General features: G+C 43.5%; 1 protein-coding gene across 1 annotated transcript; it reads right to left on the bottom strand.

Annotated features, from left to right (window-relative positions):
* Window positions 1-7,055: 7,055 nt before the first annotated feature.
* Window positions 7,056-116,754, bottom strand: grid2ipb (glutamate receptor, ionotropic, delta 2 (Grid2) interacting protein, b). Its single transcript, XM_078239868.1, has 22 exons — window positions 116,176-116,754; window positions 107,419-107,573; window positions 72,634-72,891; window positions 64,395-64,480; window positions 63,643-63,712; window positions 62,926-63,020; window positions 53,641-53,824; window positions 46,427-46,581; window positions 44,004-44,114; window positions 29,525-29,625; window positions 27,332-27,446; window positions 26,026-26,348; window positions 22,778-23,218; window positions 20,152-20,239; window positions 19,705-19,782; window positions 17,076-17,272; window positions 15,724-15,879; window positions 14,897-14,983; window positions 14,294-14,423; window positions 13,383-13,501; window positions 11,880-12,044; window positions 7,056-7,163 (listed from the first exon to the last, which is right to left on the bottom strand). Exons 1-22 carry the CDS (start codon window positions 116,752-116,754, stop codon window positions 7,092-7,094), a joined length of 3,765 nt encoding a protein of 1,254 aa, XP_078095994.1. The 3' UTR covers window positions 7,056-7,091.
* Window positions 116,755-128,471: the final 11,717 nt, after the last annotated feature.

The raw sequence follows: 128,471 nt of genomic DNA, 5'->3' as shown, positions 1-128,471 counted from the left end.
CCAAAATGCATTTATGGAAGTTCTGGGGATTTTGAACTGTTAATTATCTTATTAACTGTCAAATGAGTGGTTTAGAATTGTTGTTACTGCAAGTCGATTTGTTGGACTCTTTAGATTCGCAATGGAATCCAATCTTACAGAAACTTTACTGTTCAACATTGTATAATTGGGACATGACTCAAAACAATTTAACTCAAAAAGAGGATTTCATCTAATTTGGTGTCAACAAACTAAATATCTGCTTAACGCACCATGGTGTAGAGAGAACCACCTCAACAGTTACACACATAGTGAATACTCTTAAAGTGGTACATATGTAATGTAAAGCAGCACAACATGGGGACATATAGGATTGCCAACTCTAAATAATTAGATACTTTCCTGAAGGTTTAATCACAGGATCTTCTCACCTTCAGTGACCCTGCCCATTTCATATCTGTCTCCAACACTTGCATAACTAATTAACAAAAGTATTCAGAGAAAATGAAAGAATGTTTCATGTCAATAAAATATTTCTCCTGGGTTGCTCGCAGTGATATCCAGGAGATTAATATTTAATTCCTGGAAGGTTGACAGTCTTAACTGAATATAACATTTCATTGAATATAACAATACACATTTTTCTCTTTTCCAATTATGCTGTCTCATTATTTGTCTATGATTCTGCAGGTGCAGCAGCCATTGTGCTTTGAAAGGTTACTGATTTGGTCTTCTCAGCATTGGTCCTACCAGACAATTTGTTAGCCCTCTGTCTTTATTTGCTTTTCCCCCTAGTTTCTAAAGTTTCAACACTGTCAGCAGTCAGGGTCTTGGCCGACAGTTAACACATTTCATTCGAAGGGTTATGTGATTACATGTATTCCATTTGAGAGTTGTATGGTGAGGGAATTGCATTCTCTGAACAAGCTTTAAGACTTGGGTGTTCCTCTGTGCACTTTCAAAAAAGACTTATTATTTCTGTAGCTGCTCTTCATTCAGTTTATTGGATTGCATTTCATTTGAACTTTTGGCATCTGAGTTTGTAGTTGAAATTATTTTTTTTAAAATCCAAATATAAAGTGATCATTAACTTTATCTTAACTGCATAATTGCAGAACATGGTAACCCTTCTTATGCAGACAGGTAGTAGACTGGCCCTGCTGTTTGAAACTGATTACCTTCCCTCTGCCCCTGGAGCATTATTGAGAATCTTGCTATAAGGAAAAGGAACTTGTAGTTCCATAGCCAATGAAGGAGGTTTGAGGTGTATTCACTTTTGCAGTGTAAAAAACAAGGCAGTCAATTTATGCACAGCAAGATTCCACAACAGCAGTGTAAAAAGTAACTAGATAATTTGTTCATTTTTAGTAAAGTTTTGTTTTCATAGTGCTGGTTGCCTTATCTTCCTTGTTCTGACTAACCCTGCAGTAACCCTTCTTGTAAATCAAAAACTGTGATATACATCAGTGTTGATAATCAGGAAGGTTTTCTTGTTTCTTTGTGTAATTTTCTCCAGTGTTTCTGTGCGTCTTCCACTATTTTACTTCATGTAGTCCTGATTAAGTTCTGCTTGAGGATGGTTAAACTTTTCTTTTGTTTATTGGATGATTGACAGCCTGCTGATCTAAGATAAGAAGTGGAAGCTTGACACTTCCAGTTGCTGCTCCTATTCAGCCAGGGCTGTGAATTTCCACTTCGGGAAATGGTGGTCAGACTCCTCCTTTCAGCCATTGCAAAATAGCTCTATAAAAAAGGAAACCATCTCAAAAGCACCTCACAACTAAAAAGACAAAAAAATGGATACAATAGGACGAATGGAGGGTTAAAATGGGAGATAAAGGGATATTTGAAGGAAAGGATTTAAAAGAAGCAGCTGGAAGGAGTTGGGTGGGGGGGGGGGGGGGGGTGGAGGTGGAGGCGGTGGGGGGGGGAGATGTGTGGGGAGTTGTAGAGGCAGAGCTATTATTGGAGCAATCAATATTCCACCGAAGCAGAAATTACTATAGTTGGTGAATGAATGAAATAACTTAGCAAGCAAGGCACAACCACTATGATCTATTTACTTATGATTCAGAGATCCCAGGCTGGCAGCTGCAATAGCTACTTAAGGCAGTGAAGGATAGAGAAATACATGATTAAACTCTGCTAACTGAATCCCATAAACATCATTGTCAGATGGATGCTGGGAATCAATAATGACACTACTGCTTTCCACAATGCTATTCAATAACCTTAAATGCATGGGAAGTAAAATTTCAACATTTTTCAAAAGATGTGGATAAAACAAGATTTGTGAGGATATCTATAATTTAAAATTTGTGAAGGGAAGCAATCTGGTCCAAAATTTTAAAATCAAGAAAGGAAATAATGGGTAGGTGCATGAATGGAGAGGCACATTTTTGTCTTTGCCTCCATGATCATTTGGCACAGTGTCTCTGTGACTCTTCCGTTCACTATTTTGTTGAATTTAAAATTACAACTCTCAGTTACAAATACTTTCAATATTATTCTATCACACCTGCTCCAGGCTTGCATCCCATCTCTAATCATGCCTTTGGGGAGTAGGAGGGGCTGCCGGAAGTAACCTCCTCTAATTTCCATCTGTTCACAACCTCTTCAGTATCCAACCCCGCCTTTCCTTATGTAGTATTGCGATGCAATTTGCTGCATTGGAAGTCTTGGAAGTGTGACTGAATTTCCATATTAATTCCAAAGACAGACAAAAGATTCCAAATTATGATTAACTAACATTTTTTATTGCCAGCTTTAAATACTGATATGTGTACAATACAAAATGAAAAATATCATTCTGCACAGCATAGTAAGCGTTAACCCAATCTCCAGCTGCAGCAGTTTTATAAATAAGGGGAATAAATAATATTCACTATGCAAATGCACCATCTGACACCTGGTTGGGTGCCAGAGAATCACCCGCTGGGTATCTCAGTTCCAAATGTCACTTATCATTAGTCTGTGGAGTCCAAAGTTAATTCATCACGTTCACATTATTGCCATACCCCTTGGTTTCTACATTTTAAAAAATTCATTCATGGGAAGTGGACATTGCCCATCTCTAGTTGCCCTTGAGAAGATGGTGGTGAGTTGCCTTCTTGAACCGCTGCAGTCCATGTGGTGTAGGTGCATCCACAGTGCTGCTGTCCAATTTCATTCCTTTTACTTTGTAGCAGCTGCATTCAACTGAGTGGCTTGCCATTTAAGAATCAACCACATTGATGTGGGACTGGACTCACAGGTAAGCCAGACCAGGGAATATTGGCAGGTTTCCTCCCCTAAAGAACATTAGTGAACCAGATGGTTTTTACGACAATGGTTTCATGGTCATCATTAGACTTTTAATTCCTCATGTTTTATTAAACTTAAATTCCATCATATGTCATGGTAAAATTGGAACCCGGGTTCGCAGAGCATTATCCGGGGTCTCTAGATTACTAGTCCGGCAAGAATACCACTGTGCCACCACATCCCTAATCATTTGCCTGGTTGGACTGTATTTATTTTTAGGCTGTGCAGTATATGGGCACAAGTAATGTGACACAACTCAAGATACTAATACTTATTTGTCACTGTACAGAGAATGAAGAAAGAGAAAGAGGTCAGATTTAATGGAGGCCTACTTCCCATCTCAGCAGACGAAATATCTGTCCACATGTATCTCAAAGCAATTGGGATGGCGGGGGTGGGAAGAGACAGAAGGGGTCCGAAAACAGCCTCATACGGTCCTACAAGCAATTTGATTGTGTAGTTGGTTCAGAGGTTGCCTCCGACTGGGTGAACCTGGGAAGGTTGTTTCTATTTATTATATTTTATGAATATATAAAATAATATGAGTTTTTGAAAGCACTACATCTCTAGCTAGAGAAGTGTCTCAAGTAAAAGCAACAATTGCTATTCCATACATAATGTCTCAGGTTCTGTCTCCAGCTCATGGTGAGTTAGTTGATCTTTGCTGGATAGAGATGCGGGGCAGACCAGTACATAGCTCAGGGTTGCTGGTCCAATCAGATGGGAGAATCAGGCAGAGTGCCTGCACATTCTCACCATCCAGCAGTTCATGCTGTGAAATGCAAGTGTGTGGATATGCAAATTTGGACAGGAGAGGATGCCCCACAACCGAGGTGCCTGCCGATGTTCATTGTACAGATTAATATGTGAATTGTGAATAATGGCCACTGGGACAAAGTACTGGATAGCAGCTGATGCCTTTGGAACAATATCCCTAGAATAGTTAACATATTCAGATGAAAAAGAGAATGGATAGAGATTAAGAGGTTTGTTAAAGGTCATTTCAATGAATATGTAAGGATAAAAGTCCCTGGGAGTCCTGTCCTAGAACCTTCCATTAGATTCACTTAAAACCTTTGCAACATTCTGAGACTGCAGTGTCAGGCTACAAAGTGGTTAATTATTCAGTCTTCATCCAGGTGGGTGTCCCTTTAAGAGTGGTGAAACTGAGCTATACTATGGTAGGGGAGACAGTTCTTCCTTGAAGTATCAGGCATTAACCTGATTGGAACACTTCCTTTTTGCTGGCTTGACACCATTAGGTACAGTCTAGATCAGAGCTCACACTGAGTTTAAATCAACTGGTATTTTACCTCTTCAGAAAACATACTGATGCAAAAAAAACAGAAATGAGTTCTTAAACACAGTTACTGGGCTCAAATGAAACATATTCTGCGCATGGACTGCTCAACCTCTGAAGGTTTGCTACCACAATTAGAGGCAGCACAGCCAAAAAAGCCTCACAAGATCCAACTGTAAATAGGACTGGATTTAGATTCACTCAGCACAATAATCCAACAAGATGGGACAGCAATTTTACATTTTTTAAAAATCGACATTATTTGAATAAGTAGTAATTTCAGACACATTATTCTTAAGTTACCTATCAAGGTACAAATAATGCTTAAAAATAGTTCCATATTTCTCTCTAAGTCACAAAGCAGATATCACACAGAGTACCTGGCACTGCAAAAGCTCTTGCAGTGTTTTAGGAAGAAAACACAGGCTGTAAAGTCCAGCGAGGATTGACTAAATGAGCTGTGACCACAATAAAAATGGTCTGGGCCAAACACATAGGCAAAATAGAGCAAATCTTCAAGCGAACTCTCAGAAAAGGACACTTTCTATTTCAAACAATGAATAGATGGGAAAGGGTTAGAACCATGGCTTCAGAAATGTGCTTTGTACATAATGAAGTATAGCAAAAAAAATTATAATCTGAATAATCTCTCCAAAATCAGAAACAAAGGGAAAAGGAGGGATTTTTTTACTTTTAAAAATACAAACAGAAATTTTCAGAGTGCTTGGTGGTGGGAATAAACTCTTCTGTTTCTGAGGATGCCAGTAACATCAGGTGTCTGGATGTCTGTTGCTGAAAGGTTCCTGAATCTCTCAGGGATTTCAGTTTTTCTTTCTTCCTCTCCTGAAGCCACTATCTCTGGGAAATGATTTTGCTGGTTTCAGCCACCTCCTTCAATTGGCCAATATTCTTGCATGTTAATGTGAACAGTGAAGGTTGGCAGGAAAGTTCAGCCATAGGGAACATCACATCCTGTCCTTAAGCAAGATCTGCATGCCCATAGTTTCCAGCAAAAGTCACTGAGTTGTGACTAGTAGTAGAAACCCTGTTTAGTTCCCCTCCCCAATCCAGTCATGTTGGTGTCAACTGTGATCTCCTAACTATTGCTAACAGCACATCAGCTAACTCAGCTCAGCGTATAGGACACACAAGGGATAATCTGATCTCACATTGAGAAATGCCCTCTCCCATCAGTCAAATCCATGGTGATTTTGGTCTTAAATTGAGTAATTCAAGGACCAATCAATCATAGAATTATAAAATCCCTACAGTGCTCAAGAGGCCATTCAGCCCATCAAGTTGTCACTGACTCTCTGACACAGTATCTTTCCACCACCCTATCCCTTTAATCCCATACATTTACCATGGCTAATCCCATCTCACCTGCACACCTTGGGGCATTAAGGATCAATTTAGCATGGCCAATCCACCTAACCTGCATATCTTTGGACTGTGGGAGGAAACTGGAGCACCCAGAGGAAACCTACGCAGACACGGGGAAAACATACAAACTCCACACAGTCACCCAAGGCCAGAATTGACCCTGGGTCCCTGCAGCTGTGAGGCAGCAGTGCAAACCACTGTGCCACTACTGGGATAGTAGAAAGTGAACTAGATGGACCTTGTTTCTTTTCTGTCTATCAATTCCTATGTTTCTATATTTGGAAGTCCAGGTTTGAGTACTGATCCCTATCTAATTGCCCAGTTGGGTGTACTGACTCATATCTACTCACTTCAAACTGCGATGCCCCTCCTACACCTCTCCACCTTGCTTCCCTCCTTTAAAACACTCCTTAAAACCTATCTCTTTGACTGTTTATGGCTATCTTACTTGTATCTCCTAATGTGGTTTAGTGTTAATGTTTTCTTTTATAAACCTCCTATGAAGTGCCTTGGAATGTTTTATTATGTTAAAGATGCTATATAAATATAAGTTGTTGCTGGGAGGTGAGAATTGCTGCCAACCAAAAAGAGTAAACAAAAATCAAAAATAAGGCATTGTAGGGCAGGGAAACATCAAAAGGGCTGTGGGAGCTCTCCAGTGCAGGGTGGGGAGCGGTATGAAAGGTTTTGGAGGAGTGAATAGGGGCATAAAATGTGAAGGAGAGGATAGAGGAAGAAAGGATATTGCTTCCACCTGACTCTCAACAATGGAACTAAAGTTATTAAAAGTGAAGAAACTGATATTGAGAGGTTCATGTTGAAGAATTGGTTTTGAGTTCAAGCCTCCAATAATTGCTGATAGAATCTGTCTTCATTTGCGTCCATTGTAATTGAAACAAAATGGGAGTGGAGGGCAGCCATGCGACAGGCAATAGACAGGTGTCAATTCGGTCAATGGTTCAAGTTGATCTCTGAGATGCCCTTTTCAATTAGCCACTCCTCTTTCCCTCGCTGTCATCACACAGAAATCCTGAAGCTGGGACTGGTTATCATCTTACTCATGTGTCAGTCAAACAAAACTGCACTTTTTGGCAAAACTGCTGTAAATGGAGAAGCATCATTCATGTCACCAGGCGAGCGGGGAAACCACCTTTAGGTTCTGCAGGTTCACAGAGGCCTGCGTATCGTTGTATGCCTTCTGTAATTCACAAAATATTAATGCATGTGTTAGCAAAAAAATATGATTCACTCTGCATCACATAGTCCAAAATGTTACATTTGATTGGTAACAGGAATACCAAGAAAAGGCTCCACATTGCTCGACACTTTCTCAGTTCTAGATGAAGGTATTATAACACTTGCTGTAACCATCACATGTCCCACAGCTATCTGGTCCAGAGGTTTGTGATTTGTGGAGTTGATTTTGTCACATAAGGAGGGTTCTAATATCATAGAATCCGTACATGGTAGAAGGAAGCCATTCGGCCCATCAAGTCTGCACCAACTCTCTGACAGAGCATCTTACCCAGCCCTCTCCTGTAACCCCACACATTTACCATGACTAATCCATCTAACCTGCACATCTTGGGACACTAAAGAGCAATTTACCATGGCCAATCCACCTAACCTGCACACCTTTGGACACTGGGAAGGAACTGAACCACCCAGAGGAAACCCATGCAGACACAGGGAGAATGTGCAAACTCCACACAGACAATCACCCAAAGCCAGAATTGACCCCGGGTCCCTGGTGTATCCTACCCTCAGCAATGGAAACTGTGCTAGTCTGTGTCATTTTAGGCTTATCTCAGACTCTGGGGATAGGATCAACATGTGGAGATGCCGACGTTGTACTGGGGTAAACACAGTAAGAAGTCTTGCAACACCAGGTTAAAGTCCAACAGGCTTTGTCTTTAACTGTTGGACTTTAACCTGGTGTTGTGAGACTTCTTACGATAGGATCAACAGACAGAAATGTGGATAAGGTCCTACAATAGATCTTTATCCTCCAGCATTAATCCAAAAAATCCCATTCTCTTATCCGTTTAATTAACAGAAACTAATTTGTCAGGTTTAATGTTTAATGTGATTCCCAGTACCTTCTAGGGGTTCCAGAATTGACTGAGTGATAGAGCCATTGATGTACATTTTTCGTCACTAGCCATTGACAGTTCTTTTATGCTCTAGTACCAAGGCAGATTTCATAGCACTGAAAGCTGAGGCTATGACAGACAAGAAATGTCATCTGAAGCTAATAGTGAGGATGTAAATGGGAAGGAATGTTGATTTGCTTTGAAACATCATGGGGGCAATCGTACCAAAAACATATCCAAGTGCCAAACGAGCATGAAAACGAGAAAGAATCGCACCGTTTCTTTGGGCGAGTTAAAAATCAAATCTTACCTCACTTAGAGGAAAAAATGAAGCAAGATCTATTTCCCGCTAATGGGTGGGGGGGTCTAAGCTTGCCTGAAAGCTGGCAGATTGCAGCAGAGGGTGCCATTGTGCATGTGCGGATCTCTCTGGAACCTCCCCCCAACTACTGCTGTCGTATCACTTACCACTTCCTCCTCCACCCCCCCCGCCCCCTCCCCCCACTATTACTCCTCCGCAGCCGATCCTCAACCCCCCCACCCCCACACGGACCGGCTGATCGCCCATCCTCTCCTGCTCAGACCAATCATCCCCTCGCCCACCCCCATACGAACTGATCACTTCCCTTCGCCTCCCCCCCCCCCCCCCCCCCCCACCGTCTCCACATGGACTGGCCAATCACCCACCCCCCTCCCCCCTCCGTCTGGCCGATTGTTGGTTGCAGAATGCACAGCGTCACCCCCAAACCCCCATCCCCCCCCCCCCCCCCCCCCCCCCGCCAATCCCAATTGCAGAGTGCGCATTCTCCTCCCTGCTCCCCTCTGCCTTAGGCCCTGCCCCCTTCAGGACCTTCACCAGCGAGGCTGCTAAGGCAAGTGAGCCCAGATAATTGTGTCCTGGGCTCACTTGTAATATTTAAATTCTATTTTAAATAGAATTTAAACATTGAGATCAGCACCTGACTGATCTTGCCGGATATCTGGTGCCTACTCTCTCACGATCTTACCGGCTTGCCCCACCCAACGGCCGATGGTGTGAGCTAGTAAGATCTCCTCCCATGTGTTTGGAAACTTACCATCCTTGGAACCGCTAACAGTAACCCTGCTGGGAACCTCAAATGATGATTGTGCTGGGAGAAGTCTCCTTTATCTCTCCTCATAGTGCAACCACCATCCCAGGAGTCAGTCTGGTGGATGTTTTTTACACTCTCCCTATGGCCAGTATATTCTTCCTTAGGTAAGGTAATCAAACCATACACAATATTCCGGGTGCGGTCTCACCTAGGCTCTATACAACTGCAGCAAGAATGCTTTACTCCTGTACTTAAATCCTCTTGCAGCAAAGGCCAACATGCCATTGGCTGTTCTAATTGCTAGTGGCACCTGCATTAAGCTTTCAGTTAACGATGAACAAGAACACACAGGTCCTTTTGAACATCAACACTTCTCAATCTCTCATCATTTAAGACTCTATATTTCTGTTTTTCCTACCAAAATGGATAACTTACACACTATATACCGATTGCCATGTTCTTGCCCACTCACTTAGCCTGTCTAAGTCCTCTTTAAGCCTCTTTGCATCCTCTTCCCAATTCATATTGCCACTAAGTTTTGTGTCATTGATGCCAGTGTATTGCCTTCAATCCTAATTTAGCTGAGAAACATCTTGTGTGCAAACTTATCGCAAGCCTTCTAAAAATCCAAATACACCATATCCATTGGTTCTCCCTTATAGTTACATCCTCAAAACTCTAACGGATTTGTCAAATGTGATTTCCCTTTCAGAAATCAATGTTGGCTCTATTCATTCCTATCTTTATTTTCTATGTGTTCAGTTATCACATCCTTTATAATAGATTCTAGCATTTTCCCCACTACTGATATTAAGACCAACTATGCCATCAGGAAGCAGAAACTGAAATTTGGATATCAGTCATCTCCATAAACAAGTTGTACTTCAACCTCCCTCTTGATTCATCCTATGATTATCAAATCACATTCCTTTTCAACTTCTGCTCACTATCTAATGGATTCACCTTGAGCAGGTGATCAATTTTATTACCTTTCTCATTGCTATAGTCCAGCCATAATCACACCCTTTCGATTCTGTTGTATTATTCAGTATGAATGTCATTCTTGTTTGAACTCAACAGCTGTCTTAGACAAACATTCTACACATTTCCCACCACCATCTTCCACATTCAGACACGATATTATGATCTCAATAATGCTGCATGGTAGAATTCATTCCAAATGTTTGCTCCCTGGATTATTAAGCATTATGTGCAAAAGGCAGGGAAGGAATGTAACTATCATATTTCCTTGGATGTATGACATGTGTTCAGTTATATATTAACCTCGATCCATAGCTCATTATTATACACATAATAAAATGACTATCTTTAAATATATCACATGCACCATTTTCTTTGTATGTATATCATACATCCTTGAACATTTTCCCAGGTATGTATCACATTTTCCCTTGGTGTACGCCAGATAGCCATATAGCGTATTCCCCAATGTATATTATATTTCCTTGTCACATTCTCCCCATGTACAGTATATTAGAAATCTGATAACCTGTGGCCTCAAATGTTTCTTTCTGAACAGATCTTATACAACATCACATATTCCCCATGCTCCATGCAAAAGTATCTGTAATAAATAATATTAATATGCAATACCTCACATATCACGTATACGTGTTACATATTTACTCCATATTGCGCATTCTTTTTCGTCTGTGAAGCCACTCATGATTGTTGATTCATGCTGATCTCTCCCACAACTCCCCTTCTAACAACATCAAAATGGCAATAACCAAAGTCATCAATGATATTCTCTGTGAATGCCATCATACTGCACCATTTTCTACTCATCCCCTTTGCAGCCTTTGATGCAGTCAATCATACCTCTCCTCCTGCCCTTGCCAGATTCTATTCATTTATCCAATTATAGCTGCGGCATTTCTTACAATGGCTTCTCTTACTATCCCAATATCTTCACCTCAGAGACCCTAAAAGATCCATCCTTGGCCCCTTCTTCATAATCTAGATGTGGCAGCCTCGCATCATTAATAGACATGAGTTTAACTACCACATGAATAGCAATGACACTCCACTCTACTTCTCCACCACCTTTTTTGAGCCCTTGAGGCCTCTGTTCTATTAGCATTTATCTGACATACACTCTTGCAAGAGCCTTCCCTTTCTCAAGCTAAACACTGGGAAGACTAAATTCTTTGACTTCAACCCCCACCACAAATTTTGCATGCTCACCATGTTAACCATCAACTCAAGATGCCTCTTGTGTTGAATTAGACGGTTCAGAAAAGTGACATTCTGTTTGACCCTAAGCTGCGCTTCCAATTCCATACAAACTCCATTAAAACCTCCACCTACATTCACCTCCCTAATATCACTTTCCTACATTCTCCCCTCCATACCTACCTTAACCCATCTGCTACTGAAACTCTTGTCCATGTCTTCATCACCTCCAGTTCTAATTGTTCCAATACTGCCCTGGCTGACTTCCTATCCTCCACTCTCAGTAAACTTCAGTTCACCCTAAATTATGTTTTATGTGTACCATATATCCCTTTATTTGTCCATATATGTCTCCACATGTATCACCTATTTCCCTTGTTTTTATTAAGCATGCATCAAAACTAAAAAGATGAGAGATTGTTATCATTGTAGTAGAGATATTTCATAAAATAACTGAGAGAAATAGGATTTTACTGAGCCACAACATTTTGGCAATGTTCAATGTGATTGGTGGCTAATAGCTACACAGATTTACTCCAAACTAAGCTTTACCTCAAACTTTGTTATAAATTCTGCAAATATCCCGAAGAAAGCTTCAGTCGTGGTCATCTTTGAATCTTCTCCAAAAAAAATTGAGACTTTATTGAACTCCTCAATGGCTCGATTCTGCAGGGAGTCGAGGGAAGCAATGACAGGCTGTGCATCCCCCAGGAATGCCTGACACTCCAGTTAAGACAATAACAACACTTGAGAACATAGAGAACCTTTCAAAACTTGAGCTACAAGTGATACAAACCATAATTCGCTGCATTAAAAAAATACATTATCAATCTGCTTCATCCACTTTTGTCAAAAATCTGGTCTACTTGATACCCAGTATAGAAAACGTTTACTCTCTTATGTAACAAACTCCTGTTCCCCAGACATTTTGTATTACTCTGTGCATGGACTTTATACAACTCCAGATTGTACAACTTGTACAAAATAGCACACATTACTTACAGAGTCAAGGGAACTTTTCTAGGCACCTTACCTATGCCAAACCTGACCTGGGAGCATTTGATCTGGCAGTAGAGATCTAGCTTTAGCCTTTATCTGAACTTTCTGCTCCTTTTTTTAATTTGATTTATTATTGTCACATGTATTCGTATACACTGAAAAGTATTGTTTCTTGAGCGCTTGACAGGCAAAACACACTGTTCATAGAGTACATAGAGGGTGCAGAATGTAGTGTTACAGTCATAGGTAGGGTGTAGAGAAAGATCAACTTCATATAAGGTAGATCCATTCAAAAATCTGATAGCAGCAGGGAAGAAGCTGCTCTTGAGTCAGTTGGTACGTGACCTAAGACTTTTGTATCTTTTTCCCGATGGAAGAAGGTGGAAGGGAGTATGTCCGGGGTGCGTGGGGTCCTTGATTATGCTGGCTGCTTTTCTGAGGCAGCAGAAAGTGCAGACAGAGTCAATAGATGGGAAACTGGGCTACATTCACAACCCTTTGTAGTCTCTTGCAGTCTTGGTCAGAGCAGGAGCCATACCAAGCTGTGATACATCCAGAAAGGATGCTTTCTATGGCGCATCTGTAAACATTGGTGAGAGTTGTAATGGACATGCCAAATTTCCTTAGCCTCCTGAGAAAGTAGAGGCATTGGTGGGCTTTCTTAACTATAGCGTTGGCATGGAGGGAGCTAAAAGTGACCTGACCTGAAAGTGTTGGATTGAAAGTGCTGGATGCTAATAGTGTAGAGGTAACTATATCTCTCAACAAACAAAACTGGACAAGAAACAGCCAGTCCATCAAACCCTCAACACACCATAAAAGCCAGACAATCATGACTTCACATTTACTCACCATCCCTCTGCAGTCTCCTGGGAGAGGCAAAAAAAAACAAAATCAAGGAGCAAAAGGAAAAAAAGATACTCTAGGCAATACCTCTCTGATTTCCTCAAGTAATAAAAACCAATCCAAGAGATCACATAACAATGACATACGCAGTATAAACAAAGATAATATGCATCGAGTGACAATCTCCATCTTTTCTGTCTGGAAGGATACGGTCATGACTGCAGAGAATCTGTCTTCATCGGTGACTGCCATGTTCTCACAAGCTGATTGTATGTCTTTCCTGGTTGTGTGGATGTCAATAATTTCTGTAGTTATCGTTCTCTGATTAACTGAAAAAAGGGAGAGTTCTATATTTTTCTGTATTCTTTTGCTGCCCTGAATGGTTCCAATTCTTGTATCATAGAATTTGGGTGAGTCATACTTCTCCATAATTTTGACAGTGTCTATCCTTGCCTTGAGATCTAGATACACTTTTAGTAATGTAGCTGGGAAGTGAACAGCAAACTCTTGAGCTACTGGACAATTCTTATTCTTGTCTTTGAAAACAGTGGAACATCGGCAATAACCCTACTGTTAAATTGGAAATGTCAAGCAAATTTATTTTACCATAAAGAACAACACAGACATAAATAATAGTCACACACTGCAGGTATAAATTTACAATAAAAATCCTTCCACCTAACTCTAATATTCAGGTCACAGGTACTGACCATCTCCAAATAAAATTTTCAAGGCCTTCAACAGCACGCACTGCCAACCCCACTATTTTATATCTGGGGTTTGCCACTAACCAGAAGTTTAACTGGGCCAACTATATCAACATTTTGGCTATGGACAGGATTGAGGCTGGATATGGGGAGTGTCTCACCTCCTGAACCCTCAAAACTATCTGCAAATCTCAAGTCAGGCAGTGTGATGGAATATTCATCTCTCACCCAGATGAGAGCAACCACAACACTCAAACACCTTGACACCATCTGGGTAGAGGGCCTCAAAGTTCTAGCTCATGGATTCTTGACAAAGTGCAAAGTTTTCGGAGATCAATGACTTGTCACCTCATAATCTGAGTACAAGCACTTGGTTCCCTTTCAGGCAGTCACTGCTTAATGTGTTTAACTGACCTTTTGCAGCAAGTGCCACAGTTGGAATCTCCTTGGCAAAATCCAGCAGCTCAGGAAAGTGCTGGCTCAGTGATTTGGCAAGAATGTGCAAGAAAGTAGATTTCCCATCCACAGTTTTAGTGGTGTCAAGCTGGGAGAAAAATACATGTGTCAAATGAGAGTGCTTTTGAAACTCAAATTAGAGAAGTTTCCAACATGGTTAACCTCTTCCTTAGAATGCAAGTACAATGAACCATCTTCTCCCTTTCCCCAAAGAACACTAGCATAATTAACACTAATCTCCCCTCCCCCAGGGAGTATCAATATTGATAACCATTCATTCCATTTTCATTTCCAATGGCTGCTAATATTATTAATTACCCTTCTCCAACAGAATTGAGCACTCCCTTTTTCTCTTGCAGGAACTGCTGCTACCATTTAGTACTACCCTCTCCCACACCACCCCAGGGTTGTCAACTTATTAATTAATCATGCATCTTCCCTCCAACACAGCAGCCAAAAACAAAAGCAATTCTCTTCTCCTTGGGAGTCTCCACTAACATTGACACCAACTCATTACTTAATTACATTTGAACCCAGCTGTTGTCAGTTTCAGTTGCTCACCTCTGTCAGGAAATTAATTTTAAATCCCGTGGTTTTGGGGCTCTTAGGTTGACCATTGTTGAGATAATTTCCCATTGCAAGGACAAACTGTCAGAGAAAAAACAATTACTGAGGAGAAATAAGAGTGCTGGAAAATCACAACACTTTAATAAATGAAGCCAACAGGTCCTGCCCTGGATTGTCTGTCTATGCACGGACTCTTCCACTGGATTACTCCCCACTGCATATCCCATTAGATACATGGGGCTCCAGAATGACATCTCACTGAGATCCACATATACATAAGGAAAGACCCAAATGAAAGAGACAGAGACCCAAGGAGAGACACACAGATAGACAGTACAAAGCCACATAGAGGAAGAGACCTGCAGAGACATACACAGGCGCAAATGCACAGAGAACCACACAGAAACACAAAGACCCCGCAAACAAAGTAAGGTCCCATAAACAAATTATAGTATTAGTTAAGGAATATATTAACCATGACATCAGTAATATTCACCGCTATTCTGTAGTGGTGTCGTGTGATCTTTCCCATCGGCTGAGAGGGCAAATGGGGCTCGGTTTAATGTAACCTCAGTACTGCATTGTAGTGTCTGTCAGGATTGTCGGCTCAAATTTTGGAGTGAGACATGAACCCACAAGTTTCTGAGCACCAGAAGGCTGGTGCTGTACCTTACAGGTACATAGTACCCAAAGTAAACCACAGCACCATGCTGCAGCAATATGATAGTAATTTCAATCACAGTTGTTGTTGTCTTACCTCATGGAAAGAGATTGAAATGTGAGCTGCAGTTTATTGAATTTACCAGGAGTTAGTCTGTTACCTCCAGAATCTTCGCCAGTTTCTTGCCGCTTTTCAACTCAACCGAAGCCTTGTAGATACATTGCAGTCCGGCCTTTATCTCCTCTGTTTTCTCCTGCAATGTTATCTTGAAATGCAAACTCTTCAGCCTGATTTTGTATTCTTTCACTGACAGCATCTACACAAATGTGTAAGTAAAGGATGCATTAAAAAAGGCGTTTCATGACTCTATGCTGAGAAAAGCATTTTGGGCAAAATATATGATGCAGGTATGTGTTTTCCCTTTGCTTTTCTGATGCTCTGATTTCTGATATCTGTTTTCCAATGTGAGCTGAGTCACTAGATTAGTTGCCACCTTCTCCAATTCCCTCAATAAAGATCTCTGCCTCTCCACCTCCCACATCTCTTTTAAGAGCCTCCTAAAAACTTATCTTTAATTCTTTTAGTTCAACCTTTATGAGCACCTTGCAATTTTTTCACTCCAATTTAAAGTGCCATATAAATGCAAACACTTCTTACACAGGGTGAAGTGATAATGCATGGTGGAGTAAACAATCAAATATGACACTACAACATATTACAACAATAGTTTATTAGGGTCTTCATGGAAGGGTCCTTGAGGTGAAGTGCTATTTTGTGACAAAAGAGTTGGAAGTGAGCAAGATCGCAGAAAACATACAGACACATATGAACAGGAGGAGGCCTCTCAGCCTTGTGAGCCTGTTACACTGTTCAGTTAGAGCATGGCTAATCTCATAGAATCAGAAATGTATGCTGGAGAAGGAGGCCATTCAGCTCATCATGTCTATGCAAGGCAAAGAAGATCTATACAGCCCAATCCCACTTTTTATCTCTTGATCTGAGAACCTATAGGTTGCAGCAATTCAAGTGCTGACTAGTCTGCCATGTGAGACCTTGTCCAAAGCTTTGCTGTGTATCAAATATGCTGCAATCATTCACCATCCTTGCTACCTCCTCAAAAAATTCAATTGATTTGGTCAGTCATAACCTTTTCCTAAAGCCACATTGATCTGTATCTTAATTTTATCTACCTGCCTTGGTCCCATAACCCTCAATATTCTTACCCAACAAAAGTTATCAATGTCAATTTGAAAATTTCAGTTGAATTCCACCTCAACAACTTTTTTGGGAATCAGTTTCCAAATTCCATAACCTGTTGTGTGAATACATCATTCCTAAAGAGCGTAGTTCTAAATTTAAAGTTAAACCCCCTTATTCTGAAAACCTCACACCTGAGGAAATAGTTCCTCTCTTCCTGTACTATGAATTCCAAAGTATAAGGGAGGTTGGTGAGGAGTAATTTAAGGGCCTTTGACATAGAATGAGTGCAGTGCCAGTTTGCCTGGGACCCACCTGCAGGGCAAATTGGTCTGGGTCACTCAGCTTACTGGGATCAGCCATGTGCCGCCTGAAGTTCTTCAACTCTTCCTCGTCAGGAGCATAGAGCAGCAACTGCTTAATGTGAGAGGGCTCCAGACGATCGTTCTCCATTGTCATGAGGATCCGGCGGAGTTCCAGGGCCGAGAGCTTCAGGTGGGCAATGAGAATAGCTGACAAAAATATATCCAGATGGAGAATCAGTCATCACATGAAAAGGAGGGATGGAGAAGACTTACTGAGTTGGATGTTACGCAGTTCATCATGGAAAGAACCATGGCAGCCAGGTCTATTTAATTGGGAGAGGGGCCACACATCAATCTCCCAGCGACAGGACAACCTCTCCCATCTTTCCCTCTACCACCCTCCCTATTCCATTAATCCTGAGAGACAAAGGGTGTTATGGAATTCCTGGCCACTGTGAGCAGGAAGTTAATAGGACTCATTAATGGACCAATTGTCAGGCCGAAAAGATCCTGGCCTTTGGATTACTGAAAAGTAATACAAGAAAATGAAACAAAAAAGTGGGAACAATTTAGCGCTGGTCAACTTACAAGAGTAGCTTCTCAAGCCCTCTCATATTCTCCAGCTAAAAGGCAAACAGCAAGCTCCCACTCTCACCCAGGGATGGTCCCTGTTCCATCAAACATGAGGCCCAGCACTTTACTCTCCCTACCCACTGTCCCTCCAAATACAAGGACCAGTCACTCCTCTCTCACTGAATACTCTCCCTTCCATTTGGACTCTGTCCCCACAGTGTCTCTCATAACATAATTCCCCAATCCTCCACTAACAGTCCTCAGTCCTCCACACAGTGGGAGGTATTTTCCACTTCTGTTTTTGATGGAGCGGGAATGGCAGAGGAGCAGGGAAAAGTGCAGGAGTTCCAAAATGGCTTTTATACTGGTGGGATTTCCCCTATCGATTGTTCCCACCAATGACCTGACAGGAATCCTGACTTTAAAAGTCGGAATCTTCATATGCATCAATTTAAATATCATTATCAGCTTTTACCCCTGATAGCCGCACCATGTTAAATTGTCCATCCATGTCAGCATGAAGGCATTTCGGTGTGAATCACAACAGTTCCCCCGCAACATACACCTCATGAGCAGATGAGCAGAACCTGGCCTGGCAGTGCCAGGGAGGTTTTCCGTGCCGATGGGGGGAGTTCCGTTGGGGGGTTGGGGGCGGGGGGTTGTTTTCCATTTTGAAACTGGGGAGCCTTTACATCTTGGGGCCGCCTCTTCACTTTTGTTTTGTCAGTGAGTTTAATAATATGGCAGGAAAACCCAGCAACCAGCTTGCTACACTCTGCTTTTCCCACCTGACATGACACTTAGACCAAAAAAAAAGACAAATTTTGCTCCTTCTCTCACTGCCTCCATCCCTTCCAACACCACAGCCCTGCCCTCCTTTCTCTCCCAGTCCAGTATCCCTTCAAATTTCACCACTTTGGTGCTCTTTAGAAATTTTCCCCACCGGTCTCCACTACCCATGTCCATCCCATTCATTGATGGCTGGAATCTTCCTAACAGCCCCAAGAGAAAAAGATCCAGGAGGTGATTTACCAAAAAAATCCTAAGTGCCAAACAAATGTGAAAACAGGAGAGAATTGCACCCATTTTTGGGTGAGCTTGCAGACGCAATCGTATGGCATTTAGAAAAAAAAGAGACAAAATGTGAGTAGGGGAGTGGGCGGAGTCTATTCACCCCAGGAAGCTGGCTACTGATCTGTAGGTGTGCCATTGCGCATGTACCCTGATTTCCTAATGTACTGGGAGATCTGTCACTCTCTCCCAAGACATTGCCTCCCCTCCGATCCCCATTCCCAGCTAATCGCTGTCCCCAATTCCCCTCCGGCCGATCGCCGCTCTGGCCAATTCCTGATGCATAGTACCCTCCCCCTATGGAGCTCCCCCGCCTCCCCATCATGGCCCACCCCCATCATGGGCCCGCCTCTCCCCTTAGGCCTCACCCCCTTGCCACTGCTTGGTGCCTGGTGGGCACTGCCAGGGTACCAGACTGGCACTGCCGAAGGAGCACTGCCCGGCCCTACCCCCGACGACCCAGGGAGCTTCAATGGCCTCCAGTCCCACTGATGTGGCCATCATATCAGGTCCCTCTGGTGGGGACCATACACGATCCTCACCGGTGAGGACTCCACCTGCGAGCAGGTAAAGACAAGTGAGCCCAGATGATTGAGCCTGGGACTCACTAATTATATTTAAATATGCTTTTGAATATTGAAATCAGCCTCGTATATTTCGCCAGCAGAACAAGGCTGGTAACATCACGGGAGGTGATAAACCGGGTGCGAGCCCGAGCTTATCGGCTCACCACGCCAATCAACTAGCATGATGAGCCGGTAAGATGGTCCCCTCCCCAAATTGAGTCAATCAATAAAAAAAATGCCTCAGTTACAGAGTGAGCTTATAGATGTACAGAGGAGAACGGAGAGGGATAACAAGAAATATCTAGGTGCAAGAAAGGGGTTTTTTACCAAGAGAAATGTTTGTTCATGGACAATTTCTGTTGTGCTCATAATTAAAACAGGCCTAGCTGTGCTACAGCATATTGACTGTGGAGCGGGCACGGGACTCACACATATTGTAGGCCTTCTTCCGGGATAACACTTCAACCAAATCCTTCTTCTTAAAAGTTTCAGGTATAAAACTTGCTTCTGCAAAAAGGAAGTGAGAGAATTAGGAGTAATGCTCTAACCCTAGCCAGGCAGATCATCACATCACCAGCCAGCACCAACCCAAGTATGTGCCATGAGACCAGTGTCTACATAGGCCATCTGAAGATCGCACTGTACGGGCCTGGTCTCAGAAATGGAATAACTGGAGTGCAGTGCATTAATTCACCACTGAGGTCAGCCTGGTTTCATCCACTAAGATACTTTGAGAATACACCAACACTTTGGCGCACACATATTGCCTTGCACACAGTACACAATCACAGCTTAGCACATACGGTGTGTACTCACAACAGCACACACAACCTAACACACTCAGATGCTGTTGGGCAATGTCAGACTGTCACTTACTGTTTGGTTTCTGAGTCCCAAAGTGCAGCTCCAAATCTAGGTACTTGACCATATCACTCAATTTATCGTAATCCGAGTCTTCTCCAAACTGAGAAAAATGAAGATGTGATTTTCAGAGATAAATGATTATCAGATGGCTCCAAATCAACAATGTACAGAACAGAATCCTTGCTATTGAAGTGACTGAGCTCCTACTGCTTTCCCTTGCACTGAAGGTCACTCACTATGACTGGGCCTGTTTCAAAGGGTAGATTTGCATTCCGAAACATGACAGGTGATGTGAAAAGCATAGTCGATGTAACACAAGGAAACTAACAGTAAGTTCTGCAAATGAGCCAAACAGCTTCCTGTTGCAGTCAGCCTCCACTTCTGGACAAACAAGTCCAGAAGATCAGAGGGATCAAGAATGATCAACAATGCTCTTTAGCTCCATCTGCCCTATTCAAGAAGAGATTCAACTCCATTATGAGGTTAGAGTGCCAGATTTTCATGATCGAGAGGGATATCAGGAGTCAAGATTTTCTCAGCCCTGTGATCCTCTCTCCATTCCAGAGGAGCCTGTCCACCCTGTTTCTGTGTCAGGAAGGTGGGCATGGGCTGGAGAAGGCACGCCATCTCACCCTGTTTCTGTGTCAGGAAGGTGGGCATGGGCTGGAGAAGGCACGCCATCTCTAGCGGCAGGTCCAGGGCACAACACGGGTAGTCAGATGGTGAGGCCAGCAGGTTAGAAAGCTAGTCTCCATTTAGTCTGATATTGATCCAGTCCTATTCATAGTTGTTAGGCCCGCTAACCCTCACTCCTTTTATTCCTATTCACCCCCATGCCCTCTTCATGTCCCCTCATATCCCCTATGTCACTTCATACTCCACTGTGCCCTTCCAGGACCCCCACATATCACATGCTCCCCCATGAATCATCCATGCCAACTAAGTACAGAGCTCCTGAGCCATATAATAACATTGGCAAGCCTTTAAAACGCTCATGAAACTTTTTTTTAAATCAGGCATTCAACATTCCCTTAAAATCGCAAAAAACTCTAAATCAAATACAGAAGTGAATGTTCAATTGAAGAAACTTTTATCCTGTACAAATAAACTTAAACTAACTTTAAAAAAACACTTCAAAGAAAGATTAAGTTGGTACACAGTAATGAAACTGTCAATGAAACAAAGCTAACATTCTCCTTTGTAACTGTACAAACAGTTTTCCACAGGACCTGAATGCATTAGTCTGTTTTGAATTTCAGCAAAGCATTGAAGATAAGGCCATCTGGCCATCTGTTCAGCCTATTTCTATTGATACAGTTGCTAGATGGCTTCATTATGAATGCTTGGTTGCATATTCAGCCCTTTGGGGGGCTGTTTACACATTTACAAAAGGGAGTTCTAGGGTTGATTTACAGTTTTATTATTTTGTAATAATTGATCATTCTTTGAAGTGATTATTCAATGTCTGTGTATATATTTGGACACGGTTAAAGGTTTCTATAATGGGACCATTGTTGGCTGTGTTTGATAGTTTTATGAAAAAGGAAAGGAAGGAGGGAATTTTTTCCAAAGGAATATGGGCCAAAGGAGGGATATAGGCCAAATGCAGGCAATTGGGATTAGCCTAGGGGTTTAAAAAAAAGGTGGCATGGACAAGTTGGGCCGAAGGGCCTGTTTCCATGCTGTAAACCTCTATAATGCTGAATGCCTGATTTTTATTTTGTTTAGATTAGGGCTGTCCCATAGTTGAGGACTCCTTTGAGGTGCCATAAATCACATTTCCTGCAAAAGCCTGCATGGTTGCATCAAAATTGCCAAGTGTCTGAAACGCCCATCACCACCCTGCAATGGAACTGGCAAGGTTGGGAATGCTGCATGTGGACTCTCAGCCACACCCTTATCATGCACTGGCAAAGGCTGGAAGATAGAATGGTGCAGGAGTCCCAAAGTTGGGTCCAAACCAGCACTTTTAAAGTCCTATGTTCCGACATGGATGAAGGCATAAAAATCTGGGCCAGAGTTTCAGTACCTACCACACTTTACAGGAGACACTAATCATGTGAATCTCTAACCCTGCAGGCTGAAAACTTGGACTGCTGACTACATAGATGGAGTGTTGGACCCACTGAGTGCACAGACTGGGTTGAATCATCAAATCCCTACAGGGCAGAAGGAGGTCATTCAGCCCATCAAGCCTGCACCGACAACAATCCAACCCAGGTCCTATCTTCGTAACCCCATGTATTAACTCTGCTAATCCCCCTGACAATTTTAGCATGACCAATCCACCTAAACACATCTTTGAACTATGGGAGGAAACCTGAACACCTAGAGGAAGCCCACGCAGACCCAGGGAGAATATGCATTACCAGAGTTGGAGTCATTGATTGTTTGAACCATTGAATATATATGTCGTTAGTGGCTCAATTTAAGACCTCCCTTCCCCAGTTATTCCCTACTTGCCCGCGCCATTGCCCCAGCCTTCTCATCCTTCCTGAAATTAGAAATCCCTGCCTATTTTGTCTTCACGATGCCCACATTATAGTCAGAGTTCATCTTCTTCCTGTCACTTGGTGCTTGAAGGGTTAACTTTGGCAGGGAATAGCTGTAGAAACACTAAAGGAACAAATTCACGTACCTGACCCCAAATGGTCCCTTCGGAGTTCTCCACTTGCTCCCATCGCAGTCTCTTCACGCTCATGTGACTGGATTCGCTTCTGCGGTGAAAGCCGCTGCGGTGCAGTAGAGGGGGGCCAGATGGACCTGGTAAAGGAGGAGGGGGAGGAGGGGGTGGGAGGGGAATAGACTGATGTTGGCTGGAGGAGTAAGAGGGGGGTGGAGGCAATGGAGGTGGGGGTGGAGGTGGGATAACCCTTTTCAACTCTGAGATTAAGGTGACAGGTTTTGGGTCATTGAACTGTATGGGTGGAGGGGGAGGGGGACTTTGAGGAGGAGGTGGGATAGGGTCCGAACCTGAAGAATATGTTAAGGAACTTCCATCATCGCTGCTGCTGACATACTCACTGGGGCTGCTTGGGTCATTTGTGCTATAGATTCCCTGCTCCTCTGGAAAAGTCATCTTTGGAAAAAGAAAAGCAAATCAATTAGAAATGGTTAAGAAAATAAAGAAAAGCCCATCCTCACACCTCCTTCCCATTGCCAAAATCCCACCTTAACGCTCCTTCCCACCAAAATCCCATCCTCACACCTCTTTCCAAGCAGTCCATCCTCACATCTATTTCCCATGTATATAACATTCTCAGGACCTCTCTTCAATTTATACTCAATTCATTCATTAAATTTGAGCAAATAGAAGCAAAATGCTGCAGATGCTGGAAATCTGAGATAAAAACAGAAAGTCCTGGATAGACTCAGCAGGTCTGGCAGCATCTGAGGAGAAAGAAACACAGTTAATGTTTCAAGTCCATATGACCCTTCTACATAACTGAAGAGGGTTAATGAGGAATTATATACTTGGAGAGGTGGGTGTGGCAGAATGGAAAGTCAATGATAGGTTGGAGCTAAGGAGAGATTGACAAAGATGTCACGGACATAAGACAAAGGGGCTGTTAATGGTGTCATTAGGGACTGAAGAGTGTTAATAGTGGCAATGGTAAGATAGCAGGATGTGTTAATAGGAAAGCAAAGGTCAGTGCTCATTGGGAGCAAAATCGAACAACAAGGGGCAGTGAGCATGTGGAGGGGTGGGGTTGTGTTGGGGAGAGGGTCAAGATGGAGGGGAAAGTTCATAATGGGGAACAAAGAAATGGCTGACCAACTAAACACAGTAAGAAGTTTCACAACACCAGGTTAAAGTCCAACGGATTTATTTGGTGTTGTGAGACTTCTTACTGTGCCCACTCCAGTCCAATGCCAGCATCTCTGCATCATAGCTAAATACATACTTTGGTTCTGTCTTCACAAAAGAGGACACAAGTAACATTCCAGAAATGTTAGGGAACACAGGAATTAGTGAAAGGGAGGAACTGAAGAATCAGTATTAGTAAGAGAAATGGTATTGGGGAAATTGATGGGATTGAAGACTGATAAATCCTCAGAGTCTGATAATCTACATCCCAGAGTACTTAAGAAAGTGGCCCTAGAAATAGTGGATGTATTGGTGGTCATCGTCTTTGGAACAGTTCCTACAGATTGGAGGGTAGCTAATATAACCCTGCTATTTAAAAAGGGAGGTAGAGAGAAAACAGGGAATTATAGACCAATCAGCCTGACACCATTCGTGGGGAAAATTCTAGAGTTCATTATCAAAGATTTTATAGCAGAGCGCTTGGAAAACAGTGGTAGAATTGGACAGAGGTGGCATGGATTTATGAAAGGGAAATCATGCTTGACAAATCTACTGGAACTCTTCAAGGATGTAACTAGTAGAGTTGATGAGGGGGAGCCAGTGGATGTGGTTTATTTGAACTTTCAGAAAGCTTTCAACAAAGTCCCACTGTGGTGAACCATAGATGGTTACCACTATGGGTACTGAACCATAGATGGTTATCACTATGGGTACTTGTACATATGTTACTTTTGTTACTGTTGGGGTTAGGGTTGGGGTGTTCCACCTGTTATCATTGTTCCGTGGTACACTCCGGTTGGCTCCGCCTTCCTATAGGAGTATAAAGGTCACTGCACTTCCTAGTGACCCTTTAGTCTGGGATTGTATTGTTAAGCAGTATGCTCTATTCTTGTTGCGAATAAAAGCCTTTATTCCCGGGTACGATCTAGCCTCCCGAGTGGATTAATCGCGCATCACCCACATAAGAGATTAGCATGCAGGATTAAAGTGCATGGGATTAGGGGTAGTGTTTTGAGATGGATAGAAAACTGGTTGACAGACAGGAAATATAGAGTAGGAATAAACGGATCTTTTTCCAAATGGCAGGCAGTGACTAATGCGGTACTGCAGAGATTGGTCCTGGGATCCCAACTATTCACATTGTAAATTAATGATATAGATGAGGGAACTGAATAGAGTCACAGAGGTTTACAGCATGTTTACAGGCCCTTTGACCCAACTTCTCCATGCTGCCGTTTTTTTACCCATTAAGCTCGTCCTAATTGCCTGCGTTTGGCCCATATTCCTCTATACCCATCCTACCCATTAAACTGTCTAAATGCTTTTTAAAAGACAATTGTACCCGCCTCCACTACCACCTCTGGCAGCTTGTTCCAGACACTTAGCACCCTCTGTGTGAAGAAATTGCCCCTCTGGACCCTTTTGTATCTCTCCCCTCTCATCTTAAACCTATGCCCTCTAGTTTTCGGCTCCCCTACCTTTGGGAAAAGATGTTGACCATCTAACTGATCTATGGCCCTCATTATTTTATAGACCCCCATAAAATCCCCCCTAAGTCTCCTATGCTCTATGTAATATCTCCAAATTTGCAGATGACACAAAACTGTATGGGAGGTGAGCTGTGAGGAGGATGCAGAAATGCTGCACTGTGATTTGGACAAGCTGAGTGAATGGTCATGGCAGGTGAAGTATAATGTGGATAAAGGTGAGTTTATTTACTTTGGTAGCAAAATCCGGAAGGTAGATTATTATCTGAATGACTATAAATTGAGAGGGGAATATGCAACGAATCCTGGGTGTCTTTGTATTGAAGGTAAGTAGGTGTAGCAGGTGGTAAAGAAGACAAATGGTATGTTGGCCTCTTGCAATAATTTACTCTCTTCCTCCCCATGACACCCCTCTCCCAGTGATGCCTTCTTCAATGACTTTCATTCCCCAATGACCCAGTGACGTACCTACTTTTAAATATTTGACACTCAGGAACTTGTCTAATTCCCTGTTGAATGTGAATGCGGTTTCACCATGAATCCAGGTGCTGCTTTAATTGTCAAGAGCTCTACGAGGTTTGAAAAACTTACTTCTTCATAGTCATTCTCTGGGTTCATAAATTCATCCATGATGGTCACTTTCTGTCCCAGCTGCTCACTAAGGGCGTCCAGGAACCGGTCTGTATCACGGCTGCGAGGAGGCCGGGAGAAGGTAAAGAGTTTCTTGCGGCGGCCCGGGGGGCTGTTCATGATTTCCACATTCTGTGGCGACGGGCTAGGGCTGCCATCCAGGCTGACGTAGGGGTGTGGGTCCGAATTAGTTGGAGAGGGATCACTGGGGGCGTGACAACGACAAGGATGCATAGGAAGAGGCTCTGTCTGCCATGACAGAGACATTCCCAACTTTTTGCTACCTGCAACATAAACACAGGTAATAATTTTGAGAATTATTTTTAACAGATCCACATTAAGTAAACAGTAATAAGCAGATACCTCTTTAATGCTCACACCATTTGGTGACAAACATTTTTCAGCAGTCAAGACAATTCCACGTCCCCACAGACTCAATGGGCTAAATGGCTTTCTACTCTGCTGTACTGTTTTACGATAAGAACAGAACAGCAACTAGTAATTAAAAACTACAACTGACCACAGGAGGGAGGGAGCTGACCCATTTCCCTACATTATAACAGTGACCACATTTCAAAAAGTACTTAAGTGTCTGTAGGCACTTTGAAATGTCCCAAGGTTTAGAAAGATGCAGCAGAAATATGAGTTCTTTAAATGTAATTCTGCAGTAACACCTTCTGGTACAGTAGCCAATGTTCATTCTGTTGAAACTCTTCTAACTTCTGCTATTTCCTTGTGCAATGCTCCCAAATGAGGTGTCCTCACTGCCAAACAATGGTCCTAAAGCTTGGTGGGTCAGTACAGAGAGTCATACAGTCCAGTTATGCACTGACTGTTTCCGGCCCTAGGTGGCACAGTGGAGGGAACCACAAATGTGTGTCTGGAATACTCCACTCGGTAAGAAAAGTCAGGTCGGGGAATCAGGTATGGCAGAGGTTAAAGGTGTAATGGCAGAGGTACCTATGTGTAGGTACAGTTACTAATTTGGATTCTGGCCACACTACAGATGTGGTCTTTGCCCCTTTTTTGATTGTATTGCAACATGATCTATGTAGAAAATCTGAACATCATTGCTTTTTCTGTGATGACCACTCTGAAATGTTTATAACGTTCTTTCAGATATTTTATGAATGAAATATATTTTTGCAAAAAAGTTCAATTAAAGTAACAACAGTTGTGCCAGTTCCTGATTGAGTCACTTTACAGAGTAACCTGCCAGAGAGTATGAATGAAAAAAAATCATAAGCTTGAGGTTCTGTCACTTTACCTGAATGGCTCAGATGTTCCGGTACCGGAGACGTTCTGGGCAGAGGTGGTTTCATCAGTTTCCCCGAGTAGCCAGATCCTCCGCGGGTTTCTATTTCAGCATAGACAGGAGATATCTGAGAACAAAGTCCACAGTCAGTATTATAGAGGAAAAGACAACAAGAACAACTTATTCTTATATAGTATCTTTAACGTAATAAAACTTGCCAGGTTGCTTCACAGGAGCATTATAAAACAAAATATGAAACGAGCCACAGAAGATATCAGATTATATAGCCAAAAGTCTGATCCAAGAAATAGATTTTAAGGAATGTTTTAAAGGAGGAAAGTGGTTGAGGTAGAGAGGTGGAGAAGTGTAGAGAGGGAATTCTAGAGCATTGGACCTAAACAGTGAAGTAACAGCCACAAATGTTGGAGTGATTAAATCAGAGATGTGCACAAGCCTAGAATTAAATGAGTGCAAATAGCTCAGAGGTAATGGAACTGGAGGGTACACGAGTGCATGGAGGGATTTGAAAATGAGAATGAAAATTTTAAAATCAAAATGCTACTTGACCCATGAGCCACTGTAGGTCAGTGAACACTGGAGTGATTTGTGAAAGTTACTTGGTGTGAGTTAAGACAAGGGGAGAGAGTTTTGAATGACCTCCAAGTTTACAGAGCATAGAATGTGGGACACCAGGCGGTATTGCATTGGAATAGACATGTCTTGAGGTAACAAAGGCACAAGTGAGTGTTTAAGCAACAGCAAATTACCTAAAACACAGATAAAAATGGGTGGTGGAAGTAAGCTGACTCAGTGATGGTGTGAATGATAGAATCTTTACAGTGCAGAAGGAGGCCATTTGACCCATCGAGTCTGCACTGGATCTCCGACAGAGCATCTTACCCAGGCCCACCCACAGCCCTATCCTTGTAACTCTACGAATTTACCCCACTAATCCCCCTAATCTACACATCTTTGGACACTAAGGGGCAATTTAGCATGGCCAATCCACCTAACCCCTGCATATCTTTGGACTGTGGGAAGAAACCAGAGCACCCAGAGGAACCCATGCCGACACAGGGAGAACATGCAAACTCCACACAGACAGTAACCCAAGGCCGGAATCAAACCCGGGTCGCTGGCGCTGTTAGGCATATGTGAATATGTGATCAGAAGCTCATTTCAGGGTCAAATGTGACACCACCAAGTTGTGGACAGTCTGGTTTGATCTCACACTGTTGCCATAGACGGATAGAGTCAGTAGCTAGGGAAATGGAGTTTGGAGCACGGACTGAAAATATTGGCCTCACTCTTCCAAATATTTAATTGGAGGAAATTTCAGCTCATCCAGTGCTAGATGTCAGATAAGCAGTCTGATAACTTAGCAACGATGCAGGAGTTGAGAGGGATGATGGTGAGGTAGATCTGGGTGTCATCCACATACATATGAAAACTGATGGTGTGTTTTCAAATGATGTCGCCAAGGGGCAGCATGTAGATGAGAAATAGGAAGTGGGCCAGGACAGATCCTTGGGGGACACCAGAGGTAATGATTTGGGTGCAGGAGGAAAAGCATTGTAAGAACTACTCTGTCAACAACTAGATAGATAAGAATGGAGCCAGGCCCTACTCAGTGGATGACAGAGGAGAGGAGGAAGGTGTGGTCAACCATGTCAAAGGCCAAGGCCCAAGACATGTAATGATGAAATCTTGGACTCTGATCAGATCTTACCCATCAGCACAAAATGTTAAAACTGACTAAAAGTGGCACTAACTGGGATTACTGTCAAAATTAGTTTGTACTAAGCTTTAAAGCTTCAATCAGGATTACAACAGGCAGGAGTAAGCAATAGAAGGATGAGTGCCACAGGAAGGCTGAATGTTAGATGGAGATGGTAAATGTGAGGGAGGAGAAAGTAAATGTTAAGGAAATTGAGTAAAGAGGAGAGATAAGCAAGATGGAAGAGAGAAATGAAAGAAGGACTAAAGTATAGCAAATGGTGAGTGTGATGCAGGGATAAGCTATAGGGGAGGATAAACATTAGAGGGGGTTAAGCGAAAGGCAGTGAAATAGGAGGACATGAGACAGATGGTGTAACACAGGCAGGGCTGCAGCTGGTCAGGAGGGGACACAATTTACAGCAATGCTTCAATGGGATTGGGCTGTAATATGGGGAATGCACTGCAAGAAAATACACAAGCACTCACCTTTCTCAGGTTGGGTGTCTCAGGGAGAGAGGTACCATCTCCTGCTTGTCGTTCTCCAGGGGTAAGACGCATATATGGATCCCCAACTTCCCCAGGACCTCCTACAAATAAAATCATATACACCTGGATTTACAATCACCAAGTCATGGTGTATTGGCAATGTTAGAGTGAGGTGTATAGGGTATATTAAAGAGAATCTAATATTGGGGGGTGTGAAGTATGCCAGTGATTTCTCAATAGTGCAGAGTGTTACAGAAATTACCTTAATGATCGGGTATAGAATGATTAATAAAGGTAATTGAAGTAAATCTCAGAGTTGAATGATATTGCTGGCAACAGCTTCACACTGGATGGATAAGCCTAGTAACCAGATATTGGCTTGTTTCAGTGGACACAGTATTGCCTCTGAGTCAGAAGGTCATGGATTCAAATTCCACTGCAGATGCCTAAGCTTAAAATCTAGGCACTCCAGTACTGTTTTGAGGGCGTGCAGCATTGTCAGAGGTATTACTTTTGATTAAGACATCAATTCGAGGCTCTGTTAGCCAACAACTAGATATAAATATCCCATTTTACTAATCCAAACAGAGCATAGGCTGCAGGGGCGAGGAACATGAGTGTAAGTCTGGTTTTGTAGTCACAATGTTAATCAAGCCTCTGAGAATATCACCCATGCTTGAATAGAGCTCTCTATATTCTTTCAAATTGCTATAGAGACTCAGATCTGTGCTGTCAGATAACAGGAGCGGATGATTCACAAGGCCTCTTGAATTCCTCCATAAATTGCTTTTCTGGCCAAGCTCCATGTATTTTTTTCTTTTTAAAATGAGCAGTAATACATTCTTCTTTTAACGTAAATCACTTTAATTACCAAATCTGGGAGAGGTAGACGGGATCCAATTACCTCATTACCATAAAACAATCTGCCTTTTATCCCATACTCTGGACTTTAGCAATTCAAATCTTAAACCCAATCTCAAACATGGAAAATAAACTAAACCATTGTCAAACTAAGAGTACCACACTGAATCACAAAGAAAGAGTAACAACTTCAGTAATAAAAAAATCAAATATTATATATTTTTAAAAAACCAACCTAATAAAAGAACAATCCCAAACTCAGTGTAATAAATTCAAACCTTAAATACAAAGAAAGTAATAAGCTCAACTTCAAACTCTGATGGGGTTGCCAACTCTAGCTGAATATATTCCTGGAAGTGTCATCATATAACCTCTGACCACCAACCACTTTGTCCTCAATTTCCTACTGTTGGCCTATCCTTACAAGGTTTTGCCTTCCAATGCCAATTCGCAAGCGAATCAACTGTTAATTGTCTGATGATTCCTCACCATTAATTGAATAGGTTTTTCTCTCACATGTCCAATATTTTTCACACTAGTTAACAAAAGTGTTCATTCTTTTAAAATGCACAATTTTTAATTCCCATGTTGTTTTCTCTCGATCATTGCTCACAGCAGTGTCCTGAAGGTTAGTCTTTAATTCCTGGAGACTCCAGAGTCTGCGTACCAAATAAAATACAGTAAGAGTTTTAACAACACCAGGTTAAAGTCCAACAGGTTTATTTGGTAGCAAATGCCATTAGCTTTCGGAGCCCTGCTTCTTCATCAGATGGAGTGGATATCTGCTCTCAAACAAGGCACACAGAGACACAAAATCAAGTTACAGAATACTGATTAGAATGCGAAACTTTACAGCTAATTAAGTCTTAAAGATAAAGACAATATGAGTGGAGGGAGCATTAGGCACAGGTTAAAGAAATGTGTATTGTCTCCAGACAGGACAGCCAGTGAGATTCTGCAAGTCCAGGAGGCAAACTGTGGGGGTTACCGATAGTGTGACATGAACCCAAGATCCCGGTTTAGGCAGTCCTCATGTGTGCGGAACTTGGCTATCAGTTTCTGCTCAGCGACTCAGCGCTGTTGTGTGTCATGTGCCGCCTTGGAGAACGCTTACCCGAAGATCAGAGGCCGAATGCCTGTGACTGCTGAAGTGCTCCCCCACAGGAAGAGAACAGTCTTGCCTGGTGATTGTCGAGCGGTGTTCATTCATCCATTGCCGTAGCATTTGCATGGTTTCCCCAATGTACCATGCCTTGGGATATCCTTTCCTGCAGCGTATCAGGTAGAATACGTTGGCCGAGTTGCAAGAGTAGGTACCGTGTACCTGGTAGATGGTGTTCTCACGTGAGATGAGGAACTGGTTGTTGAAGGTGAAGACATTGTGGTCCAGGATGAAGTGGATGAGTTGTAAAATTGCATCTGGAAACTGGCAGTTGTCGGTATTGAGTACTGAGGCCGTTGCAGCAGTGCCATTATCTTGGGGGATGCTGGTGTAGAGTGCCGAGACATCCATTGTGACAAGGAGTGCTCCTGGTTCAACTGCTCCATGTGTGTTGGGTTTCTGTAGGAAGTCCGTAGTGTCGCGATAAAAGCTGGGGGTTCTTTGTACAATGGGTTTCAGGATGCCCTCGACATAGCCGGAGAGGTTCTCGCACAGGGTCCCATTGCCCGATACAATGGGATGGCCCGGTGTGTTTGTCTTGTGTATCTTCAGGAGGCAGTAGAGATCTCCAACGCGGGGAGTATGTGGGATGAGAGCACAGAGGGTGCTCTGAAGGTCCGGATCTTCATCCAGACACACGGAACAGCCATGGGGACCAAATTCGCACCTCAATATGCCAACATCTTCATGCACAGGTTCGAACAAGACATCTTCACCGCACAGGACCTTCAACCGATGCTATACACTAGATACATCGATGACATTTTCTTCCTTTGGACTCATGGTGAACAATCACTGAAACAACTATATGATGGCAAGTTCCATCCCACCATCAGACTCACCATGGACTACTCTCCAGAATCGGTTGCATTCTTGGACACACGCATCTCCATTAAGGACGGTCACCTCAGCACCTCACTGTACCGCAAGCCCACAGATAACCTCATGATGCTCCACTTCTCCAGCTTCCACCCTAAACACGTTAAAGAAGCCATCCCCTACGTACAAGCCCTCCGTATACACAGGATCTGCTCGGATGAAGAGGATCGCAACAGACACCTCCAGACGCTGAAAGATGCCCTCATAAGAACAGGATATGGCGCTCGACTCATCGATCGACAGTTTCGACGTGCCACAGCGAAAAACCACACCGAACTCCTCAGAAGACAAACACGGGACACGGTGGACAGAGTACCCTTCGTCGTCCAGTACTTCCCCGGAGCGGAGAAGCTACAGCATCTCCTCCAGAGCCTTCAACATGTAATTGATGAAGACGAACATCTCACCAAGGCCATCCCCACACCCCCATTTCTTGCCTTCAAACAACCGCACAACCTCAAACAGATCATTGTCCGCAGCAAACTACCCAGCCTTCAGGAGAACAGTGACCACGACACCAAACAACCCTGCCACAGCAACCTCTGCAAGACGTGCTGGATCATCAACACGGATGCCATCATCTCACATGAGAACACCATCTACCAGGTACACGGTACCTACTCTTGCAACTCGGCCAACGTTGTCTACCTGATACGCTGCAGGAAAGGATGTCCCGAGGCATGGTAAATTGGGGAAACCATGCAAACGCTACGACAACGGATGAATAAACACCGCTCGACAACCACCAGGCAAGACTGTTCTCTTCCTGTTGGGGAGCACTTCAGCGGTCACGGGCATTCGGCCTCTGATCTTCGGGTAAGCATTCTCCAAGGCGGCCTTCACGACAGCGCTGAGTCGCTGAGCAGAAACTGATAGCCAAGTTCCACACACATGAAGACGGCCTAGACCGGGATCTTGGGTTCATGTCACACTATCGGTAACCCCCACAGTTTGCCTCCTGGACTTGCAGAATCTCACTAGCTGTCCTGTCTGGAGACAATACACATTTCTTTAACCTGTGCCTAATGCTCCCTCCACTCACATTGTCTATATCTTTAAGACTTGATTAGCTGTAAAGATTCGCATTCTAATCAGTATTCTGTAACTTGATTTTGTGTCCCTGTGTGCCTTGTTTGTGAGCAGAAATCCACTCCATCTGACGAAGGAGCAGGGCTCCGAAAGCTAATGGCATTTGCTACCAAATAAACCTGTTGGACTTTAACATGGTGTTGTTAAAACTCTTACTGTGTTTACCCCAGTCCAATGCCGGCATCTCCACATCATGACTACCAAATAAAAGGCAGACCATTTGATGATCAGAAACCAAAGCAGACAGGGGACTGATTTTCCCAAAAACAAACTAAGTGCTGGACAGGCGAGAAACAGATGATTTTCCCCTGTTGGGCACTTAGTTTTGTTTTGAGAAAATCATGGAGATTTTCCCGCCCGTTATTTGGGCGTACTTAATCGGATGAATTTCTGGCACTCTGTGCTTCACAGTGTCTGCTGGGGAATTCACATTGGTAAGGAGGCATCAGGCCTATTCCCACCCGAGAGGCCGGCATCAGTGTGCTGAGTGGGACACTGCGCATACGCCGGTCACCCAGTAGAGAGTTTGGCGCATGCCCTCTGGCCCCCCCATTGCTGGTCTCCCGATGTCTCCCCCCCATTCGATGGCCAGCCCTGACCCTCCTGATATTGCAAGCCTCCCTGACCCCCCGCCGCCCCACCGAGTGCCCAGGCCAGCCCCAATCAGCCCCCTTCCTCCCCCACCGGTCCCTAGTGAACAGTGTGCAGCGGTTCCACCCCCCGTCCATCACCACTGATCGGCCTGCCCCCTCAGGGAATGCCCCCTCAGATGGGCAGTGCAATGGTGCCCAGTGGGCATTGCCAGGGTACCAAGCTGGCACTGCCCAAGGGGCACCTTCCCTTCCCCGACCTCCCGGGGGGGGCATCAATGGCCTCTGTCCCCACTAGTGAGGCCATCACACGTGGTCCCCGCTAGTGGGAACCTCTCCCGACAGGGGCAGAAACATTAGCGAGCCTGGACGATACTGTCCTGGGTTCATTAATGATATTCAAATTAGAATTTCAACATGGCAATCAGCCTTGCGCTGTTTTCTAGCATGAGGTTGATTAAGCCATAAAAGATGGCCTGGGAAAGTCGCGACCGGCATCACATCCCCCCTCCAATGACATTTTCCGGCCCACTGATTGCCTCCTGGACTTGCTACTCGGGCAGCGTGAGCAAGCAGGTGGACGTAAGGAAACGTCTTTTGAAAATGTCTTTGCAAAGGCAGGAAGGAAGAGGGGCACAGCCTTTGAGGGGGTTTCCTTTGCACACTGGGGGCATTCCCCTCAGATGTTACCCCCACTTTATTCCTTCCTGCCTGACATCCAGGTCCTACAACTCAGGGACCTTAGTCTACCTGCTTGTTACTTAAGCCCTTAATAATTTAATGATGGATTAAGTCTTTGCTTGTCCAACTAATGCAAACCTGAGGCACAAATTTTATTTCAATGCCCTTAGACCAGGCATAATTTTGTTGCACATATATGAAGTCTCACCTGCAAAGCTTTATTTAACTCTATTATTGTCATCCTAGCTTTATAATGAACAGCCTGGGCAATGTAGTCCAAGACCCTGTCTGCTTTGGTTTCTGATTATCAAATAGTCTGATTTTTATTAGGTACTCAGATTCTGGAACCTCCAGGAATTTAAAAAAATCATTCATCATCTCTTGGTGCCAGTGCTTGTAATCCCAGCAGTGCCCACTACTCAGTTCTGGCACTGCTGGGACTGTTAGAGCTGCTAGTCAATAAAATGGAGCAGAAGTTCCACTCACAGCCTATTCAGCCAACCTGTACTGCATTATCACTGCAGGGCTGGCTTTTTTTTTGGTGGGGGGTGGGAAGGGAGTGTCTGTCGATTGCCACCTGACCCTTGCAACGGTGGGTTAAGCAATATGCGCCTCCATGAAATTCAGCACTTAGTAGCTTGCTCTGTTTTTATTACAACCTTTCTCTCCCATATAACCCTGAAAGTACCGAAATGGTTGACAGATGGAGGAATGTGTGTTGTACTTACCCAGATTATGCTTTATTCAATATTGATCTCCTTAGGAATGGTAGACGTGGAACAAAAGGTATTAGGTTAAGTTCCAACAGGAACTTTAATAACTGTCTGTAACTGGAGATGTGAAGGACAGCTCATTTTGCTGAGTCACACAGAGGCAGTAAGCTACCTTGTGTTTATGTTAACCACCCATTCCACTTTGGAAGGAGCAGCTAATCGACAAGAGACAGCCAGGTTAATATTATCAGTTGGACGCTTCCATGTAAATGCATCCATTGCTTTTATAGATGTAGGCTGCTTTGCTGTTAATATTACATGATTTTCTGTTGATATTTTAGATTTCCAGTTTCTTCCTTTAATCCCGATTGTTTACTGTATGATTCTCTCTCTCCTCAAGCAAGACTCGGGCGAGGGGGATGCACATGTTGTACAACACTGAGGCTTGTGCCCTAGAGGGGCCCAGGCTTACTGCCAGAACAACAATCATTGGCAATTAGGACATGTCAGATTCCCCAATCCTTCCTTTCTTGCTGGTCTCTTATGAGGAGGAGAGTTCAGTTTGTTGGGCATTAGTTGTCGGGCTTTGTTACTGTAGAGGTGGAGGGTGTGGTGGGCTCTTTCTTCATACCTGGAGTGCAAGGTAAACAGAGTAAAAGGCTTGTCACTGCGTTTAAAAAATCATAAACACAGTCTTTTAAAAAAGCTGCAGGAGATTGTGATTGCACTGAGGCATCATATGGCCCTACGCCCACATACTTCAACAGCCGCCACACAGACATCAATCTAGCAATTTAACCCCAAAAACTTTTAAACATTGCGTGTGAACTCGATTACCAACCACTGCACAATTGAATAGCTCAGGCAGCATCGCACACAGAGGATACACCTCCAGCAGGTGCACTTTTGTAACTCAAAGCCTTTCTGAACTATAGAGTCATAGAGGTTTACAGCATAGAAACAAGCCCCTCAGCCCAACTTGTCCATGCCGCCCTTTTTTTTTAAAACCCCTAAGCTAATCCCAATTGCCCACATTTGGTCCATATCCCTCTATACCTATTGTGCCCATGTAACTATCTAGATGCTTTTTAAAAGACAAAATTGTACCCGCCTCTACTACTACCTCTGGCAGCTTGTTCCGGACACTCACTACCCTGTGTGAAAAAATTGCCCCTCTGGATACTTTTGTATCTCTCCCCTCTCACCTTAAACCTATACCCTCTAGTGTTAGACGCCCCTACCTTTGGGAAAAGATATTGACTATCTAGCTGATCTGTGCCCCTCATTATTTTATAAACCTCTATAAGATCACCCCTCAACCTCCTACGCTCCAGAGAAATAAACCCCAGTCTATCCAGCCTCTCCTTATAACTCAATCCATCAAGTCCCGGTAGCATCCTAGTAAATCTTTTCTGCACTCTTTCTAGTTTAATAATATCCTTTCTATAATAGGGTGACCAGAATTGCACACAGTATTCCAAGTGTGGCCTTACCAATGTCTTGTACAACTTCAACGAGACATTCCAACTCCTGTATTCAATGTTCTGACCGATGAAACCAAGCATGCCGAATGCCTTCTTCACCACTCTGTCCACCTGTGACTCCACTTTCAAGGAGCTATGGACATGTATCCCTAGATCTCTTTGTTCTGTGATTCTCCTCAACGCCCTACCATTAACTGAGTAAGTCCTGCCCTGATTCAATCTACCAAAATGCATCACCTCACATTTGTCTAAATTAAACTACATCTGCCATTCGTCAGTCCACTGGCCCAATTGATCAAGATCCCGTTGCAATTGGAGATAACTTTCTTCACTGTCCACTATGCCACCAATCTTAGTGTCATCTGCAAACTTACTAACCATGCCTCCTATATTCTCATCCAAATCATTTATATAAATATAGATAACCATATTACATACAAAGATATATACATGGATCTCGCTGATGAACTATCTTATACAAAACTCTGAAGTTACACTGCACATTTATTGACAGAGGCATTGTACCACAAAACACTGAATATATTACTAGCGTTATGGGAAAATGATTTGTGTAGCACAATATTCTGCAATGTCCATCTCAGAGTGAAAAGTAGGTGCTCTAAAAGTCAGTGTTTTAATATTAATCCATGCTGTTTTAAAATGCTTGTGTCCCTCCTCTCTTAATATTCTTAATCTGCTGGAAACTTCCTTTAATGTCAGGCAGGCCAAGAGGTACAGAACATGTGGCAATTCAAAGATAAATTTTAAATTAAATTGTAAACCAAATGTGTAACTGCATACAGAGGGAAATTAATTAAAATTCTTCCCATTGGTAAAACCAATTCTTGGCAATAATATAAGAATAATTGTAAGGTATAGATAATCTTTTAAAAAATTTTTTTTTCATTGGTGGGATGTGGGTGTCATTGGCTGGCCAGCATTTATTGCCCATCCCTAGTTGCCTGAGGGCAGTTGAGAGTCAACCACATCGCTGTGGCTCTGGAGTCACATGTAAGCCAGACCAGGTAAGGACAGCAGCTTTCCTTCCCTAAAGGACTTTAGTGAACCAGATGGGTTTTCCCAACAATCAACAATGATTTAATGGTCATCAGTAGATTCTTGCTTCCAGATATTTTTTATTGAATTCAAATTCCATCACCTACCATGGTGGGATTCGAACCCGGGTCCCCAGAACATTAGCTGAGTTTCTGGATTAATAATCTTGCGTTAATACCACTAGGTCATTGCCTCTGAACAATTATGAGTAAAGATTCAAAGATACAGGCATTCTTTTCAAAGCTATATCCTAAGTATAAATGGTTTTCAGGTTGTTTTTTTCCTGTTGTACAGTTGTTTGTTCTGTTCTTTGCTCTGAGATCTGCAGGCTTGTGTGGTTGAACATTAAGTGTTTATTGGTAACACATTACTATATACAGCTCCAAGGTGAAGGCCTTTACTGGGTGCTATCTTCATGGCTTCTTTTTATTTTATTCATTTATGGGATGTGAGTGTCGCTGGTAGGCCAGCATTTACTGACCATCCTTAGTTGCCCTTGAGAAGGTGGTGGTGAACTGCCTTCTTGAACCGCTGCAGTCCTTGAGGTGTAGATCCTCCCTAACAGCACTGTGGGTGTGAATTCCAGGATTTTAATTGGACTTCTCGACTACTCCATTCACTATCATGTGACTCTCTATGTCATAACATAGGTTGTACTGTTTCCCAGTCGCACATTAACCCTTAATATGCCAAACATCCTCATAATACACCTCCCCCAAGTCTTTACCCAAACATATGTATAAAACAATGTTTATATCCCTTCTCCTTCGATTAAGTCTCTGACTTTACAAATTCAGACAATCTGGAGGCTTTACAATTCTTCCAGATCTCGTTCTTGTCATGTTCAGAGGAGTTGTAATCTCAGTTGCTTTGAGAAAATTTTGGTGGTTCAGAGTGGAAATCGTAGTATTTGGTGTTTCCAATACTTGAGTGTTTCCATCTGATTTGTTTTTTGTGCTCCTGAGAGTTGTTTTTCTCTTTATCATCAACCCATCTGCTTTGTACGGACACCATGGATTTGTCCTGTTCCTTCCAGGGGGAATGTTCACTCCATTCATTTATAGAGTGGACTCAGGTTTTCTTTTTCCCTTGGTCCGCCATGTTCTTCCTGAAGTTGACGTTTCAAAAATGGAATCTTGATTTCCACTTGTCTCAAAAATTTAGCCAATTATTTGTTTACTCTTTTATTTTTTAACTCTTTTTCAAGCTTATTAATGTTTTCATTCAGCTCAACAACTGCTCTCGTGAGTTCAATCGTCTTTGTTTCAGAGTTATCTGCAGAACCCTTACAGAAGAGTGGCTAAAGTAACATTGGTCCTTTAGAGGATGAGAAGGGGGATGTAATAACTGGAAATGAGAAAATGGCTGAGGCTTTGAACAGGTATTTTGTGTCGGTCTTCACAGTGGAAGATACAAATAACATGCCAAAAATTGATGACAGGAAGGCTACAGCAGGTGAGGACCTGGAAACTATCATTGTCACGAAAGAGGTAGTATTGGGCAAGTTAATGGGGCTAAAGGTAGACAAGTCTCCTGGTCCTGATGGAATGCATCCCAGGGTACTAAAAGAGATGGCGGGAGAAATAGCAAATGCACTAGTGGTAATTTACCAAAATTCGCTGGACTCTGGGATGGTTCCCGCAGATTGGAAAACAGCAAATGTGACGCCACTGTTTAAAAAAGGAGGTAGACAAAAGGCGGGTAACTATAGGCCAGTTAGCTTAACTTCTGTAGTAGGGAAAATGCTTGAATCTATCATCAAGGAAGTAATAGCGAGACATCTGGATATAAATTGTCCCACTGGTAAGACGCAGTATGGGTTCATGAAGGGAAGGTCATGCCTGACTAATTTGGTGGAATTCTTTGAGAACATTACATGTGCAGTGGACAATGAGGAACCTGTGGATGTGGTGTATCTGGATTTCCAGAAGGCATTTGACAAGGTGCCACACCAAAGACTGCTACATAAGATAAAGATGCACGGTGTTACAGGTAATGTATTAGCATGGATAGGGGATTGGTTAACTAACAGAAAGCAAAGAGTGGGGGTAAATGGATGTTTTTCTGGTTTCGATCAGTGACTAGTGGTGTGCCTCAGGGATCAGTGTTGGGACCGCAATTGTTTACAATTTACATAGATGATTTGGAGTTGGGGACCAAGTGTAGTGTGTCAAAATTCGCAGATGACACTAAGATGAGTGGCAGAGCAAAATGTGCAGAGGACGCTGAAAGTCTGCAAAGGGATATAGATAGTCTAAGTGATTGGGCAAGGGTCTGGCAGATGGAGTACAATGTTGGTAAATGTGAGGTCATCCATTTTGGTAGGAATAACAGCAAAATGGACTATTATTTAAATGATAAAAAATTGCAGCATGCTGCTGTGCAGAGAGACCCGGGTGTCCTTGTGCAGGAATCTCAAGGTTTGCAGGTGCAGCAGGTAATTAAGACGACAAATGGAATTTTGTCCTTCATTGCTAGAGGGATGGAGTTTAAAAACAGCGAGATTATGTTGCAGCTGTATAAGGTGCTGGTGAGGCCACACCTGGAGTACTGTGTACAGTTTTGGTCTCCTTACTTGAGAAAGGATATACTGGCACTGGAGCGAGTGCAGAGGAGATTCACTAGGTTGATTCCGGAGTTGAGAGGGTTGGCTTATGAGGAGAGACTGAGTAGACTGGGGCTATACTCATTGGAATTCAGAAGAATGAGGGGAGATCTTATAGAAACATATAAGATTATGAAGGGAATAGATAAGATAGAAGCAGGGAAGTTGTTTCCATTGGCGGGTGAAACTAGAACTAGGGGGCATAGCCTCAAAATAAGGGGAAGCAGATTTAGGACTGAGTTGAAGGGGAACGTCTTCACACAAAGGGTTGTGAATCTGTGAAATTCCCTGCCCAGTGAAGCAGTTGAGGCTACTACATTGAATGTTTTTAAGGCAAGGATAGATAAATTTTTGAACAGTAAAGGAATTAAGGGTTATGGTGAGCGGGTGGGTAAGTGGAGCTGAGTCCACAAAAAGATCAGCCATGATCTTATTGAATGGCAGAGCAGGCTTGAGGGGCCAGATGGCCTACTCCTGCTCCTAGTTCTTATGTTCTTATGCAGAAGCTTAACAACTTCTCCTGGGCATTCAGTTTCTTTTGGAATTTTTCTTCCTGGTCACTGACTGCTCTGGAGGTCTTGTGGCATAGTGGTAGTGCTCCTACTTCTGGACCAGAAGCTTCAGGTTCAAGTCCAGTGCCAGGATTTGCTGGTCACAGAAGGAGCATTCATAATGTGGTTCAACAGGTTGATAATCAGCTCAGGAATCCTTTCAGCACTTCCCCCACTATTCCCCAAATGGAAAAGCAGTGTGGTGTGAAAGCATGATGAAACAAAAACTGGCTGCTCCCTAGACTCACTCAATCCATTTGTTAGACTCTTAATCTGTTTCTTAGAATTTTATTTTTCTGCTTTTAAAGTCTGGATTTGATTGTCCAATACTTTGCATCTCATTTTTCAAGTTTCTCAGATTGGATCAAAGTTCAAGAATTTCATCAGTTTTGATTGTTAATTCTACATTCAACCAAATGTTCTGATTCATCAGAAATTCTTTCCCAAGCATTTTTGTTTTTTACAATGCTTAAAAGATACTTCGGATACTTGAAATTCATCAAGTTCAAATTCTTCATTAGCAAAGTCATTTTCCATTTGTGAAAGTTGGTTCTTTATACTGAGCAGCTTTTCATTAGCAGAACATAATTCCCATGTGCTATCTTTCAAGCTCCCATTCTTTAATTTTACTTCCACTAGTTGTTTCTGAAACTCTTCTTACTTCTTTGTGAGATCTTTTATTTTCTCTAGCCATTCTAGGTTCTTGATTTTCATTTCCTCATATATATCTTTGGAAATGTAATGTTTTGCCAAGTTTTCTTTCAAATGTCCAATCGTTTTCTTTAGCTCTGCAGTCTCTTTCTTGTCTTCTTGACTTCCTCCTGGTATGCAGGACATCCCTAAGATTTCTCTGCCAACTGGTTCTTCAGTTCTTTCAGAGTGACATTAAAATCATTTTGCTTCTCTTTGTAATTTTCCAGAGGAACAAGTTTTGACCTGAGGGATCCTTATGGCACGTGATGGTCCTTCAACAGGTTTTCCTTTTCTTTGAGAAGCTCAACATTGCATCATCTTGAGTTTTTCTTGCCCCTCAACAGTGTCTCCTCAATGTTATTCCACCGTTCACGGCAGTATTCATTTCTTCATATTGCTGAAGGGTTATGTGCTCCTTTTGCATTTTATCTTAAAAATACAATATACTGTTCTTCCAACTGTTTTTTTTGTTGACCTCTTGCCAACCCATTCTGATTCTCAGTGCATTGCTGTGTCACTACTGATAGTTCTAACTCAGCTTTTTCTGAAGTAGTATTCAACATCTTATTTAACTCCTCATGCTTTTCTCAGGACATGTATTGATTTTTCAAAGAATCATTCAGGGCAGGAACTTCTTCAAGTATCTTTTCTGCCTGCTTTTGTGCCTGGCTATACTTCTGGGTGAGTTATTCCAACTCAGCATTGATATGAATATTTTCCAGTGGTATAGCTTAATTTTCTTTTTGCAGGTCTTTGTTTATTTTGGGCTACATTTGGGTAACTTTTCATCATTCACTGCCATATGCTCACTCTGTAAGAAGTCTCACAACACCAGGTTAGGTTAACACATCATATGCTCACTCCACCATGCCACCTGCTGTTGCGGTTTGGGTACTGTCAGCATTTTCAAAAAGTTCTATTTTAAAACCTATCAGCTGCATCTCAACCTCTTTCCTCTGCACTAAAGTCTTCAGCTCATGTACTTCATCACACTGACATGCTCTGTGACCATCTTATGGTTTGCTTGGGTATTGTCTCCCTCACCCTGGGGTCTCCTTGCCCTTTTGGTACTTTATTGTAGTTGTTCTATACCTTTTTTATAGTCTGTGCTCGCTGCGACCTGGGCTTGAATTTTACCCTTGGGGTGCATCCAAAGTCGGCATGACTGGAAGCTGATGTAAAATCCACTCTGGCTGAAATCGTGTTGTTAATGTGATATTTTGCTTGATGGCCAATTATGTGAGGTGATTGCAGATGGCTAGAGAAGGCCCCCCCACCTAACCAAAAGGGTCTTGGCAGAGGTCACCGCCCAGGTTAGTGGGCACAAAATGGTGCGCAGCATGTGGCTTCAGTGTCGCAAAAGGTTCAATTATCTTATGCAGTCAGCAAGGATAAGTGCAGAGAGGGCACGGACCTGTGTGGAGAAATGCAGTCAGGTGAACGATCTTCTGTGCATGCCAACTGGCACTGAGGCCTGCCCTGCCAAGGCTAGATTGTCAGCACAATGGGCCTCAGCGTGTTGGAGAGTGATGTGCAAGTGAAATAGCCCATTTAATGCCCAGTGGGGGCGGAGCTGGAATGAATCTTCAGAGAGACGGAGCACTAATAAGGCTTTCTATAGTTCCTTGTCAGGAGAAGACACGTCATAATGCTGTAGAGTGCTGCAGAACGAGTGGGGTTTGCCAAATATGCTAGTCCAACAAAACATGAAGATGATGCACTGGAGCTGGAGTGTGACTGGCCAGCTTGCTCCTCCTGTCATGGTGAGATGGATCTCGGCGAAAGATAAGAGTGCAGGTTACAGATGCGTGAACGTGGGTACAGCAAACATTAAGGGTTTCTATCATCAGAAAGTGAACTGTCGCAGCCAGAGTGCCCACTAAATCTCCAATGTAGAAGGCGCCATGCAAGATGTTTCTACACTTAGCTCTCCTCTCCTGAAGGTACTTATTCTCGTTAAAATACAGGTCAAGCACACTAACTCTACTCTGCCATATGATTAACGTGCGAACAAAGGCAATGAGTGCCATTAGGAAATTCAGCTGCAGGAGAAATCAAAGTTGAGTCTGATTCTGTTCTCACCCAATATCCATGCATATACATTCCTAGACATACCTATTGTGGACTCTTTTGCAGCACGTACACGCACACTGCCATGATAGACCGATGAGGTTCTGACAGAATTACGACGAGGCCCTTCAGATATCAGCTCACCTTCACCAGACTCTGTAGCAAAAAGAGGATCAAGAGTGGTCCTGAACTTCGATCAACAGAACAGATGCATTTTAAACACTGATTGTAAAATTCATCTCACTCAGAATTTTAAACAAAATAACATAGGTAATAAATACATTGCGAACAAAGCACAACATAAAAATTTGCCTACATGAGTGAAAAATGACAAGGATTGGACAAAGCAAGTGAGAAAACACAGGGACCAGTGAGTGTGAATGAGAAATCACAGGGATCAGTGAGTGTGAGAAAGAAATCACAGAGATTGGTCAGTGTCAGAGATAAATCACAGGGATCAGATCAGTCAGTGAGAGTGAGAAATCACAGGAATCGATCAGTGTGAATGAGAAATCACAGGAACCAACGAGTATGAGAAAGAAATCACAGATCGAGTAATGTGAGTGAGAAATCACAGAGACCAGTGAGTGTGAATGAGAAATCGCAGGGATCAGTGAGTGTGAGAAAGAAATCGCAGGGATTGGTCAGTGTGAATGAGAAATCACAGAGATTGGTCAATATGAATGAGAAATCACAGATCAGTGCGAGTGAGAAATCACAGGGATCAGTTGGTATGAGTGAGAAAGAGAGTGATAATTTTTATAACAAAGAAACAAAACATAGATTTGTGTAGGTATTAAGAGCAGAATTAAGGTCCACTCAGTTTTGAAGTAAAAACAAAATACAGACTGGCATTTGACAAGAGAAAATACAAAATGGAGGCCAGAGTTCATGGTCTGAAGTTGTTGAACTCAATGTCCAGTCCAGAAGCCTGTTAAGTGCCAAATTAGTTGATGAGGTGCTGTGCCTTCAGCTTGTGTTGGGCTTCACCAGAACATTATAGCAGGCCAAGAACGGAAAAATGAGCATGTGAGCAAGATGCTGAATTGAAATGGCAAACAACTGGAAGGTCAGGGTCATACTTGCGGACTGAGTGGAATGCTGACGGGGGAAGGGAGGGGTATATAATGTTTGCTAGTGGTGTCATGCCGGAGGTATCATGCTGGAGGTGGTGAAATGGGTGGCGGATAATCCTTTTGAGTATGGAGGTTGGTGGGATGGAAATTGAAGACGAGGGGGACCCTATTATGGTCTGGACAGGTGGAGAATGGGCGAGGGCAGAAGTGCAGGAAATGGGTCAGACACAATTGAGGGCCTTGTCAACCATAGTGAGTGGGGAATTCCCGGTTGAGGAAAAAGGAGGACATATCAGACATACCACTGTGGAAGGAGGCATCATCAAAAGTGATGCAATGGAGACAGAGAAACAAGGAGAAGGGTTTTTTTATTCTTTCATTGGATGTGAGTGTCGCTGGCAAGGCCATCAGAGGATATTTCTGAGTCACTGTTGAGAGTTTGGAGTGACATGTAGGTAAGGCTGCATTAGTGAATTTCATAGTCACCATTACTGAGACCATCTTGCAATTCCAGATTATTATTAATTTAAATTTTAATTCCACCAGTTGCCATGGTGGGATTTTAACCCATATTCCCAAAGGATTAGTTTAGGCCTCTGGATTACTAGTGACATTACCATTGCACTGTGTCTCTCCAAACGAAGTCCTTACAAGAAGCACAGTGTGCAGAAGTGTAGTCAAGGTAAGCTTGTCATGAATATTAGTCAACAGCCTGTCCCAAAAACATTTCCGAGAAATCAAGGAAGGGAAGGGAAGGATTGGAAATGGACCATATGAAGGTGGGAGAAGGGTAGAAATTGAAAGCAAAATTGATTAATCTTTCCAGTGCTGGGGTAAGAGCAGGTAGCATCACTGATACAGCCATCTATGTACCAGAAAAGAGTTATGGGGTGGGGGGGACCGGAGTAGTACTGGAACAAGGAACATTCCATGAACGCCACAAAAAGACAGACATAGGGCCTACGCGGGTACCTATGGCCACACCTTTTATTTGGAGGAAGTGAGACAATTCAATGAAAGAACAAGATCAGCCAGGCAGAGGAGGTGGTGGTGGAAACTGTTCTGTGTTGGCTAGGCACTGTCACATAGAGTTAATTCAGGCATTCAGTTATTTAGAACTTTGCCTTTTCAAGGTATTGCATTATACTGCAAGAATTTATACTTGAGGGCTGTAAATTCCTATTTGATAAGATGCCAGAAAGTACTCAGAGAGCTCCTGTGTGAGTTGATATTTTTGACAGTTACTTAATCCAGTGCAGCCAGCAACACAAAAGGCTCCAGTCTCTTTCTGCTCCCATGAAGGTCACACTCAATCGTTTCTTTCTCAGATTCCACAGGTCACACTCCTTGGGCAGCCTCACACGCTTTTCTTTACCAATCAGCACATCTCACCTGCGGCTGCCTTGTATCCCAGGAATCTGGCAATCTTCTGGTGACAATGTTCCTGCTCCTCATATGTCAGCAGCTGATAGATGAACTGCCAGATCACCTGTTTTGCTGGTGTGTCCAGCACGGGGTAGATGTCAACAATCAAAGTATCAATGTTCCTGTGGGAGCACAGTAGAGATTTAGTACAGAGCTCATCCTACACATGTAAAGCTCAGACAGACAGCCCTGTCTTTGGGTCTATCTGCAGAGATTCAAAAAATTATAAGATTGAGAAATGCAGAAGAACAAAAAAATCTAGGTTCAGATTTTTCAACAGGAAATGTTCCAGACTTTGGCAAGAGATGGATCCAATTCTGTGGATATAGTGTGAATGGGAACCTGTATGTCATGGGTATAGCCCCCAATGTGTATGACTTGGGGTCACTACTTGGAATATAGTATTCAGTTCTGGTCGCCACACTACCAGAAGGATGTGGAGGCTTTGGAGAGGATACAGAAAAGATTAACCAGGATGTTGCCTGGTATGGAGGGCATCTTCTATGAGGAGAGGTTGGAGAAACTTGGTTTGTTCTCACTGGAACGATGGAGGTTGAGGGGTGACCTGATATAAGTCTACAAGATTATGAGAGACATGGACAGAGTGGATAGTCAGAAGCTTTTTCCCAGGGTGGAAGAGTCAATTATTAGGGGGCACAGGTTTAAGATGCGAGGGGCAAGGTTTAAAGGAGATGTACGAGGCAGATATTTACACAGAGGATGGTGGATGCCTGGAACTTGTTGTCGGGGGAGGTAGTGGAAGCAGATACGATAGTGACTTTTAAGGGGCGTCTTGACAAATACATGAATAGGATGGGAATAGAGGGGATATGGTCCCCGGAACGGTAGGGGGCTTTAGTTAAGTCGGGTAGCAAGGTCAGTGCAGGCTTGAAGAGCCGAAGGGCCTGTTCCTGCACTGTAATTTTCTTTGTTCTTTGTTCCTGATCTCTTTAAAGGTGCTACTGTGAGAGAGCTGGGACAGGATTTTGAATCAGGATTCTCATGTTCTCATGTGAGTTCAAGTGAAAGCAGGCAGGGGGTTGCACTGTAAGAAACAGTAATCCAAATTGGTCAATTAGTGGCTAGAGGGCAGCCTCGCCAGCCATTTAGGAATAGGAAGCCCTCTAACTCAGAAGGAGCAGCAGCCTGCAGTTGAGTAAAAGAGTGAGAAAGAGAGTGCAACTCCATCTTAATGCATCCTTTTTCCAACTTTTTAAACTTTTATATTAAAAATGGAATCGGCAGCAGGACCATTGTGTGGCCTGCAGCTCCAGGTGTAACCAGGGAGGTGCCTGCCACCAGGCACCTGGCTTAGTGTCCAATGCCTTAAGTGACCATATAATCCCCTTAATTGGCAGCCTGCCACTTGCAGGCCGGTCGCCCTGCTGAGAATCGACCCCCATTCCAATTCCAGAAAAATGGCCCTAGTGTGATGCCGGCAAGCCATTCCGCTGGCACACAGTGCAAATCTTCTAGCCTACCCACTTCCGCACTCATCTCCATCCGGGGGAGAAAATCCTGTCCCTAATCTCTGTAAAGACCCCACAGTATGTGAGCTAATCTCCATATAGAACCCACAGTATGTGAGCTGATCTTTTGTACCAGTCCCACAGTGTGTGAGCCAAGCTTTTTATCGGTCCCCCATTCCACAGTGCATGAGCTGATCTTTGTGCAAGTCCCACACTGTGTGAGCTGGTCTTTGTACAGATCCCAGTGTGAGAGCTAAGCTTTGTACAGGTCTATATCAGCTGATCTCCATACAGGCCACAAAATGTATGAAAATGATAAGCCTATAAGATGTAGGGCAGGATTTTGAGCCTGCACTTTCCGTCCCCGAGATTGCTAGCAGGGGCTCAAGATCTGGAGAAACCTGGAGATCACAAATCTTGCCAGCAAGATGAGATATCCAACTTTTGCTGCCCCTCGCCGGGGACTTAATCATTAATAAATTTAGATATAATTAAACCCTACCCCCTGATCTTGCCAGATTTCATCCCCTCGGTTTACAACAGGTTCACCCAGACGTGAACCTGTCGAGGGGATCACTCCAGGGGGCAAAAGTCAGTATAGCCCCTGTGGTAGATGGACATGGCCAGGCCCTGTGGTACATTCCCAGCACACGTTGCCATTGCCAGTATGTTTCAGGCCTGAGGAGGAACCTCAAATGCAGATACTCATATATTTGTGGTGATGGGGGGAGCAAACACAGGGAAGGATGGGGATACCAGGGATCAGAGGGGGTTAGGATTCGGGAATGATCGGGGGAGGAGAGGGGAGATACCAGGGATTTTGGGAAGGGCTGGGGGAGGCCACAGAACAGGTGGAGGGAGGAAAGTTATATTTGTTAATATGAGCAGGGCACCCTTTAAAAATGGCGTCCTGATCTCACAGAAGCCGGTTCTGGCTCTTAAAGTCCCTACCCCACCAGAATGACAGCACAAACCATGCTCACTCAATTTTTTGCAGTTAAAGGGACAAGTCCTGGAGAGAATATAGGCCAACAGAGCTGGGGCGTACCATGCCTATCTTCTCACCAGAACTGACATTCTGCCAAATTCTCGTAAGATTCTGCCTATAGGAACAGAAATAGGCCATTTGGCCCATCAGGTCTGCTCCGCCATTCAGTGAGATCATGACTGATCTGATGTGTGCTTTGAAAGGTTAGTCATGGCACAAATCAATTCCAGCCTCCAGATTGGCTGGATCCACTGCAGTTCACCTACTGTCGCAACAGGTCCACAGCAGACGCCATCTCCCTGGCCCTAAACTTAATTCTGGAACACCTGAACAACAAAGACATCTATGACAGACTGCTATTATTGCTCAACCTTCAACACCATTATTCCTAGCTCCAAACTCTGTGGGTCTGGGGCTCAGCTCCTCCCTCTTTGACTGGATCCTGGACTTCCTAACTTACAGACTGCAATCAGTAAGGATAAGCAACAACACCTTCTCCACGATCATCCTCAACACCGATGCTCCACAAGGCTGTGTTCTCAGCCCCTTACTATACTCCTTATTCACCTATGACTGTATGGCCAAATTTCCCTCCAACTCGATTTTCAAGTTTGCTGATGACACCACCGTAGTGGGTTGGATCTCAAAAACTGATGAGATGGAATACAGGAAAGAGATAGAGAATCTGGTGAACTGGTGCGACGACAATAATCTCTCCCTCAATGTCAACAAAACATAGGAGATAGTCATCGACTTCAGGAAGCGTAGTGGAGGACATGCCCTGTCTATATCAATGGGGACGAGGTGGAAATGGTAGAGTACGTCAATTTTCTAGGTGTCCAGATCACCAACAACCTGTCTGGTCCCAACGCCTCTACTTGCTCAGCAGGCTGAGAATGAAATGCCAAGGAAATTTGGCATGTCTGCTACGACTCTCACCAACTTTTACAGATGCACAATAGAAAGCATTCTTTCTGCTTGTATCACAGCTCGGTATGGCTCCTGCTCTGTCCAAGACCGCACAAAACTCCAAAGAGTCGTGAACGAAGCCTAGTCCATCACGCAAACCAGCCTCCCATCCATTGACTCTTCCCGCTGTCACGAAAAAGCAGCCAGCATAATCAAGGACCCGACGCATTGAGTCGTAGAGCACCCCGGACATACTCTCTTCCGCCTTCTTCCGTCGGGAAAAAGATACAGAAGTCTGAAGATATGTACCAACCGACTCAAGAACAGCTTCTTCCTTGCTGCCATCAGACTTTTGAATAGACCTATCTCGTATTAGTGTACAGTGAAAAGTGTTGTTTCTTGCGCACTATACAGACAAAGCATACCGTACATAGAGAAGAAAAGGAGAGTGCAGAATGTAGTGTTACAGTCACCCTAGCTGTGACTGTAACACTACATTCTGCACTCTCCTTTTCTTCTCTATGTACGGTATGCTTTGACTGTATAGTGCGCAAGAAACAACACTTTTCACTGTACACTAATACATGTGACAATAACAAATCAAATCAGAAAATGATAATCCTCAACTCCACTTTCTACATAAACCTTGATTCCCTTATTGCTTAAAGATGTCTATCTCAGTCTCGAACATACTTAATGACTCAGCCTCCACAGCCTTCTGCTGTGAAAAATTCCACAGATTTACAACCCTCAGAAAAGAAATTCCTCTTCATATCTGTGTTAAGTGGTCAATACTTTACTCTGAGATTATGCCCCTTGGCCCAAAACTCTCCCACAAGGAGAAACAGCCTCTCAGCAACTACTCTGTCAGGCCCCCGGAGAATTCTACATGTCTCAATTAGGTCACCTCTCATTCTTCTAAACTCTAATTAGAGGCCCAAGCTACTCACCTCTCCTCATAAGAAAATCCCTCCATACCTGGAATCAACCTAGTGAACCTTCTCTGGACTGTCTCCAATGCTAGTTCATCTTTCCTTAGATAAGGGGACCAAAACTGTTCATAGTTTTCCAGGTGTGGTCTAAATAGTGCCTTGTATAGTTTTAGCAAGACTTCCCTACTTTAATACTCCAGCCGCTTTGAAATAAAGGCCAACATTCCATTTGCCTTCCCTATTACCTGCTGAACTTGCATGCTAGCTTTTTGCAATTTATGCACAAGGACCCCGAAATCTCTCTGCTGCAGCTTTCTGCAATCTTTATTTGCAGTATTTATTCTGCAATAATATTTGGCTCCTTTATTCTTCCCACCAATGTGCATAATTTCACAAATGCCAAACACGGACAATTGGTATGAGCTAGGAGGGCACCATGGTCAGCATGGACCAGTTGGGCTGAAGGGCCCGCTTCCATGCTGTATTGCTCTATGACTCAATTTTCCTACATTCTATTCCATTTGCCAAATTTTTGTCCACATACTTAACCTGTCCATATCCCTCTGCAGAACATTGTGTCATCCTCACCAGTTGCCACCTTTGTTTTGTGTCTTCTGCAAACTTGGCAGTAGTATATTTACTTCACTTGTCCAAATCATGAATATATGTTGCAAATAATTGTGGCCCCAGCACTCCACCAGTTACAGGTTGCCATACTGAAAATGACCCTCTTATCCCAACTCTCTGTCTTCAGTTTGTTAGTCAATCCTCTATCCATGGCTAATATACTACCCCAACACCATGGGAATCTTTTATTAAATAATCTTTTGTGCGGTACCTTATTGAATGCTTTTTGGAAATCCAAGCATATTACATCTACTGGTTCCCCTTTATCCTCTGGGACTTTTCCAGAATTTAGGAATTCTTGGAAGATTACTACCAGTGTACCCATTATCTCTGTAGCTACTTCCTTTAATATCCTAGCCCATCAAGTCAAGGAAACTCCATACTGTCGCCCCATTAGTTTCCCTGGTACTTTTTCTCTAGTTATTATACTTATTTTCCTCCCCCATTTTTGCCCCTTGTTTATTTAGCATTTTTGGAATGTTATTAGTGTCTTCCACTGTGAAGACTGACACAAAGTATTTATTTAACTTTTGTGCCATTTCCTGGTTCCCCTTTATTTTTCCCCAGTCTCATTCTCTAAGGGCCCTATGTTCATTTTGGCCTCTCTCTTCCTTTTTATATATTTGAAGAAGCTCCTGCTGTCCATTTTATATTATTTGCTAATTTACCCTCATAGACCCTCTTTATTATTCTTTGGTCACCATTGTTTGTCTTTGAAACTTTCCCAATCCTCTGGTCTACCACTAACCTTTGTCATATTGTATGTTTTTTCTTTCAGTTTAATATTATACTTAACTTCCTTGGTTAACCATTGTTGATTTATCCCCTTCCTAGAATCCTTCTTCCTCACTGGGATATATCTTCATTGTGAGTCATAAACTATTTTCATAAACATCTGCCATTGCTGATCAACTGTCTTTTCTGATAAACTCCTTCCCCAGTCCATTCCAGCCCTCATTCCTTTGTAAGTATCCTTATTTAAGTTTAGCATAGTCATTTCTGACCCAAGTTTGTCACTCTCAGCCTGAATGCTGAACCTAACCATATTATGGTCACTGTTTCCTAGGGGACATTTTACTCAGTTATCTATTAAATCTGCCTCATTATACATTACCAGATCCAAAATAGCCAGATCCTTGTTTGGATCCACAACATATTGTTCTGGGAAACTGTCCTGAATACATCCAATGAATTCTTCCTCCAGGCTATTTCTGCTAATTTGATTTTCCCAATCCAAGGTACGGCCTTTTTAAATACTTATTCCTCCCAATTTATCTTCCATTCTCCAGTATAGCTACTGTTAGGGGGCCTATGGACTACTCCCACAAGTGCCTTCTTCTCCTCGTCATTTCTTACCTCCACCCATATAAATTCAATATCTTCCGACCCAAGATCATTTCTTGCTATCATACTTATTCTATCTTGTACTAACAAAGCTACCCCACCACCCTTTCCTTCCTGCCTGTCCTTACGAAAAGTCACATACCCCTGAATACCTAGTTCCCAGCTTTTATCTCCTTGTAACCACGTCTCTGTAATGACTATAAGATCATTCAAATTAACCTCAATTTGTGCCATTAATTCATTTATTTTGTGCCAAATACTTTGACTTTATTTGCTGTTTTTTTTCACATTTGTTTACTGTGTCTTCCCCTCCTCCATAAAGAGCCCATAGTGTGTGAGTTGATTTCCATACAAGCCCCACAGTGTGTGAGCTGATCTCCATACAGACCCCAGTATGTGAGCTGATCTCTGTACAGACCCCACAGTGTGTGAGCTGATCTCCATACGGACCCCAGTGTGTGAGCTGATCTTCCTACAGACCCCAGCGTGTGAGCTGATCTTCCTACAGACTCCGGTGTGTGAGCTGATCTCTGTACAGGCCCCACAGTGTGTGAGCTGATCTCCATACAGGCCCCACAGTGTCTGAGCTGATCTCCATAGAGACCCCAGTATGTGAGCTGATCTCTGTACAGACTCCACAGTGTGTGAGCTGATCTCCATACAGACTCCAGTGTATGAACTGATCTCCATACAGGCCCCACAGCGTGTGAGCTGATCTTTGTACAGGCCCATGGTGTATGGGATTATTTCAGTACAGGCCACAGGGAGTATAAAATTTGCAGACAGCAACAAACTATTGTCTTTTCTTTAATGCAAGATAAAATGACATTTCTTCTTGACTAAGCCCAAATAATGAGCTTCATTCCAGCTAAGTTTTGGTGTAATGACAATATGGAGCTAGCTGATGGTTACCTGTGCTGGAAGAAACCCTCGAGAGCCTTGCAGACACTGTACCGCTCTTGGGGGGTCAGGAGATGCTCCAGTTGCTGGATGAAGGTTCTGCCTTGGAACTTTATACTGGGTGGCAGAATTTCAGCTACCCACTGTAGAGAAGTCAGTGATGATGAGTATGAGGGAGAGTCCACAGGTTCCGGTTCTGTGCATTGTACCACAAGGAAGAGAACAAGAACAAGGACAGATTATATACACAAAAAGGCCACAGACAGAAATACACACATACCTATGCAGTAGGGACCTCTGCACAGGCATACATAGACAAATACATGGACATAGAATTATGGAAACAGCATAAAGGAAGACATTTGGTTCATCAAGCCTGTACCATCTCTTTGAAAGAACAGTTGTGAATAGTCCCACACCATTGCTCTCATACTTACATCTGAGCTTGTAGTATTACAATCCTATTAGGGACTTTAATGTTTAAAGAAGAAATCCGAACACCCAGCAATTAACCCACAGAACAGTACCATAAGATTTAACATTTTGAAACAAAACAAACAATATTGTGTACCAAAATGAATTAAGCAAAGTAAGCACTATTATACACTAATATAATAATGGAGGCAGCACAGTGGTTAGCGCTGCTGCCTCACTGCGCCATGGACCCGGGTTCAACTCTGGTCTCAGGTGACTGTGTGGAGTTTGCACGTTCTCCCTGTGTCTGTGTGGGTTTCCTCTGAGTGCTCCGGTTTCCTCCCACATTCCAAAGATGTGCGACTTAGGTTAATTGGTCATGCTAAATTGCCCCTTAGTGTCAAGGGGATTAGCAGGGTAAATACATAGGGTTACAGGGATTATTGTTGGTGCAGGTTAGATGGGCCAAATGGCCTCCTTCTGTACTGTGGAGATTCAATGAATTATAATATAGCACTATAGTTAAAATTCAGTTTTACATTTTACTACTCCTCAGTATACAGTTATAAATTACATCGATCTTGAAAATGCATTCACTTCTCTAAAGACCAATCCACAAATCCTCTGGAATTCACTTTAATTTCAGTGTTACAGCTATCCTCTGAGGTAAGCTTTCATTAGCTTTTTGATTATGCAATTCTCCATCTTTTTTCTTTACATACCTCATGACTGGAGATGCCTCAGTTCCTTGTTAGGGTTGTCAGCAGATACCCAACTATCTTCTTACAGCTTCCAAGCTAACTCTGCTGACTGCTTTTTGCCACAAGGCTCTGTGAGGACCACTGTAGATTTCTTTCTTCAGCTACAAGCTAGGCAAATCTTCCAGCTGCTTTCACCCTCGCTAAATCCAAACTAAACTTGAGCCCCCACCTGCATTCTGCATGGTGAACAATAAAGTTAGTATTTTCTTTGCTTAAATACAAGCTTGACTAACATTCATTTCTTTTAACCCTATCTTCTCAATGAGTTGCAGTCTATACAAGACCGAATCCTCAACTACCTGTCTTTTCCCAGACTAAACTGCACTAAGTAAATTGCTCATTCGGCGAGCCAGTGCAGATACAATAGACTGAGTGCCCTTCTTCTGCACTGCAAAAAATTATATTGCTTGGGGGGGTTTAACGACACTTTCTTCAGAATTTCTGTCCCTATCAAAGAACTCCCAACAGTCCCCAACCTCTTTGGGGAACTAATGGTCAAATGGGCTCAAATGGACAGATAAGTGGCAGATGGAATTTAACCCTGAAAAATGTGAACTTTGGAAGGAGTAATTTGATAAGGAAGTATTCAATCAATGGCATGACACTAGGAAGTTCTGTGGAACAAAAGGACCTTGGCGTGTTTATTCACAGATTTCTGAAGGTGGAAGGGCATGTTAGTAGGGTGGTGAAAAAGGCATTTAGGACCCTTGCCTTTATCAATTGAGGCATAGATTACAAAAGCAGGGAAGTCATGTTGGAGTTGTATAGAACTTTGGTGAGACCACAGCTGGAGTACTGTGTGCAGTTCTGGTCGCCACATTATAGGAAGGATGTGATTGTACTGGAGGGGGTGCAGAGGAGATTCACCAGGATACTGCCTGGGATGAAACATTTGAGTTATGAAGAGATGTTGGGTAGACATGGGTTGTTTTCGTCAGGGCAGATAAGACTGAGGGGTGACCTGATCGAGGTGTACAAGATTATGAGGGACATGTACAGAGTGGATAAAGAGCAGCTGTTTCCCTTACAAAGAACAAAGAACAATACAGCACAGGAACAGGCCCTTCGGCCCTCCAAGCCCGCGCCGCTCCCCGGTCCAGGATTGAATCCTGAATCCAGGATCCCCGCCCAATTTTCCAGCCTATCTACATACCAATATCCTATCCACCGAGCTGTCCCTCACAGCTACGATGCTTTGTTCATCACAACCTATTAACTCACCCCCACCCCCCCATTCCAGACCATGTGATCTCCAGGGAGAGGCGAAAACCCAGAGTGAAAACCCCAGGGCCAATATGGGGAAAAAAAATCTGGGAAATTCCTCTCCGACCCCCTGAGGCGATCGAAACGAGTCCAGGAGATCACACTGGCCCTGATCGGAAAATGCTTCCCAACCCTAGTCATTTCCACTTCCACGAACACCATATGAATTCCCTGCCCCCGAGACAGGTTCCCAACTATCCGCAGTCTCGCTCTGTACTGGCACCAGCAAGATGATCATAGAATGAAGCCTTGAAATGAGAAACAAGGAACAATTAGCCCGCGCCGCTCCCTGGTCCAAACTAGACCACTCTTTTGTATCCCTCCATTCCCACTCCGTTCATATAGCTGTCTAGATAAGTCTTAAACGTTCCCAGTGTGTCCGCCTCCACCACCTTGCCCGGCAACACATTCCAGGCCCCCACGACCCTCTGTGTAAAATATGTCCTTCTGATATCTGTGTTAAACCTCCCCCCCTTCACCTTGAACCTATGACCCCTCGTGAACGTCACCACCGACCCGGGGAAAAGCTTCCCACCGTTCACCCTATCTATGCCTTTCATAATTTTATACACCTCTATTAAGTCTCCCCTCATCCTCCGTCTTTCCAAGGAGAACAACCCCAGTTTCCCCAATCTCTCCTCATAACCAAGCCCCTCCATACCAGGCAACATCCTGGTAAACCTCCTCTGTACTCTCTCCAAAGCCTCCACGTCCTTCTGGTAGTGTGGCGACCAGAACTGGACGCAGTATTCCAAATGCGGCCGAACCAACGTTCTATACATCTGCAACATCAGACCCCAACTTTTATACTCTATGCCCCGTCCTATAAAGGCAAGCATGCCATATGCCTTCTTCACCACCTTCTCCACCTGTGACGTCACCTTCAAAGATCTGTGGACTTGCACACCCAGGTCCCTCTGCGTCTCTACACCCTTTATGGTTCTTCCATTTATCGTGTAGCTCCTCCCTACATTATTCCCACCAAAATGCATCACTTCGCATTTATCAGGATTGAACTCCATCTGCCATTTCCTTGCCCAAATTTCCAGCCTATCTATATCCTTCTGTAGCCTCTGACAATGTTCCTCACTATCTGCAAATCCTGCCAGTTTTGTGTCGTCCGCAAACTTACTGATCACCCCAGTTACTCCTTCTTCCAGATCATTTATATAAATCACAAACAGCAGAGGTCCCAATACAGAGCCCTGCGGTACACCACTAGTCACAGGCCTCCAGCCGGAAAAAGACCCTTCCACTACCACCCTCTGTCTTCTATGACTTTAACCTGGTGTTGTTAAACTTCTTTCTATGACCAAGCCAGTTCTCCACCCATCTAGCCACCTCCCCCTTTATCCCATGAGATCCAACCTTTTTCACTAGCCTACCATGAGGGACTTTGTCAAACGCTTTACTAAAGTCCATATAGACAACATCCACGGCCCTTCCTTCGTCAACCATTTTGGTCACTTCTTCAAAAAACACCACCAGGTTAGTGAGGCATGACCTCCCTCTCACAAAACCATGCTGACTATCGTTAATGAGTTTATTCCTTTCTAAATGCGCATACATCCTATCTCTAAGAATCTTCTCCAACAACTTCCCCACCACGGACGTCAAGCTCACCGGCCTATAATTACCCAGGTTATCCTTCCGACCCTTCTTAAATAACGGGACCACATTGGCTATCCTCCAATCCTCTGGGACATCACCTGTGTCCAGTGACGAGACAAAGATTTGCGTCAGAGGCCCAACGATTTCACCTCTCGTCTCCCTGAGCAGCCTTGGATAGATTCCATCAGGCCCTGGGGATTTGTCAGTCTTTAGTTGAAGGGTCAGTCACTAGGGGACATAGGTTCAAGGTGAGGGGCAGGAGGTTTGGGGCGATGTCAGAAAAAACCTTTTTTACCCAGACAGTGGTGACTGGAATGCGTCGCCTGGGAGGGCAGTAAAGATCGGTTGCCTCACATCCTTTAAAAAGTACCTGGATGAGCACTTGGCACATCATAACATTCAAGGCTATGGGCCAAGTGCTGGCAAATGGGACTAGGTGAGAGTTCAGGTGTTTCTCGCATGTCAGTGCAGACTCAATAGGCCGAAGGGGCTCTTCTGCACTGTGTGGTTCTATGAACTGCATAACTTAAATAATTAATTGTAGTAAATGGAGGCCATAAGACCACAAGATCATCAGAGTAGGAGCAGAGGTAGGCCATTCAGGCCAATTGAATCTGCTCCACCATTCAATGAGATCATGGCTGATCAGATATAACTGATATTTGATATCTACTTTCCTGCCTTATCCCCATAGCTCTACCACAAGTTTCACAATAGGTCATGCATTGATTTGTATTTGTTGGCTGGGCCAGCATTTATGCCCATCCCTGACGGTATTTAAGAGTCAACCACATTGCTGTGAGTTTGGAGTCACATGTAGGCCAGACCAGGTAAGGACAACAGATTTCCTTCCCTAAAGATTATTGGTGAACCAGATGGGTTTTTACGACAAACAAAATGGTTTAATGGTCATCATTAGACTTTTCATTCCAGATTTTTATTGAATCCAAATCTCACCATCTGCCACAGTAGGATTCAAACCCAGGTCCTGAGAGCATTACCCTGGGTCTCTGGATTACTCGTCCAGCGACAATACCACTATGCCAATGCCTCCCCTTGTTCAACAGTTCCCACTATCAATTCTGACCTTATAGAACACAGGTTACCTTTTTCAGTACAATAAATTCAGGCTCATTTGAGTTTCATTTACAGAGTTGTGTTTACTAGTTCCTGAACTAAATGCTCCCATTTATTAAGTTAAAACTTTTAATTCCTAAAACAAGAACCTATATTCTAAAACATATGAATTACGAACCAGATTTTCTAACAGTAGCTACTGTTGGAAAATCTACTCTCTTAGACGCCTGTCAATCACGACCACCTCAACAGGATGTGATGTTTTAGTCCCATGACTTATATTCAGTCTACAAGCAGTGGGAGTTGGACATAATTTGCCTCTTAGTTAGCATGGTATCTTTGTAGTTGTATCTTCAAACAAAGAACCTGCATTATTGTTTCACTAATACTTGCTGTGTGACTGGTAGATTTACATTGAACGGAAGAACAAAACAGCTGCTGAATATCATCTGTTGAGCGGGGTCATTGGAACAGCTTGGGGCAATCTATGTACATAGTACATAGGTAAATCAGTTAAGCCATAAAAAAGGAAGGAGCTGGGCTACACCAGTAGCTTCTGGATCTGTCCGTATGATTGTTCCACTGGATCTTACAACAACATTTACAGCCATGAACTGTACTTTATTCTTTAATCAGAACAGAAACTTTCAGGAAGGTCATCCATACTGAGACTGTTCTCCTACATTGCTCTCCTCCTTCATGAGAAGAGTGACTACACCTCAATAGTAACTCATTGGCGAGAATTTTATGTACAACATGTGCAGATGTCGGGCAGGACCAAAAGTGGCCACGTTTCCCAGATGCGCAGGAGATTTGGTGGAGATCTCTGAGGGTCTGCGTGCCATAGTCTCTAACATTGAGGAATCCTTGTGCAACATGAGCACTGAGTTGACCCTGAGCTACAAGTGCACAGCCTCATCCATTAATGGAGTGGCAGACTCTAATGAAGGACAGAATGAGGCATTCCTAGGGTTGGTTCAGACCTGCAAGCCCTCACACAAGCAATGACCTCAGGAGGTCACTGCCAGTGTGGGAGAAGGATGCGGCACCCAGTCTCTTAGTTGGGTGCTCATTCATCAGTGATGAGTAGGGAAGTTCAAACACAACTCACAATGACTGACGAGCTGCCTGTCATCTCTGAGGGCTCCCCTCACATCACCCCAGATGAGAGAAGCAGCTCCACTGCCTCTCTGTCAGTCAATACATCATCCTCAGAGACCACGGCAATTGAAGTGTGCCCAGTGAAATTGCTGAGTGCAACCCCTCAGCTGGAATCTACATAGGCCCCACCAGCCAGAGAAGAACTGTTAAGATCATTGAGACCAACAGGACATCACAGTCAGAAATCTGCCTCTAATGCTGCTGTCTGTAGGGAGGGCACCACCAGCAATGTATACTTAAGACACAGTGAGCACAGCAATGAGTTTGTACTGGTGGCTTATGCTTTTTTATAAATGTCACATGTTTAAATCAATTTTTTTCAGAAGTTCTGTTATTTTCACTTCAATGTCATAAAGGGAAATGAGTTATTTGCTCACCAGCCCTGAGTGTCCTGTGTATTCAATGGATGTTTGCATCATTAGTGCCTGGTGAAAGATATTTGGGGCAGCAGACTTTATTACTAAGGTAGTGATTCAACCTTGGGCTTACGGCATGGTTATGCATGAGAGGTTTGGGAAGGAGGTGGTGCCCTTGGTTTCAGACAGAAAGCCTCGGCAGCCTAGCTGGAGGAACGCTGAATCAAAGCATCCCTGGTGTCCCTGCCTCCCTGAAGGTTCCTCATTTCAGTCACTTAATCCTCACTATCTGCCTACTCGGGCATCTGAGTCTTCATTGGATTCCTCTTCTGAAGCAGGTACACCTGTGTAAAGAGAGCTAAATTATGCAGAACAGAGCAGACAACAACAAATGACACTCACTCTGGCGGATATTGCAGGTCACCCCCAGAGTGGTCTAGGCACCAGAACCTCATTTTCAGCTATTGTCCTCCCCATCACTGGCCTTGTGGAGACATAGCAGTAATTGTATCTCTCCTCTGCCCATGTCCTTGGGTGCCTGAGAGATGTCATCGGCTACCAGCCTCAAGGGATATCCCTTGTCACTGAGCAACCACCTGTCAAGCCAAGTTGAAGCCGCAAACAGTCTTGGCACTTGAGTATGCAGTATGTAGGCATCATGGGAGCTGCCAGGGTACCTTCCGCAGACTTGTAGAATCTGGGTCCTGTGGTCACAAACCATCTGAACATTCATGGAGTGAAACCCCTTCATATTGACAAAGGCACCCGGCTGGCATTTTGATGGCCACATGAGTGAAATCATTGGCACCCTGGATGCAGGGGAACCCTACAATTGCAGTGAAACCTCTGGCCCGCTCAGCCTGGCTGATCTGATCCATCCTGAAATATATTAATTTTCTCAGCAGTCTGAACTGAGCATCAGCTAGACACGGCTGTGTGTAGCTGACTGGAAGACTCCGCAAAGGTCACCCACTAGTCCCTGGAAAAATCTAGAGGCATAAAAGTGCAACAGTGACCTTGAGAGCCATGGGCATTGGGTGTCCACCCACACAATTGGAAACTACTTCCTGCCTAATCATCTGGCATATGGATATGACAGCTCCCCTTGAAAATCAGAGCCTCTTGCAACACTGGATCTCTGTCATGTCAAGGTAGTTAGGTCGGTGCTGTACAGCCTGACAACTGGGAAGTGGTGCCTTCTGCAGGGACATCCTTCTTGACCCCCTGCTGGCCGTAAGCACTCAGTGCCTGTGTGTCTGCTCTGAGGTGATCCCTGCAACCACCTGGCCTCCTCCCTCTTTGTCCCTTGTCTTCCTCCTCAGAGGAGGTGTTCCCTGCTGAGGAGACTATATCCATCGGCAGAGATGCAAATGAGGGTGCCAAAGGGTCACAATTCTCAAATGTCCTGAAAGCTCCAGACAGGATGCCCAGGTCTCCAAAGAAAATAGCAAAACATTCACAATGCTCCAAACCAAACCCTCACCAAACTCCCAATACCTCCAACTAACTTGGTCTGTCTTTGTTCCGGCCCCATTTTATCCCACACTTGGATGACAAAACAGTAAAAACGGCTTGGCTGCCTGCCCATATTGCCCGTGTGCCAACCTTAAAATTACACCGGAAATGTAACATTCTGGCCAATAGCACTTTTTATCCTCCAAATGAACTCCCTAATTGTTGGCTAGCTTGCAGCCAATCCATACTTGCACCCGCCGATTTAAATGTCACATGGGTGCACAATGATGTCAGGGTGCGCACCCAACATCTTCTCATGCGATTTCAGGCGATTCTGGGTCGGGCAAGCGCTTGCCCAGGTAGCGTAAAATTCTGCCCACTGGCAATGAAGAAATTTGGGAAATTCTGAGGGTATGAAACCTCCTTCCTACCTAAAAAAACAGAATTCACACCTACACCTAAATGTTGAATATAAACATATTTTAAAATATTTTGCCCTTTCTCTACCCACCAGGCCCCACATTTTGGCCACTTGGGACAAGGACTAAACACAAGGACTAAACTCACTAATCATATCCATTCTGACAACCTGGTCAAGCAACTCTATCATCAGAAACTTGAAAGTGCATTTGTAAAATGGTAAGTGACAGACAAATATTGTCCAGCAGAAGGTGCTATCAGGCAGCAAATAGTGAAAAACAACACTCCACATCCATGGTCATAATTTGTAGATGCCTGGAAGCAGGACATTCTCATATTAAGCAGAACATGACCCTTCACTAAAGATCCAAGCTCTTCTGGTCTCAGTGCCTGAGGATGAAATAAGTAGACTTTGGTAAGGGTGAGGGGGACGAGTATGCAGGACTTTATGCAAGCAAAGTGTTGGACAGCAGGTTACCTTCCTGTAAAAAAATAACTTTCCATTTACACAGTGAGTAATCCTTTCCCTGCTGAATGATGATTTATGGCTAGAACTTCAGCTCCGTAACACCGTTGGAGTAAATGCTATGGAAGCATTGTGTTGCGTTGTTGTGTTAAGCGAATCTATGAGAATTTCCTCAGGTGGTTCTCCTAATCAGCTGCCATACGTTCAAATCAGTTTATCTGAAGTTCCTACCAAAGATGAAGAGAATCCAGTGGCACATTGCAATGAAACAACACAGCATTCACTCGTGGTGTTTGTCAATGTTTCCACTTACCGAGGGGGTAATTAAAAGGACCATCTTCCACCACGAGAGTAGGCATGGCTCCACTACCTTGTAACATGGCCACCACCTTCTCATGGGAGCAGTTTCTGAAACATATGCAAACAAACCAGGCAATCACATCATTGTTCACAGTTCACGGTTTAATTTCACGCACGCACACAAATGAAACAAACTGTTTAGTCACAGGACAGCTGAAAACTAGTGGACACTACATATTGGGGCCTATGATCAGATCCAGTCAGGATTGATTTTATGATCCTCTTACGCTCGAGAATCTCAACACAGTTCCATTAAGGTGCAACTCCCACCTGCCCCTCATCTGTCACTCTCACTCAGAGAGGTTTTCGAATGGCTGGTGTTGGAAATACTGTACTGATGCAATAGGAGGTATTCTTCCATAGTTGAAGTTAAAGCAACTTGTTGGGACAGAGGATAACTTTACCCTCCATCTCACAGGTATTATACCTGACCTTGGAGTGTTTGATGGGATGCTATAGAGGGAGTTTTACTCTATATCTAATCTGTGCTGTACCAACCCTTGCAGCTTTTGATGAAACAGGGTATGTGCCCTGCATTATACCTGACCCGCGAATGTTTCATCTAGCAATGGAAGAGGGTTTTACTCTGAATGTATCCCTTGCCCAATAGTAATATTTTTTAAAATATGTATAATACAAGCAGTACAAGCAGTAAATGTTCTGAACTCGCCTCATGTCCAGCCCATTGAGAAACAAAATTCGATCTCCTGCCTTCAATCCAGATTTCTCAGCTGGACTTCCTGAAAGGGACACATAGTGAGCAACAGAGGGAGATCCAGCAAACACATGTTAATCATCATGATCACTGGAAGCTTTAAACTAGCATAATTTTCCAACTTTCTTTTACTCTCCCCTCCCTCACCACCCCAATTTACCTGAACCTGAGGGATGTGGCTTTGCAGCACCATTCTGGCCAGGCAGCAGGTTGTCTCTGGACAATGGAGTTTGCGTCCTCCCCCAGCCACCCCATCCCCAATGGCAGAGTGCCTCCTGTGTCTCCCACTGCTGGAACATCATCCACGTTCCCTCCTGATCACCCTAAGGGTGAGGATGTGCACTCTCTGATGCTGGCCTCATCAAATTAAGGCAATTATTCAACCGCTCAGCAACACACACCTTGGATTTGATTTGATTAATTATTGTCACATGTGTTGGGATACAGTGAAAAGTATTGTTTCTTGCACGCCATACAGACAAAACATACCACTGGTAGAATACACAGAGGAGAAGGAAAGGATAGGTGCAGAATATAGTGTTGCATAAACATTGATTTCTTCTTCACTGTGACCAACTGGGCAATCAATTCAGAAAACTGAAATCCACAGCAGATTCGCTACAAATTCTCACTCAAAATCCAACATCAGTGGATGCACAGACAAGCCATCACTTCACTGATGCACATTGGACCAATTTATAACTCACCTGGGATAATGGACTCAAGCCATACAGGGCCATGGCCACGCAGGGTAAAGCCAAAGCTTTTGTGGCCTTTGTACACTCGAATCGTTCTATTAAAAAGAAATGAATAATTACAATTTAATTAAAAGATAAAGAGTTTAATTCAAAAGGAACATTTCCTTGGGAAGATTCTTGTTCTCAAAAAGTTCCAAAATGAAACTGGGAAGAAACTACATTAGTTTCTGTGTACACTTGGGCTCTAAAACTTGGTTTTTGCCAACCTGTGCCTAAATTCTCTGGATCTGATTAAAGCAGTGGCTGTTCCTATTGTGTAAGTTCCTCTGTAGCTTGGTTCAGTGATGCAGCGATATGTCACTAATGGACAATGAAATTTTCATCCAATCACGCCAGCCTGAAATGCATGAATGTTCAGATTCATCCTTAGAGTGCAATCTTATGACCTCTTCCTGCCCGTCATTCGGTGAGGCGAGATGGTAAGATTAGGTAACAGGCGAAAAATGGGGTTTGTGCCTGGTTTCACGCCTCCCCCGATCTTACTGGCCTTGTTTTGCTGACGAAATCGGCTTTGCACCCACATGTCATTAGTGAGTCCCGGATGCTATCGCCTGGGCTCATTTGTACTTACCTCCCCGCCAGTCAAGTTTCACACCGGTGAGAATCACAGCTGGTCTCTACCAGCGGAGGAGGGTGGGGGGGAGGTTCAGGGGCCACTGAAGCCCCTGGGTGGTTGGGGACAGGGCCGGGCAATGCCCATGGTGCAGTGCCAGCCTGACAGTGCCCACCTGGCACTGCCACCATGCACCATAACTGTGCCGGGCACTGCCAAGGGGATGGGGCCTGAGTGGTGATGGGGGGGGCAAGGAGGAAGCTCTACAGGAGGCGGAGCTCTACAGTGGGGGGGTGATCAGTGGGGGGTACTCTGCAGATGGAGGTGACTGGCGGGGGGGGACTCTGCAGGGGTGGTGACCTGCAGGGAAGGGAAACTTTGCAGACGAAATCGGGAACGGTGGTCGAGTGAGATGGAGCAATGTTGGTTAGGAGAGGGGTAGCTGGAGATCTTCCAGTGTACTGGGAGATCGGGGACCCTGCACAATGGTGCCCCAAGCACTCTTCAGCTGGCTTCACCGGCGAGCTTAGGTTCCATCATCACATTGCATCCGGGCTCTTTTTTTGCACTAAGTGCCATAGGATTGCGACTTGCAGCTTGCCAAAAAAGACACCATGATTCTCTCCTATTTTCTTGCTTGTTCAGCACTTAGAAGCTGAACAAGCACAGAAGCTGCCACACATCAAGTATCCACTCAATACACAAAGAAAAGAATCAAATGAATAATGATCATGCCTTTAGTCAGGGCAAAGAGGGACAGCCCTGTTTGCTGTCTGTCGGAAGTGGATTGTGGAAGAGTTGTGGACATTGAAAGTCACTGTAGTGTGGAGTGCGAGCACAAGGTCCCAATCCAAGTCCAGATTGTCTCTACAACAGACATTCTCTGGATCAGGCATGTGTTAAAATATAGTCAGAGTCCAACTGAGTCATCAACCTCGATTAACGTTTACAGAAGAACCCTGCTGACTTCAGGAAAGTGCCTTTGGTGTTTGCTCAGAAGAGCGAGATAAAATCAGACACAGCAGGATCAAACTGTCTCACTGGGACATTTTTAACTGGCCGCCTGCTTGGCCGTGTGGGTAGGGTTAAATTTTTCCCTCCCCATCCCCAGTCTTAAAGTGTTAGCCAGGAAGCATCTACACCCCTCTAAAGTAATGATGTGGTGATTTAAATTATTATTTTCAGGCAGTTCTCTTCCCTTTAGTTTCTTCATTAAATGGATACCATGCACCATAACTGTGCCGGGCAGTGCCAAGGGGATGGGGCCTGAGTGGTGGTGGGACTATTGTATCCACAACTGAAATCCTTAACCGTGTTAGTACAAATACCATACCAGAACCCCATTGATGAAATGATCAATAAGATGGCTGTTGCTTTCTCTGTCACTCCTAGCTGGGTGGTTTCTCAGAAATAATCTCCCATACCCTCATGCTGTGTAGTCAGTCATCACAGTTTTGCTGAGTGGCTGCCTCCACACAGAAGCCGCCATACATCAAGTATCCCCTCAATACACAAAGAAAAGAATCAAATGCCTTTGCTGCTCCTTTGGTCACACTGTCCCTTAAAGGTTGATACTGATTTTTATTCAGTTTGTGTCCAATTGCTCTCCAAGTTCCTTGCTTGAAGGAGCCTAATGAATAAACATATTTAAGGAAATGGTAAAGAAGCAAATTTGAATCAAAAGGGAAAATGAAGAGGGGATGAAACAGTCACTGAAAACTAAAAATGAAATAGACACGTGCACAAACAATGATATTCTATGATACTATTCTATGATACAAGAAAGCAAATCATGAACGGCTTTGATAGAAGAAATGAGAAACTGTTTCCAGTGACAGGTGTCAGTAACCAGGGGACACAGATTTATGATGATTAGCAAAAAAAAAGTTTTTTCCAACCAATGGATTACTGTGGAATGCACTGCTTTAAAGCAGATTCCATAGTAATATTCAAAAGAAAATTTAATATATTGGGAGGTTTTTAAGTGCTCCTGAGCCACATCACAGGCTCTCATGAGCCACTCATGGAACACAGATTTATAGTCTAAGATGGCGACCTCCACTTTCTCTTCTAAAAAATTCTCCTTGACTAGTTTCAGGGGATCCCTCACTTGGTGCCCATAAGCTAATCCAAAAGGAGTAAACTGGCGTAATCATTGGGTGAGCCTCTGGTGGTGAACAGAAGGAAACCCAGATCTTTATCCCAGTCATGTGGGGGTGGAAGGGGGAGGGGCACTTGTGGTAATTTGCCCTGATCATTGTTTTTAGGTTCTGGTGGTACCATTCTAAAGTTCCTTGTGACTGTGGGTGACACGCTGAAGATTTTAGTTGGGTTATGCCCAGGTTACCCATGACTTTGGGATATTCTGGATCTCGGTAGGCAGCCCATTGTGAGTTAAGAAATGAGTTCATCCCTCCATCAATGCCTTGGCAAGGATAGTTCTCAAGGGAATGACCCATGGGAATTGGGTAGCCAAATAGATATGATTCTATGTTATTTCCAAGAAGCCAGTCAACCCTGTCCAAAGGGAAACTGGGGATGACTCCCACAGTCCCTGGTCCTGAAATAAGATCACACACCAGATGCACCCTGTATAACAGAATGGGTGAGTATTCTCCCTTGATACCCTTTAATAACACTTTAGCCTGTATTGCACTCTCTGGGGGAAAGGTCATCACTCTTTTCAACAGTGCCGAGCCTGTTCCTTTTCATCCCACTTGGGGCTGGAATACAAGCTGTATAATTGACCGGCTGGCAGTATTTCCATTGTCTAGATGGGATTGTCTAAATGGGATCGCAGTTTATTAAAAATCCAGCCAGAAAAAAGAGATTCGATATTGTGACCATGGTCTTACTCTTCTGACAGGGCTTGTTTGGCCCTACCACAGTGTGTCTTCTTCTGGTGGATGTGGCAGGCCATTTAAATTGCCAGTTACTTTGGCAGGACCATAATAACCCGCTGACTGGGAGAGGCCGTAAAATCTTGGTCATAAAATCCTCGTAACAATGTCACTGAAAAACTGGAGTGCTTGAGGTTTGACAACGGACAGAACAAGCAGAATAGATAAGGAAAGGAGTGTCGAAATAGAGGCAATTGTGGATGAAATTTTGTGAAACTTTTCACAACGTATTAAAGACAGAAATGCTAATAGAGGTGCTGTTACTATTCATCGATGTTTCTTTTATTCATCCGTGGAACATGGGCGTTGCTGGCTGACCAGCATTTATTGCCCATCCCTAGTTGCCCTTGCTCTTGAATTGCTGCAATCCATGTGCTGTGGGTTGACCCACAATGCCGTTAGGGAGGGAATTCCAGGATTTTGACCCAGTGATTGCAAAGGAACAGCGATATACTTCCAAGTCAGGATGGTGAATGGCTTGAAGGGGAACTTGCAAGTAGTGGTACTCCCATGTATCTGCTGCCCTTGTTCTTCTAGATGGAAGTGGTCGTGGGTTGGAAGGTGCTGTTTAAGGATCTTTGGTGAATTGCTGCAGTGCATCTTGTAGATAGTACACACTGCTGCTACTGAGCGTCGTTGATGGAGGGAGTGGATGTTTATGGATGTGGTGCCAATCAAGCCGGCTGTTTTGCCCTGGGTGGTGTCAAGTTTCTTGAGTGTTCTTGGAGCTGCAAGTGGGGAGTATTCCATCACATTCCTGATTGTGCCATGTAGTTGATGGATAGGCTTTGGGGAGTCAGGAGGCGAGTTATTTGCTGCAGTATTCCTAGCTTCTGACCTGCTCTTGTTAAGACCCGCCACTGTGTTAATGTGGCGAGTCCAGTTGAGTTTCTGATGAATGGTTATCCCAAGGATGTTGACACTGAGGGATTCAATGATAATAACACCATTGAATGTCAAGGGGCAGTGGTTAGAATGTCTCTTATTGGTGATGGTTATTGCCTGGCATTTGTGTGGTGCAAATGTTACTTGCCACTTGTCAACGCAAGCCTGGATATTGTCTAGATCTTGTTGCATTATGAAATGGACTGCTTCAGTATCTGAGGAGTCGCAAATGGTGCTGAACATTGTACAAATTTCAGCGAACATCCCCACTTCTGACCTTATGACAGAGGGAAGGTCATTGATGAAGCAGCTGAAGATGGTTGGGCCGAGGACACTACCCTGAGGGAGTCCTGCAGAGATGTCCTGGAGCTGAGATGACTGATCCTCCACAGCCACAACCATCTTCCTATGTACCAGGTATGACTCCAGCCAGCAGAGAGTTTGCCCCCGATATCCATTGATTCCAGTTTTGCTAGGGCTCCTTGATGCCACACAATTGGTTGAATGCAGCCTTGATGCCAAGGGTTGTCACTCTCACCTCACCTCTGGACTTCAGCTCTTTTGTCCATGTTTGAACAAATGCTGTAATGAGGTCAGGAGCTGAGTGACCCTGTCCAAACCCAAACTGGGCTTCACTGAGTAGGCTATTCCAGACTTTAAATTTTATACAGCTACCTGATCTGAAGAATCACAGGCCTGTCAGATGCCCACCTTGGAGTTTGTTATATCAAAAAACCAAGGTAAAAGGCAAGGCCAATAGTGCAAAGCAGCAAACGAAATCAGGCAAATCGGGAATAGTGGTTGGGTAATTCAAAGCTTGGACAGATTGACAAATCCAACATACTTTCAAATAGAATGGAGAAGAGGAAAGCTCTGGAATTACTTTAGAAACAATTCGATGCTGCATTGGGAGGACTTCGAAGTCTTTCTGTGTTGTTGGACTAAGATGAGCTGTATGACCTTTTCCATCAGTGTCCTAAGGAAAATATGAACTAAGAAATACTAAAGCACAAGGTCCAAGCAGCTGAAAGTGAACGAGTGAATGGTAATTGTCTGGGAATGTTCCAACTTATTTACCTGGATTGTTACCCAGGAAATGTTAGACAGAAAGAAGTCTAACTGAATACCTATACAGCTGAGCCCCCAGTTACACACACTGAACCACAAACCTCCCGATCTGATTAGTTCCAATCACCCAACTCCCCCCAACCCCCAAATCTCCCCAACCGACCTCTCATCTCCCATCCCTGACCTGACTTGACTCCAATACCCAACTCCCCCACAATCCAGCAACATTATCCCCTGACCTGACTCACCCCCACCACCCAACCTTCCCCTGACCTGGCCTGATTCCCCCCAACCTGACCTGACCAGTCCCTAACCACTCCTGTCTAGCCCCCAAACTCTCAACCTGACCCATCTACCCACCTATCTACCAGCCATCCTGCCACCCTACCCACATGCCAGAATACCATGTCACCAACCTGCCAACCTACCCACCTCACTGACCTTCCACCCTGCCAGTCTACACACTTACCATCTTACCCAGCTGCCACCCTACCCACCTGTCAAACAACCACTTCATTCACCTGCCACCCTTACCTACTTACCTAATCCACCCTATCACCTCAGCTATTCTATCACCTCTCTACCCCTAATCCCCTTACCCATTTGCCTTACCCACATTATCCCCCTTACCCATTTACCTTACAACCCTACTCCCTTCCCACTTACACTTGCTGTGGAGTTTTTCAAAGAAGTTTTGGGACATTTCAGCTTTTTATCTACAAAATACAGCAATTATTGTTGTAAAAGATGGACGTAGTGTCTGTGCAGATTCTCCTTGTTGCTCCCTTCAAGGATTCCTGCACTGAGTCAGTTCTGTAGAATCCTTCATTGGAAGATTTCCCTGAAAAATCAGAGGTAGGTAAAAGTGTATTTGTTGTTTGATCAGAGTCAGAAATAGGGATTACAACTCTGAATGGAAGATTCAGGATATTGAAGAGTGTGTGCTGTGTGCACCACTGAGTGTAGGTATCAACACAGCTGAGCCAGGGTCACCGCAAACACAGCTAGAGCTTGGGTCAATGCAAACACAGCTAAGTATGTCTGAAACAAAGATCACTGCAAATAGGACCCAACTAGATCATCACAAACCCCAAAAGCGGAAAGAGAATTTAAAAAAATATACAAGGGCACTTCAGCACTTCAATAGAAAGGCAACATGAGAACAGCAACATCAATGTCAACACAACGTGACCGTCAACAAAACAAATCCAGGGCAAGAGAATGTAGAAAATATTCACAACACGGGAGCACACCAAACCATCCAAAACATGGGAGAACACCAAACCATCCAAAACATGGGAGAACACCAAACCATCCAAAACATGGGAGAACACCAAACCATCCAAAACATGGGAGCACACCAAACCATCCAAAACATGAGAGAACACCAAACCATCCAAAACATGAGAGCACACAAACCCATTCACAATACGAGAGAACACCAAACCATCCAAAACACGGGAGAACACCAAACCATTCACAACACGAGAGCATGTTGACTACAAGAGAGTGCACTGTCGTAACCATGAGACAAGAATGCACATGACACAACAGGGAACCAGTACAGAGACAACACTAGAGCAAATTAACATAAACATTGCATTAGAGTCCACAAATGGAAGCACGGTATGTGAACGTATGACGCAAACAGGATACAAGGCGGCACGGTAGCACAGTGGTTAGCACTGCTGCTTCACAGCTCCAGGGTCCCGGGTTCGATTCCCGGCTCGGGTCACTGTCTGTGTGGAGTTTGCACATTCTCCTCGTGTCTGCGTGGGTTTCCTCCGGGTGCTCCGGTTTCCTCCCACAGTCCAAAGATGTGCGGGTTAGGTTGATTGGCCAGGTTAAAAATTGCCCCTGAGATGCGTGGATTAGTGGGTAAATATGTGGGGGTAGGGTCTGGGTGGGATTGTGGTCGGTGCAGACTCGATGGGCCGAATGGCCTCCTTCTACACTGTAGGGTTTCTATGATGATTTCTATGAAGACCACACTAACATTAGTTCATCAACAAAAATACTAGAGTATACCAATGTTAGCAGAATGTAACAGCGCACCAACAAAACATGACATGAGAATGCACTGATAAAAGCAGGCATGACAGCACAACAACAGAATTACTGTGCAAGATGCAGTCAAGCATTCCTGATAAATGAAGGCAAAGCATAAGAACAGACCTGTGTATATATGGCATGATTATGCACAAATGCAAACATAGTACAAGAATGCACCATAGCAAGGATGACTTGAGAACCCACCAATGTAAACACAATTTGAGAGTGCATCAACACAAACACTAGACAAAAGCACAACACACACCACACAAGCATGCATGAACTCAAACAAAATATGATATTCATGTGTTTGCAAGATGCAACAATGTAGAAGCAAACCATTACAATCATGTTTCGATGTTATTTTGACAAGTACTGGTCAGCACGACATGACACAAATGGGGCCGGATTTTCCGGCCGTGCTCACCGCAAGGCTGGCAAATCCCGCCCGAAGTCAACGGACTTTTGCATGGTCCGTGTCCCGCCCGCTGGGAAAATTCCGCTCATGGTCTCCAAGGGATATAATTCAGCATCACCCCATCAAGCACTCCAAGTTCAGTTCAACAAAGTAAGGATAGAACACCTCCTATACCTTGACAATTTACTGAAACCTAACTAATGTGTTATTTCAAAGTGTCATTTAATGAGTCACGCTGGGAGCATCAGTGCAGAGCTCTGTGCACCCACGTAAGATAGTACTGAGTTTGAAAGAGGAAACCTAATACATTACCTGCGGGAGGTCGCTGCCCTCACACTGCCTCCCAAGACAGAGCCTGTCTTTCTGATGCTCTGCCCTGGTTCCTCTGGTTTCCGAGGAGTTGAGCTGGCGCGGGTGGAAACAAGCAGTCGTTCCTGGTGGTCTTCACTCCTGCTCCTGCGTAGACGGCTGCTATTGTCAGCCCTGTTCTTGCTGCTGCGGACCTTGCTGATGAGGCTCTGTGACACCACCTCGTCGAAGCGCTGCCGGTGCTTCTTTGGAATGAAAATCCTAACAAACATGATGAAGAGGAGAACAGAGGAAACATCAAGCCTTCAGCACAAGCCCAGCTGACTAACTGACTCTGAACAGGTGTGAGCAAACAGTCAGGGAGGATGAAACTAATCACCACCCCCGGTTAACATCGCTTCATCTGCAGTCATTTACCTTACCCACGTGAGTATCTATTTTCTGAAACCGTGGGAAGTGCCAGAGTTGCGCTTTAAGCTGACAATCCTTTAAATTTGACATCTTATATATCCACTTACAACAGGTTCCCATTCTAACATACAAGACACCTTCACTGCAGGCATTTTAATATGTTTTAGCATTCACATGAGCAACTTGACAGATTCACACTCACTAAAAAGAGTATATTTAGATTGCGTTTAACCGCTCCAGCTTGCTACATTCTAGAGTAGAAGGAACTAATGGTTGAAATTTCAATGCAAAGGGTATGAATGGGTTCTGTGCCATGTGCTCAGGGGTCAAATATCCTTCAGTGTAAGCATCCACACAGCCATCATACAGAGTGACTGGAACCCAGCTTTAAAGCCAATCTCTTTTAACTTGTTCCAATTATTTTATGAAAGGTGATAATGACAGGAATAAGAGAGCACCTTAAATGAGAAACTGCCTGCCAGTGCAATGTTTTCAACCTACACATTCAACATAATGATGCACATTGTGTAGTGACTACTCAAACAATCCAACAGATTGAAGGCTCCCCAATCTAAAAGCAAAAAATGTCTGGAAATGCAAGGACTATGATTCCTTGTTGTGGCCTTCGGTGTTTGGGAGCTCTGTTAAATTGGACAGCTTGGCTGTCCAAAATGTTGATTTTGTGGGAGAAAATTCTGTGATCTTTAGAAGTCCTGCTTCAAGTCCTATTACTTTCTGGCAATTATTTGAATCTATCAAGGGACTGTGACAAGTGCCCCATGGCCTTTTGTAGCACAAAACTACATTCAACATGCAGTGGGGTAAAGTGAGCATTGAGGAGCCTCCATGCTATTTGTTCCTGAACAGCACTATTTAAAATGAGGTGCCTGATTTGTGATTGTTGCACGCTGCTGTTTCTGACTTACTGTTACTGAATTGGTTCCTTATAACAGAGACAGTTTTTAAAAAATATTTTATGGGAAGTAAGTTTTGTGGTAATCAGCACTTATAGAATCTCTACACTGCAGAAGAAGGTCATTCGGCCCATCAAGTCTGCACCGACTACAATCCCACCCAGGCCCTATTCCCATAACCCCATGCATTTACTCTGCTAACCCCTGACACTAGGGTCAATTTAGCAAGGCCAATCAACCTAACCCGCACATCTTTGGACTCTGGGAGGAAACCGGAGCACCCAGAGGAAACCCAGGCACACACAGGGAGAATGTGCAAACTCCACACAGACAGTAACCCGAGGCCAGATTGAACCCGGGTCCCTGGCGCTGTGAGGCAACAGTGCTAACTACTGTGCCACCTTGCCGCACTTGTTGCCTATTTCTAAATGTCCTTGTGAAGGTAATGGGTGAGCTTCCACTTGTTGCTGTTAGGAATTTTCACACTTCAGACAAACACAAATTGCAGTGAGACTTAGGTCCCCATTCAAATTCTGGTGAACTTTCAATTAATGTGATGAAGCAGAACTTATACTGCATGGAAAGGACCTACTGTATAGCTCTGACAAAATATGCAAGATCAGCTGTGTCTAACTTGTGCTGTATATTTATTCACTATTTATAGAGAGGAACTTATGTGTCCAGAAGATCTGAAAGGCAAGTCTGCAGCAGGAAAGGAGGGGAACTGGACAAGACTAATACAAGGCCAGGCAAACTGATTGGACTTCCAGTTAAAAGTAGCCCTTGAATCTGTACATGAATATTCTGTCAGAGCAAACCTGCCCCATACTAATAGACAGGGCTGAATCCCCATCTTCACAACTATTCTAGAATGCTTCCTCCAACACCAAAGTCTCAAATATGCCATCAGTGTTTGAATCCAGTGTCCCTGCCCTGCACATTGCTTTGGGTACCCCATTAACTTCACTGAGCATGTTTCTGAAACCCTGTTGAGTATCTGCACAGATGTCAGGGTAGAAGTGCCATGGCACTCGAGGAGTGCTCAAGAATTTAAAAAGATTATGTGAGGCAACTCTGCTGTATAATCAACACAGATCAGTATGCAGACTGCAAGGTACAAGTCCTCCAGCAGCCTCAAGTTTATCCATAACTTTCCCTTGTTCGAACTCCTCATCACCTACACATACTTAATTCACTTTCACTGGTGCTTGATGATTGACTAGGTGCTACCTGCTGACTCCCTGGGCAGGATTTACCTCTCCAAGGAGGGAATTGGATGGCTGGTATGAAACCAACAGTTGTTGAACTCTGGTCACTTCCTTGAAAATTTAAAAACTTTCTGAAGACACAACAACAAGCCCACAGCAATCTACATTAGCTCCTTAGTAGGAGCAAGCCTACTCAGAGCCCACTCCCTCCCCCACCTTGGGAAAGTAACAAACGGAGGAAACGGAGGCAGAACTGACCATGTTGCTAATCAGCCATTTTGTTTGCCATTCCACCTTCAGTCCCATCTGATCAGGGCCAGGAAAGCTCTGGACCCTCTAACTGATTCTCCAAAGGGAATCTATCTATGCTGATACCTAAAGGACCTGGAATGTTGACAGGTGTTAATAATGGGGCTACTTCCATCTTCTCCCTGATATTAGCATCGTCCTGGGTGGCATGAAAAAAAGGAACAAGTGTAAACACTGGGCATGCTATGCAAAGACAATATGATTCCTTGTAGTAGTGTGGCAGATGTAGCTATCTATTAGTCGTTAAGTGAGTGTAATGAGCTAGCAAGAAGAGAACATTCAATGTATGCCACTACTGGGTAGGCACAAAACCATATTCTAAGTCATCCACTTCTTCAATGACATTTCTATCAATTCGTTGGAGGGCCTGCTCCTCATGCAATTGTGGTGGTGAAGATTAGGTGGTCTGCCACCAGGGAAAGGTCTCTCCTGAATGTTGTGAGAAACCTGTCCTTCAAAAGCAGAACAAATAGATGTTTTCAGTCTGAGAAATTACAACAGAAACATGTGCTTCTAAGAGCAAACAACAGACCATTTAGCTCCTTGAAGCTGTTCTACCATTAAATGAGATGAATGATCTACAATCTCATTCAATATACCCATCTTTGCCCCATATTCCTCAATACATTTGATCAACAAATATCTATGAATCTCAGATTTAAAATTAACAATTAACCTAGTATGAACTTCTACTTGTAGAGGTGAGATCCCAACTTCTATCATCTTTTACATGTAGAAATGTTTCTTAACTTCACTCCTGACAGATTTGGCTCTAATTTTTAGGCTCTGTCCCCTTGTCCCAGACTTCCAATCAACAGAAATAGTTTATATTTACCAACAGCTCCCCTTAATATCCTTAAAACTTCAATCAAGTTATCCCTTGAAAGTTCTAAATTCTAGAAATTATAAGCCTTCTTTGTGTAATTCCTTATAGCACAGAAGGGGCAATTCAACCCATCATGCCTGTACTGTTTTTCACCAGTGTAATCCAAATTAACCCTACTTTCTCCTCATATGGATGTTCCCTTACTTTATTTATATAAATTTCCTTCCCTGCCTCAACTAGTCTCTCTAACAAAGCATTACATTTTCCAAAAATATTCCATATAAAAATGTATTTCCTAACCTAAAGTTTAAAGTTTATTTATTAGTGTCACAAGTAGGCTTACATTAACACTGCAATGAAGTTACTGTGAAAATCCCCGAGTCGCCACACTCCGACACCTGTTCGGGTACACTGAAGGAGAATTTAGCATGGCCAATGCACCTAACCAGCATATCTTTCAGACTCTGGGAGGAAACTAGAGCACCCAGAGGAAACCCACGCAGACATGGGGAGAACGTGCAGACTCCATACAGATAGTGACCCAAGCTGATGCTGTAAGGCAGCAGTGCTAACCACTGTGCCACCCCTGTGCCCTCACTCTCAGTGGCAATTTTAAATTGGTGACCCCCTCCTCACTGACAACCAGAGGTATTTTCTTATTCACTCCATCAAAGCCTTTCATATCTAAAGAATCTACTACATCTTCCCTTAGACCCGTGGACATAATTGCAGTAACTTAAGTATCTTTTCATAATTCTGATGAATAGATGCATCCAACTGATTGGCCACCTCTTTAAAAATCCCAATTTAGTGAATTAACCTGCCTTTAATAAATCAGCGGTCTTTGATGAACCCACACATTTACAAATGATTATTTAATTTTGATTTATGGTTTCTAACAATTTGCCCATAACTCACATTGGAGTAACTGGTCTATAGTTACTGGTATTTATATTTTCTTGAACAATGTTATAACGTTGGCAACTCACCTGGCTAATAACTCACCTGGCTAATAACACTATCTCCATTTTTTGAAAATATATTTTTATTAGAGATTTTCCATTTTTACAAATAATGCAACACACCCTCAAAGGTGGTACAGTAAACTTGATCATTTCTTCAGATACACATATAGAAAAAGACAGAAGGATACCAATGCAGTTGGTTCAGTATGCTCAGTATACCCAGTGCTTCCACATATACAAAAAAATAGAGAAGACAAGAAACAGGATTGGGGAAAACAAATGGCAAAGTAGTGCACACCCTTGTGTATAGTATATTAGAGGCAGTGCTACATATTCTTACAAGGCCTTCTGTAGACTAAGTCAAGATGTTACAGAACTGTATATTTGAGATAGGGGCCCCATACTTTCCAGAATGCATCGATTTGGATCAGAGTATACAGATTAAGAATTCCATTGGGATACATTCCATAATAACTTTATGCAAATTCTAAACAGGAGACGATTTATTGCTAATCCAAGAGCAAATGTTAGGATATTGTACAGCCTTTTCTCAATTGGCGTCAGTTATCTTTCTTTCTGGGAGCCCTAGAATCAAGTACAATGGATCAAGCTCGCAGGCTGTATCAAATATCTTCTCAGGCTCTTTAAGTACGCCCAACCAGTAGGATTTAATTTTGACACTGGACCAGAGACTGTGGGACGATTTCACCATCGCGTTGCACCCACTTTCGGGTGTGACGCGGTCGTAAAGTGGGGCGTAAAGCAATTAGCACGATTGCTAATTTTACGAGCACCAGATTTCCGACACAGATGGCCTCTGCCGGAAATGGGCGAGATGTAGGTTAATGTATTGAAATTTATGTAAAGAAGCATTTACATATCATTAGTGAGCCGGCGCTCAATCATCCGGGATCGCCTGCTTTTATGACCTCGCTGGGAAAGGTTCTCATCGGCAAGGAATAGACATGCTCCCCATGAACGAGGAGCAGTCAACTTGGCCTCGCCGGTGGAACTGGCAGTGCTACCCTGGCACATGGGTAGTGCCCACTGGGCAGTGCCGGGGATGGGGATCCACTGCCACTCTGCAGTGATCGGTGAGGGAGGGAGGGAGAGGGGACCTGCTGCAATTCTGCAGCAATCGGTGGAGGAAGGGAGGGAAAAGGGCCCCCTGGCATTCTGCAGCAATCGGTAGGGGGAGGGCAGCGCGACCACGATCGGTCTGGTGGCGAGGGGGAGGGGGGGGGGGGGTCAGTGGGAGCTGTATCTCAGTCCGTGGGCCCCCGCGATTGTGAGGGGAAGGGTGGGGGGAGCTGCTTCAGGCTGCCTGCATTAGCAGGGGCCTGACAGCTCTCTCTATGTCTGTCAGACCCTTGCTACTGCTAATACGCATGCGCACTACTTCCCTCTGCAAACTTTTGGGCACATTAAGCCCCGCCCACAGGCTTCTGCAGCAAGCAACAGGCTCGCTCAAAATTTTGCCGGCAGAGTGCATGGGGGGGGGGCCTAAAATCCCACCCAAAAGATGGACTTGAAACTCTCCCAGTTTCAAGTTCACCCAACACTTAGACAAAAAATGGTAAAATACTGTCCAATGTGTTGTCCCCATCACCAATTTTGCATTTTTGGCACAGTGATGATACATCCCTTTGTTTTAAACTTGGTGTAATATGCAGATTGTGTAATATTTTAAGTTGGGTCTGCTTCGTTTTATTATAGACTGAGATTCTATTGGCATTTTTCCAGATACTGCTCCAGGTCTCCTCATCGATGTTCACTGCAAGATCTTTTTCCCAAGATCACAGAGTCTCGAGCATATTCACACAGGATCTAGAACATAATCCCCAGAATTCTACCGCCCCGCCTGCCACAGATTTGGAGCAGGGGAGGGGCAGACAATGGAAATGTCCATTGACTTCGGGTGGGATTTTCCAGTCTTGGGTTGAGCGAGGCTGTAAACTCTCGCCCAATGTGTCATAAAACTTTCTGATCAATTGCTTTGGCTTCATAAAATCAGGATTTTTTTCTACCAGGGAGACATTAGCATCAAAGTACAGCGATGTCTTAAGAATAAAGGCCGCGAATCTCCCATTGCGGCCCGTCACTTTTCTGGTGAGTCCGGTCGGGAGACCCGCGTCTGCGGCCTTGAACGGGGATTTGCGCATGTGCTGGAAACGCATGCGCATCTCCCAGAGCCGGCGAACAGTGGCCGGACAGACCACGCTGGAAACCGGCAGGAAGGCAGGTAAGTAATTTAAATCTATTTTTAATCTATTTTAAATATGTAGATTTGTTAATTATCAGGACCTTTCAGGTCCCGATCGAATCTCCCATCCTGCCAGGAGTATTTCATTCCACGTTTGGGGAGCTAGCGGGAGACCCCACCGGAATGAAGGGGGGCAATCGGGACCCCCCCAGGGATCGGGCAGCAGGGGGGTGGTGCCCCCTGGGCATGGGCACCCTGGCAGTGCCAGCCTGTGCCCCCTGGTACTGCCCAAGGGGCAAAGTGCCCATGCCCAGGGGCATGTTGGCACTGCCCATTGGGCATCGGGCAGTGCCAAGGGGTGGAGCCTATTGTGGGCGGGGCCTGGATGTGATTGGTGGGGGTGCGGGGTCCCGCTGCCACTCGGCATTGGGATCAGTCTGGGATAGAGGGAGGGCAGCAATAGGGGCGAACTGGGGGAGGTTGGTCTGCCGAGGGGGACATTGCCACTGCTGGGGGGGTCTGATCCTGGGGGGGCTGTCTGCCAGGGTGAGGGGGGTGGGGGGATCGCCATGCTGGAGGGTGGGGCCTGCGCATCAGGGCACTCCGGGACACGGGGGGGGGGGGTCAAGGCTGGCCCGGGAATTGTTGTGGGGGCCGCGATCGGGCTGTGGGGGGAGGGGGTGGTGGTGGAGGGGCAGCACTGCGGTGGTCCTAGGCTGGCCAGCGATCGAGGTGGCCAGCAAACGGGAGTTTGACAGTTTGGGGCCTCTGCGCATATGCAGAGCTCCAGAACTGTCAAACTCCAACATGAATAGGCCCCGCCATGACTGGGACCTCTTCAGTGCACAGAGTGCGGAGATTCAGGTGAGAAGCTGAACTGTTAGAACAGTCAGGACTTAGAACAGTTTTCCCGCCAATTCAGCACTTTTGGGAGAATCGCCCCCAAAGTTTCTGAGTTGTAAATATCTGAAAAAGGAGTATATCAGGATATCATATTGCTGGCACAGTTGCTCAGAAGATAATAAGGAAGCACCACTAAACATGTCACCCAACCTAATGAGTCCCCTAATCTTCCAAATATGAAAACCATGGTCCATAAGAACTGATGGGAAATCTTGGGTACCTTGAATGGGAGAGAGAGCAGAAGTCAATTTAAAACTTCCTTCCATGCTCTCAGAGTGTCAAAGGTTATTGGATTCTCAGATTTGTCAGGCACAGTCTTGAAATCCTTAAGAAACAACAGAGCCTGTAAGGAGTACTCAGACTGGCCAACTTCAAAAACAAACCAAATGAAGGTGAGGTCCCCTCTTACCCATCTTTGGTCTTCAGAAATTGTTGGGAATTTAAAGGAAGAAAAAAAGACACTCTATATGTACTAGTGCATCTCCAGACTGATCTGTTTTATATAAAATCAGTAAGAAGTTTAACAACACCAGGTTAAAGTCCAACAGGTTTATTTGGTAGCAAAAGCCACACAAGCTTTCGGAGCTCCAAGCCCCTTCTTCAGGAGCTCCGAAAGCTTGTGTGGCTTTTGCTACCAAATAACTCTGTTGGACTTTAACCTGGTGTTGTTAAACTTCTTACTGTGTTTACCCCAGTCTAACGCCGGCATCTCCACATCATTATATAAAATCAGCATAGAAGCTTGGATTTTCACAGTAACTTCATTGCAGTGTTAATGTAAGCCTACTTGTGACTAATAAATAAATGTTTTTTACTTTTAAATGCCTTATTAATATCCTCTGCCTTTATCTCCCTATTACCATTGGAATCCAGCATAGAGAAATAGCCCTAGGGTCTACTTCTCTTGGTAAGGAGAGCCAAATATCTACGCGGTTTAGTTCTAAACTCATTCAATTTTTATTTGAAAAACTTTATACTTCTCTCAGCACTCTTGAGTCAGCAAAGAATCCAGTGCTATTCGGATTGCAGTAATTTCTTTCAGCATTGAGTGGCTAGGATTCTTAGCATATTCCCTTTCTGTTTTGGCCAATTTTACTTTGAGCTGGCGCTGTCGCTCCAGCATTTTATGGTTTTTTTTGGCCATATACAAAATGATCAAATCCCTTGCAAAGGCTTTGCAGGTTTCCCACAGGATTGACAGGCTTACTTCAGAGAAAGAATTGACTGAGTAGAAGAGATCAAATTCAGCCTTAAAATACAAGATATAGTTATGATCCTTAAACAGAGATGCATAAATCTCTAAGATCTGGACAGAGAATGAATCCTCTTGAATAGAAATTCAGGAAGATAGTGTCATGATCAGAGATCACAATACTACCTGTGGAGCAGGAGACCACTGAGTGTAATACTGATTTTGGCATGAAAAAAAGAATCAATTCCAGTATTACATTGGTGGGGGGGTGGAGAAGAAGGTGAACTCTTTATCTTTAGGATGCAGTGTTCTCCAAACATCTGAGTGCCCCACTTCCTCACATATCAATGCTAATGCCTTTGCCTGTTGAGTGGAAGGATTCCTAGTTATGGGAAGTTCATCCATCAAAGGATTATGATGATAGTTGAAGTCCCCACTTATGAAGGAGTTTGTTGATGCTAATTCAGCAAAATACATAGAGACTTCAGTAACACTTCCCCCCATCAACCTTCACACAGTTTTCCAGTCTAAAAGGCACATTCTTATTAACTAAAACCACAATCCCTTGGCTACTAGTCAAGAATGAGGCAAAAATCATGTGCTCCACCCAGTCCCACTTTGTTTTCAGGTGCTCCTTGTCATTTAGATGAATTTCCTGCAACAAAGCTATGTCAACTTTCACCTTTTTTAAGGAAAAACAAAATACTTTTTCTTTTAATAGGATGATATATATTCCAGGAGCAAAGTTTCAAAGTAGCTACAGCCATTGCATATTCAGCCGAAGAGAGTATAGGATATTGACACCAAGAATTGATTTACTCGCCAAAGATTTTCCTGCCCCCTCGGGCATGCACCAGAGCATACTTAACCTCATCACCAGCTATACCAGAAGCACCAGTAACACATTATGAAGTATTTTTATAGAATGTGAGTCCTGGCTGTATCCTTGCAGGAACCAATTAACAATCCATTAACCCCAGAATAATTTTTTAAAAACACGAAACCATTAATTCTAAGGGGGATTTCTTCACCGAATGGGAGACCCTGAAAAAAAAGCAAACCTTCCATAATTGTACCAAGGAGTATTTTCATCAAAAAAGAGAAGAGAAGAAATGCCACAAAAAGGACGGGTACAGAACGCTCTTTCTGCATTCTAACTCCTCCTATTAAGACTTAAGTCACTCGCCCACTTCCAGCAATGGCGCTACTCATGTTTATCATGATCAGAGCAAAGGAGACCATGAAACATCACCACCATTATAAGCATACCAATGAAAAGAAAGAATATTTTAACACAGCCCTAATGTTGTACAACCTACACAATGCTTTCCTTAGCTAGGAGCATGCTAAGGAATGTTTTCCATTAACGACAAATGGAAGTCACTGCCAATCTTAAGGATAAAAACTCATTGTAGTGCTCAATTACTAGATCATCCCTACCAGCACAGAATCAGGAAGAAGTTAAAGAAGGGATAGAGTCTGGATTTTACAGTGAACTGCAGTGTGCTACTCCAAATTATTGCCTTCCACAGAGTTCACAAAAACCATGGCTTTAGCCAGATTGTCAAACATCTTTACAGTGTTGTCGAATGTCACCCTCAGTGTAGCAGGATACAGGACATATTGCATTCCAATAGCCTTCAGTCATCTTCTGATTTCATCCAAGCCCTTGTGCCTCTGTTGTACTGCCACTGAGAAGTCTTGAAAGAAAGAGACCTTCGCTCCATCATAGAACAAAGTCCCATTACATCTTTTTGCCATCAATACTCTTTGGCAATCCTTGTAATTATGAAAATGCATAATTATGGGCTGGGGTCATTGATTGTCTCCAGGTCATAGAGACAGGATATAATGTGCCTCTTCTAACTTAATGCACCTAGATTTTGTTTCTAAATTAAGGAAACAAGGTAACCAGCTCACAAAGACTTTAACTGGGATCATACCCTCAGTTCCTTCTGGCAAACCGACAATCCAGACATTTTTTCCTCTGGCCTTGGTTCTCCAGATCATCAAGAAATTCTGACAAAGCTGCGATGATACTGTGCCTTTAAGAAATGTATTTGTGTCATGTTTCTTATGAAAGATTTTATTTTTAGAACTCAGTTCTATTTCCCCAGTTATTTAAAGTTTATTTATTAGGCTTACATTAACACTGCAATGAAGTTACTGTGAAAATCCCCTGGTCGCCACACTCCGGCGCCTGTTCGGGTACACAGAGGGAAAATTTAGCATAGCCAATGCACCTATCCAAGTTTGTCTAAAACCTGCAGTCCACATGTTGATACTGCACAACCATAATAGATCCTAATTGCTGGAGTGTTTGTTTTAATCTGGGCTAATCCAATATTGTTCATTTAGTGTTTTCCCCTGGGGTTTTTCAGAGTAAGGTTTGATTAGGTTGATTGGCAGGAAAAATCATATGACTGGGCGGGGCTAGGCTTACAGAGAGAAGCAAGCACAGTTTCTGTTTTGGATCTTTACAGATCAGTAGCTTTCTCTCTCTCAAGTTTGGAGTCTCGGGCCTGCTAGAAAATAGATCTCTTCCTCTGAAGTTCTATGTTTGAAGATAGATCTTTCTCTGGAAGCTCAGATGTGGACAGAATCACATTTGGCTAATATGTCACCAATGGTCACTCTCCAGGCTGTTTCATGAGAGACTGGAGATTTGAGTGAGATACTCAAAGCCTGTGGAACTACAACTAGCCAGGGTCATGATCTTCTGGAAAGGGAGAACAAGACCATTCTATTTGATAAATGTTGTAGATGACGTGGATAAGTGAAATTCACAGAACTGAACTTGTTTGCATTCAAATAAACAAGATCAAGTGGGGTCATCATACAAATCTTCGTAATTGTATGAGGAATTAGTAATTTAGAAATAAGCAGCTCATTTATACTGTGACCACAAATTCACAAGTGAAAACAAAAAGTAGAATTTAGCTTCCCACAGAGACCTGAAAATGTGGAACAGATGCCAAGCAAAGGTAGCTGATGCTGTGCCAATTACAAGGAGCTGCATAACTATATTTTCTAGAACAAACTGAAGGTTATAAGGATAAAAAAAACACAGGGGAACAAACATTCTGCACTAGACTTTCCTATCCTGCTGAGTCCAGGGAATGTACTGCTTTTGAAAAGGTAGTGGAGTTACCTGTGGTGGATGAGCTTTCTCATTAAATGGGCTCATTAGAAGGAATCCATGTAAGGTAAAGCTATGCCATCTATAGGGAAGTTGAATGGCCAGATTATTAACCTTCATAGGTTTCTTTTTCAATATTGTACCAAGAATACAGACAGCAGCTGATTGAGGGATTGCAGCTAGATTTTCGCCAAGAATCAAGGTAGCAGCCACTGGAAGGAACCCATCATCTATAGCAGGGTTAGAAACATAGAAATTTAAGTGTCTAACACCAGAATTCAGAAACAGAACAGTGTTCACTATTTATTGATTTGTTCACCAATACCTGTTTAATGCCCTCTTAAAATTAATGATGTTATCAGTCTCGGGAAAGCATGGTGGCAGAGTGGTTAGCACTGCTGCCTCACAGTGCCAGGGACTCGGATCAATTCTAGCCTTGGGTGACTGTCTGTGCGGAGTTTGCACATTCTCCCTGTGTCTGTTTCCTCCCACAATCCAAAGATGTGCCAGTTAGGTGGATTGGCCATGGTAAATTGCCCCATAGTGTCCCAAGATGTGTGGGTTAGATGGATTATGATGTGGAGATGCCGGCGTTGGACTGGGGTAAACACAATAAGAAGTCTCACAACACCAGGTTAAAGTCCAACAGGTTTATTTGGTAGCATAAGCCACTAGCTTTCGGAGCGCTGCTCCTTCATCAGGTAAGTGGGAGTTCTGTTCACAAACAGGGCATATAAAGACACAAACTCAATTTACAAAATAATGGTTGGAATGCAAGTCTTTACAGGTAATCAAGTCTTAAAGGTACAGACAATGTGAGTGGAGAGAGGGTTAAGCACAGGTTAAAGAGATGTGTATTGTCTCCAGCCAGGACAGTTAGTGAGATTTTGCAAGCCCAGTCAAGTTGTGGGGTTAACAGATAGTGTGACATGAACCCAAGATCCCGGTTGAGGCCAGAACACTGCAGGAAAGGATGTCCCGAGGCATGGTACACTGGGGAAACCATGCAGACGCTACGACAACGGATGAATGAACACCGCTCGACAATCACCAGGCAAGACTGTTCTCTTCCTGTTGGGGAACACTTCAACGGTCACGGGCATTCAGCCTCTGACCTTCGGGTAAGCGTTCTCCAAGGCGGCCTTCACGACACACGACAACGCAGAGTCGCTGAGCAGAGACTGATAGCCAAGTTCTGCACACATGAGGAAAGCCTCAACCGGGATCTTGTTTGTGTCTTTATATGCCCTGTTTGTGAACAGAACTCCCACTTACCTGATGAAGGAGCCACGCTCCGAAAGCTAGTGGCTTGTGCTACCAAATAAACCTGTTGGACTTTAACCTGGTGTTGTGAGACTTCTTACTTAGATGGATTAGCCATGGTAAATGTATGGGGTTATGGGGATAGGGTAGGGGAGAGGGCCTGGGTAAGATACTGTGTTAAAGAGTCGGTGCAGACTTAATGGGTAAAGTGGCATCCTTCTGCACTTTAGGGATTCTATGATTGCTGCCCTGGATAGCCCATTCCAAACATCCGTCATCCGCGGTGTAATTATATTTAATCTGGCCATTCAACTTCCTTCTTCCGAGCTCTAACCTATCACCCCTCATTGTTATTCTCAGGACTTCAGTAAACAGTTTCTTAGGATTTTTCAAATTCATTTATGAGATGTGGGCATCACTGGCTAGGCCAGCATTTATTACCCACCCCAGTTGCCCATGAGAAGGTAGTGGTGAGGTACCTTCTTGAACGGCTGCAGTCCCTAAGGAGTAGGCACACCCACAGTGCTGTTAGGGAGGGAATTCCAGGATTTTGACCCAGCCACAGTGAAGGAACAGCGATATATTTTCAATTCAGGATGGTGAGTGATTTGGAGGGGAACTTCCAGGCAGTGGCGTCTGCTGCTCTTGTCCTTCTAGATAATAATGGTCTTGGGTTTGGAAAGTGCTGCCAAAGGAGTCTTGCTGAGTTCCGGCAGTGCATCGTGTAGATGGTGCACAATACTGGCACTGTTCTTAAGTGGTGGAGAGATTGAATGTTTATGGAAAGGGTAGCATCTTTCCCTAGATGGTGTCAAGCTTCCTGAGTGTTGTTGGAGTTGCACTTATCCAGGCAATGACGTAAGAAGATGAATAACCTACTCGGTTCTGTCAGGGTAAGTGCTCCCTCTATCCTTTCTGCACTCCACCTTGCTGTCACCCCTTGGAATGTCACCTCAATTATCCATTACACTCCTAACTTGTGCCTTGTAGATGGTGGACAGGCTTCGGGGAGTCAGGTGATGAGTTACTCACCGCAGGATTCCTAGCCTTTGATCTGCTCTGGTAGCCACTGTTTTCATATGGCTAATCCAGTTCAATTTCTGGTCAATGGTAACCCCTAGGATGATGATAGTGGGGAATTCAACAATGGTAATGCCATTTGAATGTCCAGAGGCAATGGTTAGATCCTCTCTTGTTGGAGATGGTCATTGCCTGGCACTTGTGTGGCATGAATGTTATTTGCCACTTGTCAGCCCAAATTTGAATATTGTCCAGGTCTTGTTGCATTTGGACATAGATACTTCAATATCCGAGGAGTCACAAATGATACTGAATGTTGTGCGGTCATCTGCGAACATCCCACTTCTGACCTTGTGATGGAAGGAAGGTTATTGATGAAGCAGCTAAAGATGGTTGGGCCTAGGACACTAGCCTGAGCAACTCCTGCAATGATTTCCTGGAGCTATGGTTGACCTCTAATCACCACAACCATCTTCCTTTGTGCAGGTACAACTCCAATCAGCAGAGGCTTTCCCCCTGATTCTCACTGACTCCAGTTTTGCTGCGGATCCTTGATGCCATACTTGGTCAAATGCTGCCTTGATGTCAAGGGCAGTCACTCTCACCTTCCCTTTGGCATTGAGTTATTTTGTCCATGTTTGAACCAAGGCTGGTATGAGGTCAGGAGCTGAGTGACCCTGGCAGATCCCAAACTGAGTATCTGTGAGCAGGTTATTGCTGAGTAAGTGCCACCTGATGGTGTTGTGGATGACCTCTTCCATCAATTTATTGACATGTTTAAAAATCCTGAGTACCTCAACATTTAAAAGTTAACTTGTTTTTTCACTCTCCACAAATGCTGCCAGACTTGCTGATTTTATTTTTGTTTCACATCAATTGCACACCATTTGCTGATGAGGACAACAATTCCAAAGTGCTTCAAATAACATCCTTCAGGATAGTATCTATAATATACCCCGAACACCAACCTCACTGGCCTGCAAGTTCCATGGCTGTTGCTCTTTTGCAAATGATAGGTGATGCATTCCCTTCTTTCCAATCTTTTAGTACAATTTCTGAAGAACCTTACCCAAACGTGAGCAATTTTAATGGCCATTTCCTCAAGTAACCAGCGTGTGCAAGCCCTTCACCCTTGGGCCTTATCCCATTTAGTCTCTTCAATGTTTTCTTTCTTCTTCATCAGGAATGCCCTTAAAATTTCATATTTCCCTGAAAAGCAACACATATTCAGGGGGATCAATGGCTTCTTCTGTGACCATTGAAATGTATCATTTCTGACTTACTGGATACCATCTTCCCATCATTGCCTTAGAGCTGTACTACCCTCTTGATTCAGTTCATCCTGGATGTTTTTATAGGAACCTTTTATGTTTCTGTTTCCCATAATTCTAAATTCATTGGGTGGAATTTTCCCAAAAAATAGCAAAGTGTCAACCTTGGCGTGAAAAGTAGTGCAATCCCCGTTGGCCCCTGTGGCATGACTGGACCACAATTTTTAGGCGCTTTGAAAAAAATTAATTTTCCCCACACAAAAAAATGCTGCACCTGAGGTGTGAAGCATCTGATTTGCCCACCATGGGGGTTATCTGAGCTCTTTAACCAAGGGGACTGCATTTAAATGGCTCCACAGCACTTGCTCTCATTCAAGCCAGGAGGATGGCAGCCAGGAAGCCTCCTCCTCAATTCATGAAGAGGACCCTCATCTGTATGTTGGATGCCACAGAGGACAAACAGGCAACAATATACCCTTGGGCTGGCTGGAGACCATCCAGCAAAATAACAAATCCCACATGGGAGACGGTCATAGCATTGGTCAGTGTCAGCAGCCTGCACAAAAGGACGGGGTGTAATGACGCAAGAAGATGAATAACCTACTCGGTCCTGCCAGGGTAAGTGCTGCTCCCTCTATCCTTTCTGCACTCCACCTTGCTGTCCTTTGTGGGATGTCACTTCGATCCCACATGCTGCCACTTAACAGGACCCCAGCAGCTGACCTCCAACAAGCTTTCCTTGCAGTCCCGGCACACCTCGTCATAACCCTTCCCTGCTTACACGCAGTAGCCACACACGCCAGGTATCATTGACATCGGAACCACCAGGCAACCAGCTCACATCATCCCCATTTGTGTTCCTGCAGGATAAGCTTGCCCACTACACATTCATCCAGATGACTAGTCTGTGTGCTCTGTGTTTCCCAGACCATTGACCTGGCCATGTACTAATACCATGACCCTTTCCTCACAGCAATATCACCCGATCAGCCCGGTGCATCCACAGTGTCACACTGTCCACCCTTGACACAACCTTGGGGGAGATGTTGGAGGGGGACACTGAATGTACGTCCTGGCTGTCATGCACTCCCTCCACCAGTGCAGAGGTATACACCTTGGTGGACAATCTTAGCAAGCAGGCTTCTGGGTCACTATCTGATGAGCACCACCCTGCTACTGATGCAGAGTCAGGAATGTCCCAGGGATCAGACAGTCAGAGGTCTGCTGGATCCCAGGACTCAGCTGTGGGTGTAGCCTTCTGTCTGGGTTTCCCCTTCCTTAAGCTCATGACCACTGGGAGTTTTTACAGGACAGTCATGTACTCCCTCATTCCGATTGTTAAGTCAACAGGACTGTTATGTCTGCCTGCCTGGGGCTGCTGGATCCTGACTGACAGACATTGGGGTCTCATCAGAGAAGCAACCCTGAGGATTCATCCCATTCCGTGACTTTGAGACTGTGGGGAGCTGACATTGCTTAGAGTTAACTCTTGATGGTCAATTAGTGTCACGAGCATGAGTCTCAGGAATCTTAGAGGACACAATTGCCTTCTGCTTCAAAGAGAAGCTGAGCTAATAGACACACTTCTTACTCAGACTACAGGGTTTCAAAAACGGGAACTGGTGAACAGAACCCACTGGCAGCATGCAGTTAAGTGTAAGTACAGCACTAGGGGGAGAGGCTCGTACCCCAGGGGCAGTGGTGGGGGTGAGTCTATGTCTGTGGGGGGGGGGGGGGGGGGGGTGAAGTGTTCCTTTCTTATTTTTGTTCTATTTACATCGTGGCGCTTTGATCTGCCAGGAGCCAAGGTTGCTGGCTCAGCCAGCATGACATCGTAGGCCCACCTCAAAGATTTTCTTTTCAGATGTTTAACAATTTGGTGGTAAAAACCAGTATTGCAGTTGGTCGGCTACATACCACTTTACCCACTCGAGTTGGCACTGAAATAAAAAGAAAATTCCACCCAAAGTCTTTTCCCATGATAAAGAGTTCTGATGCAAAGTACTCATTTAGTACCGCTGCTTCCACCAATAAATCTCCATTTTGGTTCCTTATCATCTCCACCACTACTCTGATTATCTTTTTACTGTATATTAATTCTATCAAAAACTTTGGATTCCCTTTTGAGTTATCTGCCAATTTATTGTTCCTTTGTCTTTTTATCTTTTTCACTTTTTGTTTGTACCTTCTATATTTATCCTGATTTTCCCTTGTACTATCAAGATGACATCTGTCAGAGACTGTCTATTTTTACATCATTTTACTTCCCAACTTTGGCCTCTCCCTTTCCTCCTTATGGAAATGTACCAATACTGTAACTGAACCATCTCCTGTTTGAAGGCCACCTATTGCTCCATTACATTTCTGCCTGCAGTCTTTGACTCAAATTTATTTGGGCCAAGTCTCTCAAATTTATTCAGGACTCAGGATCCAGCAGCAACTCCTTCCTCATCGGGCAATCAACATATCAATCAAGAAAGCTCTTCTGAACACACTTTAGGAATTCCAGCTCCTCACTACACTTAAGACAATCACTGCCTCATTCATACTTGGATTAAAATCTCCAATTATCACTACTTTATAGTTCTTGCACCTTTTAGCAACTTCCATGTGAATCTGCTCTTCTATCCTTTTTATTTGGTGACCTACAAGATACACAAGGCTGTGCATAGCTCCTCTACAATGTAACTTAGAGCTTTATCTATGGCATGCACTCTTTCGTTGCCCCTATTCTTTGCATTACCCCATTTGTCATCCATGTAGGTTTCCTCTGTATTCTTATGCATTTCTTAACTAGATGGATTCCTCTAACATGCTATTCTACTCCAGCTGCATTAACTGCTTTCTCATTTCTCCAAAATCCACCTTCCTAAATTTAAGACTCTCCATTGCATTTTCTTCAGCCATGGTGAGTCAATCACCAAATTCAATTCTATTATAACACTGTTTCCAAGTCACTCTCCAGCTTTAGAGATATTGGCTGATGATAGGTCTCCACCTGTTCTATATCAGGATAGTAACTGATTAATGGATATTATGGGTGAAATTTTACAGCCCTTTCAAGGCAAGAATGGGGCTGTAAAATGCGGCAAGTTGTTCAAAAATTCATTGACTTTGGTGGGACTGGAAAATCTCGCCAGTGGGAGGGGTGGTCAAATTCTACCCTATATGTTTTGTACCAGACACTGAGGACAATAGATGATTGAAGAACTCCACCAACTAGAAGCAGAAGATATCAGCTAATAGAGGGATCTCAACTTTCTCCATCAATGATTTAGAGCAATGATAGGTGGATTTTGCCTGCAACACTCCTGTAACTGGGAAATGCTGTTGAATGACAAAGTCTACTTGTAATGTACCCCCTGTAATACTATTGTATTATATTTCCTGGTATGCAGCCTAGAAGTTGAATATGTAATATCCTACTGTCATCCTGATTAAGATTACCTAAACCCAGTGAGCACCCAAAGCCTTATTTTTATTCTTTCATGAGATATGGATGTTGCTGCCTATTCTTACTTGCCCTTGAACTGAGTGACCATTTCAGAGGGCATTTAAGAGTTAACCACATAGCTGTGGATCTGGAGTCAGATGTAGACCTGACCAGGTAAGGATGACAGGTTTCTTTCCCTGAAGAACATTAGTGAATCAGATGAGTTTTTACAACAATCAGTTATCATTGTCCAGATTTATGAACTGAAGTTAAATTCCAGTATGGACTCATGTCCCCAGAGCATTAGCCTAAGCCTCTACATTATTAGTCCAGTGATATTACCACTACGCCATCATCTCCCCAAGTCTTCTTGACTTTCGTGGCTCAGAAACACCTTAGGGAGGGAACACACCCACAGAGCCACATAGAAAGCTTGTTTTGTTTTTAACAGCTTTGGTTGGGATCATGAGTTCTGTCTCTACTACATGGGAGGAAATGAAAAACAGTCAGGACAAGTTACTCCAAAGCATAGAAGCAATTGTCTATACAGCATAGGCAGTTATCACAGACACCTGCATGTGCCAGATACTAACAGGGTAAGAAGGTGAATAATGCTGATTGTGGGATCCAAGGATGAAGCTTTTTTTTAACTCTAGTGACTAAGCAAACACTTCTCAATTTCAAACAGTACTGGACAGGTACTGTATTTAAGATGCAGAGTAAAGTTCCCTCTACACTGCCCCATTAAACATTTCCAGGGCAGGTACAGGATTGGTTATATCTTTAAACCCTGTACATGTGGTTAAAGGACAGATGTGGAAAGTAGGGTTCCTTTTCATGGGACACTGGTACCAGTACTGGCACCAGAAGGAGCTACATGAATGGGATGGGCTCCGCTGAAATGGGGTCGATTTATTTTTATTCATTCGTGGGACATGGGTGTTGCTACTGGTCAGCATTTATTGCCCATCCCTAGTTGCCCTTGAGAAGGTCGTAGTGAACTGCCTTCTTGAAAAGCTGCAGTCCACGTGCTGTGGATTGACCCACAATGTTCTAGCAGGAAGAATGAATAGGGAGGTGGCAAAGACTTCAAACTGGTGGAGATACAAGAAATGAGGCTAAACATAAACGAAACCAGAAAGGAGAGCATATGATCGACTAAACTAAGGGGAGACATATTTGGTCAGGGAATAAATTAATGTTATAGAACAGGATTATAAATTGAAAGTTAAAAATAAAGTGAGAGGATCTGCTATTAAAAATAACTTAAACTGCATAGCAATGTACACAGTGTCCTTAATAAAACAGGGGAACTAGGGGCAATGATACTTCGCAAGGAACAAGATATCATAGGGATTAGTGAGACATGGCTACAAAAAAACTCCAACTGAAATTTAAATATTTCAGAGTATGACATAATAAGAACAGATAAAAGAGGGAAACAAGAGGGTGAAGTGGCTGTGCTTATCAGAGATAACCTAATGACACAGCCATCAGTAAAAATAAAATCCATGTAGATAGACATAAAAGATAATTAAGGGGCTCTAAAATATACCAAATAATGGAAGGAAGGTGGGGGAAGAAATAGGCAAAAATTAGGGAAATTTCATGGTAACAATCATGGCGGATTTCAACTACCCTTAAGTGAATTGGCCAGAAGAAATATGTATCGTGGATAAGAAAAGGGAATTCCTTCCATGTCTACAGAGCTACTTTCTAACATAGAAGCCCAACAAAGGATGATTCAACTACTGGATCTAGTAAGGGGAATGAATCAGAACAGATAAGTGAAGTTAAAATGGGAGAACATCTAGGGGATAGTAATCATGCAATATGGGTAACGATAACAATTAAGAAGGACATAAAGATGACAAAAACCAGAGTAATAGATTGGAGAAAAGCTGAAACTGGAGCCTTTGCAAATAAAACATGGGAAAAATAGAACACTAATAATATTGGCAAACAATAATGTGGACCAGCAATGGGAAGCATTTAAAATGGTGTTCAACAGAGATCGGGAAAATATATTCTGCTAAAAAGTAAAACCAAATGAGATATCAGACCAGATATAATTAATCTAGATTTCCCAAAGACTTTCACTGAGGTGCTACATAATCGACTAACAGTCAAGGCATATGGAATTAGGGAATAAGCAGCAGAATTAATAGCTGGCCAGCTGTAAGACAGAAAACAAACAGTGGATTAAAGGATTGCTATTCAGAGCACTGGAAGGTGGAATGTGAAAACTGTCAGATATCACTGTTGTTCACAATTTATATTAATGATTTAGACTTTGAAGTCAGAAACACAGGGCAGAATTATATTCTGAGAGTGGGTCACCCCAGCATAAATTTCAGGGGCGAGCTCACCTCTGCTTGGCCGGCTGATACTACTTTAATTTAATGGTGCATGGTGGCCAAAGGCTCCAATATCAATTTAATTTGATGGTGGCCCTTTTATTAGTATAAGGCAGGATTTCCAACCATCTCAAGGAGAAAGTCCAGCCTCATAGAGCTACCAGCTAATCAAAGGCTAACAGGTCTGTACCACACCGGATTAGTGGTCATTACCAGTATTACTGAAGACCCCCAAGAGGAAGGGGAGGCATGCAAGTCTGGGATCTCTTTAAGGTCAGTTTGGCAGGACCTGGCAAGGGGGAGTGCATGTTGAACAGGACAAGTGGGCAGGTGGATGCAGAGAGACAAAACTGAGGGGTCGGGGGGGAATGACGACTTCAAATTGGCACTGGGGGGCCAAAAAAGAGGCACCCTCTCCTGTTTCATTGACCAGCGCTAAACCTGCCAGGCCACACAGACACAGACCTCTCCTGCTGCAGTGACAGGATGAGGCCCTCAATTGGGCATTGAGGGCTTTAATTGAGCAATAGGTAGGCAAGCCCATCAGATGCCTACCCCACCACCTATAAAATTGTGGCATGGGGAAGCTGAGCCAGTGGTGGGCACACTGTCAATGGCAGAGCACCCTAATTTACAGGTCCACTGGCAGATTTTCACACCTGTAAGCGGTCTGTAAAATGCAGTTCACAATTTCTAGATTTGTAGATGACACCAAATTGGACAGGGAGAGACATAGTCATCACTGCAACTAAATACAAGATGCCATTAATAAATTTGCAGAAATAGTATATAATTGGCAAATGTATTTCAACACGTCACATTTTGGAAACAAAAATAAGGAGGTCACATATTACTTGGAAAATTAGAATCTAAATGAAACAGAGGAACAAAGGGATCTGAAAGTACAAGAACACAAATCATTAAAAGTTGCAATGCAGGTTAATAATGACATCAATAAAGAGAACCAAGAAATGGGGTTTATTTCTACAGGAATAGAGTTGAAAAGCAGAGTTTTACTAAACTCATATTAAACCTTGGTTAGACCAAACTTGAAATAAGGCATACATATCTGGTTGCCTTAAAATAAAAAGAATATAGAGGTACTGGAGAAGGCGCAAAATGTTACAAGGATGATACCAGACATAGGAGATTATACCTGTCAGGAAAGAATGAATAGGCTGAGGCCAGGATTTTCTACTCCTATTCCTGTTGGGTGGGTTTGATGACGAGAGCGAAAAATATCATGAGAAGGCCAGAGTCACATTTCACATCGACATAGGCAGGAAGCGATCATCCCCTTTCCCTATCCATGGTCCATCGGGGACCTCATTATTGGGCCCATATACCAGAATCAAACCCCCCACATGAAAACATGCAGCCACAATGGCATGATGGCAGAATAGCACCATGCACCTGGCGATTAGAACTCCTAAGAGGAACTCAAGATGAACACAGCATTCGAGGGGAGAAAGTTGTGCCGGGGGTGCCAGGGTAAATGCCAGTAGGGCGTCCCTGGGTGAAGAATGTTTCCTGATGTGCTCACTGTGTGTTGAGGTAGTTTTATTAGAGCAGACAGAGAAAATGTTTCCAACTGGGCAGAAGAGCAAAATTAGAGGGCATCAACACATGAAATGTCAAGAATGTCAATGTCACAGTCAAATTCAGAAAAATTTTCTTTACCCAAATCATGGTGAGAATATGGAATTTGATACCAGAGGAAATATTTGAGGTAAATAGTCATGATGTAAAGGAAGCTAAATAAGCATATGAGGAAGAAGGGACAAGAGAGTTATCCACAGAGGAAGTTGAGAAAAGATGAGAGACTTGAATGGAGCATAAACTGAGAAGGACTAGTTGGCTGGATGGTCCATTTCTGCCCTTGTACAAATTCATGTAATTCTAAGTGAAACAGAGTAAAGCTCCCTCAATCCTGTTCTGTCAAATACAGTAAGAGTTTTAACAACACCAGGTTAAAGTCCAACAGGTTTATTTGGTAGCAAATGCCATTAGCTTTCGGAGTGCTGCTCCTTCGTCAGATGGAGTGGAAATCTGCTCCAGGACAGGAACACTAATTAGATGCAGAGTAAAGCTCCTGCTACATTGTCTTATCAAACACTCCAAAGGCAGGCACAGCATAGGTTAACTACAGAGTAAAACTCCTCTACACTGGCAGAACACTGCCATATCCTTCCTTGTCTGGATTCAAGCTTGCGGGAAAACAAACAATACTGAATGTAATACAATATCCAGGCTCCCAATTCTTACCCATTTTAATGACATCTTGAATTCAGAGAAACCAGCAATCAGATATTACTCTTTCAACAACTCTTAACAAGCTTCATTGTTAATATCATTCAAATCCCCTGCTCATTAACATTATAACCTGCCCTTAATTAGCAGATCACTTCTAATGCTTCAATCAACCAGAAGGAAAAATATAAATTACACCTCTGGAATTAACCCAAATTAAACTGCCTGTGGTCCCACATTCTGATAATTATCCACATTGCTTGTATCATAAATATGTCACTTAATTAACCCGGAAAATGCTAGTCATGGCAGGTGAATTTGCTTAGGTTATTACCACGGTAATTTCAGCAGAAACCCTGTGTACCTGTAAATAGGATTATTACCAAACTGATAGTAGGCAAGTCAGAATGTTCCTGGGGAAATTCACCCCCATAATTTTCATTGTCATTACGTCACATTTTTTGTGCCGGGGGGATGAGAATTACTCACAGTAAAACTGGAAAGAGTTTATTTTTATCTATTAGGATGAGAATGCTCACTTTGTGACAAGTTACTATTTCTTCTATAGGGTAAGGGTACTTAATGTGTGACTATGTTGAATTCCTGCAAAGGGTTATACAAAGTGTAGCCACAGTTGCTGGTTACTTGGCAAAACAAGGATTAATTACTGTGTCACTGTACAGAGACACTTTATTGAGCTGGTAAGTGTGCTGACTACCTGATTATAAAGCAGGATAATGATCTTTCATTGTACAACTGTATGGAATTGCTGTTTATTTAGCACAGTGTTATCCAATATACTCGCCACATGTGGCGAATCGGCCACAGACATATGGTGAATTGATGCTTTTCTGGTGTGAGATTTTAATCAGATGGACATTTGGACACTGCAGCATCCCATTCAACCGAGGATGTGGTTCCAGACTCTGACACTATCCATGGCCACGTCAAAAGTAAGTAGAAAATCCTGCAGGAAAAACAATCCTCAACATTAAAAAATACTGTCGCCTCGCTTCATAAAGGTACGTGATAAAGGGGCCTCCACTGAAGGAAGTGAAAGCATGTTGAAATATTTTAGTCACGACTCTGTGTGGATGATGTGTAATGATAAGTTGCTGCTACTAAAAATATTTTGACAGAGCTGCTATCACAGTGCAGTGCACTATTGTTCACCTTTAGTTCTGTCCCACAATCCCAATCTCTGGGAGATTGTTACAAGATTCACCTCAACCTTTGTATCATGTGGCACATATGGTGACCTGATCGGCACAAGTTTGACCATATCCTATTGGAAAACACTGATTTACCAAGGCAAGACTTATTCACCTATAAAATAGTTCCTGTTCATACATCATGATGAGGCTGCTAAATAATTATTTCTGTTTGTCTAGCCAAGTAAGAGAATTTTGAAAAGCCACAGTAGTTGAACGAGCAAATCAATATTTGCAAAAGTTTTGTGGATTTCCAGGAAAAAAAGACTATCAGCGACAAGATTCCAATGATGGATTGTCTAATACAAAGCACTGCTCAACTAGTGCTACTGCTGGGTTCTCAAAACCGGAGCTAGATGATGAGAGAATCAGCAATAGCCTCGGATATAAAGAAACAAAATAGACAGTTATGGTTATGAATTCAATCATAAACTTTCAACAGAGCCTGCTCTGTTAATATAGGTATTTAAAAGAGCAAAATACCTAGCCTCCCTTTCTCTTACTAAAAGCAGTGTCTAATAATCTTTAAGCAATTGTTTTATTATCTATTTCTCAGCTTCACCAGGGGACATTAAAGGAAATCAATCTAAATTAATCAATGCTCTATTAACATTTAAGACTGGGTGTGGGTTTCTAAATCCCTGTATATTTTAAAGGAGGATCCAGCTGAGCCTCTAATACTGTAAGAACTTAAGATTCATACCGAAAGTGCCGTGACAAATTCCTGTCTTTCCCCATTTCTCAAAAGTCTTCAGTATGCAGCACACACCTTGCACAGCAGTCGGGCAAACATTTCATCCCAATAAAAGCACCACACGGCCAGAGGTGAGGAAGCTTCAAACTGCAGGTCAGCTGTCTCTCAGCGCGTTTCCTGGATGTAATGCACAGCACCACTGTTCTCTCTCACTCCAGTCTCTCACTCAGCATCAGAACTGCAAACAGCTCTTCCAGCACACTTGGTGATTTTTTTTCTCTCGTAGACCCAGTTTTCACAGGAACAGTAAGTAGCACGCTGGCTCGCAGAGTGCTAGTTAGGGAACAAGCTGTGTTGGGTGGTGTCTAGCAGTTGAATTAGTTTGGTCTTGTGAGTGCAGGCAACAGTGAGAGACGAGCTGTGAAAAAGCAGAAGGTCCCCGCTGAATATCAAGCTCCTCTAACAATTTGTCTGCCAAGGTGCACATCTTTAGATAATTAGTTCAACTCAGAGAAACAGCTCAAATTAAATGGAATGGTTCAAAAGAATCTTGCATTGAGGGAGGAAACATGCAGGTGCATCCACCTTCAAGATCGATGTAATAACTGTGTCCAAACACAATCTCTGAAAGGATACTCGTTATCTGATTAACCTTTCTTTCTGAACCTCGAAAAACTCTGAAGAAAGCCATTGTAGAACTAATATCAATAGGGTGCTTGCTGAAGATATCTGTATTGCCAGGAATAGGGCTGCATTAATTATATTTTGATCTGAGAATGATCTCAACAATGCAGAACTCTACCAACCAGCAGCATCAGGTGTGGTTATCAGTGCAGAATTCAATTAACAAGCATTGAGAGGTTGACCAAATAGCAGAGCAGAAGGTTAACCAACTAACAGTGGACAATTCAGTGGGGCAGTATAGTGGCAGTGTAGAGGCTGTGCTAATATCAAGTGATGGAATCATTGAGCTTCATTGATAGAAGTGCTGAATCAACAACAGCTTTGAGCATTGCAGACCAGTAGAATAGAAATCAGCTGAGCAAAGTGTCAGATTCATTTGGTATGGGATCACAGCTTGGCTACAAGAGCTAAAGGACTGCACATCAGCAACTATGTGGGGACAAGGAAGGATCGTTTGAACCCAATAATTTCCCTTAGCTGAGGCAGCTTGTTTTGCTGTTTCATGCTCCACAGAGAGCTGATATCATTAGTCATATTCTATATGTTTAATATTTCACACAGTTCAGACCCCTGGTCTGAAAATACTGCCCGAAACATTCACCTCCTCAACCTTCCAGTATCCAATCTAGGCAATAAATAGGTCAAGAAAATGTCAGGAAATCAAAATGAGCTAGGAAATTAAGATGAATAATAGAGCTGAAGAAACACTGGCCAAGCAAGGGGGAGGGTAAAAACTGATCCTTGTATGAGCCTGAGGACATTTTCCAAAGATAGAACAATGAAAAACACAAAAAAAAAATCTAGTTCACAAGCTGGATATAAATCTGCAGTGTCCCAGAAAGTGAAGTTGGACAGTGCAGGAAAAGACAAATAGCCTGAGATCCAATCAGGGCAAAGCTGTTGCACCCAAGATCTGTCTTTTGTCTGTTACTGTACATCACAGAGAATAAAAGAGACACAGAGATAGAGATAGATGGAAAATTGAGGCTCAGGGAGACAGGAAAAGGAAGATAAAACAGAGTAAAAAATATAGGGAAATAGAGCAAATAAAGTTAGAGTTTGAGGAACGGAAACAGAACAGAGAAAAACAAACAAAACAAAGATGGACAGGGCAATTTAAGTGACATAACAAGATCAGAAACAGTCCAACGGAGACAGACATACAATGAAAAATAATCCGTTTAACCACAATGAAGAAGACACATATATAGACATGGGGGGTATTTTCCACTTCCGTTTTCAGGGGGGCGGATTTGACTGTTGGAGTGGGAAATCCCATGGGAGCCCTAAAATGCGGTTTATGACAACGGGATTTCTAGTAGCGATTGTCCCTGTCCACTGCCAATGATGTAACAGGACTCACGACGTTGAACATCAAGATCTAAATTTGAATACAGTTAAATGTCATTATCAGGCCTTTATGCCTGATAATTCCCCTCCACCCCATTAGATTGTCCATTCACGTCAGTATGAGGGCAGGCCAATGTGAATCATGACAGGTCTCCCAGGGCGTGCACCTGGCAAGCAGAAGCCAAAGGAGTTCAGATGGGTGCTACACTCAGGGGGATGGGGAGAAAGGATCATTCCAGGTAGTGCCAGATGGCTGGGCCATGGGGCTATGCCAGGGAGTGTTCTTCATGGGGGGCGCGGTTGCATGGGTGTGTGTTCCATGGTGGGGGGATTGTTGCCTGGGGCTGTGCTTGTGGGAGTGATGTTGGGGGAGTGGTAGGGAAATCTATTTTTAAATTCCCTGCATTGGGGTGTCCTGTTTAAAACCGGAATTGCTGGCGGGGTAGCTCAATCAGAGCTCACCCAACCATCGTGATTGATGTGTGATACTGGCCCTTAAATCTTTTTCAGCTATGGGCCAAACGATGCAGCAGGAAAGACATCTTTGGGCCATTTTTCCTATCTGCTCAGCCACTCAGACACAAATACAGAGGCTCAGGGAAAGCCTCAGAAACAGAGAATGACACAGAGTGTGCCATAAACTTAGAGAGAAGAGAGAGACAGAGACAGACTGAGACAGAAAGCAAAAGAGATAGGGCACAATTCTCCCATTTTGAGATTAAGTTAAATTTAACTGTATTCTCCCATTTTGAGATTAAGGGCGGCACGGTAGCACAGTGGTTAGCACTGCTGCTTCACAGCTCCAGGGACCTGGGTTCGATTCCCGGCTTGGGTCACTGTCTGTGGGGAGTTTGCACATTCTCCTCGTGTCTGCGTGGGTTTCCTCCGGGTGCTCCGGTTTCCTCCCACAGTCCAAAGATGTGCGGGTTAGGTTGATTGGCCAGGTTAAAAATTGCCCCTTAGAGTCCTGAGATGCGTAGGTTAAAGGGATTAGCGGGTAAATATGTGGGGGTAGGGCCTGGGTGGGATTATGGTCGGTGCAGACTCGATGGGCCGAATGGCCTCCTTCTGCACTGTAGGGTTTCTATGATTCTATGAAGTGCAGTGACAGGCAGCTCTAGCGATGCCTATCCTGCCCAGGATTCCATGCTAGATTTAGAACTTGATGAATTGTGCATAGGCAAGTTTCCCTCTGTCTCTCCTAGTGGACTGACAGCTGATTCATCCGCCTGCTGATATGTCCGAAGGTCTCGGTGCTATATTTAAATACCAGTCCAACATACTCCTATCATTCTCTCCAGTCCACTCGTTTTCACCAGACCATGCAGGATGTCAGCAACTCAAACGAAAAAGGCTAACAGCCTCTAGAAGAAGTCTGTTCCTTGAGTCAACCATCTTCCCCCTGCCCCTGCCTACCACCCACCCCCCCATCCCCATCCCCCATCCATCCATCATCTGCAAGGCACCCATGCCACATTGGACTTCTACCCATCTCAGAGTCTTCATCAATCTTCTTCCAGTCAATGATGTGGTATATCCCTTTGACCCTTTGTGAGTTTTTCTTGCAGGCTTGGGGGGGTCCAGCTTACTTCTCCTCGCTTTTCCCTCTGCCTTCCATTGTTCATCTTCATCCACCTCTTTGTTTCTCTGCCTGCCATTGTGAGCACTTGCTCTACCTCCCCGCACATTGCACATTACCGCCCTGGTTTCATCTCCCTCCTATCCTCCCCACACCCCTGGGTGAACTTCAGACCATTGTAGCAGTTGTTGCATGCATCCCGTAGCACAGTGCTGTCCAGATAAACACTGCTGTGAAGGGAGGAAGGAGACCTTGTACTCTCCAATCCCAGGCATAGTACTGAAATGAAACGGTGATGCAGGAGGGTCCATAGGTTCAGCAGCACTGTGCTGTTCACCAAAGATCAGCTTGGCATGGAGATGGAGGGCAGGAATTGGTCTGCCCCAGAAGATGGTATACAGCACATCAGGAGCAGTCCAGCACTAGAGAAACATAGAAGATAGGAGCAGGAGGAGGCCATTTAGCCCTTCGAGCCGGCTCTGCCATTCATTATGATCATGGCTGATCGTCCAACAGAATAGCCTAATCCTGCTTTTTACCCCCAATAACCTTTGATCCCATTCACCCCAAGTGCTATATCTAGCCACCTCTTGAATACATTCAATGTTTTGGCATCAACTACTGCCTATGGTAACGAATTCCACAGGCTCAACACTCTTTGGGTGAAGAAACGTCTCCTCACCTCCGTCCTAAATGGTCTACCCTGAATCCTCAGACTGTAACCTGTGATTCTGGACTCCCCCACCATTGGAAATATCCTGCCTGTATCTACCCTGTCTAGTCCTGTTAGAATTTTATAAGTCTTGATGAGATACCCCGTCGTTTGTCTGAACTCCAGCGAAAACAATCCTAACCTAGTCAATCTCTCCTCATACATCCGTCCCGCCATCCCTGGAATCAGCCTGGTAAATCTTCGCTGCAGTCCCTCGAGAATGAGAACGTCCTTCCTCAGAAAAAGAGACCAAAACTGCACACAATACACTAGGTGTGGCCTCACCAAGGCCCTGTATAATTGCAACAACACATCCCTGCTCCTGTACCCGAAACATCTCACAATGAAGGCCAACATACCATTTGCCTCCTTTACTGTCTGCTACACCTGCATGCTTACCTTCAGTGACTGGTGCACAAGGACACCCAGGTCCCACTGCATACTCCCCTCTTCCAATTTACAGCCAATCAGGTAGTAATCTGCCTTCTTGTTTTTGCTTCCAAAGTGAATAACCTCACATTGATCCAAATTATACTGCATCTGCCACTGATTTGCTCACTCACCCAACCTGTCCAGATCATTCTGAAGGATTTCTGCATCCTCGTCACAGTTCACCCTCCCACCCAACTTGGTATCATGTGCAAACTTTGAGATGTTACATTTTGTTCCCTCATCCAAATCATTAATATATATTGTGAATAGGTGGGGTCCCAGCACCGATCTCTGTGGCACCCCACTAGTTACTGCCTGCCAATTTGAAAAGCACCCATTAATTCCTACTCTTTGGTTACTCTCTGCCAATCAGTTTTCTATCCATCTCAATACACTTCCCCAATCCCATGCACGATAATCTCTTGTGCGGGACTTTGTCAAACGCTTTCTGAAAGTCCAAATATATCACATCGACTGGCTCCCCTTGTCAACTCTACTAGTTACATCTTCAAAGAATTCCAACAGATTTGCCAAGCATGATTTCCCCTTCATAAATCCATGCTGACTTTGTCTGATCCTGCCACTGCTTTCTAAATGCTCTGCTATAAAGTCTTTGATAATGGATTTAAAAATTTTCCCCACTACCGATGTTAAGCTTATTGGTCTATAATTCCCTGTTTTCTCTCTACCTCCCTTTTTGAATATTGGAGTGACATTAGCTACCCTCCAATCTGCAGGGACTGTTCCAGAATCTATAGAATCCTGGAAGATGATCTCCAATGCATCCACTATGGCAGAAAGGCTTTGTTGCACTCACCTCACAGTCTCTGGTGAACTGAGGACCGCCTTGTGCAACTGGGTTTAATGCTTATTGTTAAACCCAGTTAACGCTTATTGATTTCCCACTGGTTTGATGAAAGATTGGAAGGCCTGATGGGACAGTGGTGGGCAGCTGTTTTAATGAGCATTCATGAAATTCAAATGAGTGCAAATGGAATTCATGCCACCTGTCAGCGGTGACCGATCTGCCATTAAACCCGCCATTGGAGAATTGCAACGTAATTTTACGCTGCGGGTTTCCAACTATTTTGGTTCTCACTAGATTTTCTGCACCTGTCCACACCAAACCTGCTGCAGGCAGGTTGGGAGAATTCTGACCACAGATTGTGGAACAGAGAATACTAGAGAAAACATGAAAGAGAAGGGTGTATTAATTACAGAGGACAAGGGTGATTTGATTTGATTTATTATTGTCACATGTATTAGTATACAGTGAAAAGTATTGTTTCTTGTTCACTGTACAGACAAAGCATACTACATTGAGAAGGAAAGGAGAGAGTGCAGAATGTAGTGTTACAGTCATAGCTAGGGTGTAGAGAAAGATCAACTTAATGCGAGGTAGGTCAATTCAAAAGTCTTATGCAGCAGGGAAGAAGCTGTTTTTGAGTCGGTTGGCATGTGATCTCAGACTTTTGTATCTTTTTCCCGACGGAAGAAGGTGGAAGAGAGTATGTCCAGGATGCATGGGGCCCTTGATTATGCTGGTTGCTTTTCCGAGGCAGCAGGAAGTGTAGACAGTGTCAATGGATGGGAGGCTGATTTGAGTGATGGACTGAGCTTCATCCATTACCCTTGGTAGTTTCTTGCGGTCTTAGACAGAGCAGGAGCCATACCAAGCTGTGATACAACTGGAAAGAATGCTTTCTATGGTGCATCTATAAAAGTTGGTGAGAGTTGTAGTGGACATGCCAAATTTCCTTAGTCTCCTAAGAAAATAGAAGCATTGGTGGGCTTTCTTAACTATAGCATCCGCATGGAGGGACCAAGACAGGTTGTTCCAAGACAGGTTGTTGGTGATCTGGACACCTAAAAACTTGAAGCTCTCGACTATTTCTACTTCGTCCCCATTGATGTAGACAGGGGCACGTTCTCCACTATGCTTCCTGAAGTCGATGACTATCTCCGTTTTGTTGACATTGGGGGAGAGATTATTGTCATTGCACCAGTTCACCAGATTTTCTATCTCATTCCTGTACCCTGTTTCGTCATTGTGTGAGATCCGACCCACTACGGTGGTGTCATCAGCAAACTTGAAAATCGAATTGGAGGGGAATTTGGCCACACAGTCATAGGTGTATAAGGAGTTTAGTAAGGGGCTGAGGACACAGCCTTGTGGGGAATCAGTGTTGAGGATGATCATGGAGGATGTGTTGTTGCCTATCCTTACTGACTGCAGTCAGGAGTGCAATACATCAATTTGAGCACAAGGGATGATGTATTAATCTCAGTGTGCAAAGGTTCCTGTGTAATTTCACAGTTAATTGTATGTTCATTTCAGGATCTGAGGGAAGGTGCATTAGTCTTAATGTATGGATGATGTATTAATTTCAGGGTACAAGGGATTCCCATAATGTGTTAATTTAGGTAGTGATAGATGATGAGTTAATTTTAGGGTGTGATGGATGATGAGTTAATTTCAGGGTGTGGTGGATGATGGGTTAATTTCAGGGTGTGGTGGATGATGGGTTAATTTCAGGGTGTGGTGGATGATGGGTTAATTTCAGGGTGTGGTGGATGATGGGTTAATTTCAGGGTGTGGTGGATGATGGGTTAATTTCAGGGTGTGGTGGATGATGGGTTAATTTTAGGGTGTGATGGATGATGGGTTAATTTTAGCGTGTGATGGATGATGGGTTAATTTCAGGGTGTGATGGATGATGGGTTAATTTTAGGGTGTGATGGATGATGGGTTAATTTCAGGGTGTGGTGGATGATGGGTTAATTTCAGGGTGTGATGGATGATGGGTTAATTTCAGGGTGTGGTGGATGATGGGTTAATTTCAGGGTGTGGTGGATGATGGGTTAATTTCAGGGTGTGGTGAATGATGGGTTAATTTTAGGGTGTGATGGATGATGAGTTAATTTCAGGGTGTGAGAATTTTGAGTTAATTTCAGGGGTGAAGGATAGTGAGTTAATTTCAGGGTGTGGGAACTGGTGAGTTAATTTCAGGCTGTGAGAGGTTGGTAAACTCCCAAATTTCAAGTGGTGGTGCATCAATCTGTTTTTGACCACTATGAATTTATTAGGTGCCATTTTTGCCTTATTTTTCTTAAGTTTCTTTTCTCCTGCTTTGCACGGTCTTTCTCCTTTGCTCTGCTAGTCAACCAGCAAGTTGGTAGGTGACAAATGGGTCTGGTGGAGCAAGCTTAGCCCAGGGAGGAGTGTGATGGTTACCTTAGCCTGGGAGAATTGAACATTTTGGTTTTCCTCCCAATGGATGGACAAGGAATGGAGGGATGCCATGTTATTGTAGCTTTGAGTCATGTGTACCATGGTGTGGTAAGATCCTAATGTCTTTGAGCAGACTCCTCTGTTCTATCATAGAAACATAGAAAATAGGAGTAAGAGGAGGCCATTTGGCCCTTTGAGCCTGCTCTGCCATTCATTATGAACATGGATGTGCAGGCTAGGTTGATTGGCCATTCTAAATTGCCCCTTAGTGTCCCGGGATGCATAGGTTAGAGGGGTTAGTGGGTAAATATGTAGGGATACGTGGATAGGGCCTGGGTGGGATTGTGGTTAGTGCAGACTCGATGGGCCGAATGGCCTCTTTCTGCACTGTAGGATTCTATGATTCTATAGCTGATCATCCAACTCAACAGCCTAATCCTGCTTTCCCCCAATATCCTTTGATCCCCTTCATCCCAGGTGCTATATCTAACTGCTTCCTGAAAACATACAATGTTTTGGCCTCAACTACTTCCTGTGGTAGTGAATTCCACAGGCTGATCACTCTCTGGGTGAAGGAATTTGTCCTAAATGGTCTACCCTGTATCTTCAGACTGTTCTGGTTCTGGACACCCCACCATCAGGAACATCCTTCTTGCATCTACCCTGTTTAGTCCTGTTAGAATTTTATATGTTTCTATGAGATCTCCCCTCATTCTTCTGAACTTCAGCGAATATAATCCTAACCTAGTCAATCTCTCCTCATACGTCAGTCCTGCCATCGCAGGAATCAGTTTGATAAATCTTCTCTACACTCTCTCCAGAGCAAGAACATCCTTCCTCAGATAAGGAGACCAAAACTGCACACAATATTCCAGGTGTGGCCTCACTAAGGCCCTGTATTATTGCAGCAAGACATCCCTGCTCCTGCACTCAAATCATTTTGCCTTTTTTACTGCCTACTGCACTTGCATGCTTACCTTCAGTGACTGGTGTACGAGGATACCCAAGTCTTGTTGCACATTTGCCTCTTCTAATTTATGGCCATTCAGATAGTAATCTTGTTTTACTACCAAAGTGCTAACCTCACATTTATCCAAATTCTACTGCATCAGCCATTCATTTGCCTACTCACTCAACTTGTCCAAATCACACTGAAGGATCACTGCATCCTCCTCACAGCTCACCCTCCCACCCAGCTTTGTGTCATCATGTTCTCTGTCTGGTCCCTACCTGATGTCATCAATGAGTTGTTGCTGTTCTTCAGTGCTCAAAATCATAGGGAGTGCGTAAGCCAAGTAATCAACCTTGCGCTCAGCTGCATACTGCTTTAGGAGAGTGAACAACTTCTCTTTCGCTTCAGGCTGCTCCCCAAACACAGCATCAATCTGCATTCAAAACAGAAATATTGGTTAGCAGAGTGAAGAATTAAGAGTAAAAAAGGAGCAGTGAAAAATGCATAGATGCTGCTACAAAGCTATCAGAGATTCCATCTTCCCCAACACTCATCTTGGCTCCTGTTCTACTGCAGAGTTAAACACTCTGACATGTGACTTGCACCAAATTGACACCCACCTCTTTATCTTAGCGAAGGGTGACTGTACCCTTGAGTGCTCCTTGGGCAGCTTGTTCACAAAAAATGGGCAGGAAGACCCTTTGCTGAATCCTCATTTCAAACAAAGGTCTGCTGGAATTTTCTTATATCCTCTTCCCTTAGTTTTGGTGGAGGATGGCAGGGGTCGAGGTTGTGGGAGTTTTCTCTGCACGCGTAATTGATCTGAACCCAGGAAAGCGCAACGGAATTACATAAGTGAACCCAGAACTTATTTTTCTGTGCCACAAAGATGAGGTGAACATAACAAGTCATTGCCCCATAAACAAAATTTCAAACAAATACATCAGAAATAAACAAAAAGTATTCTGAAGTATGTGAAGAACACACAGGAACAACTGACAACCAGCAAAATCACAACACAATTCACACACATAGGGGGGAATTTAATCTGCTCTCCTGAGGCGAGTTGGTGGCAAGGATATTTAATGGGGTAGGACAATGGCAGGTTGTGACCCTATCGCCTTCCTGCCTCTGCTCCCGGATGGTCTTCCCACCCCACCTCCTACTGAGGCCCTTAAATGGGCAATTAATACCTGCTTAAGGCATCATCCTACTGCTGCACTATTCACCCATCAGCAGGCAGTGAACTTACTGTGCAGGAGGCTGTAAAACTGTTGGGGTTGCTTGCTGGCTTCAGCAGGATGAGATTATGCAATGCGCTTCTGATTGGCCAGCAGCTCTTGGTGGACAGGATTTCCACTACACCCAACCATCCACCACCCCACAACTTCGATCACAGGGGAGGGTCATTGTTGGCCAATTAAGTGACTGGGGCTTAAATATCAGCCACAACCTAACTCACACATGTAACAGGCCCCACCAATCTTGCCTGTTAATAATGAATGAAGTACTGGAACAAAAATAAGGTTCAAAAATGAAATGCCTAGAGTGTGATAGTGAAATGGTGGGGGATATATCATAGTGTTGTCTTATGGGGCATATCACAATGCATTACAGTGGGAAATATTAAACAGTATTATAGAGAGGCAAGTAGGGTATATTACTGTGTTACGGTGAAATGTGTGGACCAGCAGTTCCTAAAATGTAGATCAGAAACTGTGAAACGGGTCACAGAAAATAAAATCATGTCAATCTTATTTGATCTTCAACATATGATAATGAATTGCAAGGTGAAGCGCAAGACATAACAATATACATACTATCTTTAGAGTTGAACTTGAGCCTCAATCGTTTTTCTGTGTAATGTATGTTATGGAAATGTCACACCCATGCAGTCAATTCACAGATTTCTGGGGAGTGCAGTTTTTTTCTGGTTACATCTGCAGTCAAATGAATGTCTTTCAAAAGTCACACAGCTGGTGTAAGTGAGCGCCACAACATGCATGCCCATATGTCTTATTAGGCCTGATTAGCACATACAATAACATTGTTACACAGTACTTTAAAAACACATACGTTCATTTTTATATGATGTTGACCTATAATACTTAAACTTTAACAATTTGTATGTAAAATGTTAGTGTGCTGCTGCATTGCTGTTTTGTTTTTGATGGGATTGCATTAATTTTCAAGTGTTCAAATAGGCTTGTATGGAAAATTGTCTAGGAAGTACTGATGTGGGGTATATCTGAAAATGTTACAATGAGAAGTAAAGGGCTATTGGAGAATGTTAGACTGGAAGACACAAGGATATCAGAGGACCATGCATTATATCACAGCATTTTTATGGTTAACTGTTTCCAAATATTTGTGTGATATCTGATTTACGATACTGAGGAAGCGATGTCACCAGTGCTGGTTAATGACTAATTGGTCATCATTGTAGAGCAAGTCAGGTTGGTGATAAAGAGAATAGGGTATTGCAGGGGGTAGCAGGAGTGCAAACAGAAGCTGGGAGTAAAACCTTTGGGGGTGTGCTTTCGGTTAGCAGGTCTCTGGCTCTATATAGGTAGCAAAAATCTGTAACAAGAGATCCTCATTTTCCTCCAAGACCTAACTACAAATACTACTCAATGTCAACTCTACTGCTCTTGTTGTAGTGCCCAGAGTAATGAAACAAGTATTTCCTATGCTCATAAACACTGTAAACTTTGCTGTAAATAGAATCACAGAATCCCTACAATGCAGAAGGGGGCTTTACGGTCCATCACGTCTGCACCGACTCTTTGACAGATCATCCCTCCCAGGCCCTATCCCTGTAACCCCACACATTTACCCCACTAACCCCCTAACCTACACATCTCGGGACACTAAGAGGCAATTTAGTATGGTCAATCCACCTAACCTGCATATCTTTGGACATGTTTCAGTTTTATCTTTCATCTTCAATCACCCAGTTTACTTGCTCACACTAGAGTTGCCAGGCACTGACTATTTCCAAATTGAACAGATTTTACTGAGCAGGCAGCAAGGTACTCATACAAAGCCTGTGGAATTCTTCCTCACAAGTTGTCATCAGGACCCAACTGCAATCTTAAATGGATGGCCAAATGGGAACCCATTGTGACTTTCATGTCAGGTGAAGACACTCGGGAAGAGCAGCCAACATCAGACAAGGTACTTGTGGAGTAAGAAGAAGTGAGAAGATTCTAGGAGCCAAGCACATCACCCATCTGGTGTTTGCTTGTGGCCTCTGGGTTACACAATTTTTTTGCCAACTTTCTGCCTAGAATGTTTGAGAAAGAAGTTGCCGGAGAAGTGGGCGAGTTTCTAATTAACTTTGCTACCCACCTGCCTAGAGTTAAACTCAGGTCTTTAATGGTATTGTTTTATCTGAGTTTATGTCCCTCCTGAGGAGTTACCAGCCTGATGGAGCTGAAGAAACCTTGGTCCAGATTTACGACAGAGAGGCTGTCCATCGTGACAAAAATACAGACAAGTCTGGAAATTCCAAGTCCCGTCCTCACTTCCTATTTTTGATCAGATGGGACTGAGTTGGGTTGGCATGAGTTGGGCTGGAGTTCACACATGCATGGCTTATGGAGGCAGCTGGCCATTTAAGTCCTTAGCTGCCTCCTTTGAAGTGCGATTTTGGTAGGCCAGGAGCGTAAACCCAGAGTTTGTCAGGTAAAAGCTGGTCTGATCTTGGCGCATTAGTTTGGATAGAGAATGTACGCCCTTGGAAAGGTAACCCTTTCTATATGGTCCTGGGACATCTTTGGGAGAAGCAAGGCACCATTTTGGTGAGGTAAAGCATCCTTTGGGATTGTTAAAAATAAATCGATTGTGTGTAAAAAGTGCATAAATTCACTGGAACTGCCAAAGAACTGTCAAAGCTGTTAAATGTCATTGGAACTGTCAAAGCTGTCAATGAATTAAAAAAATCAGTGCTTGATATTTAATTCTGTCTGTTCATATAAGCCTGAGGGATTTCATGAAATGATTTGTGCTATAATGTCTGATTTTACAAATTAACATTAACTCGGGTGCCAGTTAAGTGAGCAACTTGAATGACAGCTCCAAGTAGTTATAGAATAGAAATGTTTGTTTTGCTAATAGAAAAGTTGAAGGAATTTCTAGGTATTGAATGGTGTTTTATAAATGAGTTTTTTAAAATAGTGACATTCACAGTAGACACACGGTGGGGGTGGGGGGATTGGCGATTTTGTGCCTGCACTCTGTCTGTGGGAATGGCGGTGCATGCTCAGAATCCAGAGAGTGCTATTCGCACTGGCAAGTTTCCGAGTTCTAATCTTACTGGTCCCTCACTAGTGGAATGGCATGAAACACATTGCAGGACTGCAGAAAGCTCATTTTAATGCACTAGCGAGCATTTTCTCCGGGATTCCCCCCTCACTGGATATTCAGCGGATACCAGCATGCTGTCATGCTGGCGCCATTTACAACAAGTTCACCTGGAGATGGCCTGGAGTTTCACCTGGAGGTGAACCTATCCTGAGGGCCCCCTCAGGGGTGTAAAGGTGAGTATAGACCCCAGAAGAGAGGGATGTGGCTGCAAAATGGTCTGGTAATACCCCCTGGCACTGCCCACTTGGCACCATGCCCGAGCCAACCTGGCAGTGCCAGCCAGTGTCAGGAAGCTGGCCCCATTGGCAGCCTCATGGGGGATGGAAGGGGGATTCACTCAGAGTTGGTCGCGGGCAGGGGCCAATGATCAGGGGGAGAAGGGAGAAGATGCTGATTATTGGGGTGGGGAGAAGCGCCGACTCCGATTTAGTGGGAAGGGGAACCCCTGAGACCTTCATGGAGGGCGAGGGGAGTTTACTCAGGATCTGATCGGGTGCCCTTTAAAGATGGCAGCTTGATTTCTGAGCAATGGGGTTTTGCTGGTGTGTTGAGGCCCTGCCTCCCTGTATGATGGCATGAAACACGCCCCCTTGATTTTTTTTGGCAGAGTGTCATAAGATCTGGAGAGAAAACTGACCAGTTTCTCTGGAGATAAACACACAGGTTTTCATGAAACTTGTGTCAAGAGCCCAATTTACAATTCCATCTGCCAACACACCTTTTGCTACTCCAGGGCTGCCATATTTTGGTAAGATTTCACCCATAACTGTTTTTTAATATCAGTATAGCTGCTGAACTTTAATGATGGATACTAGTTGAATTGGCAGTGAAGGGATAAGGGAAAAGGGTGGTTGGTGAGTGGGGGTCCATGGGTTGGCATGAGTTGGTATAGAGATGATAAAGAGCCATGAAGATATGGGGGCATAAGAGGTATGACGGGCCAGGGTGGCGGTAGAAGGGCATCCATTGCCAGGGGCATGAGGCAGCATAGATTGACATAGATGGGGCATGAGGAATGTGAGAGAGGGGCAGGTGCAGGCTGAAGGCTGTGTTTTTTGTTTTAAATTTGTTTTTATTGCATTCAAAGTGCCAAAGCACATATGCAGGCCTTTCATAGAATCATAGAATTCCTACAATGCTGAAAGAGACCAGTCGGCCCATCGAGCCTATATTCCCACCCAGGGCCTATCCTCGTAATTCCACTAATCTCCCTGACACTAAGGGGCAATTTAGCATGGCCAATCAACCGCACATCTTTGGACTGTGGGAGGAAACCAGAGCACCTGGAGGAAACCCACACAGACATGGGGAGAATGTGCAAACTCCACACAGACAGTGAACCGAGGCCGGAAATGAACCTGGTTCCCTGGCACAGTGAGGCAGCAGTGCTAACCACTGTGCCACCATGCCGCCCCTTTTTACCGAGCCTGCCACCGCATTTGTTCCAATGGCAGCAGGCTTGACCTGTAACCCAGCCAGATTCTAACCCCTGGACCCAAAATCAGAACTGTAAAGCTTGGGTTCACAGGAATTCTCCCGTCTCTGCCTAACCCAGGAGCAAAATTTGGGCCTTGGTATTTACACAGTTCAGTAGGTATCAGTTCAATTACACCATCACCTGAAACCTATCCATACCCCACATGCTTTGTCAATGATGCTTGAAAAGACTGTTTAAAGAAAAGCATTAGAAAAATGAGGAGCAAAAGAGTGAAAATATGAATCAGAGCACATATATGTGAGGAGGAAGAGCAACTCCCAAACATGTTTAGCTACATTCGGTTTTAAAGGCAACACACATTAAGGCAGTTGACAATTATGTACGACAATGAACGAATCTTGCTTCAGATGAATGGGAGCTGACTTTTTAAATTATAGTTCTGTTAACTAATGAAATTCTGAACGCAATCTTACGAAAAAAATTCTGAGTGCCGAACGAGCAAGAAGACAGGAGAGTTTCAGGCTTTTCTTTGGGTGAGTTTGAAAATGCAATGTTATGATCCTCAAGTTTTTGAACAGAAGTGTGATTCTCACCAGTTGGGGATGGGGGGGCCGGAGCCGGCTGCAGACATCCCGCAGGGCACCACGATCTCCAAATGAATTGGAAGACCTCCTGCCATCCCCCACCCCTACAGACATCACCCCACTCCTATTATTGGTGGCTGTGTAACACTACCATCCCCCCCCCCCCCCGCCCCAATAGCAACATATGTTGCCGGCATTGGGGCAGTGGGACCCTCCTGCTGAAATCCCTTTCATGACCCCCTCCGTGGCTCACCCTGCACCCCCTCTCCCCCGCCGATCACTCCCTGTGCATGCTGGTCTCCCCCCTGGCTGATCACCAACCCCCTCACCCCCCCCCCCCCCCCCCCACAACTCCGGCCGATCACCCCCCTTTTCATATCCCCCCTGCCGATCATCCCCCAACTGCAGAGCTCCCCCTCTCTGCCTCCTCCCTGTCATAGCCCTACTCCCACTCAGGCCTAACCTCTGACACTACCCCTGGCTTTGTGAGTGGAAAATCATGTCTCACAAATTTAATTGAGTTTTTTGAAGGGGTAACCAAGAAGGTAGATGAGGGCAGTGCAGTTGATGTTGTCTATATGGACTTTAGCAAGGCATGGTAGGTTGTTGCATAAAGTTAAATCTCACGGGATCCAGGGTGAGGTATCTAAATGGATACAAAATTGGCCTCTTGACAGAAGCCAGAGGGTGGTTGTAGAGAGTTGTTTTCCAAACTGGAGGCCTGTGACCAGCGGTGTGCCTCAGGGATCAGTGGTGGGCCCACTGTTATTTGTCATTTATATTAATGATTTGGATGAGAATATAGGGGGCATGGTTAGTAAGTTTGCAGATGACACCAAGATTGGTGGCATGGTGGACAGTGAGGAAGGTTATCTCCAGTTGCAGCGGGATCTTGATCAATTGGGCCAGTGGGCTGACGAATGGCAGATGGAGTTTAATTTAGACAAATGCAAGGTAATGCATTTTGGTAGATTGTACCAGGGCAGGACTTACTCAGTTAATGGTAGGGCGTTGGGAGAGTTACAGAACAAAGAGATCTAGGGTACATGTTCATAGCTCCTTGAAAGTGGAGTCAGAGGTGGACAGAGTGGTGAAGAAGGCATTCGGCATGCTTGGCTTCATCGGTCAGAACATTGAATACAGGAGTTGGGACGTCTTGTTAAAGTTGTACAAGACATTGGTAAGGACACACTTGGAATACTGTGTGCAATTCTGGTCATCCTATTATAGAAAGGATATTATTAAACGAGAAAGAGTGCAGAAAAGATTTACTAGGATGCTACCGGGACTTGATGGATTGAGTTATAAGGAGAGGCTGAATAGACTGGGACTTTTTTCTCTGGAGCGTAGGAGTCTGAGGGGTGATCTTATAGAGGTCTATAAAATAATGAGGGGCATAGACCAGGTAGATAGTCAATATCTTTTCCCAAAGGTAGGGGAGTCTAAAACTAGAGGGCATAGGTTTAAGGTGAGAGGGGAGAGATACAAAAGTGTCCAGTGGGGAAATTTTTTCACACAGAGGGTGCTGAGTGTCTGGAACAAGCTGCCAGAGGTAGTAGTAGAAGCGGGTACAATTTTATCTTTTAAAAAGCATTTAGATAGTTACATGGGTACGATGGGTATAGAGGGATAAGGGCCAAATGCGGGCAATTGGGATTAGTTTAGGGGTTTTTTTAAAAAAAGGGCGCATGGACAAGTTGGGCCGAAGGGCCTGTTTCCATGCTGTAAACCTCTATGGCACAATGGTGCCTAGTGGGTAGTGCCAGGATGCCTGTTGGGCAGTGCCAGCTTGGCACTATTGACACTGCCCAGCCATGCCCCTGACCACCTGGGGGGGGTTTCAATGGCCTCCGAAAGCCCTGGCCATGCCATCATGTCTGGTCTCCCCTGGCGGAGACCAGCTGTGATTCTCGCTGATGTGAGGACCAATCAGTGAAGAGGTAAGTGCAAGTGAGGCTGGACAATGCCATGTGGGACTTGTTAATGACATGCTAAGCATGTTATTAATATTTAAATTGGCTTTGCACCTTTTTTGGGTGCTAAGCCGATCCCGCCAGCAAATAGTGCTGGTAACTCTGCACGTGGTGAGAAACCGGGCGCAATCTGATTTTTCATTCCACACGCAATCTTACGGGCTCCCCACGCAGATCTACCGGTGCGGTGAGCCAGTAAGATTGCACCCTCTATCTTTTCTATTAATTGCGGTATTTAAAATAAAATGGTTCAGAACCGTCTCTGGTGAGCTGCCTTTGTGCTTTTCTCCAATGACACATCATTCAAATTGGCATTAGGATCCACAGCAGAATGTTTCAATTGTGTGTGTAGCAAAAGTTTAAATGTGAGTAAACATAATGTGCACAATTTAACTACGGGGGCAAAGCATCCTCTCTAATATTGTGAAGTCTGAACTAAAGCACGTTTTTTCATTCTAAGTGGATGATTCCCATTATTTACAGATTCCAACAACTCTGTAATTTTAATAAACTAAGCAAAATACAGCAGATGCTGGAATCTGAAACAAATACAGAGGATGCTGGAAAAACTCAGCAGATCTGTCAGCATCGATCAGGAGAGAAACTCTAATTTTGCAAGTTATCATCTGTTGTCATGAACATGTACTTTCTGCTTGGCAGGCAATCTCCTACCTTTTTGTTGAATTCCAAAGCTTTACACTTCCTTTCCTGATGTATTGCATCAGCATTCTGGACATATTCTCGGATACTGCTGCTGATCTGTTTTTGTCGCTTCCCAAAGCACAGGACTCCCAGTTTCAACGGTTTGCCATGATTGGCCTTTATCATGTTGGCAGCAACCTCATAGTGCTTGACTGGGATCCCATTAACCTCCAGAACATAGTCACCACTCTTGAGTCCAAATTCAGCCGCAGGAGAATCTGGGAGACAATCCTCAATCTGTAAAGGACTGTCACCACTCAGGTTGAAACCAAATCTTCCATCTGCTGCAGGCAAAAGGTCTACCTGCTCAATGCGAGACACCACACCAATACTAGGAGGAACTGTTTTACAACGTCTGGCTAGATTTATTAACATGTCACAGCTCAGGGATGTCACATCCTGTCCCTCTATCTCCAGAATTTGATCTCCTGGCTGCAGACCAGCAACACAGGCACTGCTGCTGTCTTGGACAGAAATGATGTAGCAGGGACCGTTCCCACTGATACGAAATCCAAACTCCTCCGGCCATCCTTGATTGTTGCTCGGCATTGTAGCAACTGGTGTGAAACAAAAGACAAAATTTTAGACACCAAAGGAATTAAGCCCCTTTCAAACATCCCAGAATCCAGTATACAGTAAGAAACTTTATTTTAAAAACTTATTAAGAAAAAGGAAATAAAAAAGTCATGAAAAATATAATGTCAGTTTAGGGGAGGTATTTTTGGAACCCAACAAGGTCACAGCTTCAGTTCTTAGGCCAAGGATTTCTTGGAGTGATGGAGACTCTGCAGAATTTCCAAAATGGTGGGTGGGACCTTGGTTTCAAAGTCTCATCCCATTACCAACAGATCCAATTTTTGCCCAGGGAGGATAAGGAGAAGGGTTAATTCACACATGAGGGAAACCTGAACTTAGCAGAGTCATTTGATCTCAGTGCTGAGTTCAAACAGATCCGATCTAGATATTGCAAGCATCTTGCCCACAGTGCAGAACTCACAAATTTGAGTCAACATTAACACTCTTGAAGAGCAGATAAGGTCCGTACAACTGTCACAGTGTGAAGTTATTTAAATTCCCAGAACTTTTAAAGTGAACAAAACAGGCTCCAGGTGTCGATGAGAGTTGAAAAGCACTCTGTTCTAGCATTTTCAATCGCTGTTGACATTTCCCTAAGGGCCCTTTATGAATGCTCAGCTAAATTCCAAAAGCTAAATTTATCTCAGCAGATGTGTTGGAAGTGCAGTTTGATTGACTGCTTAAAGAGTTGGTTAAAGGATTAGTTGACTTCGATATGTGGGGCATGAATAAAGTATTTTCCTAAGCGATCAACCACTTGAGATTTGAATGGGCTTTCAAGAATGGGAGATTTCTTTAACATAGTGAAGGCTGTAATAGATTTGTATAACTTTATTTCATCTCAGCATGGCTCTTGAGATAGATACAAAGCTACCTGGCATGGAAGGTATAAGGGCCTGCGTTGATGTGGAGGGCATAAGGGGCCATGGGGGGCATGTTTGGGGATGGGGGGGTGTCTCTGTGGAGAATATTTTCTTATTCGCTTGCAATTATTACTGGGCTATATCTTATTGGGTTAGTATTTCAAAGGCCTGGACTAATCATCTGAAGCTACCCATATCTCATGAATGCTTTTTTATTAAAAAACAGGAGAGCTTTGCTAAACCTTTATAAAACACTGTTGATGACCCTGCTGGAGTACTGTGGCCAATTCTGAGCACCACAATTTAGGAAGGGTATCACGGCCTAAGTGAGGACAGAGATTTACTTGAATAGTACCAGGGATGAAATACTTCGATTACATGGAAAGATTAGAGAAGCTGGAGTTGTTCTCCTTAGAGCAGAGAAGGTTAAAGGGGAGATTTAATAGAGGTGTTCCAAGCCATGAAGAGTTTTGAGAGTGGAGTACAATAGAACAATAGTTACGTTACTGGATTAATCCAAAAGGTATGAAATGATCTAGCAAGGTGCTTAACTTCATCAAAGCTTTTGTGACAAATTGCAGTGATTCAAGAAGATGGCTCACCACCACCTTCTCAAGGGCAATTAGGGATAGGCAATAAATGTGTTGGCCTAGCCAGCAACACCCACATCCCCTGAATTATTTTTTTTAAAGAGCAGCTGCTTCCAGTGGCACAAGGACCAGTAATTATAGAACAAAAATTTAAAGTGACTGGCACAGGAACCAGAGGCAACATTTGGTGAGTTATGATCAGAATTGCCATGACTAAATAGTTGGTGGAAGCAAAGTTAATAATAATTTTCTAAGGGGAACTGGAAAAATACTGGAAAAAGCAAGGGAGTGGGACTATTTGGACAGCTCTTACAATGATCTAGGACAGTGACAATAGGCCAAAAGGCCTCCTTCTGAGTTGTATTCTGTAAATAGTCTGGTTATCAATCTATCAATAAAATGTTCAGTTCTATTTTAGACCAGCCTGTAGCCAACAACACTATTTCAATCCAATGTTAGACAATCCCATTTCAGACTATCTGCAAGTTTAATTCAACAATCCCACCACAAACTATCCAATGAAACATTTTCATTTCCAATCTATAACTTAACAATCACACTTCAAACTCCTCTATAAACAAACAGTTCAATTACATAATCTAAAAATTCTATTTCAGATCAATCTTCACCGATAAACTGAATGCCAAATCAAATTTGTATAAAATGGGCCTCCAAACCAAGGATCCAATTTCTGATTCTCATGTAACACAACAAAACCACTATATATCAGACCATAGCCCAACAAATGGCATCCCCTGTCATGTGGAATGATTGAAGCAGATAACGTTGACACATTTAAGATGAAACTTGATGCAAACATGAAGCAAAAGAGAATAGAGGGATTCAAAGTCATGCTGGGAAGAGGTAAGGGGAGTGGGAAAAGTGGAATTAATAAATAATGGCATAGACAATTTGATCATGTTTTAGTGCTGCAGATGCTATGTAATTTCTTTACAGATCAATATCAAAAATGTCCAGAAATACAAAAGCGCACATCAACACTGAAAGTTATTCAAATGACAGAACATTTCCCTCCACCTAGAAAAATAAGGATAAATTTTGTGACACCAGGAGGACTTTATCTTGAGTAGTTCAATGTTGCAAAATTAAGCACCCAACCTCCAACACCAAATTTGCAGGATGGACAAATTCAGGATGAGAAAAGAAAGAAAAGGATTTGCACTCAATTAATATTGAGGTGATATCTGACTACAGAAATACTGTTATGCACATCAGTTGTCATTTCCAGAAAGCTGTCATAACATCTTCATTGTACAGTAATCTGTGATGCCCTATTTATTTGAAGGAGAAGAAACTTTTTGCATCCACAACTGTTAACCTCACTAAATAGTATAAGGACATCCTGGCCTAGCTATCTCAGCTACCTAAATCATATGCTCCATAAACTGACCCTTATAATTCACCTCTCTTTCAATAAAAATGCAATTTAGTTTAGTACAACGCAAGAGAATGTTCAAAAGGACAGTGATCATTTGCAATGTTGTACTTGTAGTATTTTTCAGTGGGGATGGAAACTCCTCAAAGTGGTTGTATCAATCCTAGTCCCACAGGGAATGTGGGCGCATGGCAGAGGATAGTTACTTTCACCTCCTTCCTTATGTTATGTACATGTTTTACCTACTTATAGCTAGGTGCTAGGGAGTTGGGTATCTTCACTGGCTTCTCTCCATGCAGGCTGATGCCTGTGCTTTTACAAGAGGATGGACTCCAGCTTCAATTCAGGCAACCTCCAACTCTTCAGCTTAACCAACAATTGCATTTATATAGCAACTTTTACAGTGTAACATGTCCCTACACCTGTAACAGGAATACTATCAAGCAAAATCTGACACCAAGCCTCATAAAGGGAAATATGATAGATGACCAAAAGCTTGGTCAGAAAAATAGGTTTTAAGGGCCATCTTAAAGGAGGAAAGAGAGATGGAGAATGTTAGTGAGGGAATTCAAAAACTCAAGAGCCCAGGAGCTGAAGACATTGTTGTCAATGGTGAAGCAATTAAAATTGGGGATGTGTTAAGAGACCAGAATTGGAGGAGTGTAAATATTGCATATCTTGGAGGATTTATGGGCTGAAGGTGAGATAGGAAGAGCCGAGGCATCTGGGGATTTGAAAACAAAGATAAACAGTTTAAAATAGAGGTGCTGCTTAAGCAGGGACCAGAATAGTTCAGCAAGCACAGGGTGATCAGTGAGAGGGATTTAATATGAGTTAGGAATTTATGAAAATGAAAGATGATGTGTGCTGCGTCTACATTTTTCTACTAAAATGTTTAAACAATTAGGCATTTTTCAGTCCACAACACAAATTTCCCTTTAATTGCAAGCAACAACCCTTTAAGAGCTTCTCCCTCACAGGACTTTGTGATCTTCAGTAATGTGTGCTACAGATGAACCTCTCTGGGCAAGCTTTCCTGTGCCTGTAACTTATTCAAAATAATGGGCAAGTTTCTTAATTAATTGCAAAATTCAACTTGGCACTCCCTCATATAAATAAGTCAGGTGCATTTATGGCCCAGGTGCACACTGGATATCTAGGCCAAGGTATACAACATTCACAATTTTAAAAGGCTCTTAGGTTTCTCATTTAGATTCTTTGTGCTTCATTTTCCAAAATCTCCTACAAGGAAAAGCCCATAATAGCATGCGCAAGAAAAATCAGATTTATTTGACACTATTTTACAGAACTTGGTCCCTTCCCTCTATATCTGAAATTCCGCTGCTTTGTGCCATAAAATCTATATGAGTGTCATAAAAAAGAAAATCATGGTATGAAATTTTGGGGTTTTAGTTCTGGCTGATAAGTGCCTACGATATGATAAGAGTTAAAACAGTCAAAGGACAGAGCTTGAGAAGCACTTAATGCCATTGAATGATACAAGAGCAAAAATAGATACAATCCATCTTCAGAATGACAGTATAAATTTGGGCCTTTGAGTATCGTAACTTAATACAAATTATATGAAAGCAAATAGAACAGGCCATCCACACTCATTCATTTGGCTTTAAAATGTGACCTATTTTCATGTGTGTCACTCTCAAGATAAATATGAACTGGGATCTCTCTCATTCGGTTTGATCGTAATTTTCATTCTAATCTTTCACCAATGCAAAAGGCGCCCTAGATAGTTTAAAATCAACCATTGTCTCTTAAGTCTTCTCGTGTTTTCTATCAAAATATTTAAATCCATTTCCAAGCAGACTACAGTAAAATCAAATCAATGAGATTTATATATTTCTTTGATAAACCTATGCAGTTGTGCTTTAGAAAGAGAAACAGACTTGCTGCCTTCATTATAAACATTAGGTAGTGAGTGATTTAGGTAGTGAGTGATTTAGTAGCTAAACAGGTCTGAGTTTTAATATCTGATACTTGGTAGGCAAGTTTCCCTGACAACACTCAGTGCTTTTCACTCAATTAAACAAAGATTAGCCTCAGCCTCCCACTATCCTTAATCCAGATCCCACAAAGCAATCCCACCAGCAAGTCCTTGACTGCCTGGAAGAGATGAGGAACTCAACATCTAGCAAGTCACAGACCCACATCCTCCCCCGGGACCTAACACACTGGATAATTTCTAGTAATTTTAGAATGAAGTCTGCTGCCATATATTTGTTGTAGATTATACATCACGTTATCACTTCATAACTCACAAAACACCCCTCCCCCAAATCCTTACATCAGCTGATTCTTCACATTACTTGTTGAAGCTATAAAGTTCACACTACACAAGGATTCAGTGTCATTCAGGATGGCTGCTATGGAAATGTAAAACAACAGATTAAAAACCATTAGTGAAACAGCTCAGCAGTGAGACACTTACAGAAATCTTTGGGTGAAGAAGGCAAGTCACTCGGACCCTGACTCAAGCCATGTTTGGATCTACGGCTTCTTAGCAGCCTCTTCATTCGGCTCACAATACTTTCCCTTTTAGCCATAGTCACAGATTTATAACTACGTCCGTACTGGTCATAGAATAAAACAAAAGTCCTGGATTCAACTTCACCTCAAGTGCTTTAAAAAAAAAACTTCACAGCATCATTTTCTAAAGCAGAGAATCCGGTCAGCCACCTTTGATCCTAACATCAACATCCTTTTCATGCAATCAACTCTCGTGCACCTGCCTCACACGTTTGTCTTTTACTGAATCGCTGACATGCAGAAGGAAGTCCTGCCTCCTGCAGAATGAGAATACGTTTCCCTTTGAATTCATCCCAACAGTAGATGATGCAGGAGGAGCTGCTCTGTGTCCAGAAAACAGACACACACACGTGAAGTGCAGGAACACCAATCATTCTGCTCTTAATTGCTGCCTTAAAAGAAACAGCTGGGGATATTCAGATGTAAAAGGACTTAGAGTCTGGAGAATTCTAATATGGATTATATCAGTAAAGAACATTATGCACTCAGAAGAACTAGGGAAATGGATCAGCACAATGTGACTGACATGAAAATAATGTGTACATCTTATATACATTATCCAATGCAAGAAAGGGCCTACAACACTTCCCAAATCCTAAGTAATTCCTTTAATCTGTGAAATAGGAACATCAGAACAGGCATAGACCATTCAGCTCGTTGAGCCTGCTCCAGAATTTAATATGATCATGGCTTATCAGACACTTCAATGCCTGTTACACCCACTATCCCCATAACCCTTTATGTGTTCGTTAATCAGAAATCTATCAATCTCTGCTTTAAACATACACAATGACTGAGCTTCTATAGCCCTCTGGGGTAGTCCCTGAGTTAATTTGAGTTAGTTTACTTGGTTAGCCAAAAGGATTAGCCCTCTAGGGTAGAAAATTCCAAAGATTCACAGCACACTGTGGAAAGAAATTTCTCCTCATCTCAGTCCAAAGTGGTATCCCCTTTGTTTTGAAATGATTCCCCCTGGTTCTAGACTCCCCAACCAAGGGAAATATCGTGCCTGTATCTACCCATCTATTCCTTTAAGTATTTTGTAGGTTTCAATAAGATCACCTCAATTATTTGAAATTCTGGAGAATATAGGCCCAATTTGCCCAATTTCTCTTCATAAGATAGCCCCACCATCCCCGGAACAAATCTGGTGAACCTTCATTGCACTCCCTCTATGGCAATAATATCCTTTTAGGTCAGATGACCAAAACTGCAGAAAGGGGTCAGGAAATGCTTCTTAGGAACAATGCATACACAAGGACTCTTTTACACCTCAAAATACAATTGGTGAGATTTCCAGTCCCCGTGGCATGTTTTCTGGCGGTGGAGGCAGCTCGCCATTGATTGCCGGCACGATCTTCCACTCCTGCCAATGTCTACTGCATTTTATACACCCACCCTACTGTTGAGGAACCCACCGGTGTGGAGGTGGGGAGGGGGGGGGGGGAGGGGGGGGAGGGGCTGCGGTTGATGGGGAGCGCTGGGGGTGTCACCTTTAGCAGGACCAGAAAATCTTACTGGCAGGAAGGGCCAGAAAATCCCACCCAATGTATATTCCTTTGGCTTTTAAAAAACCTATCACATTACCTAATTGTATCCTAGAAATTAGTTCTTGTAGTGGAGTGGTAGCAACCTTACCTCTGAGCCAGGAGCTCTGGGTTCAAGTCCCACTTCAAGACTTGCGTCCATGAAAGATAAAATCTGGATAGACAGATTGATTTTCAGCCTGTCAATGCTTTCAATATGCCTGATGCCAGGTGGTAATGAGTGGGAGAGCTTCCTAGTCAGCCATACTGCAGAAGGCTGATGGCAAACAACTGCAATACTCTTCCAAGCATAATCGTGGACCAATCCAATGGAAGTCCATAGTTGCCAACACCCTCTTAGGGCATGATACCTAAAGGAGGGGGATCCGAGAAAGATGGGCATTTATAACACGAAAGGTGGATATTCAGCCCATCATGTCCTTGCCAGAACTGTGCTGGATCAATCCAAAATTAATTCCATATTCTCTTCCTACAACATTGTCTCTTGCTTAGCTTCAGTTATTTATCCAATTTTCTTTAAAATATGTTAAGGTCTCTGGAATTGAAAGCTAGTCTCAGCAATGCTGACCGTGAAACTATTATCAATTGTCAGGAAAAGCCTTCTGGTTCCCTAATGTCCTTAGGAAAGAAAATCCACCATCCTTGCCTGGCCTAGTCTATATATGACTCTACCCACAGCAATGTGGTGACTCTTAACTGCCTTCTGAAATGTTCAGCTCAAGGGCAATTTGGGATATGCAACTAATGCTGGCTTTGCCAGCAACACACATACTCCATGAAAGGATAAAGAACAAAAAGAGAGACCATAAGATGTAAGAGCAGAAGTAGGCATTTCAGTCCATCAAATTTTCTTTGTCATTCAAGTAGATCATGACTGATCTGATTCAAAATTTGTCCAAATCTGAGAAACACAGTGAAAGGCAGAGGGAGAATGATGAAGAAAAGGCAGAAATGTGGAGATAAAGGCAGATAAAGAAGGTGATACAGAGAATAGAACAGCAAAAAACATATACACAAAGGAGGTGGTAGAGCTGCAGTATGACAGTGCAATATGGAGAGAAAGAAAGAAGTAGACAGAAAGGGACATACAGAAATACAGAAAAAAGCAGTGAAAAAAAGATGTGGAGAGGAAATTTACAGCGTGTGTTACAATTATTAGTATTATCAGCATAATTTCTATCATTCGCTAATCTCCAATCACAGACAGCAGCAAATAAAGAAAAGGCTCTCTCAATGGAGGAAGAGTGCCTAAGTACAGCTGATGTTTACAATGTTGATTCTACCAATTTTCTCCTGGTCAGCCTCCCATTTCTATCTTAAATTTTAGTTCATTTAAAGTTCTGCTTTCCATATCCTAATTCACACTAAGTACTGCCCACCCATCATTCCTATACTTGCTGACCTACATTACCTGCTAATCCAGCAATGTCTTAGTCAAAGCAGTAGGTTTTAAGCATCTTAAAACATGTCGAGAGGCAAAAGGATTTGGGAAGGGAATTCCAAATCTTCTGGATCATACAGATGAAGGCATGATCCTCTAATGGTGGGCAAAGGAAGTAGAAGAAGCACAAGAGGCCAGAATTGGAGGAATCCAAAAACCTTGGAGGCCAGGAAGGGTTTGAACTCAGCTAGTGAAAGTGCACCAATTCTTCTCATGGATGGCAGTTGGTGCATTTACTGTGCCTGTGCTGGGTCATTAGAATTGTTGTGGAACCAGTCTGCCAAGGTCATGAGAGTTACTGAATGGAACTACTGCACTGTGATTTTAGGCTAGCCATGTAATGGGGCCAGATTGCTTTGGCCTACTTTCAGCACTTGGTACAAGTACAATCTGTTCAGCTCTGGCTATAACAGCCAGCACTGACACAGCTAAATCCTGTTTTTAAAACAGAATCTCAATAGCAACCTGCACCATATGAATACATTCAAACTTCACATTAAATTTCTATTTTCTGGTCCCTAAACTACTCATCTCATCAACCTCCATATTTTTAGAAGGGATTTGAGAAATTAGGGTGCAGGTTATGGAAGAGGATACAGGAGGCTAATACAGAATGACAATGTAGCAGATTATGGGAGTTTGCAGTGACCAGATAGCAGCAAAAGGTGAGGGAGAACAGGTAAAGCATTTGGAAGAGATATAGGGGAAGACAGATAAGAGGTGATTTTAGTAAACAGAGATTGGAAAATTAACATAGGTGATTGAAGTGATAAAGGACGAAAAATGAAACCAGCAAAGCCAACCAATCACTGTTAGAATTTGTGAATCAGAGTCAAGTAACCCCTTCATTTTTAACTTCCAAAATTATTTGAAGTGATACCTGGATTGGGGACAGTGGTTATATTTTATTCAGTATAAGACTTGAATCATGCTAATGTCTGAGCAGTATTATTAAAGCACAAAAGCATAACCATTACATGCCAAGTAGAAACACAATCTTCATGTGTTATACCCCCAGTGGCCATGTCCCATGCACTGTCATTGGTCAACGCAACACTTGTAGCCTCTTGTCAGGCCATCCTTCCTCAAGGATTTAAATGAAAGGGGTTCCAAGCAGCTGGTCAAATATTTTTATACCTTAATTGCTCAAGGCACCATTTTTGTATTTTTGCTAGGCAACAAATGGTTAGCACTGCTGCCTCACAGCGCCAGCAACCTGGGTTCAATCCCAGCCTTGGGTGACTGTGTGGAGTTTGTACCTTCTCCCCATGTCTGTTTTACTCTTATGTGAGGAATAAAAGAATGACCAGGGTGAGGTTAGGGCCGGTCAAGGACAATAGTGGGAACTTGTGTATGGAGTCAGTAGAGATAGGAAAGGTGATGAATGAATACTTTTCTTCAGTGTTCACCAAGGAGAGGGGCCATGTTTTTGAGGAAGAGAAGGTGTTACAGGCTAATAGACTGGAGGAAGTAGATGTTCGGAGGGAGGATGTACTAGCAGTTTTGAATAAACTGAAGGTCGATAAGTCCCCTGGGCCTGATGAAATATATCCTAGGATTCTTTGGGAGGCAAGGGATGAGATTGCAGAGCCTTTGGCTTTGATCTTTGGGTCCTCACTGTCGGCGGGGATGGTGCCAGAGGACTGGAGAGTGGCGAATGTTGTTCCTCCGTTTAAGAAAGGGAATAGAAATGACCCTGGTAATTATAGGCCGGTTAGTCTTACTTCGGTGGTTGGTAAGTTGATGGAAAAGGTCCTTAGAGATGGGATTTACGACCATTTAGAAAGATGCGGATTAATCCGGGATAGTCAGCACGGATTCGTGAAGGGCAAGTCGTGCCTCACAAATTTGATTGAATTTTTTGAGGAGGTAACTAAGTGTGTTGATGAAGGTAGGGCAGTTGATGTCATATACATGGATTTTAGTAAGGCGTTTGATAAGGTCCCCCATGGTTGGCTTATGATGAAAGTAAGGAGGTGTGGGATAGAGGGAAAGTTGGCCGATTGGATAGGTAACTGGCTGTCTGATCGAAGACAGAGGGTGGTGGTGGATGGAAAATTTTCGGACTGGAGGCAGGTTGCTAGCAGAGTGCCACAGGGATCAGTGCTTGGTCCTCTGCTATTTGTGATTTTTATTAATGACTTAGAGGAGGGGGCTGAAGGATGGATCAGTAAATTTGCTGATGACACCAAGATTGGTGGAGTAGTGGATGAGGTGGAGGGCTGTTGTAGACTGCAAAGAGACATAGATAGGATGCAAAGCTGGGCTGAAAAATGGCAGACGGAGTTTAACCCTGATAAATGTGAGGTGATTCATTTTGGCAGGACAAATTTAAACGTGGATTACAGGGTCAAAGGTAGGGTTCTGAAGACTGTGGAGGAACAGAGAGATCTTGGGGTCCATATCCACAGATCCCTAAAGGTTGCCACTCAAGTGGATAGAGCTGTGAAGAAGGCCTATAGTGTGTTAGCTTTTATTAACAGGGGGTTGGAGGTTAAGAGCCGTGGGGTTATGCTGCAACTGTACAGGACCTTTGTGAGACCACATTTGGAATATTGTGTGCAGTTCTGTTCAGAAGGATGTGGAAGCGCTGAAAAGAGTGCAAAGGAGATTTACCAGGATGCTGCCTGGTTTGGAGGGTAGGTCTTATGAGGAAAGGTTGAGGGAGCTAGGGCTGTTCTCTCTGGAGTGGAGGAGGTTGAGGGGAGACTTAATTGAGATTTATAAAATGATGAAGGGGATAGATAGAGTGAACGTTCAAAGACTATTTCCTCGGGTGGATGGAGCTATTACAAGGGTGCATAACTATAGGGTTCATGGTGGGAGATATAGGAAGGATGTCCGAGGTAGGTTCTTTACTCAGAGAGTGGTTGGGGTGTGGAATGGACTGCCTGCAGTGATAGTGGAATCAGACACTTTAGGAACATTTAAGCGGTTATTGGATAGGCACATGGAGCACACCAGGATGATAGGGAGTGGGATAGCTTGATCTTGGTTTCAGATAAAGCTCGGCACAACATCATGGGCCGAAGGGCCTGTTCTGTGCTGTACTGTTCTATGTTCTATGTCTGCATGGGTTTCCTCCCATAATCCAAAGATGTGCAGATTAGGTTGACTGGCCATACTAAATGGTCCCTTAAATGTGTAGATTAGGGGAATTAGCGGGGTAAATCTGTGGGATAGGGATAGGGCCTGACTAAGATGCTCTGTTGGAGAGTCAATGCAGACTCGAAGGATCAAATGGCCTCCTTCTGCACTGTAGGGATCCTATGATGATTCTATGATGATGATTCTATGATGAACAAATCT

The sequence above is a fragment of the Mustelus asterias genome, chromosome 23 (genome assembly GCF_964213995.1).
Source record: "Mustelus asterias chromosome 23, sMusAst1.hap1.1, whole genome shotgun sequence".
In the NCBI taxonomy this organism is placed as follows: Eukaryota; Metazoa; Chordata; class Chondrichthyes; order Carcharhiniformes; family Triakidae; genus Mustelus; species Mustelus asterias.
The sequence above is the reverse complement of the archived record's forward strand: the minus strand, read 5'-3'. Positions and strand labels throughout refer to the sequence as shown.

Excerpts from the sequence above, each read along its gene's own strand:
- grid2ipb (XM_078239868.1), bottom strand. The coding sequence starts at position 116,754 with ATGCCGAGCAACAATCAAGGATGGCCGGAGGAGTTTGGATTTCGTATC. Across the intron at positions 29,626-44,003 it reads TGCAAAAGAGTCCACAATAG|GAGGTCCTGGGGAAGTTGGG; the intron begins GTATGTCTAGGA and ends TTTTATTTGTAG. Across the intron at positions 14,984-15,723 it reads AACTGGCGAAGATTCTGGAG|TTTGTCCTTGCAATGGGAAA; the intron begins GTAACAGACTAA and ends TTTCTCTGACAG.